The 144,179-nt window shown below is 40.6% G+C and overlaps 1 protein-coding gene across 4 annotated transcripts; it reads left to right on the top strand.

The window, feature by feature from the left end:
- Positions 1-59,716: 59,716 nt before the first annotated feature.
- LOC121293545 (transcriptional-regulating factor 1) lies at positions 59,717-141,743 on the top strand. Of its 4 annotated transcripts, none has more exons than XM_041216580.1 (14): positions 59,717-61,094; positions 74,052-74,098; positions 77,036-77,180; positions 82,314-82,580; positions 88,921-89,284; positions 90,753-90,813; positions 99,568-99,707; positions 102,312-102,415; positions 103,802-103,877; positions 118,419-118,507; positions 125,825-125,938; positions 135,660-135,830; positions 139,995-140,197; positions 140,372-141,743. In XM_041216580.1, exons 1-14 carry the CDS (start codon positions 59,718-59,720, stop codon positions 140,679-140,681), a joined length of 3,468 nt encoding a protein of 1,155 aa, XP_041072514.1. In that variant the 5' UTR covers position 59,717; the 3' UTR covers positions 140,682-141,743. The 4 variants fall into 4 exon arrangements, with proteins under 4 accessions (XP_041072514.1, XP_041072523.1, XP_041072508.1 ...); XM_041216589.1 differs by having other exon boundaries at positions 59,717-61,133; positions 82,359-82,580; XM_041216574.1 differs by having other exon boundaries at positions 59,717-61,133.
- The last annotated feature ends 2,436 nt before the right edge of the window (positions 141,744-144,179 follow it).

The following is a 144,179-nucleotide window of genomic DNA, read 5'->3' as shown; positions in this document are numbered from 1 at the left end:
TGCCCCCTCACCCCCACTAGAGCTATACCTTGAGTGCCCTACCATCCATTCTTAATTAGCACATTCATTTAGATAATATCACCAACTTCAACACCTGTTCTTTTGTTCTTTTGTGTGTGACATCTTTTGATGATCTGCTCCTATCACTGCGTGCTTGTCCCTACAACCATACCACCCCCCTCCACTTCTCTCCCCCACACCCAACCACCCCCCCCCCCCCCCCCCCCCCCCCCAACAACCTTAAACCAGCTTATATTTTACCCCTCTCCTTGGATTCACCCAGTTCTGTTGAAGGGTCATGAGGACTCGAAGCATCAACTCTTTTCTTCTCCGCCAATGCTGCCAGACCTGCTGAGTTTTTCCAGGTAATTCTGTTTTTGTTATACACTTTTCATGTCTGTTCCCTGACAACAACTGTTGGCAAAACCTTTATTCATAAAGTCCCTTGCTGCAGCACCAAATCCTATTTCTGTTTGATGTCCACATTCCCGGCAAGGATATCTGTGATCATAGAGAGTAAGAATAGGAGTTCTAGCTGAGCTAATTTTGGGCTCTTTTTCACCATTGCCCCAAATCAGCTAACTCAGCACCAGAGACAATGCTCTGTTTACGAGCCTCAGTTACTCATTGACTGAACCAGCTGATGGAGGCATTGGCTTTTCATGTACCTTTTTTTTTAAAATAAAAACACAAATGGAGTTAGGTGTTAGTGTTATCATTGGATATTGAGCTGTTCCTACAGAAATCAATCAGAGAAAGTTCCTGTGCCCCAAAGTCTATCCAACAATTTAAAGTTGTTGCCCACAAAGTAGGTTTAATTAGTTTTGTTAAAATGGTTAATTCATGATCTAATTGTCAGACGAACAGTAAATAACATAATCAGATTTACTGGTGTCTCTGGATCACAAATTATCAATTTACTCCAAATAAGTGTTTCTGACTTGTTCCAGTCACTGAATTGTATTACATGGTTTTATTTTTGATACAGTATTATATTCTGAACACCAAATTTCTCCTTTGTACAGGTATTTTGTGTAAAAGTTTGATTTGGTTCTTGATTTTTTTTCTTGATGAATAAATAGCCTTGTGTACGGAACTTCGTTTTAAAATTGGTTAGGTTGGCTAGATTAATGTTGAAAGGAGAACACAAACTATTTGTTCATAAAAGAATGTGTTGATTCTAACGTGTAAAATCACATCTTGCGTTTTACATTTAATTCAAATTTGCACGAAGATGTCAACTCTTTAGCGTTAACAATTGGAGCCAAAGCTGTTGAACAGCACAATCCAGTTATGGTTACATAACAAGTCATGGGTATTCTCATCTTAAGTACTGGTTAGCTAATGTTGTTGATGGAACTGTCACAAGAGCATAGTGCATCAGTATGCTATTTATAAAAATGGTGCCAAGTTCCCTTTTTGTCCCATTTGTGACTAAATTGACTACTGATTTCCCCCGCCCCTGCCAATCACCCAATTGCCCCAGTGAGGTTGCCACTTGAGAAATGGTGACTCTGAACAATTTTCCCAATTACACAGCACATGTTAGGCATTTTGTTTTGATTTGCTAATTGAATCAAGTGCATGGTTGAAGCAAGATCTGGGGCTGTGTAAACGCTTAACAGGTTGAACAGCATATCACAAGATGTTTTGCGATCAGATTTATTGAATGCTGTTAAGGTAATTGAAATTTCTCTGAAATTTAGTTTTGCTAGATTTTTGCTTTCCAATCCAGTTTTTTTCCCCCTAATCCCAAAGGTGCCTGGGGATAGTTTAATCAGGACCAGTCCTTTAAATGGCTATTTTCAACAATGTACCTGCAGAATGATTATTGATATTTGAGGACCTCACAACTGAGATTAACCATGTCCTAACCTGAAGTCTCAAAAATTCTCCCTTTCTGACATACATTCACAATCAAAATGTGTGATGTGTCAAACTATGTGTGGACCCTTGGTACGCAAGCACCAAGTGTCACGACATGCTGAGGTTGTACCTGCCCCTAGTGTTGTGAAAGATGGGACTGACCATGTTGCTGTGGGACGTTCCAAGCAGTTGGATCATGCTGTACCAGTTATGTAGACAAACACCTTTAACCTTAAGTCCATCAGACAATGGTCTGCACATAACATCCTAGAGGCTCTGTGCGAGAACAAGATGGTAAATCATCTCTGATGGTTTCCTGAGCAGACTGTCAGTCATTTGGCAGAATGCCCCATCATCAGAACTTTCAAACAAGCACCCAAACGTAGCTTCGCTGGTCGTGAGAAAGGTCCTCCTTGTTAGATCCTTCCTCAACACCCAGAGTCTTGCCCTTGATGTGGCCATGGTGGGGAAGAGACCGTTGTCCACCTCCTTCTGGAATGTGCCTTTGAAAAGAAGGTCCAGAGAGGGATGCAGTGGTTTTTAATCGAGGTTTACCCCAAGCAGCTCCATGACGGAGGACTGTGCTCCTCGGACTGTTCCCCGAGATAACCATCAACTGTGGCTGGAGGGCCATCAACTCGTTGAAAGGTGCCTTTCAGTCTGCCCAAAATTTATTGGACTTCTAGTGCGAGGAGTTGGCCTCAGTGTTGCAGACTGGCACATTGGCACATTCTGAGACCCAGAACTACGTGCTGAGGGACGTAGATTAAAGTTTGAGGCTGTCATCACAAAGCTGCAACAGGGTAAGATCACTGAGGCTTTTCAACCATAGTACACCAAGGAGCTAGAAGCTGTGGAGAACCCCTTGGGCTGTCTGCTTGACAAGGTATATTCATTGTGAATATCAAGAGTATTGAAATTGTAACAAGTGGCTCAGAATGAAACATGCTGTTTGAGAGGAAAGTTTAATTCTATTACACCTTTTTCTGTAATTTTCAATTTGAAATGTTTGCCCTCCAGCTGTATGCCTGACATGAAATGTATATTGTAAATATCAAAAATATTACAGTTGTATTGAGGCATCTAAGAGTGGAAATGCTGTATGGAGACAAGTCAAATTTTATGACATTTTCTGTAATTTTCAAGTTCATGTGATGTTGTGATGTACTTGTGAATAAAGTATATTTTTGGAAAAAGAAATCAGTACAATACTGAGGCAGATCTGTAGAGTTGGTGCTGTCTTCTGGAGGAAATTTAAACCAAGGCCTTGCCTGCTGTTTAAGGGATGCATGGCATTTTTGAAGGAGAGCACGAAAATATTGTGCCTGGTACTCTGGCCAATATTTATCCTTCAAAGCATTACAAAAGTAGGTCATCTCATTGCGCTCTCATTGTTATTTGTGGACTTTGCTGAAAGAAAATTGGCTGTCCTCCATGACAACCGTGACTGAGCTTCAAAGGTACTTGGTTGTGAAGCACTTTGAGCTATCCTAATGTTGTAAAAGGCACCATTCAAATGCAAAGCCATTAATTTGTGAACGCTGTTGAATATCCAGTATAAGATCCTCAATAATTGCTTGCCCCTTTGAAAATAAAATCAGTCGCTTGACAAAACAAATTGACTTCATTTTTTTTCAATTCTTTGCTTGGATTTATTTTCTTGCAAGTGTAGCACAGAATTCAGACTGCAGTTCAGATCCATGTAGGATAGCAGTTCAATTGATGTATGTCTAAATTTCAGTTCACTTAACTACATTTGACCTCCAATTTTCACAACATGTTTAGGGAAGGGTTGGAAATAGTTTGCTTTTGTAGTAAATATTGGCTGTGTTTTTTTTAATGGATGAGGGCTTCATCTCCAGTTTGGTGATTCAGTGCTTCTTGACAAGTTTTGAGGTGGGTGATGATGTTAAAGCATACAACTCTCCCTCAAGTGTGTTATTCATTACTACTTTCTTTAGAGCAATTATATAGCAATGCTATCTGCTTCACACCAAGCTCCAAGAAGAATTCTGGCCAAGGAGCAAAGATAACAAGAGAACCTAAAGAGAAGGGAAAGTTTTCTTTTAAAACCTTTGTGATTTAAATAATTTGACAATGTCAGCTACTGGATGCCTGCATTAGGATTATGTAAATTAATTGTAGTTGGAATTGGACTACATCAGATTTGAGATCAGCATGGTAATGTGAGCATGAAATTTATTTTCTTCTTTATGCATCATCTGCAGTTTAAAAATCTTTTCATTGTCTCACTCCTTACTGGTGAATTTGTGTCCAAAAATATTTCTAAAGTTTATTTTTCTGACATAACGGCTGATTGTAATTCATTGGTGGCAGTAGTTCTATTTATAGAGAATCAAATTGGTGTACTAATGCTATTTATAGAGAATCAAGTTGGTGTTCTAATGCATTCTGCCTCCAAGAATACAAAATATGCTGCTGCATCTTTCGAGTAACATGCTTAAAAGTGGCTATTTTTCAACATTGATTGGCAAATTCTAAATACTCTTTATGGCCCATCACATGCTTGGCCTTGTAACTTCAATTGGGATTTTTTTTTTTTTGAAAAATATAATTTATTCATAAAAGATCTGAACGAACATCACAAAACATTGCCAAATCGCCTTCACAAAAAGTGCAATCAGATTCAACTTTTACACATGGAACACGAGTTGCTTCAATACAATCAAAGAATATTACAATCATTTCAACATGGTCATTGCAGACAACTCCAATACCATTGCACTATTGACGTACATCATGTTGCACTCTGAGGTACTTCAATACAATTAGTATTCAATGCATACATTTATTGTGAGCTGTACGGCCTGAGGAATCTATACCTTTCCGAGCCCTTTGGTGCACGATGGCAGGAAGGCCTTAGACAGCGACCTTTCCCCTTTGCGGCGGCTGCCCCAAGCTTTAGTGCGCCCCTCAGCACGTAGTCCTGGAGATTGAAACGTGCCAGCCTGCAACACTCGGTCGGGGACAACTCTTTGCACTGGAAGACCAACAGGTTTCGGGAAGACCAAAGAACGTCTTTCACCGAGTTGATGATCCTCCAGCTGCGGTTGATGTTTGTCTCGGTGTGTCCCTCTTGGAACAGCCCGTAGAGCACAGGGTCCTGTGTCAAAGCACTGCTTGGGATGAACCACGACAAAAACCACTGCATCTCTCTCCAGACCTCCTTTGCAAAGGCACATTCCACAAGGAGGGGAACAATGGTCTCGTTCCCCCCACAGCCACCTCAAGGGCAAAATGCAAAGGGGTGAGACTCCTGGCATGTTGGAAGGATCTGACAGGAAGGGCGTTTCTCACCACCAGCCAAGCTACACCTTAGTGCTTGTTGGAAAGTTCTGGCGATGAGGCATTCTGCCAAATGACTTTGACAGTTTGCCTGGGGAACCATCCGACAGGACCCACCATCTCCTTTTCCTACAGGGCCTCGAAGACATTACATGCCGACCACTGCCTGATGGACTTGTGGTCAAAGGTGCTTCCCTGCATAAATTTTTCCATATGGGCCAGGTGGTATGGCATGGTCCAACTACTTGGAGTGTTCCGAGGCAGCGTGGCCAGACTCATCCTTTACAACACAGGGGACAGGAGACAGCATGTCGCAACACTTGGTGTTTTCGTACCTTCAATTGGGATCAGTCAGAAGCAGGGCACTGCAAATTTTTTTCCCCTCTACCTTGGCTTCTCTGGTCCAAGGATGCTGGGGCCAGTTGCAACAGCCTTAATGTTGCTCTAGATAAGATCACAAAAATGATGAGCTGTTTTTGAACTTGGCATTTAACAAGAAACTTACTGTGCCAGAAAGTTTATATAATTTCAAACAGCCAATAAGTGAGTGGGGTTATGATGTAAAAATTGGCTGTTTGCTTGCCTTTTCAAAACTTGTTTAACAGCAGAGCAGAAAGCAAAATGAGCTTATGCCTGAAGTGATTTTACTTAACAGGTACTTAATTGACTGAGAGTAACTTTGGAAAGATTTGAGGGTATGAAAGGTGCTACATTAATGCAAGTTATTTCCTTTCAATACTGTTGCAATGTTATCATTGCATTCTCTTGACTTGACTTTCTCTCCCCTGCATACCTAAACCTGAATAACAGCACCAGCTTGTATTCATATAGCGGCTGTGGAGTCCCAAGACCCTTGGCAGAAGTGTTAACAAAACAAATTTGATACTCAGCCCTGCAAGGTATTATGGAAGATGACTAAAAGCTAGGTCAAAGATCAGTTTTAAGGAGCATTTTTAAGGACGAGAGAGAGGTGGAGAAATTTCAGGACAGAATTCTAGGGCTTAGGACTGAGGCAGCTAACAACATTGCCACCAATGGAAGAGCATTAGGGGTTACACAAGAAGCCAAGTTTTAAATGAAGAGCTTATTGGGTGGCAAGTTGTGATATTTACCCTGTTCTTTTTGTCCCCTATAGTCAAAATCCAGTGCCACCTGCTGTCCAGGCTCATTAACATAGGAATGGCTGCTAATTGAAGGAACTGTAGGATTGTTCATAGCTTGATGGGTTATATTGAGTTATCTTACTAACTTAAGATAAGGGAAGAAAATTGGTGATATGGGGAGAACAATTACAGTGCATCAAGACAGAATGTAATGCACTATTTTTCAAAGCAATGAATGTGATACCTTTATTAGGATATGTAGATTTTAAGTAATACAATGTTATTTCTGTGTCTTTGTGGCCAGACTGGTTATATTATTCTCATTACTGCATTTTGCAACCCTAATTGGAATTGGTAAAGTCAGGAGATACAATTAAACTGAACTGGTAATACGTTTCATTATCAGTACTAGACAATGGTTTTGCACCTTTCACCTTTAGGTCAGTGTTAAGTCTGGCCCAAACTGATGGAATGAAAGTTGTTTATGTTTGTTGCTAATAATGGTGCTTTGTGAATGGAGTCTCAGGAGTCTCAAAATGACTCCCACTTGAGCATAAGGCCACTATGCAACACTGATCCAAATTTTCCACTAAATCGGCAGATGTACTCTCGGGCTGCTTTTCAACCGTTGCCTATGGCAAAACATTCCATGGTCTATCGACTCTGTGCACAGAAATGTCTTCTGACCTTCTCCTTAGTCTCTCTGCAATTATGTTGAGTTAATAACTCAGTTGAATCTAGCCAGGGGGGTTTGTCTTTTGCTGTTGTGTTTATCAAAAGCCTACAAGGCCTTTTTGCTCAAGGTTTAAATCCAGTTACTCACTAATTTTGAGTTGTGCTTTCTGTATCCCTGAGTGAAAATGTTTATGAATTGCCAACTACCTTGATAAAGTATCATTATTTCACTGAAGTGTTTCTTGTAAATAATCAAGATTGCATAATCCACTTGTCAACTAAAATTAGATTTGTTTTGGGTGAACAATTAATTTATTTGCACAAAATTTCAGCTTGCCTTGATTGTTAGCACTTTTGTATCAGACAGAAGACTGCAGGATCAAGCCCCACTCTAGGACTTCGAGATAGAGTTACTTTGCTGCGCTGAGGAAATAATGCATTTTAAAAATATTTGTACAGCCTTTCATACATCTGAACTGTAATACCAGTTTCAGATACTGAGTGCAATTTTAAAATGGCTTGTCGCTGTATCGCCCTTTTATAACCAAACGCTTGCTTAAAAAAATGGAATAGAGGAATATTTTATATATTGATGAGCTTCAGTGGAACAAGTCATTTCTAGTTTTCTCACTTAAAAATCATTAGGTCATTCTATCCACAAAGGTACATTTTGTTTTACTGCATTTCTTTTCCATATAATATAAAGCCTTGTGACTTATTTCTGAGGCTTAATTTTGTTTTACAGATTCTAAAGTTAAATTATGCAAACTTAGTTGCATTGAATTTTTTAATCAGCCAGTGAGTCCCATCTTGTTGGCATATTTCCAGACATCCCAGTAAGCTGCTCATTTGAGACAGCTGCTTACTGAAAAAGGGATGCAAGGTCACAGCAAAGTTTCACACTGACCTCTACATTGAAGTAAGCATATTGTTTTTGAGGCAAAACAATATACTATGGATGCTGGAAATCTGAAATAAAAACAGAAAATGCTGAAAATACTAAGCAAGTACAGCGTTCATGTCAGTATCCAATTATGAAATATTGTGAAGAACACAGGAACTGAGTATTGCCCACAAATATTATCATGATCCACAGAAATAAAAAAAATACGTGGTGGAAATACACAGCAGAGCTGTAAGTGTTTTAAAATGGGTTAAGAGTTCCATTTGTGCACCCTGCTTGCATGGTTCTGTCACCTGGAAAAAAAAAATCAACTTCTGTGTGGATCGTGATGTACTTTTTTGGCTCATAGGATGTGATGTTGCTGGCTAGGCCAGCAATTATTGACCATCCCTAATTGCTCTTTTTCAGGCGGTATTTAAAAGTCAAACACCTGCTGTGTATTTTTAGGATATTCTGTTGTGATTAAGATTTCAAACATTTAAAATGTTGGAATACTGCTGCACAGAAGCAGGCTATTTGGCTCATCTGGTTTGCAGCAGTTATACTTTTCTGTTTGTCTGATCAGGTTAGGCTGACTGTTAGTTTGAAAAACGACAGGGAAGTAAACATTTCATAGTTGATCCTGTGGAACTGAAGATGGGGAAAATGAAAAATGTTTTTTAATAAGTTGCCTATGTGGTATTATTTAAATATTTTGTGTTGGTAATACCATTAATGAGGCGTCTATTTGCAGTCATCGACTTGAATGATCTAATGGAGTGGGATGGTATAGGCCAAGAGGAATTCATTTGTCATGCACCCACTGAAGATTGCTGTGAAAGTGGTTAGATTTGAGATTCATCCTCGCACCAACTTGGCAAATTGATATTTCTGCACTATTAGTGAAATATTTTTTTGTTCTTCAGATTGGTGCGCAGCATTCAGGAGCAAACCTATCAGACTCCTATTGCGTGAGTAGAAAAATTACATCCTTTTACAATATTGATGCGTAAACTGTTAAGTGGTTACTGACTGGTGACAACAACCTGTATTTATGTAACACCTTTAACATGCTAAAATGTCTCAAGGTGCTTCATGGGAGCATTTTAAAACAAAACGATGAAACCAGGTTACATAAGGATAAATTTGGGGAAATGACCACAAGCTTGGCTGAAGAAGCAGGTTTTAAGGAGCAGCTTAAAGGAGGAAAGCAAAGGAGGGAGGTGGAGAGGTGTAGGTATGGAACTCCAGGGCTTGGGCTGAGGCAGCAAACGTGCAGCCACCAATGGTGCAGCAGTTCAAATGGGGGCATGTTCAAGGGTCCAGAGATACATGAGCTCAGATACCTCAGGTTGTGGGGCTGGAGGACATTGCAAGGAGAGGACGGGGTGAAGCTGTAGAGAGATGAAAACGAGATGAGAATTTTAAAATCAAAACCCTGTTTGATTGGGAGCCAGTGGAAGTTAGTGAGCATAGAAATGATATATTAACAGGATTTGGTGCAAGTTAGGATGCAGGCAGAAGGGTTTTGGATGACTTAGCGTTTACGGAGGGCAGAATGTGGGAGACCAGCCAGGACTGCATTGGAATTGACAAGTTTAGAGGTTTAAAAAAGGCATGAATATGGGTTTCAGCCACAGATGAGTTGAGGGAGGGGCTGTTGTTAGAGATGGAATAGGTAGTCCTAGTGATGGCAAAAATATGAGTTTGGTAACTTATGGGGTCATATATGATATCAAGGTTGCAAACACTCTGGTTTCAGTCTCAGACTGTTGCCAGGGATAAACCTGGATTCAGCAGCTAGGGAATAGAGTTTGGAGTAGGTTTGAAGCAGTCCCACCCAGCTGGACAACACTGGAGAGGCATTGGAGGAGGATCATGTGGTCAGCTTGATGTCAAAGGCTGCAGACGAGTCGAGAAGGATGAGGAAGGAAAGTTTACCTTTGCCAATCACATATGATGTCATTTATGACTTGAAGAGCCTTTTTGGTGCTGTGGTAGGGGATCCAAATATAGAGTTCCAGAAAAGACGAAACAGATTTTGTGGGCTACTACGCATTCAAGGCCTGGGGAGAGGAATGAATGGTTGGAGATGTGGTGATGGTTTGCATGGATGGTTTGTTTTTGAGAGGGGTGATGACAGCAGATTGGCAAGGACTTAAGGGAGATTGGAGAGAGCCTGAAGAGTTCAGTGCTAAGGCAGTGGGGATGGTTTAGAGAAATTTTGGCAAGACGGGCTAAGAGAATGGAGGGATGTGAAAAAGCTAACTGATTAAATGGTCTCAATCTTGCTGACAGAAGAAATCCATGAGCTCCTCACACATGTCGGAGGTGAGGATGGAAGAGAGAGAGGTTTAGCACTGTGGTCTGCAGTAGAGAAAAGAAGCTGAGTTATCTTTGCCTTCCAGGATGATCCTAGAATAGTGAGTAGTTGTAACTGACTAGAACAGGACCTGTGAGTATGTTATGTGATCTAGCCAGATCTGGTGATGGATAATGAAACCAGTTGTTTGCTGTGTCCTTTGGATTTAAACAGAGTGGAGATGAGGTTCATTCCAGTGAGTGGCCTGTTTATTGGAGGTTAGTGCATCAAAGGTGGAGGTGAGGGTGGGATTAAGCAAATCATTAGTTCCAGAAATGTTGTATTCAAAGACTAGATTGTTAGGACTTTGTAAGTGCTGTTGTTAGAAAAGCTATCCCGCAATTAACTTACATATTGTTGTTGCACCCCCCCCCCCCCCCACACACACACACACACACACACACACACACACACACACACACACACACACACACACACACACACACACACACACACACACACGTGCACACCAAACCCCCAATGGAGGAGGTAGAGTTGAGGTGTGAAAAGCGCAAGCGAGTGGATTGTGACGCAAAGAAGCAATCAGAGATAGATATGATGAGACGAGCAAGACCCACCTGAGATGGCTAAGTCAACGGGGTGGCCATGAATATAGGTTGAGATGTTTACGTGGAGGGAGATATTTAGGATGGAAAGAGGGCAGTGAGTTCAGGAGAGAGAGCATTGAGTTGAGATGGTGGTTGAAATCAACAAGAATGAGAAATTGTTTGGCTTAGAGACTGAGGGAAGAGAGCAGTGAAGGTATTTCAATGAGAAAATTTTTATCATACTTGGGAGGCTGTTAGAATGAGAATTTTTAACGAGGTGAGAGGGATGGAACAAGGTGAGATGCTCTGAGATGGAGAAAATGCATGACAAGTCGGGCCAAAGAGTGGTCTGGTGATAAGTGCCACAACGATGATCTTGGCAGGGCAAATGATGGAAGGTATAGCCAAGTGGGGAGGCTTCAAGAAGGGGAGAAAGTTGTTGAGTGGAATCTAAGTTTGCTGGTGTGGGCATAATGGTGGCGGGGCCATAAGGGCCTGCTGTGGGATGTCAGTTAATTTCATCAATAAGCCACTAAAAGCCAATTGCTGAAAAGAAAGACATGTTGCCAAAGCTTTTTGTCTTGCACTCACCAGGCCAATTGCAAGAATACCAAATTTCAGGCGATAACAACTATTTATACTACAGGATGAAAAGGCTGCTGATTTGGTTGGCAAGTCAACTAGTTGACTGAGACATAGCCATGGGAAAAGCAACCTGGAACTATAGACTTCCCATGCTTGCAGGTAATTTAAAAAAGGCGGAAGGTTTGAGCATATTCCTTTGGTCTGCAGAGAAGGGTCCCTGCATATGAATGTATGTTGTTTTTAGCAAACATAAATGAGCCATGTTTTGAGCTTGACTGGTTATCTTAAATTGGTTGTTAATGTAGCTATTAGTGTACTCAGGATTATTTAGCAAGTATTGCCCAGTTGAGGAATCACATCTAACGGTAGACATTCTGGGCTTTGCAAGCACAGGCTGGTTTGTGTTTGGTTTGTATACTGCCTATTCACAACATCCATTCATAGATTGTACATCCTGACAATTGGTTGATTGAATCAAGCAAGAAGTTCCTCCGACTATTTGTAATAGGCTTGTTCCTTTCACCATGGCAACACCTCAGCCAATCAGGGTTGACTTTCCAGTTAATCAGCACCCCTTGTACTTCTGTAATATAAATTGTTGTGGTCATTTGAAATTTGGCATTCTTGCATTTGGCCTGAGGAGTGCAAGACAAAAAGCTTTGTCAACATGTGTCGCTTTTGGGAGTATAAAAGCCAATTATCCTTCAGCCCACTGGTTTTAATGGTAGCTCAGGGTTTAACAAGCCTCACGTGACTCCTGAAAATCGCTCAACAAGTTTAGTCAGGTTTTCCAGCAGCATACATTGTAGGTCCCTTGGCAGGCAGTTGGTGCTCGATCAAGGGAAATGGCATTTGGTAGAGGGGGAGGCCCCTTAAGCCTTGCCCTTGCTTCTGACACTCTTTATCTCTCTCTCTCCCCCCCCCCCAACCCCAAATACTCCCTTGCAGCCATTCCCCTCCCTGTGACCCCCATCCTGCCCTACTTCCCGATCTTGAGGGACCCAATGATGGTTGCTGGTGAAGGCCTCGGAGTACTACTGCAGCAGCCACTGCTTGCAGTGGCACTACCAGAAAACCTGCTCTTTAGAGCCGCCAGCCAGAGACTGTAAAGTCTCTGGCTGGCAGCTCTCGAGCAGGTTTTCTGTCTTGGTGGGGCCTTGATCATGTGGGAGGCCTATTGCTGACCAGGTTATGTGCCTGTTTGCACCAAAATTCCATTGGGCTTCCTGGGGAAAAGTGACATGGTGTTCTCACCAGTTCTCTTGGTGTCGGTGTAGCCATCCTCAATAGGTTCATGGATGAATGTTGCACGTTACAAGTTCTGATTTTTTTTTAACAAGTCAGTAGGTTTTATGATTACAGTTTTGGAATAAAAATCTTGGAGCACAGTACTTGAATTGATGAACATAACTCAAGCCCACAGCTTTGATGTTTACTGTTTCATGCCATGAAAATTAAATTTTAAAATTCAAGTCAAAATTCTTAATTTTCCTTTTTAAGGAATCAATTAATGCCTTTCAGGGTTGTCACAATTAACAAGTGGGATGCAGGCTTTTCTGAAGTGTGCTTGTGCACCACTTCGAAATATCCCATCCTGTGAAGGTCTCTGCACATTTGCTTTCAAGAATAGTTTGAACCAGAGAATCCAGGTTCCTTGATCTTGGGTTTAGGCTGATTGTGTGCTGTGTCTCCATTGGATGGAAAGTCAGAGGCAAGTCTGCTTTCATCATCCCAGGAAGTCATAATTTAGTTTTGCATGGCTCAGTAAATTAATTGCCTGAGGTTGTGGCTTCAGGCCTCATGAGGGCGGCTGTCCTGTCTCCGGCTCTCCAGTTCCAGCCGTGCCTGCAGTAGTGGCAGCCACTGTTGGAACTGCAGTCAGTCCCTGAGCAGGAGCGTCGCAGTAGGCTGAAGTCCAGGATAAGTGGGGCAGCCTCAGTGGGGCCAGTACTGAAGGCCCAAGGGTCAGTTGCAGGGTGGTCAAGCGTTCGGGGCCTTCCATGGCTGCAGGGTGTTTGAACTGAAGGGAGCACCTCCCATGTGCCTGCTGCCAGGATATATCTGGTGGCCGAATCATGAGGTGTGGCAGTGAGAGGAGGCCCTTAATTGACCACGTAAGTGCCTCCATTGGCCCAAGAGTGGGTGTGCTTACCCTGCCGCTGGTAAAATGCCAGTGGAGGTGGATTAGCCATGGTCATGGCCTACCAGCCTGCTTCAGGTATGGGAGAAGGAATGAGTAATGGCAGTGCACTTTTTTGGACTCGTCCCTGCAAAAGGTCCAGAATGGCTATAAAGAAAATGCAATGTAAATTTATCAAAGTATTGCCAGGGATAAAGGGTTTGAGTTACCAGAAAAGGCAACGCAACTAGGTCTATGTGAGGGAGTTGGTAGAGATGTTAAAAAGGCACAAGGAATAGACATTGTCAAGATAAATTATTTGCATTGGCAAAAGAGAACAAAAGCTGTTGATTACAAGATAAATAGACAGATCATGAGGGATTACAAGAAAGTTGTCATAGTTATTGATATTTGGAATACTTTGCCATAATTGAGGATTAATATCAAATTGATTACAATAGTCAAAAAGATATAGTATGGTTAATTTAAAAGTACACCATGGTAAGAGTTGGAAGGCAAGTACAGACTGTAACAGTTACATTTGTCCAGTTACATCCATTTATTCATCTATCTGTACATTTGCTGTGTTCATGACCCATCCATCAGGATTATGCCTGTAGTCATAAATTCGTTCAACCCCTCAGCTCATAGGGCAATTTTCTAGTTTTGATGCTTCTTTTTGCTCCTGCTCTTAGCTCAATACGGTTCTAAATGCTTGAAAAATATTTTCTCTTGAGGTCAATTCTGTTAGATTCTGATCCTGAACCCCAGTTCATTTTGGCTTCCCACTGCCTCCCTGATTCTTTTCCCTTCTGACCATCTCCGACACGATTCCTATGTTATATATAGTTTGGTGAATGGATTCCAAGTGATGACAGTTGAGGGGCAGTGTACATTCTGAGACACTGCTGCTGGCCTAAGCATCTCTTTTCTTGCACTTAACTAATAGTTTATCTTGTCCTGCATTTCCTGTCTCTTTCACAGTTCATGAAGCCACTGATCGCCTGTGTTTAGCCTATTTATTTTTCCCCCACGCCTGAATATCAAGTACCAAATGAGCTAGCTTCTGGCTACCAGATTCTGCCTGAATGCCATTTAACTGTGTGATGGAGCTATGCAGAACATTGGACTTCATATCTGAGATTATTATCCCGAACGAGCAATACCTAAATCTCTTATGCCACCAAATCAAGGTTGCTTATTGTCTCTCCCTTCCCATGCTCAAACAAAAGTTGTATTGTTCCATTTATCATCCCCTCCCAATTGAACCAATTTAATTGCCTTGGGCTCTGCGCTATAACTGGCCAATAGTTATTACAAACTAAACTGTATATGGAAATAACCATAAGAGCTCAGAAAGCAAATAATTGCCATAGCCAAGCACATTCAGACAAAACATACAGTCCACAAAAGCGATACAAAAAAGCACCATCTTGAAATAAAACAAGAAACCAGTGAGAGCGAAAATGTTCTTAATACATTATGACAGTGCTCCCTTCTACTCTAACATGGACATACATCGACCTTTAACATGATGATAATGCGTTCTCCATTTACATGATATCCCACACTCTCATCTAATTCACCATGAACTGGGAGGTTCACAAAAATGAATAAATATATAATCTCAACTGCACATCTAATATTAAAACAGAAAATTTGGCAGTAGTCAGCTGGTCAAACAGTATATGTAGGAGAAAAACAAATCAAGTGTCTGATTTGTTACGTGTGTCTCTATAAAATTAGTTTTTGGTGTACATTTTTTGTAACAATATTAAGTCAAGTATGAGAAACAAATAGAACACAACACCTTATTGATACTGCTGTGAGAACTTTGTGACCTTGGCAACCACATCTATTTGAGAAGAAAGACATTTGCTTATTGCTGAATGCTTCTGACCTTCAACCTGAAGTTTGAATGCTTTCTAATCTGTAACATTTCTTGAACAAATAATAAAATTCCAAATTTAAGTGCAGCAATGTTTACTATCAGTTCTTAGCTTTAAAGGGGCACAGCTCCACCTTCAGAAAATAATAAATTGTGCATTACATGGCCTAAAAGTGTAATTCTCAAGCTAGCATATCAACTGATGTACCATGAGCAATACTTTCATAGAATTGTAGAATAATACAGCATAGGCGGAGGTCTTGCAGCCCATCAAATTTTTTGACGAGCAGTTCAGTTATTCCCATTCCCTTTCGCTTTCTCCACATGTTTGCAGTTTTTCTCCTTCAAGTATTTATCCAATCCCCTCTTGAAAACAACTGTTCAGTCTTTATTCACCACCCTATCGGGCAGTGCATTCAAAATCCAAGCTATTTGTTACATAGAAGGCTTTTTCCTCACATTGCCAACAGCTTTTATGAAAGGTACTAAATGTTGATCTTGAGCTTGAAATTTTCAAGTAATTGCAACTGCCTCTGCATGATCTAAATCTTGGTTTTCCATTTTTATGCAGTGGCAAAGAAGGACAAAGGAAAGCCATGTTTTTTAAAAATCGTAGTAAGTTCTTCACAAGGGCAGATGCAAGTACTGCAGAGAAGGAGGCGGCAGTAGTGAAATTGGTAGGGTACAAATACATAAAAGATGTACTTCTTGAGAGAGAAGTCGATTCATGTGGGGTATTGACATGCTGCCTGATTATAATGAGTATTTTCCGCATTTTTTTTATTTCCGGTTTTCAGCATCTGCAGTATTTTGCTTTTTAATGAAATATTATTGCTGGCCCAGTTTGGATTTCAAACACTTGTTTCGAAAACCTCAAGACTGAAGGATCATATATCCTTTTCTTAAAGTTGCTTTGGTCTTCAGTAGTGCAGTTGGCAGCTGGACTATCATTTTGAAGGCTTTAATTAGATCACCCCTCAGACAGCTAAACTAAAGGGATGAGAAACCAAAGTAACAACACTTGACCTGATAAGTTTACTCTTCAAGCTACAGTATCATTGTGGTGAAGTTGTGCTGTCCTCCTTCCGAAGCCAATATCTGTTCAGGTGGAATACCAAAACTGGAATTATTATCCTAATTGGAATATGAACATGGAACTGTAGAAGGATGCATCACTACTCTTTACTGTTCCAGCTCCCTTGCTGTTTGTCTTCTGTTAGTGATTTGAGCACATGGTCGTTTTTTGCTTCCCCACAAATTCTAGTGTCTCACCATTAAAATAAATATTCTGGTGTGTCTGTTTCAGAACCCCTCACATCGCCACATTGAAAGCTATCTGCCATAGTTTTAGTCACCCCCTTAGCCCCTTGATTAATTTCTCCTTCAATTGACACAAATTACTTTCCTACATGTCATCTATAAAATTGAATACATAACACAATTCATTCATCCAAGGCATGTATATCTGTGTATGTGTATTTGTATATGTGGCTGTGTGTGGTGTGTGTGTGTGTTATGGTGAAAAGCAGACGTCCCAGTACAATCTTTGGTGCTATGGCAAGTACTGACCCTTAATCAGAGAATCTCCCCTTTATCTTTACACTCCATCTCTCCAAGCAATTACCAACATAGATTAGTTTTTTAAAATTTGTTCATGGGATGTGGGCGTTGCTTGTTAGGCCAACATTTATTGCCCATCCCTAATTGCTCTTGAGAACTGGGTGGCTTGCTGGGCCATTTCAGAGAGCAGTTAAGATTCAACCACGAAGTGGATGTAGAATCACATGTAGGCCAGACAAGGTTAGGATGGCACATTTCCTTCCCTGAAGGACATTAGTGAACCAGATGGGTTTTTACAACAATCAACACTGATTTCATGGTCATCATTAGACTTTTAATTCCAGATTACCAAGGTTATCTCCAATTCCATCTATTTTAATTTTTGATGTTTTCCTGCATAAACCTTATCAAATACCCTGTCATCCATAGACACTCCCCTATCCTCAATGCCAAAGGTAACTCAACTAGATCAGTCAGACATAAACCTACCTGTCACAAATCTCTGCTGCCTCTCTTCAATCAGCTCGTACTTGTCTAAATGCAGTTGCCCTGTCTCTAATAACTAGATTCCAGTAACATCCCCCAAACTGATAAACGGACATGTTTGGAGTTATCTTATTTTTCTCTACTTCCCTTCGTAAGTAAGGGTCTTGATTTTGCTGTTGACCTCACTAGTGGAGCAGAGAAAATAACTCGCTACATGGGGCAATACAGGTGTCAGATTTTGTCATGAAAGCATTTACAGGGCTATGGGGATAGGGCGAGGGAGTGGAATGAGTTGGACAGCTCTGCCAAGGAGCAGACACAGCCACAATAGATTGAGTAGTTTCCTTCTGTCCTGTATAATTCTATGATTATATATCTCATTGTGCTAATGTAACAGTTCAATGGACCAAAGGCTTCATGCACTTAAATTTTTGGAGTGGACAATTCATTTTAAAAGTTTAAAAATGCTTGTGTTCACCGATTTTCTTCCATTGTAGGAGTTGTAGAACAAATATGCAGCTTGTGTTTCTATGTTTACCCTAATAATGCTCAATCCTTACAATAGCTAAGAGACTTCAACATCCATGTGATGTATAGCCTGGTCACTGAGGAAACTGGCTAGTGCAGTACTATGAGCTTAATTTCCACAAAACATAAGGGATGCTTCAGCATTGTAAGTGAGAGCATAAAACATAAGACATAGGAGCAGAAATTAGGCCATTCGACCCATCAAGTCTGCTCCGCCATTCAATCATGGCTGATAAGTTTCTCAACCCCATTCTCCTGCCTTCTCCCTGTAACCTTTGATCCCCATACCAATCATGAATCAATCTATCTGTCTTAAATACACTCAATGACCTGGCCTCCACAGCCTTCTGTGGCAATGAATTCCATAGATTCACCACTCTCTGGCTAAAGAAGTTTCTCCTCATCTCTGTTCTAAAAGGTCTTCGTTTACTCTGAGTCCTAGTCTCTCCTACTAATGGCAACATCTTCCCCATGTCCACTCTTCCAGGCCTTTCAGTATTCTGTAAGTTTCAATCAGATCCCCCCTCATCCTTCTAAACTCCATCGAGTATAGACCCAGAGTCCTCAAATGTTCCTCCTATGTTAAGCCTTTCATTCCTGGGATCATTCTTGTGAACCTCCTCTGGACCCTCTTCAGGGCCAGCACATCCTTCCTGAGATACGGGGCCCAAAATTGCTCTCAATATTCTAAATGTGTTTTGACCAGAGCTTTATAAAGCCTCAGCAGCACATCCTTGCTTTTATATTCTAATCCTCTCAAAATAAATGCCAACATTGCATTTGCCTTCCTAACTACCGACTCAACCTGCAAGTTAACCTTAAGAGAATCCTGGAGTAGGACTCCCAAGTCCCTTTGCACTCCAGATTTTTGAATTCTCTCCCCATTCAGAAAATAGTCTCTGCCTCTATTCTTCCTACCAAAGTGCATGACCTCACACTTGCTCACATTGTATTCCATCTGCCACTTCTTTGCCCATTCTCCTAACCTGTCTAAATCCCTCTGCAGCCTCCCCGCCTCCTCAATAATACCTGTCCCTCCACCTATCTTTGTAACATCTGCAAACTTAGCCAGGATGCCCTCAGTTCCTTCATCGAGATCATTAATGTATAAAGTGAAAAGTTGTGGTCCCAACATTGATCCTTGCAGAACTCCACTAGTTACCGGCCGCCATCCTGAGAAGGACCCCCTTATCCCCACTCTCTGCCTCCTGCCAGACAGCCAATCTTCTATCCATGATAGTACCTTGCGTCTAACACCATGGGCTCTTATCTTACTGAGCAGCCTCCTGTGCGGCACCTTGTCAAAGGCCTTCTGGAAGTCCAAGTAGATAACATCCAATGGCTCTCCTTTGTCTAACCTGCTTGTTACCTCCTCAAAGAATTCTAACAGGTTTGTCAGGCATGACCTCCCTTTGATGAAACCATGCTGACTTTGCCCTATTTTACCATGCACTTCCAAGTATTCTGAAATCTCATCCTTAATAATGGACTCTAAAATCTTACCAACGACCAAGGTCAAGCTAATCGGCCTGTAATTTCCTGTCTTTTGCCTCACTCCCTTCTTAAACAGGGGGGTTACATTAGTGATTTTCCCGTCCTCTGGGACCCTCCCTGACTCGAGTGATTCCTGAAAGATCACCACTAACGCCTCCACTATCACTTCAGCTATCTCCTTCAGAATTCTGGAGTGTAATCCATCTGGTCCAGGTGATTTATCCACCTTTAGACCTTTCAGTTTTCCTAGCACCTTCTCCTTGGTAATGGCCACCATACTCACCTCTGCCTCCCGACTCTCTTGAATTTTGGGAATGTTACTTGCGTCTTCCTCCGTGAAGACTGACGCAAAGTACGTATTCAATTCCTCCGCCATTTCTTTGTTCCCCACTACTACTACTCTAGTGTCATTTTCCAGCGGCCCAACGTCCACTTTTGCCTCTCTCTTACCCTTTATAAGTCTAAAAAAACTCTTGCAATCTTCTTTTATATTACTGGTTAGTTTATCCTCATATTTAATCTTCTCCCTCCTTATTTCTTTTTTAGTTGTCCTCTGTTGGTCTTTGTTGGCTTCCCAATCCCCTGGCTTCCCAGTGCTCTTCGCCGCATTGTATGCTGTCTCTTTAGCTTTTATGCTGTCCCTGACTTCCCTTGTCAGCCACGATTGCCTTGTCCTCTCTTTAGTATGCTTCTTCTTCCTAGGGATGAATTTTTGCTGTGTCTCCCATATTACTCCCAGAAACTCATGCCATTGCTGTTCCACTGTCTTTCCTGCTAGGCTCATCCCCCAGTCAATTCCGGCCAGCTCCTCCCTCATGCCTCTGTAGTTACCTTTATTCAACTGTAATACCGTTACATCTGATTCCAGCTTTTTCCTCTCAAATTGCAGGATAAATTCTATCATATTATGGTCACTTCCTCCTAAGGGTTCCTTCACCTTAAGCTCCCTTATCAAATCTGCCTCATTACACATCACTAAATCTAGAATTGCCTGTTCCCTAGTGGGCTTTACCACAAACTGCTCCAAAAAGCCATCTCGTAGACATTCCACAAATTCCTTTTCTTGGGATCCACTACCAACCTGATTTTCCCAGTCTACCTGCATATTGAAATCCCCCATGATCACTGTAACCTTGCCTTTCTTACACACTGTTTGTATCTCCTGGTGTGTCGTGTGCCCCACATCCTGACTACTGTTCAGAGGCCTGTACATGACTCCCTTTATGGTTTTTTTTACTTTTCCGGTTCCTCAACTCTACCCACACAGATTCTACATCATCTGACCCTACGCCGTTTCTTGCTATTGATTTAATATAATTTCTTACTAACAAAGCAACCCCGCCCCCTCTGCCAACCTGCCTATCTTTTCTTTAGGATGTATATCCTTGGATATTTAGCTCCCAGTCCTGATCCCCCTGCAGCCATGTCTCCGCAATGCCCACCACATCATACCTGCCAATTTCAATCTGCGCCACAAGCTCATTTACCTTATTTCATATACTGCATGCATTCAGATACAACACCTTCAGTCCCATATTTCCCGTCCCCCTTCTCATTGTCATCATTTTATCTGATGTGCTTGAAGTTAGATTCCTAGCCCTTTCCAAACACTCTGTCCTATTTTGTGTTCTGGAGACTTTAATAGCCTCTCCAGGGCTTTCCTTCCTTTTCAGTTTTTTCATAATTTTCCATGAAGTTGAATCCACCCGCACCCCCCCACATGCTAACCTGCTGCTTTGTTTCCCATTAGTCATTTGTTTCCCATTTTGCCCTTCCCTTCCCCCCTACTTTCTAATTTAAAGTCCTGTTGACCACCCTATTTACCCTTTTCACTAGAACATTGGTCCCAGATCGGTTCAGGTGGAGATCGTCCCAACGGTACAGATCCCTCCTGTTTCAATACTGATGTCAGTGCCCCATGAAATGGAACCCCTCCTTCCCGCACCACTCCTTTAGCCACGTGTTTACTTCCCTTATTCTCGCGTCCCTATGCCAATTTGCATGTGGCGCGGTTAGTAATCCGGAGATTATAACCCTTGAGGACCTGTTCTTTAATTTAGTTCCTAGTTCCTGATAATCCCCAAACAGGTCCTCTTTCCTAGTCTTACCTATGTTATTTGTCCCGTCATGGACCACAAGAACTGGATCCTCCCCCTCCCTCTCCATTGCTTTGTTTGCTGAGATCAGATGAAGTGAAAATTGAAGGTTTAATGGTACATTGAGAAGAATTCCAAGTTCCTAAAATCAGTAAAGGACAGCACTTCCTGAGTTGAACACTGGGCCTCCCTCCACTCCTTTTAAGGAAAGTGGAAAGATAAGCTACTGCTGATCTCTGTCAACACAACAGTGAAGAAACTTGACAGGAACTAGAATAGACTGCTTACAGTTTACCAGCAGTTTGAGTGGAGGTGGTTCGTGTATCTGAAAAACTTGATTTGCGTCAGAAAAATTTGTATGTAGACCTTAAAGAGATTATGGAATGTTAACAGGCACTTAGTAGTTTGAAAAAGTATTCCTTCAGAGCGATAACATGCTGCACTGTTGGTTACATTATATAACAGAGCAAAAAGCTGATGCATATTCCACTTTCATTCCATGTATTAGAAAACACATGGATCTGTTTAAAAAGCTATGACTAATAACGACTAATAAAGTGAAAGGCCAAGTATTTGTCTGGACTTTTGGCTATCCAGTTTGTAGCAACAGAACATGATTGCTCAGTGGCTGTCTAATTGTACAACCAGTATGGGGTGTAACAAATGGTTTGTCTTTTGTGAAAAAGGATTGAAATGTGGCTTTGATGATTATGGTGCATGCTGATGTCAGATGAATGATACTTTTTTGAAATGCTGTGATAACTGAAAGCAAATATATCAAGTTGTATGATCACGTAACAAAAAGGGAAGCATTGCAGTTTAAAATTTGGCAATGGTTTTCTCTATTTAATGGGGTAAAGGTCAAATGGAGAAATTTGCATGAAATGATGGACAGTCACGGAAGGCTTGCCCATTACATCTGCAATCCTCATTATCCTTTCTTTTAATTATAATGGAGTAAATGTAGCCTTAAATTGAAACCTCTTTTGACTTGTGCGTGTTATCCATTACAATAGAACCCTTCAGTGTATTGGAGAAAGTTACTACAAGTTGCATTTAAATAATTATGGAATGTTGAGGCAGTTTTGCCCATGCTACAGGGACATTGCTGAATAAGTTTTAACATGGAATAAGTTTGAGTCGATTTTTTAAAAAAATTAAGGCGTGGATCATGTTGCCAAGGATGCATTTATTGTTATTGCCTTATTACCCTGAGAAGATGGTATTGGGCCTTTCCATGCTTCAATCCTTGCTTCCTCCATTATCCTCCTGAGTTATGTAGCTCTAAGTATTTGAGACAATATCCAAGTTTGGACTGAAACAAGTTTTAAATGTACTAGTGGATATTTCCAAAATCCTTTTCCCACTGATTCATGAGATGTGTTGCCATCGCTGGCAAGGAAATTTTTTGATTTCTACCTGTCTCTGACTGAGGTGATCACATCTTCTGTTTCAGCTATTGTCCTCCCAACTGCAGTTCCCATGTTCATAGCTGCCAGTCATAACAGTCCTGTTCCTGTTGGTGTGCCCTTACTGACAGGTCCTTCTTAACCCGATCTAGCAGCCTCTTCCAATTGCCTTGCCTTTCTCTGGTTGCCAATGCTCATGTCTTTTGGCTCATTGTTGCTTTTGCTAATTCTCCACTAGCCCTAATCTGGGGCATCAGTAATTTGACATTACTTCTACCACTTTATTCTAACTCAGTTGTTTGGCTGTGATCTGCCAGTAACCATTTTCTCTTGCCTTCCTGACAATGGGGAACAGGGAAACCGACACTGAGCTTTTTTTTAAAAAGCATTTAACTCTAACTTTTGGGTTTGTGTGGCTCAACTACTAACCGTTTTAAGCCACGATGGGAAATATGAAGCATTTGCTCAGTTAATCTCAAGTGCCATGGAGTAACTTGAGTGAATGGCATACTCCTCCTGTAGTCTTAAATGATTTTCATTAATTGAGAGTTGATGCTGAATTTTGTTGAGGTCCTTCAACAGCACCTTCCAAACCCATGACCTCTACCACCAAGAAGGACAAGGGGAGCAGATGCATGGGAAAACCATGGCCCTCAAAGTCTCCTCCAAGCCACACATCATCCTGACTTGGAACTGTATCGCCGTTCCTTCACTGTCGCTGGGTAGAAATCCTGCAACTCCCTTCCTAACAGCACTGGGTGTACCTACACCACACGAATTCAAGAAGGCAGCTCACCACCTTCTCAAGAACCAGAAAGGATGGCTAATAAATCCTGGCCTAGCCAGCAATGCCCACGTACCGTGAAAGAGTAAAAGGAAAAGGGCTTGCAGTTGCTCGGTGTCAAACGTATGGCAGACTGAAGATTGAAGAGGCACACAGAAACAGAATTTGACATGGGAATTTAAAAAAAAAAATGAGGCTTGGGGATCTTGAGAGTTCATGGAATCTACAGAGAAGGAGGCCATTCAGCCCACCATACCTATGTCAACTCATTTCAAAAAGACTGTCCAATTAGATCCACATGCTGTTTCCCAACAGCCCTGCAATCTTTCGTTTTCAATTATATATCCAATTATTTGATCTGTTTCCAGCAGTTTATAAGGCAGTGCATTCTAGATCACCATAACTTGCTGTGTACAAAAGAAAATTCTCATCTGTCCTTTTTACATTAAATTAATTTAAATAAATCTAAAAATTTATTGAGGAAAATGAGCAGCAACTATGAGCAAAGTTGATAATTTTGACATTTTGGTATCCCCTCTATAGTTTAAAAGGAGGTCTGCATTAAACCGGAAAAGCTAAATAAGCTGTAATGTGGTAAAATGATTCAGGTAGAGCCAGTTTACCAATACTTTCAAATGCTTACTTTAATCCTGAATTTTTAAGTCCATTTAATGTTTTATAGTAGTTATTAACCCCTTGTGCATTGTCATGGGAACTAGTTGTCACTAAGCAACTATCTTCAGTCAAGAGAGAAGCCATCTCGAATGATCACTGAGAGCAACAATGCTCCATGACCAGCTGATGGCAAGTGTGTAGCAGGGCAAGCTGCATTTGGAGCTTTTTATTTATTTAACCTTCAACCCTGTGGTTAGGAGACTGGCATTCTACTGCTGTGTCTTACAGGCCAGCCTTCTTCATAATGAATTTTTGTTTGCTACTTGAGTTACTCTGCCAGTCACAGGAAATGAATTCCATGAAACAAAATTTCATACATGCACAGATGAAAAAGGTGCACAGAACCAGAGCCTGTGATGATCTCAAAAATCGTAAGACTTTGGGGAAATCTTATGAATTGATAATTTTTGAGCAAAATAAATGAATGTTGAAGCATTATTTTAAAATGTAGCAATTTATTGGACCGTAAGTGGGGTGGGGCAAGGTTATGTCGATAACCTTTTTTTGCTTGCGGAGAAACAGTAGTGGAGTAGTGCACTTGGCGCAATATTATTAGATATTAAACCAGATCTCCGTGATAATTGAATCTTAAGTTTTGTGACGAGAATATATGTACATTTTATACGTTGTATATAATCATATATATTTACTTGAGGATAGAGCACCACAGTAAGGGAACCACAGTAAGATAGGGGATGAAGGCAAATATACCCAAGTGTTTTGGATGTAGACATAGGCTGTCTTACGTAATGGATTATTGTGGGGTTTTATGTTCTGTTCATGAGCAAATATGTAACATTTTCATTATGATCTAATGAGGATGGTCTAGCTGGTATTAATTTGCAGGGGTGGTAGTTGAGGGTTCAAGTTCTGGTTAGCCAGTAACCTGATGTCAGACAGCATAGCAGCAATGATGGAATCTGGAGTGGTGGTGGCTCAGTCATGCTGAGTGTCTTTAACATGGATCTGAAAACTTGAAAGAAAGAAGTAGCATTTTTTTTTCAGCACCTTTCAGACCACAGGGCATCCCAAAGTGCTTAATAGCCAATGAAGTTGTTTTGAAGTTACTGTTGTAATCTAAGAACATTTGACTGCATGCTTACTGATGTAATTTGCATGAGGCAATATGGAAATGGGGAAAAAAGTGGAAATAAATATTAAGGCACAAGTGGTTATGTAGTGATGGGAACATACTGTAAATCCACAGTGCAAGAACAAAATTCATCTTTTAATATCTAGCAAGTAGTTTTGGCAAGAGAAGAAAGTTATTTCTATCTGGAGCCAGTTTTTTTTGTATAAATGATAGGTAATATTACAAATGAGTATTTTGCATTACCTGTAAGGTAGGTTGATTCAAGTAATATATTGCTTCATTAAATTTGTGCTATTAGGATGATAAGCAAAACACTGTCCTTAAGACATGAGAAATTACACAGCATATCCTGGACTACCTGTGAGAAGCACGACACAAAACATACACATTTTCTGTGTGTTCTTGATTTGTCTATACTAGTGATTGTTGAAGTTGAGTCAAATAATGAGAGTGAGGGATGTTGCTGGAGACAGAATTTGGTTCAAAGGTAGGAAATGGTGCATGGCCATAAATGGAAACTTTTCAGACTGGAGAGAGGATGAGTCGTGTATTCCATGAAATCTTGCTATTTATCATGTCTGTGTTCTGTTACAGGAATGGATTCTTTTTGAGGATAGCATTTCTGCATTGAAATCTCCATATATCCCACTGGCATTCATTTTAAAATTATATGAATTAAGAAAAGTTTCATTTTTCTCTGCAATTCTGAGTTGCATTCATTAAAATGTTGACCATGCCATTCTGACGTGCTATGATGAAGGGTCAGTGTACTTCAGCGAATCAGGATAGAATGTGGATTTGAGCTGTTTTTCATGCAGTGAATCTCACACGTAGCCATATCACTAAGTGTATTTGAGATAGAAAACTGATGGGAATGAAGAGAATATTTTATGTCAGGAAAGTAGCCTGCTTCCAGGCTCCTTGCATTGTGCAGTAGTTTGTGCCCAAGAAACCAAAGGAGATGGAAGAGAAATGCTTCCCCCATCCTTCTCAGACCATCAATTATAGAAACTGAAAAATATTGCAAAGTTATATTAAAGAAAAGGTTTATGCAGGGGGGATGGAACCAGGGTGTTGCATTAGGATGAATGAACAAGGTGCACAAAGGATTGCGAGAGACAGGTGGCACTCGGGGAAGAAATCGTAAGGGTGTTAGGTGGGGTCAGACTAAGGCGGAGTGCAATAAAATCTAAATTAGATTTACAGTAAATATATGTAAACAATAGTGCAGTATGTATGCTGGTGAGCTGCAGGTGTATATAACCACATGGAAGCATAACGTTGTGGCAGTAACAGAGACCTGGTTCAAAAAAAAAGGCACAACAAAACATTCCTGAATACAAGGTGTTCAGGAAAGATAGGAGGAGAGCAGTCAGTTTTGATTATGAAGAATTTTAGTGATGCTGAGAATTATGTTATGCAGGAGTCAAGAGTAGAATCTATTTGGTTCGAGTTTTAAAAAAAAACAACAGAAGCACCATACACCATCAGGTGTGTTTTATCGGCCACCAACTAGTAGGAAAGATGTAGGGGAACAGATTTGCAGGCAAATTATAGTGCAAAAACTATAGAGGAGTGATAATGAGGGATTTGAATTGTCTTAATACAGGATGGGGGTAGTGAAAGTATGAAGGGCAAAGAGGGCGCATAGTTTCTGAAGCATGTTCAAGTGAATTTTCTTGATCAGTTTCTGCCCAACAAGGAAGGAGGGATTGCTGGATCTGGTTCTGGTGAATGAGGTTGGTCAAGTGGACCAAATGCCTGTAGGCGAAATATTTGGGAACAGTGATCATGCCTAAGGACAAGGATCAGCTATGGTAAAAAATACTTAATTGGAGGAGGGCCAATTTTGGTGGGGTGAGAATAGATCTGTCCAAGGTACATTGGAATCAGATTGGCAGGCAGAACTGTAATTTAACATGGGCTGTCTTTAATCGAATCGTATTTACAGTCAAGCTATATCCCTACAAGGGGAAAAGGGTGAACAACCAAAGCCAGAGCATTGTGAATGACGCAAGAGATAGTCGGATGAAGCAAAAAAAGAGCGTATCTGACAGATGTCAGGTTGATGATACAAAATGAAAACTAGGCTGAATATAGTAAGTTCAGAGAAGTGAAAGAAGCAGGAGCAGCAAAGTATACAATAAGAAACAGGCAGTCCGTGTAAAGGGGAACCCAAAAGTCCCTTTAGTCCTGCTACTCCTATAAAAAGGCCGTAAGAGGGAGGGCGTGGCCAATTAGGGATCTACACATGAAGGTGCAGGGCATACTGTGGCAATAACTGAGCACTGTGCGTTTATCTTTACCTAGGAAAAAGACGGTGCCAAAGTCATAGTGGAAGAGGAAGTAATTGAGATATTGGCCAGGCTAAGCATTGATAAAAAGGAGATATGGGAAGGCTGGCTGTACTTAAAAATGATAAGCTACCAAGATCAGATGAGATGCATCCAAGGATGCTGAGAGAAGCAAGGGTGGAAATTGCCAGGTCACTGGCCATAATCTTCCATATGAATATGGGAATGGAGCCAGAGGAGTGGATGTGAATGTTTCACCCTTGTTCAAAAATGTGTGTAAGGATAAACTCATCAGCTCAGGTAGATCAGTTTAACCTCGGTGTTGGGAAAGCTTTTATCAACGATAATTCTGGACCAAGTTAGGTCATTTGAACAAATGTGGATTGAATGAGGAAGGCCAATATGGATTATTAAAGGTAAATCATGTTTAACTAACTTGATTGAGATTTTTGCTGAGCTAATAGAGTTGTTGAGGGTAATGCAGTTGGTGGGACATGTGGTCTTTCAAAAGGCACCTTAGAAAATGCCACATAATAAGCTTGCCAGCAAAGTTGAAGCCCATGAAATAAAAGGGACAGAGATAGTTAGGATACCAAGTTGATTGAGTGGCAGGAAAGAGTAATAATCAGTTGTTTGTGGTGTTCTCCATGTTTGTTACAATACCACTGATTTTCTTGATAAATCATTAATGCCGTTGATTTGGATGTCCAGGGCACAATTTCAAAATTTGCAAATAATACAAAACATGCGAAGTGAATTGTGAGGAGGATGGTGTTAAATTTGAAAAGGACATAGACAGGCCGGATGGTGGAGTGGACAGACATGTGGCAAATTAAAATTGATACAGAGAAGTGTGAATTGGGACAGCCCTTTTGGTTTGAAGGATGAGGAGAGGCAATGCAAACTAAGAGCGCAATTCTAAAGATGGTGCAGGAAAGAGACCTGGGGTTATGTGCACACACAATTGTTGAAGGTAACAGGGAAGGTGGAGCAAGTGGTGTATGGGATCTTAGGCTTTATAAATAAAGGCATAGAGTCTAAAAGCAAGCAAGTTATGATGAACCTTTATAAACACTAGTTTGATCTTGATTATGTCCAATCCTGGGCACTGCACTTGAGGAAGGATATGGTGGAGGAAGTAGGTATTCTGTGCTTAGTGGGAAATTGGCTGGAAGCTGAATTTGGTGTCAGATATGATGCTGAGCTTCTGAAGAAACTTTCAGCATGATATAGTGACAGAAGAAGCAGATTTATGTGAATGAAATACTCTAAATCTCAAATTAATGAATCAAGGTAAAGCTGTGGGAACAAAATCTTCACCATTTGTCAACTTCATCTGCAGAAAATGAATTTAAACAGTGGAATAATTTCTTCAGTGTATAAAATAATTTTACTCTTGTACAGCCCTCCCCAAGCTATATCAAACTGAGTAAAAACATTTGCCTCATATATTAAACATCCTTGCCATCACATTCAGCTATTTGAGCCTCACAATAGACCACAGGAAATTAATGACTGGCTTTGTAACCTTGGCTTTCTAACCTTGGCAACTAACGGTGATTGGTTAATTGGATTTCAAGTCATAATAGCTAATTTCTCTTGCCTTGATTATTCTTAGACAAGTTTTGCTGTCAATCAAGATGGGTGGGCTTGTGCTGCACTTGTTAAATCTCATGGGGAAATTGCATAAAGTTTGAATTTGGCAGGACACAGGTTTAGAAATTGAGACATATGCAGTGATACAGTAGCATGTAGCTCCTATCACAAATGATGTCATGTTCAACTAATACTTTAGAAATTTGCTGGTTTTTTTTTATGATGTCCATCGTTTTTGGAGTAAGTTGTTGTTAGCTTTTCAGCAACCAAGCCTGAACCTCTCAACTGCTCATTAATATGATGACCCTTGAAATAAAAGCTATGTCAACACAATAGTGGACAATGTTGCAAATCATGGGCCAGAATTTCTGTGGATGTTAATCTCATGGTGTTTGCTGTTGACTGGGCCTTGCACATTTAGGTTTTAATTTTTGCACGTTGGTGCAAGTGTGAGCTTATAACATCGCAATGAGGGAAATGGGGAATCTGGGACCTAACGGAACAAGACAGGGAACTAACTGTTGGTCTCTCTTAACCAATCAGATTGTGAAAATAACAGTACAAGTACTGAGGGAGATGCATATATTAGTGTTGGTGAATTCAGTGCCAAATCAGATGCAGAAAGAGAAATAGAGTGTGGAAGAAATAGAGAGGGGGAGAAAAACAATTGACAAAGGAAAAGTAAAAGAGAAATTTTAAATTTCCCATTTTTAAAAAACCTCCAATTAAAATCTAAAAGAATGAATGTTCTACACTGTTAATTTTTAGTGCGAAAGAGCTTGTTTTACGTTGATTGATACTTACTATGATATTAAAGGTGAAGTGGACAAGACTTGGCTTCATGTGATGAATTTAGGTTTTGTGGAAAAAAAATACAAACCATCTACTGAAAAGAAATTGAATTTGGTCATCTTCAGCGATCTAGGGAACATGTATCATGGTATTTGAATAATTACATTCATTAATTTTTGGTTATTTTAAGTTGGTAATGGACTTTTTTTTCAACAAGTGGATTTTAACCACAGAGATGACAGTTATGCACCTACATCTATGTATAGTACATAGAGTGGTTAAAGTGAATAACAGTGATGCATTTAAGAGGTAGTAAGATAAGTACATGAGGGGAAATGAATAGAAGGTTATGCTGATGGGGTTAGATGAAGTAGAGTGGGAGAAGGCTCATGTGAAGCATATTCAGCGGCATACCCGAGTTGGGCTAGATAACCTATTTCTGTGCTGTAATCCTTTGCATTCTTATCTATCATGCAAATACAGCAACTTTAGGGTGTTCAATGTATTTGCATGATGAGATAGATGATGAGATGCTGTTTTTGCCAAGCTAATGACAATGACATGTCTCTGCCACAGTAACCATGCATCTGCCATTGTCTGAAGCTGTTGTGGCATTTGCACAAAATAACATGAATGCCATTAGCCTCACCATTACTTTAACAATGTATTATGGCCCCATTTGAAATTTCTGGTTTGATTCTGGACCTGACTAGATATCGCTGACCTGCAATGACAACTCTGTTTCTCTGTCCTCAGATTCTGCCAGACATCCTGAACAATTCCAGCATTTGCTATTTTCATTTCAGATGTGCAGCATCTTCAGCATGTCATTCTGCGCTGAGTTAGCAATCTGAAATTTGACACTTGATGTGCTCCATTTGGTTTTAATGCACTGGGTTAGAGATTCTGAAAGCTAACTGGTGTCTGAGCTTGTGATTGCCATCCAGTAACGTCTGTTAAATTGGGGACATGTTTGGACATTATGGGCACCTTGTCTTGATCACGAATGTTCAAGGAACACTTCAGGAACTTCTCTGGTGTTTGCTGTCTCGTTTTGTTTTTAAACCAGCAAAAAAATAGTGACTTCCTATACAGACCACCAAAAGAGAAGTGGAGTCCATCTGTTGGATAGTTTGATAAAACCTTGTGCTAAATATAAGTTTGTGTTCTGACATACTTCTAGCAGAAATGTCTCCTCCCTTCACTTTGTTTCTGTAGAAACAGCAACAAAGTGAATTTATTCTGTGTTTACATCTTTACTAATGAGTTGCTTACTAACTTTTTTAAAAAAGCTTTAAAAATTAGTTATCTCAATTCCTTAAAGCATGCTTTTCTTTTATTTTCAAACCTGTTTAAACTATTGTACTTCCGACCATTGTATATGTGAAGTCCACTTCCAAATTTGCATATAAACACCTTTGCTGTTCTGGATAAAGAAAGAAAGACTTGCATTTATAATGACCACCCAGCTTCACAAAGTTCTTCACAGCCTGTGAATATGCACTGTTTTGATTTTTATTTTCTAATTAGGTACTTAAAATAATTTCTCCTCTTTTACTGATGATACTGACCTTCAGTTGAGTCCAGTCTCATGGCTGGGGGCACTCCTTAGACATTTCTCTCAAATAGCTGCTCTTAACCTGTGCACCCAGACTAAGGATAATTGTGCCTTCTGCAAATGCCTACCATTGTGGCTCCCAGTGCAGCTTTTGTAATGTTTGCCATTTTCAAACTAAAAACATGATTTGGTGATGTCTGATTAAGTCTGCCCAAAGTGTGTAACCATGTGAATTTGCCACTTTAAAGTTTTAGAATTCTCTGCATTCTTTCCAGATCTTGTCTCTAATGCACTTGTTATAGTTCTTCTGTTCTGTATGACAGTTTTAATCGTAGAAACCAATTCATAGACTTATGGGCTTAATTATCTTTTTTCCAAAAAAAAAAGACCGCTCTGTCTACCTCTTTCTCTTTTCAGTAGCTCTGTTCGCTTCTCCCTTTCATCTGTTTCTCCACTTTCTTTCAGGAGTGAGTGGTAGGACCACGTTCTGGTCGTGACAGGAATTACCAATGGCTGCAGGCTACATTTAGGTGCAGGTTGTAGGGAAAATGTATCCTTCAGTGGCCTTGCTCTTTCCATCCTTTCCTAACCATTCAGACTTGGCCTCACTTGCTCCTCTCCATTTCTTATCCTTTCACCTTCCTGCTAGCCCTTTCCCTTCCTACTTTTTCGATGTTCCATGTAAAATGACCAATTTCATAGGAAAATCCTCACTCCCTTTGAACTGAAATATCACCCTAACTAAACTGAAATAATAGATCGCAGAGTAAATGATGAACTGTTGTACTAATGAGTTATAGCACTGAAAGTGAAAGTAAAATACTGTGGTTGCTGGAAACCTGAAGTAAAAACAAAGTGCTGGGAAAATTGGCAGCATCTATGGAGAGAGAAACAGAGTTAACGTTTCAAGTTCAATATGACTTCTTTGGAACAAGAGAGAGGTAAAACTGTGATGTGTTTTATGCTATTGAAGAAGAAGGGAGGGGCAGGTGGAGCAAAATAGAAGGGCAGGAGAGATGACAAAGATGTCATGGAACCCAAGACAAAGAGAATGGTGATAATGGTATTAAAGACAAAAGTTTTAGTCCAGAATAGGTATTTATAGCAGAAAAAGGGTCAGCGCTGTCTGAAAGCAAAAAAATGAGAAAAAGATACAGACTGGCATTTGGGGAGAGAGGGTGAGGGTAGTGGGGCGAGAGAATTCAAAATGGAGGATAGATTTCATGACTGAAGTTAGTGAACTCTGTGTTCCAGAAGGCTGTAGAGTGCATAATCAGAAGATGAGGTGCAGTTCATCCAGCTTGTGTTGGGCTCCACTGGAACATTGTAGAAGACCGAGGACGGAAATGTGAGCATGAGAGCAAGGTGGTGAATTGAAATGGCAAACAATAGGAAAGTCGGGATTATGCTTGGGGACTGAGCACAGGAGTTCCGCAAAGTGGTCACCCTGTCTGTGTTTAGTCTCCCCAATGTAGAGAAGACCACATTGTGAGCAGCAAATACAGTAGGCTAAATTGATAGAAGTGCATGTAAATCGCTGCTCCACCTGGAAGGAGTATTTGGGACCTTGGACAGTGAAGGGGGAGGAGGTAAAAGGGAAGGTGTGAAATCTCCTGCAATCGTATGGGGAGGTGTTGGGGTGATAGAGAAGTGGACTAGGGTGTCACAGAGGGAACAGTCCCTTTGTAATGCTGACGGGAAGGTGTGTTTGGTAGTGGCATTGTGCTGGAATTAGCGGAAATGGCAGAGGATGATGCTTTGAATATGGAGGCTGGTGGGTTGGAAAATGAGGACGAGGGGAACCCTATCATGGTTCTGGGAGGAAGAGGAAGGGGTGAGGGCAGGGTGCAGGAAATAGGTTGGACACAGTTGAGGGCCCTGTCAACCACAGTGTGGGAGAATCCTCAGCTGAAGTAAAAGGAAGACGTGTTAGAAGTGCCATTGTGGAAAGTAGCAGAACAGATGTGACGGAGACGGAGAAACTGGGAGATTGGAATCAAGTCCTTACAAGAAACAGGGTTGTGAGGAGGTGTAGTCAAGGTTGCTGTGGGAGTCGGAGGGCTTTTAATGAATATTGGTAGTCAGCCCATCACCAGAAATGGTGACAGAAGTTAAGGAAGGCAGGAAGGCAAGTGTCACCTGTGAAAGTGAGAGGTGGAAATTAGAAACAAAATTAATGAATTTTTCCAGGTCTGGACAAGAGCTTGAAGCATGATACAGTCATTCAAGGCAATCAGGCAGATTGCATGGTTTTGCAAAGAGGAAACCATTCTTCTTGGAGTCCTTTGGAGGAGTCACTTGTGCTCTGGATGAAGGGGACCTGGTGGATGTACTGTACTTAGGTTTCCAGAAGACACTTGATAATGGGCCACATCAAAGATTATTGCGGAAAATAAAAGCTGATGATGTAGGGGATAATGCATTGGCATGGATAGAAGTTTGGCTAGCTCACAGGAAACAGAGGGTGGGCATAAATGGTTTTTTTTTTGCTGGTTGGTGGAATGTAACTAGTGGTGTGCCACCAGGATCAGTGATGGGCCCTCAACTTCTTACAATTTACATAAATGACTTGGATGAAGGGATCGAAGGTACGGTTGCTAAGTTTGCTGATGATACAAAGATAGGTAAGAAAGTAAGTTGTAAATAGGACATGAGGCTACAAAGTGACAGGTTAGGTGAGTGGGCAAAGATTTGGTAAATGGAATATAATGTGGGCAAATGCAAAATTGTCCATTTTGGCAGGAAGAATGGAAAAGAAGCTTTTTATTTAAATTGAGAGAAATTGCAGAGCTCTGAGGTTCAGCGGGATTTGGTTGTCTTAATGCATGAAAGGCTAGTACACTGGTATACCAAGTAATCAGGAAAACTAATAGAATATTATCATTTATTGCAAGGGGCATTGAATGCAAAAGTAGGGAGCTTGTTCTTCAGTTGTACAGGATAATGGTGAGACCACATCTGGAATACTCTGTACAGTATTGGTCTCCTTATTTAAGGAAGGATGTAAATGTGTTAGAAGCAGTTCAGAGAAACTAATACCAGGAATGAGTACGTTACCTTATGAGGAAAGATGGACAGGTTAGGCTTATATCCACTGGAGTTCAGAAGAGTAAGAAGCGACTTGATTGAAACATATACGGTCCTGAGGGATCTTGACAGAGCCGAAGTTGGAACGATGTTTCATCTTGTGGGAGAATCAAGAACGAGGGGTTACTGTTTAAAAATAAGGGGTTGCCCATTTAAGACAGATGAGAAGATTTTTTTTTTTCTGAGGGCCGCGAGTCTTTGCAACTCCCTTCCTCAAAAGGCATTGGAAGCAGAGTCTTTCGATGGTTTCAAGGCAGAGGCAGATCCTTGATAAACAAGGGGGTGAAGGGTTACTGGAGTAGGCAGGAGGTTACAGTCAGATCAGCCATAATCTTACTGAATGGTGGAGCAGGCTTGGAGGGCCAAGTGACCTTAGCGCGCGCGCGCACACACACACACACACACACACACACACACACACCCCCCCCCCCCCCGTTCGTATGCATCAACGTATCAGTAAAAGCGATTTTGGAGGGGACCTGAATAGGACTAGAACAAGGAATGTTGCACCTACCCCACAAAAAGACAGGCAGAACTGGGGCCCATGCAGGTACCCATAGCCACTCCTTTTATTTGGAGGAAGTGAGACAAGTTAAAGGAGTAATTGTTTAATGAGAGAACAAGTTCAGCGAGGTGAAGGAGGGTGGTGTCGGATGGGGATTGTTCAGAACTTCGATCAAGGAAGAAGCTGAGACCCCACAAAGTCCTTGTGGGGGATGGACGTGAAGCGGGATTGCATGTCCATAGTTAGGAGAAGGCTGTTGGGGCCAGGAAACTGGAAATTGCTGAAATAACGTACGGAGTCCTAAGAAGTGCAAATGTACATGGGAAGTGACTTTACAGTGGGAGAGAAAGTCGAGTCAAGAAGGGACGAAATAGTTCAGTGGGACAGGAACAGGCTGAGATGATGGGTTTACCGGAGCAGTCCTGTTTGTGGATTTTGGGAACAATGTAGCAATGGGCCGTGTGGGTGGGGCATTGAGGTTGGAGGCTGTGGAGGGAAGATCTCCAGAGGAGATGAGGCCAGCATCAGTCCTGGAAACAGTGTCTTGATGTTCGGTGATGGGGTCATGGTCCAGGGGAAAGTAGGAAGCAGTGTCTGAGAGTTGGCACTCAGCCTCTGCAAGACAGAGGTCAGTATGTCAAGCAGAAACAGCACTACCTTTGTCAGCAGGTTTGAAAACAAATTCAGGGAGAACAGAGTGCACTAAGTTCAGGGGGAGACCAGGTAGAGTGGCTGAGAGGACCAGAAAAATTAAGATGACTGATGTCACACCGACAGTTCTCAATGAAAAGATCAAGACGGGTAAGAGGCCAGAGGGAAGAATCCAGGTAGAGGGAGAATACTGAAAGCAGGTGAAAGTCTGTTGAGCAGGGTTTGGTGGAGGAGAGTGTCTCCTGTCCAAAGAAGTGATCACGGAGACGAAGACAATGGAAGATGATTTCAGCATTGTGCTAAGCCTGAAATTCATTGAGGTGAGTGAGAGCATAAGGGGATGAAACTGAGTCCTTTGCTGAGCACAGCATTCAGCATCAGAGAAGGGAAGATCAGAGGTTATAGTGAATTCACAGCAAGAGCTGGGAGTAGAAGAAGGGTCAGGGGAAGGATTCGGAGGGGTGTCAGTACCATTAAGTTGTTGGAGCTTAGGTTCCTTAATACCTGAAATGAAGAGAGAAAATTTCTTGCTGAGGCATCAGATGAGATGAAGAATGAAATGGAACTGGGAACAGGGACAGCTTTGAGATGAGGATGGGTCATTGTGGCTCGAGAGAGAAGTCGAGTGTATACAAATGGTGGTGCATGGCCCTGAGCATGGATCTCGGGCTGTGGCAAAAATAGCAGTCCGCGGAACATTGTGTCTTGGACATGCCTGTAATCCCTGGACTCAAAATAATGGCTTTGTTCTCTTCACCTGACAAAAAATGCCACATTGTTCAGACGTGGGCTGGAAACTACAACAGAAGTTCATTTAAAGTATAGGAATCAGAGAATTTTCCTTTTTAAAAAGCTGGACTTGGATGGATTGCAATCTTTCACTTCATTTTTCCTTCCAAAATAGTAAGTCCATAAATCTTTCACAGTTTTTTTTTGCAGTACCTTAGAATTTAGATCACATGTCCTTAATAAATTTTTATTTAAAAAATGAGCCTTTTGGAGCTCTTAGCCTGTGTCTGGTACACAGAAGCAAACAGAATGGGGAACCTGAAATTCATTCAATCCTAGAAGACTCCATGTGTTATCATGTTGATACAAAAGGAAGATAATGGTATTATTCCAATTGATCAAAACGATAGTTCAAATCTATAGAAAAAAAATTTGTATTTTAAAGCACTTTTCACAACCACTAGACTTGTCAAAGTTGTTTACAGCCATTGATTTTATTTAGTGTTTTGATTTTATTTAATAATTAGGTATTTAAAATAAATTCTTTTGCCAGCTTTCTGCCATTTTCCTTATGATAATGGCTCTTTTTAATTATCCTGATCAGTGCAGCAAGTGAGGGTACTTCAGTTACAGTTCCCCACCTGTCGCTGCAAATTATGCAGCCCATAGACCTGCTGGAGTTGTGATGCCATCTTTGTTTAAACAACTGTAAACTAATCCCACTGACCTGATCACTACCTGGAGTTCTTCCTCTTCCTTGCCTCAAATAATCTTGACTCTTCCCCAAAAGATGCAGTTCCCTTCTCCTCAATCATGCTCAGTGGCAAAAGTGCTCCATATCCAGCAATTCTGCACACAAATACTAACTTCGCTACTTAGTATAGATATACCCACAATGAACTCCAGACCATGTTCCTTATCAAAAAATGAGCAATCCAGCTGGATCACCTGGTAGGAGGATTCAAGCCAATGCACTGAACGCTGTACAGAAGGAATCAATGGTTTTACATAGAACTCCATACAGCAAAACAAGATTACATCCTGATTGAGCAACTCGTTTTTGTCAAAAAGAGAGCAAACTTAGTAATTACCGTAGCAGCCTGTCTTGGAATGGTATAGACACGGGATCCAGGAGGCATCAAGACTTTTACTGTGGGTACATGTTGAGCAGTGTTGGGAACCTGAAACAGCAGCTGACTCAATTGTCAATAGACAGTTATAACTCGAGCAGGTCCATGGATTCCTCCATGTGCACCAACAGATGAGGAATTATAATTGAAGCATGCTCACTGATTGCAATGATCAGAGCTACAGCATACCATTTACTAAATAATAGACCAAATAGTGAGTGCCGTATGGCTACAGTCATTACATTGGCACATACATTACACTCCGATATGGAAGTGCAGGCCAAACTAAATTATTCTAGTGTACAGTAGTTTAACTGGCTCCTTGCTCTGGGATAGTAGTAATTTGAGAGGTCGATTAGGGATTGAGGTATTTTTGATATAAGTATATCCCATTCTGTGAATTATGATTTAAGGTGCGAGTCATGGAGCTGTTTGCTTGACATTTCCAGGAATGACCATAATGCATTTGTTTGGCCCACTGACAGACTTAAAATTTTGAATTGATTGGTTTGCTGGTCTGTGTCTCCAGCTTTCTGAAGGATTCCGAGGAAGTCTTTTTGAAATTATAATTCTGTTCCCTAACACCTTCCAACCAAAATAAATTTATGGAAAAAATTTGAAGGTCTTTCGTCTTCTGAAGCTGGAGACTCTGGCTGGGATTTGATTTCAGCATTGCATAGGAGGCCATTCAGCCCATTGTGTCTGTGTCAGCTCTCTGAAAGAGCTATCCAATTTGCTCTTCTCACCTGTTTTTTTCCCTATAAGCCCTGGAAGATTTTCTTTTCAAGTATATATTTACATTTGAAAATTACAATTGAATCTACTTCATCACCTTTTTGTGTAGTCCGTCCCCAGTCGTCATAATCACTGAAAAAAATTCTTCCATGTCAGTCGCGGAAGGGGCGGGGTCGGAAAATGCGGCAAACCATTCAAAAGCCCATTGACTGTGGTGGGACCGGAAAATCTTGCTGGTGGGAGGGGCCATAAAATTCTGCCCCATATGTCCTGTCGGCCTTGGGCGACTCATTTGAGTGGCCATTCTTCATGCATCAGAGTACATGATGAACATTGGAAGTCTGTTCAATTGCTAGAGCTATCAAGGCAAACTTGGTCCTGTTTTCTTCTGGCAAACACATATGTCCACTTTCCAGCAATGGCCATTGGATAGTAACCAGGAACTGAACTGTTAATGATTCTGCATCTTCTATGCCTCTCAGCAATTTACATTGCCCAGGGCTGATGAGGCCTGTTGTAGCACCCTGTACTGCCCTGGGTGAGATCAATTTGCTGATCGTACTGTGACCCTTCCCAATTTCCACATCTTAGTAACACGCATGACATTGCATTTACCCACCAAGCTGTCAAATACTCCTCCTTCAATGTAAAATCAACACATGAATTTAATATAGTAATTACTCCATTCTCCTGTAGTTATAGATGTTGCAAATGTGATGCTTATTGCTGACTTTTGTTCAAAGGATCCAAATTAATTTATTGGTCATTTTACTTGCATATCTGTTTATTCAATGTTGGGACAACTATTTTACAGGATAGTAATGCAATTGTAATATAGTTTGGAGAAAAAATTCTAATCTTATGCATTTCTGTTCATGATAAAGTTAATTACCAGATTATTTTTATTCCAAAAAAAACCTCAGAAATAGGGACTCTCCTGGGTTTATGTATTAAGAACAAAACTGACTTTACTAAGGTAATAGTTGAGATTTGACAGTTCACTTTATGTAGTGCTTCTACTGTAGGTCATAGTGTGAATCATTTCTACTCACAAAAGGTAACAGATACTTCTGAATGAAAGCTGTGATCTGATGGTCAAACCACGTACTGTGTGTAGGCAAACCGCATATTGGGATACAGCAGGATGTAGATAACCTTTTGAGTTGATAAATGAGGTTAAAAAAGGCAAACAACTGGGTGGTGATGGTTTGCCATTATAGGTTGTAAGTCAAAATTAGTTGTGATTTATTAATATATCCCATAGTCTGTAAGCCACATGTGAGAGTTGTCGGATGAATGTTTCTGTTCACACTGTAGGATGCTATTTTTTCACCTTCAGTTGTTTGAGTCTCTGAGGTGCTCTCTTTGGTGTATTTGTTTTATTATAGAAAATTCAGTTTCATTCTATTACAGCAGAAGTGCTATGAATGAGTACTTAATCAGAGGGGCCACAAAGGAAAACTGTGCAATACCCACCTTACTGCATGAACAAGGAACACTAAACTTGATTATCAAAGCAAGTGAATCCAGCTCCATTCATACTGTCACACAGAATAAGCGTAGCACAGGAGGCCATTCAGCTCATTGTGTCTGTGTCAGCTCTGTGAAAGATCCATCCAATTTGTTCCACTCACCCATTCTTTCCCTGTAAGCCCTGGACGATTTTCTTTTCCAGCATGTATTTACATTTGAAAATTACAATTGAATCTACTTCGATCACCTTTTTCTGTAGTCCCTTCCCAATCATCATAACTCTGTGTGAAAAAAATTCTTATCACCCTCTCTAATACTTCTGCCAATTATCTGAAATCTGTGTCCTCTGTCTTCCCTGGTTGGAGGGTCAGTAACCAATGTCTCCTATTTACTCTATCAAAACCCCCCATAATATTGAAAACTACATCGTTCTCTCCTTAGCCTCTCTGCTCCAAGGAGAATAATCTCAATTTTTCTTGTCTTCCCCAATATCTGAAGTCTCTTAACCTTTGGAAATTTTACTCTTCATCCTTTTATCATTGTTCCTAAAGTGTGATGCCCAGAATTAGGCACAAATTCTAGCTGAGACTTAATGAGTAATTTATAAGGGTTTAGCATAACTTTTTTTTTGCTTTTCTTCTTTATGCCTCTGTTTATAAAGCCAAGAATCTAATATTGTTTCACAGCTGTGTCAACTTGCCTGTCAGCTTCAAAGATTGTATGTGCGAACCTACCCTAGACCTCTGTTCCTGCATCATTTAAAACATAATACCATTTAATTTATATTGACTTTCCTCATTCTTGCACCCAAAATGCATCATTGATTACATTTAGGCATTCTATTTCCAATTGGTCATCCAGGTAATTGGGAGCATTTCTCTGTTCTGGGAAAAGAGGCAGAAACTTGGATGGAAATAGATGTTAGAACTTTTTTTGTATACCTTGAAGGTAGAACCACCGACACAATCCTGTGGAAAGTGCCAATACCCTAAAATGTTCAGTATCCTAGGATAGTTTCAAAATACTACTGAATAAAATCTGGCGCTCCCTCCATTCTCACTCTTGTAATTGCTCTCATGCATTTTACAGCTCTCATTCATCACTCTCCCTTACTTTCCTGTTCATTTAAATTTCATCGTTACTATTCATTACAATTTTTCTTTTTTCTAATGGTGCACCTCAGGTCAGTGTTTCTTTGAACTCTCCTTTCTCAATTCTTCCCAGTGTGTTGTACAGGATACTACATGCTCCCATGTACCTTCCTAACTTACAATCTTGTAACATTAGTTCATTCTTTCCTAAGAGCTTTAAACCTCAAAACTCCTATCATCTTCCAAGTTTCAAAACGCAAGCTTCACATCACTGAATCATGCCCCAGACTTCCCTAGGATTTCTTTCAGACTTGGTGGTGATTGCACAATGGACTTAAATTGTTTCAGTGAAATAAAGTGACAATGCCTGCATTTTACGGCAAATTGATTTCTCAGTTTTAACTGTTTAAAGAAGTCCTTGGTAGCTCAACATATTTTATTCTTTTACGGGACATGGGCGATGCTGGCTAGGCTAACTTTTTTTTATTGCCCATCCCTAATTGCCCTTAAGAAAATAGCAGTGAGCTGCTGCAGTCCATGTGGTGTAGGTAGACCCATAATGCTGTTAGGGAGGGAGTTCAAGGATTTGGAGCCAGTGACAGTGAAGGAATGGCAATATATTTCCAAGTCAGGATGACGGGTGGCTTGGAGGGGAACTTCCAGGTGGTGGTGATTCCATGTGCCTGCTGTCCTAGGTGGTAGAGGTCAGGGGTTTGGAAGCTGCTACAGAAGGAACCTTGGTGAGTTGCTGCAGTGCATCCTATAGATGGCACACATTGCTGTCACTGTGCAACTATGGTGGAGGAGAATGACTGTTGAAGGGCACATCAGTGAGTGTGATTCCTGAATTACTGTGCTGTCAAAAGTTGAGACAGCTTCAGCTGGAGAAATCACAATTATTAAGTTATGGAGGAGAGAAAATCCCCAAAATGGAAAATGTGCCTGCTCCTTGTATGTGACTGGACCTATATGCAAGATTGCCCATCATTGTAGTGAAGGGTGAAAAACCAGCCTTGTTAGGAAGAAACTGGTCATTAGCACTGAATGAGCTTTTTCCCGTAGAAGTGAAATTCACAATGCCAGGTGATGTGACCTGGGTGTTTAGGGAAACCAGCAAACTGATTCAAGGATATAAGACTAATGTACAGGTTCAGAGGATCGCAAGACCGGTTTATTGCGGGCCCTTCCAGTGCCCTAAGCTTTAAGGGTGAAAATAGAGCAAGAACTGAAAAGACTTGAGACTAAATATATTATTCTAAGAACAAATTGGGCTGCTTCCATAGTGGTATCAAAGTCAGGTGACAGTGTAAGAATTTGTGATTGAGGGAACAGTAAATTGGGTACTAGCATGTAATCCACCTGATACTTGGCCAAACATGGAGGATCTGTTCAGTGTTTGGAGGCCAGATTTTTTGTTAGATTGACAAATGCCTATCTGCAACTTGAGTTAGGCGATGAGTCTGTCATTTTTGGCTATTAGTACACACATGGGTCTATTTTACTTTGATAGGCTGCCATTTGGTGCTTCTTCTGCTCCTGGAATTTTCCAAGGGGTGATGAAACATGTTTTGCAAGGAACTCAACGAATAATGTGCTATTTGAATGATATATTCAGCTCCAAACAGGCAGACCCATGATGAAAGGTTGAATAGGGTACTCCAATGTTTGGAAAGGTATGGAGTTTGGGCGAAGACGCACAAATGTTAAATGCTTCAAACCTCTGGAGAATTTGGCTTAGAGGGTAGACGAAGATGTATGACATCCTACCAAAAGTAAAGTTCAAGCAATAGTCCAAAAAAGATTTGAGCTCATACCAAATTTGGCAACATTATTGCATCCATTGAATTAACTCTTGAGGAAGGGCAATCGGTGGAATTGGACAAGGGAGTATGACGAGGCATGCCAGTTGTGTACAAGTCAATTAGTAGATAGTACAATGGTTGTACACTGTGATGTGTCCAAAAAGGTTAAGCTGGTATGTGATGCCTCTCCGTTTGCCTCTCAAAGCTGTGATCTCTCTTGCACATTGCTGAAAAGAGACATTTTTGCCAAAGCTTTTCACCTTGCATTCATCAGGACAATTTGCAAGAAAATACCAATGTACTCAGGGGAAACAACAGATGTATGAGAAGAGAGTGCGGATTGATTGGCAAGTGGATTCTGGTAGAGGTGTTGCCATGGAGAATGCACTAGTTGGTCTCGCTTATATCGGATAATTGTGAGGAGAGACCTGATTACGTTTGCTTCACACACACGGTACCAGTGAGGGAAATTATGCTCTGAGAATATGAAGCATTAGCTTTGATTTTTGGAGTATGAAGATTTCATAAATATTTGTATGGTTATAGTTTCACAATCAAAACTGATCATAAGCCACTGATGGCTATTTTGAATCCAAGTCTCCAGTACCCACTTTAGCTGTAGCCGAATGCAGAGATGGGCTTTGATTTTGTCTGTTTATCAGTATGAAATTAAGCACACGTGATGAGAAGATCATGGAAACGCCAATGCAATGTCTAGATTATCATTCCCATCAGGGGTGGAGCCAAACAGGGGTGATGTATTTTTCTTTTCGCATGTAGAAGCGTTGCCAGTCACAGCAGGATGACTTTGGTAGGAAAACTTTTAGGGACCCTGTGTTGACAAGGGTATGTGACTATATCACATATGGATGGCCAACACAGAGACTGGATTTAGAAATCAGGCCATTTTTTATGCATAAGAATCAGATGAATAAAGGTTATTTGGGGTGCCAGAGCTGTAATTCCTGAAAAGTACAGATCGCAGTTACTGTTGGATTTACAGGATCAACATTTGGGGATGAGCTTGACAAAGAGTTTAGTTTAGTAAGAACCCTGTTTGCCAGGGTTAGATGAGGATAGAAGACAATGAAACAATGTAGAGTATGTCAAGCAGTAGAAAAGCCGCCATCAGTACCTTTGCAACCATAGAAATGGCCAGTGTGGCAGAGGCTGCACATAGGTTTTGCAGAACTTCAAGGACACCAACTATTCATTGGGATATATAGCCATTCAATGTAGGTTGAGGGCTTTACAACGAATCAAAAAACAAGTATCAAAACTATTGTTTGCATATGAGTTCTCAGACGAAATTATCCATAAACGAACTTCAGTTTTGTTCAGAAAAATTTGTATAATTCCTAGGTAAATGGGATAAAACTATTATCACCCTGCTTCAAATGGAGCAGCAGAGCGCACGTACAAATTGCTAAGAGCGCTCTTGTTCAGAAAATGCTAGATAAAAAATGGAATAAATGTCAGCTGTCACTGAATCACAAACTGAAGAATTTTTGTTGATTTATCATAACACAACCTCGCATTACCTTCAGCAGAATGCCAGCTGAATTGTTTCTTAACCCATCGAGATTTTCATTGCTGAAACCACCTTCCAAACCCACAACCACTACCACCTAGAAGGACAAGGACAACAGATAGATGGGAACACCACCACCTCGAAGTTCCCTTCCAAGGAACTCACCATCTTGACTTGGAAATATATCGCCGTTCCTTCACTGTTGCTGGGTCAAAATCCTGGAACTATCTTCCTAACAGCACTGTGGGTGTACCTATGCCACATGGACTGCAGCGGTTCAAGAAGGCAGCTCACCACCACCATCTTCTGAAGGGCAAGTAGAGATGGACAATAAATGCTGGCCCAGCCAGCAAAGCCCACATCCCATGAATGAATTTTAAAAAATTTAGTGCAGTCGGTAGAAGAGAAACAATCAAGACAGAATGAGAGTTACGATTGGGATACAGTGAGAGAAAGAAATCTGAAGTTGAACCAGAAGGTTAGGTGAAGGATCGTCATCATAAGTAGTTGCAGTGGCTACCAGGCAGAGTCGTGGAAATATGTGGTCCTCCCACATATTTGCTCAAGATGTTTTAATAGTGGCGAGGTTAGGTTTGTGCACATAGATCATGTTTTCACATTTCCTTCACAGGCTCATGAAGAAGGAGCAAGCTGAGAAGAATCAAACGAGTCTGGATAGTTGTGATGCTAGTAGAGTACCAATAGTTACTCCAGTACAAGTTGTTCCTGGTCAGAGTCAGACAGACATGTCTGATGAAGTGGAAATTTCTATTTGTGGTACAGGTCAAAATCCGTCTTTGTTGGAGAAACCTTCTACTCTGACTTGGGTTCAGACCCAAGTTTTGAAAGTATGGGTCAAGGAAGGAGGTATCTTCTTAGTAATAGGAAACTAATGGTTAGGTATGATTTGTAAATAAATGAAAAGCAAATTTTTGTAAGCTGTATGGATTTTGAACATTACGTAACTTTTTCATTTAGGAGGGAGGAGCATAATATTGCCTGCTTATGGCTATTTGTGTATCAGGAAACAAGTTTAGCTGGGTATTAGAGCTACATGTGTATGCTCCAGTATTTCTACACTGCATAGCTAATAATGGATCCATACCCAGGACATAAATGTGTCTGTTCTCTGTACAGATGCTAACTGACTGGTGTGTTTCATGCATTTTCAATATTAGCACCCTCCTGGCTGGTGTTACTCCAAGAGAATGTTGTCAGGATAATTGAGAAGGGAAATAAATTAGGAATGAACCCATTGAACAGTATTATTGTCTTGATAAATTGCTAAGGTAAAGGCCTGGATTTCATGACAAAGCGATGGTGCTCATCACCAACCTTAAAGAAAGTTGTCAACAAAGTTCTAGCGGTCTCTGTGGCTTGGGTTTCTCCTTCCCCAGTGTCGGTTGGAATCTGAATCTGGCACCAAAGTTCAGAAGTTCTTGAGATATTCGACAATCAAGCAATGACATTGGTTTGTTCTCTCAGATAGCAAACCAGAAAGTAAAATGCTTTAAAATTTACACTTCGACATGGTTCTACAGAGAAAAATAAATGACTGGTATGTACAGGATTAAGGTAGAAGCTGAAGTGTACAAACTTTATATAAAAATACATTGAAAGTGTATTTTATCATAAATGAGAGCATTGACATATAAACAAAATTAGTTTTTCAGGGGCGGAGAAACTTGGCAGTAATTATTAATTTAGTACACAGTTTAAAAACTCATTTACACATCATTGAGCAAGTGTTGTTTTTTCAAGGAGTTTTTGTATTGATACTAATAGCAGGTTTCGTTTGTTCAGTGATTGCTAATTGATTGCAGTCATGGGGCAACTTCAACATTGCACCCTGTGGGGGAGCATAGAAACACTGGCTGCATATGCAGACTCCCAAAGTTGCTGAGTTTCAATGGAATTCTGACAATGAATGCCGATAGCTTCACCACTATTTCGACCACAAATCTAGGCCCAAGTATTTTATTTAAACTGCCAATTACCTGACTAATAAAGTAACAATTCCATTTTCTTTGTATGAGATCTGATTTTGTAGGCCACATCAAATGTGTTTCTCTAGTATTATAACATGCCAGGTTGTTGCAGCTTGTTTTTAATACAAAGCTATGCACGTGAGGATTTTATTTCGGACAAGTGAGGGACTTCTGTGACAGGATTATTACCTCTGAGCCGTTACCAGGCACACACTCTGCTTTTGAATGCAGCTAAGACTCATTGGTGTCACAGTGTCCTCGGTTCTCACTTATGCCTCCAAGGAGTTGGTAATGCACACCAGTGAGCATACAAGAATTCAAGAAATGGGAGCAGGAATAGACCATCTGGCCCATCGAGCCTGCTCCAGCAATCAGTACGATCATGGCTAACCTTGGGTTTCAATTCTGTTTTCCCTGCACACTCCCCATATCCTTTAATCCCCTGAAAGACCAAAGATCTGTCTATCCCAGCCTTAAATGTATTAAACGATGCAGCATCCACAACCCTCAGGTATATAATTCTAAAGATTCACAACCCTTTGAGCAAAGTAATTTCTCCTCATTTGAGTCCTAAAGGATTGGCCCCTTATCCTGAGACACTGCCCCTGTGTTTTAGACTTGCTGACCAGCATAAAAAATCTGTGTCAAGCCCCTTCAGAATTTTGTAGGTTTCCATGAGATCGCCTCTCATTCTTCTAAACCCCAGAGAATATAAATCTAATTTACTCAGCATGTCATCGTAGGACAACTTCCTCATCCCAGGGACTAATTTAGTGAACCTTCACTGTACTACCTCCAATGCAAGTATATCCTTTCTTAAATGTAGAGACCAAAACTGCACACAGTATTCCAGATGTTGCATCGCCAAAACCCTGTACAGTTGTCGCAAAACTACTTTTATTTTTGTACTCCAATCCCCTTGCAATAAAGGCCAACACGCCATTTGTCTGCCTAACTCCATGCTAACTTTCTGCATTCCTTGTATGAGCACAGCCAAGTCTCTTTGAACATCAAACATCATACCCTGACACCTTGCCTCAGCTGCCAAGCCAAGGTTATTATCTAAGTGAGGATATTAATCAGTTTTGCCTGGTGTGGATAGGGAATGTCACCCTCAAGTGATGGAGCCTGCAATGATGGAACAGGTAGATGATCCAAGCGAGAGGACAATGGCTTTGAAGGCAGACACCAGCAAGGTGCATGGCATATCCAGGGCACTCTGCTGATGAACTTAACTTGTAACCAGTCACCTTTTGAAAAGATTAGCACCTTATCGAGTATCATCTCATAGTTAGCAATGAAACTTGGTCTGAAAAATGCTGTTGCTTAGAATGGAAGCAACTGGCACAACATTGCATTCAACTCTTGACAAGAGGAAGGAACCTGAAGAAGTTAATATCTTGGGTATTTTGGACCTAGTACAGTTCCCATATAAGTAAGGTTAGAGGGTGTGGGCTAACTGGATCTGGAAGAGTTGGAGACAGATAAGATGTCGGGAAAGTGGAAGGAAGAGGAAAGGGAAATAAGAGAAATGGAGAAGACTGGTTAGTGGGAACTGATAAAGGAGTGGTAATAGCATTAAATCATTGAAGTGAGGTTCTGAAATCTTGAACGTGTTTAAACAGAACCTTTTCGTGACACCAAATGCTGTTACTATTTGATGAAGACGAAGGGTATAAATTAGTTTGAATTTTAACCTTCACTGTTGTTTTATCAGGCTACAGGCTTTTAATAGTGGAGACAAAAAAAAGCTGACAGACATAAAGATCAAAAGGACAAATGAGGTTTATTTTCTTCCTCCAATGGATATGAAAGATCCCATGGCATTATCTACATAGGAACATTGGACTTGGCAGGAATATGCCATTCAGCCCTTCAAGACTGCTTTACCATTCAATAAGCTCATGGCACTATTTGAAAAAGAGCAGAGGAATTCTCCCAGTGCCCTGACCAATATTTATCCCTCGATCAGCATCTTCAAAGAAGATTATTTGCCCTTTGATCTCATTGCTGTTTGGGGGCACTTCCTCTGCACGAATTGGCTGCCATGTTTCTAAGTAGTAGCAGTGCCTCGGCTTCAAAAAATGCTTAATTGCTTATGAAGCACTTTGGGGCGGCAAGGTCATGAGTGTCACTGTGTAAATGGAAGCTGCTTATTTATTTCCCTTTCCTCCTTTTTTGCATTTTTTGTCTCATTGTGTTTTTGGCTGGATATGTTGTGCTTTTTTTTTGTTGCTGGTCATTATTAACTCGAGTAAATCTGCTCTGATCTTTATTTCTGCCTCCAGCGCACTCTCTTTGTATATTGTTGCATGATGTTTGAGGTCCTGCAATCGAAGTATTTGTCCTGCTGGGTTGGGGAGTGCAGAAAGGAAAAAATTCAAAAGGCAAGGTGAACCTCCCTTGGGTCTGGCTGCAGCCATCTGTTTTTTATGAAATATCTTTTGCTGTCTGCTTCGGTCATATTTTCAAGCCATCTGTCTTTATTGCCACGTCTTTGGATCTTTATGGTCTGTTTATATTCTGACCGATCCCTCTGTGCCCCATTTCTCGATGCTTATTTCCGGTCTGGTGCCCAACATGACTGTTGCCACTGGAAGGGAAAATTTGGCTGGCAGCTATGGTTGAGGATGTGGGTGCCAGAACAAAGCCAGGAGTGGCAGGAAAGACTTCGGAGAGCAGTAGGACACTAAGAAAAAGATGGCTGGAGGAATTGCAGTGAGCGTAGAGGAGCTAGATGAGCAGAGGGGGACGGTCGGGAGCTATGAAGAACAGGGAGGAGCAACAGCCAAGAAATATTAAAATAGAAAGTAATCTGCAAGAAAACTTGGCTGAAATTAATCAAAAAAAATAAGATGACGGGAAGACCTGGGTGACTCATGCCACAGATTCATCTTGTGGCAGGCAGCTGCTTATATATGGATTCCCATTGTTAATGCTGACATAGCATTTCACATTGTAATTGTTGATATAAAAATATTTGAGAAATCCTAACAGGAAAATTTGTAGACATGATGGTATGCCATATGCAATACTTCTACTCAAGTATGTTTACATATGTACACATGTTTATATATCCTCTGGCATTGTCCATTGTAAGTAAGAGGAAATGTTTTTATAGGAGAAAGTTTGTGGGAATGGATTGCTTGGTTAAAACTTTGACTTTGGGGAATGAAATGGGATTTGTAAGTATTAATAAGGAAGTGTGGTAGGGAACAGGACATAAACATGGTGGAAAATAAGTGTTTGACCCAAGTATAGAGGGGAATAAAAATAGTAGGCTTTCTTAAAAAAAAAAAGCAAGAGACTTAATAGTAGTTGGGAACCAATTCAAGGGGAAGAGGCACAAAGGAGAAGGGAAATAGGAAACAAAATTAAAAATTGCTGGAAAAACTCAGCAGATCTGACAGCATCCGTGGAGAGAGAGAGACATGAGTCCGTCCTTTGAGTCCAGATGACCTTTCTTCTGAAGAAGAATCATCTGGACTCGAAGCGTGGACTCTGTCTTTCTCTCCATGAATGCTGTCAGACCTGAGTTTTTACAGCAATTTTTGTTTCTGTTTTGGATTTCCAGTATCCGCAGTATTTTGCTTTTATCTTAGTGGGGAAATAGGGTTGGAAATTCTCAGAAAGGAAGTGAGCATTGAAAACAGGGCTGAGAATCAAAACAACAATGGTGTCACAGTGGAGGAATTTTTGAAAAGTAGGATTGTGAAATTAAAAAAGCAAATTGGCACAACAGAATACATTGAGAACTGGGTGTTCAATCAGAACCATAACACGGGGTATTTAGAGCAGGGACAGGAATTCTGAAAACTAAAAACACAATGAGGCACAGGAGTGTAGGCACTTTGGACCTATTCTGGTTTGACCTGATCAGGCTTCTTCAATTTTTGGCCTAACAGAACCAAAATGTATTTATATTATGCCTTTGACAGAATAACAAGGTGGTTGTAGGAGCGTTATGATGCAAACTTTGACACCAAGGTTTATAAGGCGATATTAGAGCAAGTGGCCAAAAGTTTGAATGAGGTAGACTTTAATTTTTTTTTTTACAGAAGGGGAGAAAGATGGCCAGATTTAGGGAACAATTCCAGAGCTTGGGCCTAGGCAATTGAAGGCGTTATCAGGCCGCAAAAGGCCAGAATTAGAGAAGCACCAATATCTTGGAGGTTTGTGAGCTGGAGGAGATTTCAGAGACAGGGACACCATGAAAGGATTTGCAAACAAGATGGAGAACTTTAAAATTAAGGTGTTGCTTAACCAGGAAACAATGAATGTCACCGAGCACAGGGATTATAGGTGAACAGGACTTGGTGCAATTTAAGACACACGCAGCAGAGTTTTAGATGACCTCAAGTTTATGGAGGATATAATGTGGGAGGTTATCCAGGGGTGCGTTGGAATAGCCAAATCTAGTGTTAACAAAGGCAGCTGTGCACTGTAATTAGAACCATGGCCTGCTAAAGTCTCTGGCTGAATAGATCAGGTGTGACTTCCTGAGAGAGAGTATCGTGAGGTATCATACCTCATCTGATCATTTCCCTCCTGGTGTTTGACAAAGTGTTTACTAAAACCCGCTTTCACAGCCATATCTCCTTTCTCAGTGACTGTCTCCGTCTCTGACTTACCCCACGTGGATTTCAACTGAAATTCCACCCCTCATGTTTCGAACCCATCCAGGATTACAGGTATCTCCGGGACATAAAACGTTTCCCGTCACATTCTGAAATCCACACTCAGTGCCATGCGCCGCCATATGAACACACTCGACCTCTCCCTCCAGCAGCACCGCCGTACCCTTTTTCAAAGCTGCGCGTGCCCCCAGTTTCATTTTATTCTTCGGCTCATCCGACGCCTCAACAAGAAACTTTTTCTCTTTCTCTCAAGTGCTAAGGAACGCAAGCTCCAACAACTCATCGACACCAACACCCATCTAGGACCCTCCACCCCTGCCTGTCCCTCCGTCCCCACCCCATCTTCCAATCCCAACCCCAGCTGTGTATTCACTGTACCCCCTGACCTTCCCCTCTCCGATGCTGAACGTTCAGTGCTCAGCAAAGGACTTAGTTTCATTCCCTTACGCCCTCACCTCAATGAATTTCGGACTCGGCATGATGCTGAACTCTTCTTCCGCTGTCTTCGTCTCTGGGCTCACTTCTTTGGGCAGGAGTCCTCTCCCAGTTCAACGGATCCTTTTACCCATCTCCAATATTCTCCCTCCACCTGGATCCCTCCCTCTGGATTCTTAGCTTCTCTTGATCTTTTCATTGAGAACTGTCGGCGCGACATTAGTCGTCTCAATTTCTCTGCTCCTCTCACCCATTCTAACCTGTCTCTCTCTGAACTTACTGCACTCCATTCTCTCAAGTCCAACCCTGACATTTTCATCAAACCCGCTGACAAGGGTGGTGCTGTTGTTGTCTGGCGCACTGACCTCTACCTCGCGGAGGCTGAGCATCAATTCGCAGACACTTCCTCCTACCTCTCCCTGGACCATGACCCCACCACTGAACATCAAGCCATTGTTTCCAGGACTGTCACTGACCTCATCTCCTCTGGGGATCTCCCTCCCACAGCTTCCAACCTGATAGTCGCCCAATCTCGGACGGCCCGCTTCTATCTCCTACCCAAAATCCACAAACAGAACTGCCCCAGTAGACCGATCGTCTCAGCTTGCTCCTGCCCCACAGAACTCATTTCTTGTTATCTTGACTCCCTTCTCTCTCCCCTTGTCCAGTCCCTTCCCACCTACATCCGTGATTCCTCTGACACTTTACGTCACATCAACAGTTTCCAGTTCCCTGGCCCCAACCGCTTCCTCTTCACCATGGACGTCCAATCCCTCTACACCTCCATCCCCCACCAGGATGGTCTGAGGGCCCTTAGCTTCTTCCTCGAACAGAGGCCCGAACAATCCCCATCCACCACTACTCTCTTCCGTCTGGCTGAACTTGTTCTCATGCTGAACAATTTCTCCTTCAACTCCTCTCACTTCCTCCAAATAAAAGGTGTGGCTATGGGTACCCGCATGGGCCCCAGCTATGCCTGTCTCTTATGGGGTATGTGGAACATTCCTTGTTCCAGTCCTACTCCGGCCCCCTTCCACAACTCTTTCTCCGGTACATCAATGATTACTTCGGTGCCGCTTCATGCTCTCGTCGGGACTTTGAAAAATTTATTAATTTTGCTTCCAATCTCCACCCCTCCATCATTTTCACATGGTCCATCTCTGACACTTCCCTTCCCTTCCTTGACCTCTCTGTCTCAATCTCTGGTGATAGACTATCCACCAATATCCATTACAAACTCCCACAGCTACCTCGACTACAGCTCCTCACACCCCGCTTCCTGTAAGGACGCCATCCCATTCTCTCAGTTCCTTTGCCTCCGTCGCATCTGTTCCGATGATGCTACCTTCAAAAACAGTTCCTCTGACATGTCCTCCTTCTTCCTTAACCGAGGTTTACCACCCACAGTCGTTGACAGGGCCCTCTCAACCGTGTCCGGCCCATCTCCCGCGCATCCGCCCTCACGCCTTCTCCTCCCTCCCAGAAACATGATAGGGTCCCCCTTGTTCTCACTTATTACCCCACCAGCCTCCGCATTCAAAGGGTCATCCTCCGCCATTTCCGCCAACTCCAGCATGATGCCACCACCAAACACATCTTCCCTTCACCCCCCCTATCGGCATTCCGTAGGGATCGCTCCCTCCGGGACACCCTGGTCCACTCCTCCATCACCCCCTACTCCTCAACCCCCTCCTATGGCACCACCCCATGCCCACGCAAAAGATGCAACACCTGCCCCTTCACTTCCTCTCTCCTCACCGTCCAAGGGCCCAAACACTCCTTTCAAGTGAAGCAGCATTTCACTTGCATTTCCCCCAACTTAGTCTACTGCATTCGTTGCTCCCAATGTGGTCTCCTCTACATTGGAGAGACCAAACGTAAACTGGGCGACCGCTTTGCAGAACACCTGCGGTCTGTCCGCAAGAATGACCCAAACCTCCCTGTCGCTTGCCATTTTAACACTCCACCCTGCTCTCTTGCCCACATGTCTGTCCTTGGCTTGCTGCATTGTTCCAGTAAAGCCCAACGCAAACTGGAGGAACAACACCTCATCTTCCGACTAGGCACTTTACAACCTTCCGGACTGAATATTGAATTCAGCAACTTTAGGTCGTAAGCTCCCTCCCCCATCCCCACCCCCTTTCTGTTTCCCCCTTCCTTTTATTCCAATAAATTATATAGATTTTTCTTTTCCCACCTATTTCCATTATTTTTAAATATTTTAAAATCTTTTATGCTCTCCCCACCCCCACTAGAGCTATACCTTGAGTGCCCTACCATCCATTCTTAATTAGCACATTTGTTTAGATAATATCACCAACACCTATGTGTTTTGTTCTATTGTTGTTGACATCTTTTGATGATCTGCTTCGATCACTGCTTGTTTGTCCCTACAACCACACCCCCCCCACCTCTCTCTCTCTCTCTCTCTCTCTCTCTCCGCTCCCCACACACACACCTTAAACCTGCTTATATTTCAACTCTTTCTTGGACTCGAACTCAAGTTCTGTCGAAGGGTCATGAGGACTCGAAACGTCGACTATTTTCTTCTCCGCCGCTGCTGCCAGACCTGCTGAGTTTTTCCAGGTAATTCTGTTTTTGTTCGTGATACTTAATTGCCAGCTAAGGGAGCTGACATTTGGTAGCAAAGTGCAGCACTGCCATCTATTGAATGGAGGCCATATAAAGTGTGACGAGCAAATGTGTGTATGGTCTTTAATAAGTATTTTACCTAGGATTTTAACATGTTAATATAAAATAATTACTCAAACAATTTGCCACAAAGTAAAGGTAATGTATACATGACCTTTGTCCATATGTAGACCATAAGCAAAAATAAAGTTGGTATGGATTTTGTAAATTCTGTGCAGAACCATATATTCAGTGTGCATTCAGTCTAATTGTGTGAAGTATTTTTTATGTGGACAGATAAATGTTGTCTCTGTGTCGCTTTCTGCTAGCTGGAATGCAAGTGTGACGTTCAATACATGAGAGTTGGGCAGGAGAACACTGAGGAATTTGGGTTCAGTGGTTTTGAGATATGAAATGGGGAGGAAGGAGCAAATAACTGGAGTTATGGGGTGGTTGGTGGATGTCTAGAAAAAGTCGTATGGCAGGGAGTGGTGGTGAATAGCTTAGAAAAAGCAGGAGCTTAGTAGAATGATCTCGTGGGAAGAAGGAAAGTGTTTATAGCAGTTAGTGTGGTAGTAATGATGAGAAAAGTATGGAATAAAGTTTGGAATATAGTGTTACGCATTAGGATATGAAGGTTTTAGATTGCGTGGACTCAGCAACACCAGTAGTGGGACTACAAAGGGCAAATTTAGGAAGCAGAACTTCTTAAAAAGAAAAATTACAAATTTAAAGAATGGAAAATCAGAAACACAGCATGGGAATAATGAAAATAATATAAACGGAGATGAGAGTTCACAAAGTCAGCCGTTAGAACCTAGGTGGGACTTGAGAAAACATAATAGAAATAACAATTCAAATAGAATAATGTGAATAGGAAATTTTACTTTTTTTCCAAAAGTATACTTTATTCGCAAATCTTGTATGGGTGCATCACTTAGTTCCTATTGGACACTGTATTAAATGCAATAGAGTTCAATTTTTTTCAGTCAAGTAGGCGACACTCTGAGGTGCTTCATTACATCTACAATTATAGATTGTATTTACATATTTACATTTCATGTCAAACATTCTCCAGTGCATAGAAAGGGTTCCAACAGCTCAGTGTACAACGGATGGAGGGCAGTAGACAGTGGCTTTTCCCCATTGAGCCTTTGCAGCTCCTGTCCCAAGCTACAGTGTGTCCCTCAGAACTTCGTCCTGGACCTTGGAGTATGCCAGTCCGCAACAGTTGGTCATGGACGTTGGAAGACCAACAAGTTTTGGGCTGACCATGGATGTCTTTCATCAACTCGGTGATCCTCCAAGAATTTCAATGGGGTCTTGTGGGAGCAACTGGCTAATAGCTCAAGAATATTTTACCTAATCCTTTCCTTCCCCCTACATCCCCTTCAGATCACTTGACAATCACTCTGCCTTCCCTTCTTCTCCCAATCCTCTGACTCAGAGTCTGCTGACCCCTAGTCTCCCACCTCCTCATTCTTCTTGAACTTAGACTGTATTTGTAATGTTGGAGTGGGGGACAGCATAAGGGCTGAACTGTCAACCAGGATGGGGGCAGGAAGAGGGCAGGGAAACAGAAAGCTTATTGGAGGGGCAAACCAGGTCAGCCTCTGAAAGCTCGTGACTGCAAACAGAGTAAGCAGATGATCGAGAGCCAGTATCCCGGAAAAGTTAACCAAGGGTATTTGTAATTACTTGCAACTTTGAGGTTCCAGATCAGTGATTGAGTGATTGAATGTCTTCCCCTCTCGCAATTATTTTGGATATGTAATAAAATATAATGTCTGGGGCTTGCCCAGTAGTTCAGCTTCTGTTGAAAGCCAAAGTTTGAAGATGAGTCTTCTGTTTTGGAGACCCAGACACTGGCTGCTATTAAGATTCAGGATTTATGGGGGTGCACTGTATTCAAATCAAAGAACTGATGGTGTGTAATTAATAATGCCATCTCTCAACATTAGGAGCATTTGTAATTTAGGCAAGTACAGTATTTTTGTATCAATGGATGATCATTAAAAACATCAACACAACATCATATAACAGCAAACAATCAGTAATTTTTAAATTGGGTAACAGTGACTTAAATGTAACACAACTTAAAGGATTTGAGTACTTAGGCTTTTAATTAGGAATGCAGTGAATGAAAGATAATTATGGTGTATAGTTTATGTAGGCAGTGCAAAAATATTCTTTGAGGAACTACCATGCTAATGAGTAACTTTGCCTCGTCACATTCTGATAAACCTATAAGATGAAGAAACATTTCTGTGTTGACTTAAATTTTCTTAAAATAGTTTGCAGAGATTTAGCTGTTAGTGTGAAACTGCTGCCAAGCCATTTATGGAAGAATGTTTAGTGAATGTGGGAATAAAGCTGAAGACAGATAAGGAAACTTCCAACCAGTGACGGGATCCAGGTGCGGGACCAGTGCTTGTGCAAATCAGTTTGTTTCTCTGGCAGCTTGTTGAGGGAACTGTCTGCACACTCTATGTATATATGAACATGCAGAATCATTTGACCGATTGCATGGATTTATTTCTGTTTTTGTTTTCATTAACCTAAAGAGTTCACACTTGGTAAAATTGACAAACCCTATCTTATATTTATGTTCAAGTTCTCTTTTTAAGTTCACCAGCCTATTAACAATCTTCCTATGATTGAATAAGTTCTGTGATTACTGTAATATCGTGTGTAATGTGAAACAAGACTTATTTTGCACACGCTTCTTTCAAGACAAAACTATACTGGTAATTTAAATGATTGCTGGAAAGGAGTTCTCCCCTTAGTTTGTATATATTATATATGATATATAGGTATGCTTATATGTGTGCACACACTAAATGTGAGTTCATACAGTCACACCAACTATTCGTCATAAGCTGAAGCTTTATCACAGTGACTGTAATTTTGATAAACTGAACAATTAAACAAGCCCAAACCTAACATCTTTAGATAAAATGCCATTGCAGATCTTGGTTATTACAAACGGAATCTATGTTGAAGGAGATAGGAAAGTTGTACTGTAATGCTCTGAAATTCTATAGCTGATAATTTAAATGATTTACATATTATTTATTGTCTGTGCACCTTCAGTGCCAACTGAGGTGGCATTTTTTTGTTTTGTGAACCTGGAACTCAAACATGTGACTTAATGGCAGATGAGGAAAATAAACACTCTCTTTGAATTTGTTGCAGGCAATGATAGCTCTTAAATGTGAGCTAAATGCCAAGGAGTGTCCTCACAGTGCTAAAGGACACCCATCTGATATTCTTCATCTTTGCCAGCAGAGCGGGGCATGCAGGGCACTCCAGTTAGTAAGTAATTTGCATGGTAACATTAATGCATTTTACAAGATTTCTTTGTACTTGTGAGAATCATGCACTGTCTAACGCTCTGTGGAAAAAACATTTTGAATAGCTTACCTGGATAGGAAGGAAAGAGTTCTATATGATGCATTTTTTTCTTTCCTTCTAACTGCACTGTTTTCATTTGAACAAATGTAATGTCCATTAGTTTTATACAAATATATTTTTTGAATCTTTAAATATGTTGAAGTTAAAATGTAACCATGTAATTGACTATTCAAATTTCATAAAACAAGGAGACGAGCAAGTTGATTAATATATTTTAATGTGGAATGCTGCACAATAATCATTAATCTTTTCAGAGAAGTATGGAATAATGAAACTCTCCTTTTGCAGGAGATACCAGCAAACACTGAGAAAAGGGATGTTTAAACTACGCTAGCACAATGGATTGCAGAGATCTTTTGATGTGTTAATTGGCTGTTTCCTCATTGTTAGATTTTTAGCTTATGCAAACCTGCCTGCTTAAAATAAATATTGTTTGCCTCGGAAAAGAAGTAACTGAATGGCCCAAAGCCTTACCCTGTATTTAGGTGATGTCACAAAACCCTGCTTCTTGACCCCTCTTCGCAGTTACAATATTGTAGTTCGGCAATCGGGAACCAATAACCTGGATTTTGTGATCAATGGCAAATGAATGGTGCTCGTCATTTGTACATTTGGTCACAAACTTTCTAAAGGGCTTTCACACTGGGTTGCAGTTTTTCAGAATTAAAAAGAGTGTTGTGCCCTCCATAGAGGTCCTGGGACCTGTGCGAACAGGTACCTCCTTAACCAATCAGATTGCAGAATTCTTAGTGATACACTGCCTGAACCAAGAGCTATAAATTAGAACAGGTGATTCAATGCCAAATTACACACAGCAAGTAAAATGAAGAGAAGGAAAGAAAGATGGGATTAAGAGAAGGAAAAAGCTATATACTCTTTTTTAAAATCTCCAACAATAATTTAACATTTGAAGGAAAGATTCCACACTGGTAAAAGTTAAAATTAGTTAAGGGAGGTTTTTCAGCAATTGAATGGACAAACTTTGATTTTTTTCTGGCTCATTTAGTGGGTATCTTATGTTTGCACTCCAAGTATGCATTTATTTGAATATCTAGTTTCTTGGTAAGGGATAAGTGTCGTGAAGTTTTTTGGGAGCAAGGACACTCAGAAAGCAACTTCCTGATATCAGAGTTGAACTGCATGTATGTAGGAAGAAGTAGTTGATGCCCAATTTATGCCACAACAACTGTTGATAACCTGATCATTACTTCTAACACAAACCCGGGCCATTGTTTCTCCCGGCAACAGTGAAAATGATTTCAATTGTGTGATTAAGAAAAAAATATTTGTAAGGGATGTACCCTAGGAATCTTTGAAGGTCTCAAAAACACTCCATTCTCAAAGGTTTGTCTGGCTTAGGCTGCAATAACACCATCAGTTTGTACATGAGGATTTTTTTAAGCAGACAACCGTTGCAAATGAACTATGAACTACCTCATTAGCTAGACACTAGATTTTTACCTCTCAGACTTGGGTTCAAAATTTTCAGAGTAATGAAATGTAAGTGCCCATCTATGATGTTTGTAAGAGCCTATATGAAGTGATGTAGCAAATCACACTCTGGTTGATATGGGCATCCACTGACAGCACAAAACTGACATGAATTAGCAATGTCCCTCACAGTCACCATAGAATGGCTGGTATTGATGTAGTGAACATGTCTTAGTGCTGTACAGATGCTGCCAGAAGGCTAGGGCTGAGGTGCATTACTGGAGCAGAGTAGAAGGAAGCTTTACTCTGCATTTAGCTGTACTATACTGTGCCTGGTCTGGGTACCTAAAAAATGTCAAGTTCCACTCCCCAGCACTAACAGTCCTTGTCTTAATGAATAGAAAAATGTTATAAACTAAGTTCCAGATCACTTACTGACCTGTGTCTCATTTTCATCACAGGTATATTGATGTTTTACTCTCCATGGACTGCTTCAAGATGTACTGTAAACATTTTCATCAAGATGTGATGCAGCAATCTAGATTCAACTTGACTTGAGGATAAGATCCAGCATTGCCAACTTGAAATAAAAGGAAAATTGTATTTCAATTTCGAAATCCACTGTGGCTTAAAGAAAAATTTTCTCAGGGAACTTGAGGATTCCAAACTTATTTTTGTTATTTTTATGCCTTGTTTAGGGGCCTGGCAATCATTTGTGGTTTAAACATTGAATTGCCTTAAGAACAAATGATGGGAGACCAACCCCTGTACAAGTCAAATCATGCTGTGAACAACACAGAAAACCTGTACTATCCACAACAGCCACAATCCAGCACTCTGACCAACATGAGTGGAAATCTGAATCATAGTTATGGATCGACAGGCATGGACACATCTCAGACTTCTCCGCCTTCCCCTCATTTTCCTCCACATTCAAGGGAAGCTGCAGTAGCAGGAACTATGCCGGTTGTTACCAAAAGCCTTATGATAGAGCCATCTAGGCCAAACAATTGGCCTCATTCCAATGCTGGCAATCATGTTCAAATGCAGAATGATCTTAACAATCCCTCTATGATGTGGACCTCCACTGCTCAGACTGATGCTCCAGATGGATATTCTTATGTATATTCTTCAGCAAATGACAATTCCTCACAGAAATTGACTAGTGATGTCTTGCACAAGTTGGACTCCTTCACACAGGTTTTTACAAATCAGAACCTCCGATTGCAACAGGCAAATAATGTAGCATCAAGCCAGCCAAGCCAGACTGCCATGGTTGAGAATGTACGTGACAGCACACTTCGGCAACTGCTGTCCCAGAAACCTCCAGCTGAACAACAAGCTACTGTACTTCCAATGCAGAGATTCCAACATTCCTTAACACAACAAATGCATTGTGCGTTTCCAGTTACGCAATCGAAGCAACAGTTGCAAGCCATCCAGCAGCAGCAGCAACAACAACAACAGATGTATTTTGAGTACCAACAATTGGCTCAGCTGCCACAACAGCAGTCGGTGTTGCAGCACTCGCAGTCGCACGTTCAGCAGCTGCAGGCTCAACAGGTGTTGTCTCAGCACATTCAGCAACTACCGCAGCAACAATATTTTGTACGTCAACAGCAGTCGCAGCAACACACTTCAGCACAGCAGCAGCAGCAGCAATGCCACATGCATTCAGTTCAGTTCTATCAGTCGCAGCCGATTTTGTGTCAGTTGCAGCAACCGATGCAGCAGCAAATGCAGCCGCCACCACCTTACCACCGAGACCAAAACCACAAGGCCATGCAGCAGCCACATCAGTACTCCCAAGAACAATCCCACCCTTCTCAGCACATTCAGATGGCTGCACCCTCTCAGTATTTCTACCAAGAACCGCCACACTATAGGCATTTGTACCAGCAAAGTCAATTGCATCAGCAACAAGAAGAAGCTATGCAACAGAAACAATTTAATGCAGAAAGTCGGATTCAGGCTTCTCTTGCCCACCATAAAAGCACTCCTGCTTCAGAGATTGCAGAAGAAGTGTCAAGGAAGGAACTAAGTAATATGAGTCATCCTGGGGGACTTATGGTTCCCCAAAGACATCTTATAACACCATCTAATATCCCTCATGCACCTGTCAAGGTATCTCAACAACAATCTCATAATTATACTTGGTCTCAGGTAAAAATTCCCAGATGGGTTTGAATTAAAATTTTGTACAAATTTATTTTTGTTATTCTTCAGTTGCTCATTTATTCTGCAGATGTGTTTGTGAATTGTGTTTTAGCAGTATGAAACAATCTGCCTGTTAAAAGGACAATCAGAGTAATTATTTATATTTCATTGCATTTAGTCAAAAATCCATGTGATTGTGTTCAGAAACTTGGACCTTTAAGTCAACATTATAAACTATGTATGTATAACTGGAATAAGAAATTTCCACCATTTGGTGGAATTTTGACTTTTGGATCATGGAAACACGCCCTTTAAATATTTTTCTGACCTCTGTATGGCCTGGGGGGTGTGGGGGATGTGTCACTCACCCCCTTCTAATCTGCTGCCAGTTCTGACCTGGCTTTGACTTGCTTTCTGTGATTGGGAGATGCCCAGGCCCTGCCCCCAGTGGCTGCTGCTTCCATGTGCAACCTGCAGATGGCCTTGCCCAATTTGAGGGCCTGTTACTGATGGGGCACCTTGGCCCCAGCCCAACTGCAGCCTGCCACTCATCTTCAGGCTCTGGCTTCGGGAGGGAAGAAGGGAGCCTCCAGCTGGCCTGGGCTCACTTGCAACCTGCCCTCGACAGCAGTGGTCACTTTGTGGCACCCCTGGCCCAGCCTACTCTGGACCCTGATACTACCCAAGCACCCAGTGATGGAAGGGGCAGCACGTCCTGCCCCTTCGGGGCCTGCTCCCCCAGAGCCTGAGCTCCTGTTCCCCAAGAGGACAGCTTGCTCTTCCCCAACAGTGCGGATCCAAACGGCACTGACCAAGGAGGAGCCGCAGACACCTACTGGTAGGGGCAGCAGCAGTGTCCAGGAGCTGAACCTGAACAAGGTGGAGAAATCCTATGTGGTGGAGGGTGAATAAGATGGAGTGGATGAGAGAGTTTGGAGGGGGGAGGGAAGGCATGAATGGGGAGGCTGTGCAGGGAGGAAGGGCATGAGTTGGGGGGCTGTGTGGAGAGGGAGGGCATGAGTAGGAAGAAAGGGTGTGAGGGAAAAGGGAGGGCATGCATAGTGGCATGAGTGGGAAAGGAGGGCATGTGATTATGTGGTTGAATGCAGGAGAAGACACAAGTGAGGGACTGAGTGTTTGGCTGAATGGGGAGGGAGGGTATGAATGAGTGAAGGGAGGGGTTTGGGAAACGGGCTGCTGAGTGAGAGGTGGAGAATTGATTACAATTTGTGGGGAGGGGGATAAGGGCTTTAGAGCCTTTTGTCACCATGGCATATGGAGATCTTGGCTGAAATCTGCGTGGGTACATCAAATTTTTACAAAGTACCGTTGAAAACACATTTTCATATTTGTATGATTTATTATATGTTGATCTATAATATACAACCTTCAATGATTATTTACTGAATATTACAATGCTGTTTTATTGCTGTTTTGAGTTTTTGCGAGCCTCTGGGGTCACATTAATTTTGGAATTTTTTTGAGTTTTTATATATTTGTTTATGGGACGTAGACATCACTGGCAAGGCCAGTCCTTGTTGCCCATCTTTAATTGTGCTTGAGAAGGTGGTGGTGAGTTAAAGTGGGGTCAGTTTGGAAAATTGTTTGCAAAGCACTGTCTTATTCCTTTGCTTTGCTTCACATGTGTGTAATCCAGCAAGGTCCAATTCTGTTGCTAGTATAGACTTCATCCTGCATTGAATGCTGAAATGCTGAGGTAAGTGATGATTTGATACAAATGCATTAGTCCACAGTGTTGATGGTAATTGAAGCTAACTAAAGACATAGCTAATGTTTCTACCCACTTGAAGTGACTGAGAAGCATTTGCATCTCACAGATCATAGTCAGTGCTTTAATTACTTGATTCCTTGTCACAAAAGATTTTCAGACCTTTTTGACTTCAGCCACTCTAGCCCCTGGTCAAAGATGATTTTGTATTTGCTCATGTATCCCCATAAATAATGAATTAACATGGTGCTGAATTTTGAAAGGTTCTCTCAAGCATTTGGTAAAGGTGTTATTAAGAATTTAAGAATGCATGCAGTCAGAAAATGTAATTCCTCAAATTGAACCCATTCCTTTCACAAACCATGTGCAACTTCACCAATCTCAGACTCTGTAATTCATTTAATCTCTTGAAAAAGGATTTTACAATGATTTTCTCTTTCTCCTTTAATTCCTAAAAAGGGTAGTGAATTGACTTGTATTCACAGTATTTCTCTGATCCATATCCTCATGATTCACCATTCACTGATTTTACTTTGTGTGTTAGATCGATGGACCCCTATAATTGCAGGACAATTATTTTGCATATAATTTGACCATCTCTATCTGTATTTATTTTTTAAATTTTCAATTCCATTCCTAACTGCATCTCTTCTTTTAAAGGTGCATGTTCACACAGCATGATTAACTGCTTTTATAGGATGTCTATTGGGATGGGGGTTGTGGGTGCGGCGGTGAAGCAGAATGGAGGGAAAATGAAACAAATTCTTTATCTTAATTCTTATGTTTGTTAATCATGTCCTCTTGCATTGATAGCCAAAGTTAACCTGCTTGAATCTGCAATATCAATTACTCCCTTGGGTTTTGAATATTTGTATCATGTTCCAGTCTTTTTCCTTATGGAAATTGATTCACTTCTGAGCCATGTCCCTGAATTGCCTGAGTTGCTCTGCTCTGAACACTGACACATCAATGTTCTTTTGAATTGTTGAATTCAAATTGCACTGCGCTTCCAATTCTGGAAGTACAATTAAGCACACAAAATCTATCTGCATTTTTTGACCCATGCACTTAGTCTGTCCAATGCCTTGGAATAGAATCAGCCTTCTTGCTACATTGTCCGATTTAATGAACTTGGCATCTTGTCCGGTTGTGTATTGATTTTCTCATATTGATTTTTCTGCCTCATCAAGGTTTCCCATATTCTGCAAAGTTGATCCTCTCATATGTGCACACTTGACTAATTATTCAAGGAGGTCTGACCTCTTATGTATTCTTTCCATGACCCAATACGAATGTGCAAGTAGCTGAACATGATACCAAGGAAGTATTCAACAGTGTATGGGACAAAGGACACAATACTGTAACTGAGACCTAATCAGTGATTTATTAAGGTTTTGAGTATCTTGCTTGTTTTTGTGCTCCATGCCTTTAATTATAAAGCCATGGATTTCAGATGCTTTTTTAAAATAGCTTAATGTGCCACTTTTAAAATTTGTACCATATAATTTATATTGCCTCACCTTATTCTTCTCCCTAAAATGCATCACACCACTTTTCTCTGCATTATATTTTAGCCAACTAAGATCTGTTGCTAATGTCATGAAACTTAGAAATGGAGCAAAAATATCATCTGCAAACCGAAATTGTAACTTCTACACCATAGTTCATGTCAATATACATCAAAAAAAGCAGTGGTCCTAATACCAACTCCTGGGGAACACCACTGTAAGCTTGCCTCCAGTCTGGAGAAACCACCGCCCACCTCTGCTATCTGCTTTCTGTCTCTTTTCCAATTTTGTATCCATGCTGCCACTGCCCCTGTTGTCTGATGGGCTTCAGTGTTGCTAACAAGTCTATTATGTGGCACTTTATCAAATGCCTTTTCAAAGTCCATATACAACAGAACATGAACTACCTTCATCAACATTCTGTTATTTCATTGTATAACACAATCAAGTTTATCTGACATAACTTCACTTTAACATTCATGTTGGCTGTAATTATTGAGCACATGTTCTTCCAAGTGACAATTTGTCCTGGATGATGAGCTCTAGAAGTTCCCTCAGCTGACTGCTCTGTAGCTACCACATTTATTATTTATTATGCACTTTAATGGCCTTGGAATGGTGGCGATAAGCATTCTATGATATTGTATTCAAGGAGGATTGAAGGACTGTGGTCAAAGCTACCACTTTTTCCACCTTTACTACATTCAGCAACCTAAGATGAATCCCAGGATAACTTGGACTGAATAACTTTTATTTTGAGCACTGCCAGCCTTCTAAGCACCTCCTTTTTAAAAATCTAATCATCCAATTTTATCCGATCTACAAACCATATTATTCGAGTCAGGAATGTGCGTGAATATTCACCACTGGCTTGGGTGGGTGTAGCAGTGTTCAAGATGTTCAACACAGTCTTGCCACTGGGTTCCATATCTACTTGTCCATTACATATGTTCTGAGACTGTAGTGTGTACTATCTACAGGGTGCACTGTAACAACTTGGCTTGGTTGCTTTGTCAGCTCCTCTGTCCACCTTGACCCCTATCACCCAGAGCAGCAAGAACGGCTTTGTCTTGGAAACAACAACAACTCCAAGTTCCTCTCTGAATTACACATCATCTTTACGTGGAGCTACAGCACTGTTCCTTCACTGTGATCAGGGAAATTTCTTACAATCTTCATGGGAGCACCTTCTTAAGGATTGAAACTGTTCAAGGAATTTTGAGGGCAAGTAACACTGGGCAGCATACGTGCCCTTGTTATTGATGGCCACATCCTATTCCCCAATTCCTTTTTTTTGCATATTCAGCTTGACTTTTTTTGTATTGTACTGCCTTAGCACCCTTTGAATTCATGACTTATGAACTCTTCATGTTCACAAGTGTCCTTTCTTGTACCTGAGTACCTCAAGCAATGCAACAAATTCATTTCTAGATAATATCCCATTGAGATATTTTGTTTTGGAGGCCCCCCCCCCCATAAGGGGTTGTACAGCAGCATGCTTAAGGTCTGAGTAGTTTCTGGTTCCATTTCAGATTTTTCAGCTCTCTCACTTGAGTTTGTTGTTCAACCATCATTGGTGTAATCTCGTCCAGTGGTGCATTTGCAAACCAACAAACTGGATCTCTTCTCCTTTTGTGCAAGTTTAATACTCAGTTTAACTCTTCACTCCTTGCCATACATAACAATACGTTGATGTGCATTATGTTTTAAAGCTTTAGCTAATTCCATGGTGTTTGTGTCTCCTCTACACAGTTACTACTTTTACTGAATTCCTTAGGTTGCGAGCTATTGTCTTTTAGTTGCCCTGTTTATCACTCAACATTTTGACCTTGCCTCAGTCAGAATTGGTTTTAAAGAGGCTGCTGAGGCATCTTGTAATACTTTTCAGATCTTTACCTGATCATAATTCAATGCTTTTTGCATATAAGCTCTATCTATAATGTGTATTGTTAACCAATTTATCCACGCTTCTTTGTCCCACTGACCATACATCTCCCTTGCCATTTGCTTGGAGTCATGCAGTATGGTGCAGGAGATTGCATTGAAATAGTGTTGTATGACAGCTCTTGGTAAGGCCTATAAGTGGCAAAATTGCATAACTTTCTCTTTCATTTTACTTTTTCACAAACAAGGTAGCCATTTTGTATATGAAGATGAAAACAAAATGGCTGATTTTTCTATGCACAAGCCATTTCTTTGGAAGAGGTAAAACACTGGTGCAAAATCATAGTTTATGCTGTGATTGCAGAGTTTAGCTCTACAACAAGTTGGCTTTCAGTTTCCTGAGATTTCACTGTGACAAACTGCAGTTTAATTTTCAGTACCCTAATGGGATTGGTGCTGATAAATTTGAAGCCTTTAGTTTGGAGTTGAGATCATTTTGATGCGAGTGGTAGCATCATTTAGTGTTTATTTTCCAAGTTGGATTGTGTATCGAGTAACTTCTTGTTCTTTTCACACTAAATCAGTTTTCTTTCTAGCTTTTTTCCTTTTCTCTTTCTGTTCATTGTGCCCTGACCATTCGTGCACTCCCTTCCCTTTCTTGCACCATTGCAGCTTTTAGTTAACTTAACTCACTTTCTGGAACCCTCTTTTAAAAACTAATTTGCTTTTCTTCTCTGTAGTTATTTAAAACTTTAAAACCCTTTTTTAACTGACTTTAGAGATATCTCTCCTATCTTGGTGCACTTCCTTTTAAGACACCTTCGGATATTTTTCCAATTTTAACTGTGCTGTATAAATGCAGGGTGGTTGCTTTCATCATCCTCCTTTTTTGTCTTTGTCGCCCAAGATACCAGTTGACCATTTGGAAAACTCTGCAGGAAGAAATCCCTTCTCAGTGTATCACCACTAGGATGTATGTCACCCTTCAAATGCAACAATGTGGAATCTTTGCTGTAATTTTGCTCTATAATGTGCTTCAGAGGGAAAATATTGGGTGGACACAACTTCTATCACCACCTTGCTCTTTGTTGCATTTGGGCTTAAAAGAGAATAGGTAGACACTGCCTCTTAACCCTGTTGATCAAGGAATAGTGCATGGCAGGGAGAGATCCTGATTAAGGAGAAAGTAATTAACAAAACTAGGGTGAAAATAAAGTCAAATATTCCATATGATTTTAAATTTTTCAAAAATAAACTTCCAATTGAAAAAAAAATTGTTTCAGCTACCAATAAATTCAGTGAAGTTTGGGCCAGACTTGTGTTGCACCAGTTTCTATCATAACATGCTTCATTATATGCAGCAATGTGTTTTTATCATAGTTTTAATGCTTGAAGTAATAAGAAAGCTTTAGGAGAAATGAGACCTCTGGCCTTGTAGTACCTTTTCTATCATTCTTGTGTCCTGCCTCTCCCTTTACTATTCTCTGTTATCATACTGCTCTTGGCTTTATCTTGTGTGGATCCAAGTACCTCGTACTATTTCCTAACATATTCTTGAGAGAACTTCATGGCTCCTCCTATAGCTTATCTTCAGATTGCATGTTTCCACTGTTAGTTTCATTCATATCTTGGCTTCTTACTGTTTATTGTCTTCGTTACTTTTTTCTCCCCTCCCACTCCCCTCCTTTTACTTTTTCATGTTTATTTGTACTATGTGTTAAGGATGAGTGCAGTTCTGATATTGGGGTTTCAATTTATACCACCAAATTCTTAATATTCCTGAAGTTGTAGCAGTAAATGTATCTTTTATGTTATTAATAGTAGCAAATATCTATGCAGCATTTATGATCTTTGTTAGATTATGTATGGAAATGTGTTTTCTGCACAAGCTTTCTACCTTGAAGCTAATGTTTGGACCCACTAAGCAGATCATGAGAGTCGGAATGTTTCGACTATCCAAGTCTTCTACTGGGCATTGTCTTCAGTAATCCAGTTGAGAACGTGCTTTAAACCTGTCCCTACCATTCCTCCAAATGCAAGTCTAACCCCCACCACCACATATCAAGAAAAAAAATGGTTGTAGGAGGAGAAAATCTGGTGCAAGTGAACTCCACTCTCTCTCACATGGCAGAACTTGGTTGTGTAAGGATTTGCAGTAGTTGAGAGTGCTGCACAAAGGGGATCCTATCAAATAGTTGAAACTTGGATAGCGTTTGAACAATGACGCCTTTAACATAATAAAACATTCCAAGGAACTTCCCAGAATTATGATGCTGAGCCTCATAAGGAGATGTGAGGTCAGATGATCAAAAGCTTGATCAAAGAGGTAGGCTTTTGAGGAGTATATTAAAAAGGAGGAAAGTGAGGTAGAGGCAGTGAGTTTTATGAAATGAGTTCCAGAGCTTAGGGCTTAGGCAACTGAAGGCGCAACCAGTGGTGGAACGATTAAAGTCGGGGATATTCAATAGCTCAGAATTATTTGAGTGCCAGTAGCTCAGTGGGTTTGGAGGAGATTACGGAGCGGGGGAAGTGAGGCCATGGAGGAATGTTGCTACACGAGGAGCCAGTTTAGTCCTGTGAGCACAGCAATGATAGGTGAATACCGTACTTGGTTCAAGTTGAAACATGAAGAGCAAAGTTTTAGGTGACCTCAAGTTTATTGAGGGAGATCAGCCAGGAGCTCATCAAAGTAATCAAATCTAGAAGTAACAAAGGCATGAATGAGGGTTTCAGCAGCAGATGAGCTGAGATGGGGTGAAGTTGGGTGGTGATAAAGCTAGAAATATATAGTCTTTTAGTGATGCTGCAAATATGAGGTTGGAAGCTCATCCCTACTCAAATATGACACCATGGTTGTGAACAGACTGTTTTTAATCTCACTGTTGCAAGGGAGATGTGTGGAGTCCAGAGCTAGGGAATGGTGTTTGGAGATGGATCGAAAACAATGGTTTCAGTCTTCCCAATTTTTAATTGGAGGAAATTTCTGCTCATCAAGTACTGGATATTGAATAAACAGTCCAATAATTTAGCAATAGTGGAGGCTTTGATAATGGTGAGGTAGAGCTGTGTGTCGGCAGCATGCATGCGCTTTCAGATTAAGTCAATAAGCAGTGGCATGTAGATTAAAATAAAAATGCAAGGGGTCCAAGGAGAGATCCTTGGGGAACACCAGAGGTAACAGTATGGGAGCAGGTGTGGAAGGCATTGCAAGTGATACTCTGGCTCCAATTAGAAAACTAAGAATGGAACTGGATGAGTCCCACCAAACTAGAAGACAGAGGGGCGTTGGAGGAGGATGGTTTGGTCAACCGTGTCAAAAGCTGCAGACAGGTTGAGAAGGACAAGGAGGGAGAGTTATCTTTGTCACAGTCACGTTGGATGTCACTTGTAATTTTGAGTTGTTTCGGTGCTATGGTAGGGGCAGAAATCTGATTAGAGGGATTCAAACGTGTAGTTCTGGGAAAGATGGACACAGATTTGGGAGGTTACCATACCTTTTGAGGACTTGGGAGAGGAAAGGGAGGTTTGAGATGGGGTGGTAGTTTGTGAGAACGATGAGGTCAGTTTTTTGAGTGGTGATGACGGCAATTTAAAGGAGAAGGCAACACTTGAATAAAGAGAACCGTTAACAATATTGGTCAATGTGGATACCAGAAAGGAAAGTTGGGTGATCAGTTTAATGGAAATAGGGTCAAGGAAGCAGGAACATGGTCAAGGTGAGCTTGGGAGAGGGCATGAGGGGAAATGGGAGAGAAAGTCAAGAAAGATTCAAGTTCAGGGTTAGGTCAGGGTGTAGCTTTAGAGGACTTTTGGCCCACTGACTAATGTAAAAGAGAGACATGGAAGCGGCAGATGATTGATTGCTCTCAATTTTGGCGCCAAGCCCATGAGCCTCTTTGCACTTCAGTTATTTCACAATATGTCAATTAGCTGATTGTTGCTGAAATCTTTAAAGCACAATGGAGGCAAGTGTTTTTCTGTACTATGTTTCTATTCAAATTGGTCAGGCAATTTGATAATATAGGACTTGTCACTGGGCTTGCGAGCTTCAAGGCAGCAATAGGCTGCTGTGACACTTTATCAGACTGGATGTTTGCAGCTGTGAGACCCCTTTTAATCCTTGCATTTTTTCAATTGGTGGGCACAGACTGCTATTTCAGGGCTGATTGCTGATGCTAAAAAAGCCCTTGTAAGATAGGTGTTTTGTTTTTCTTTTGTAGAAACCATGCCTTTTCATCAACCCTCCCTCCCTGACTGACTCATCAGTAGCTAACCAACACTAACCCATATCTCGGGTATTAAGACATATGCAACAAGCTTGCAACCTCTTCTGTCATTGCAACAGCCAAAGCTTGTGCAAATCAGTCTAAATATGATATATACTTTTTAAACCCATGTAAGTATATCTATCCAGGCTTCTGAAAAGTTCTGTAAACTATAATATTTTTGCAGGGGAAAGAAGAGTGTTATGACTGTGTATTGCACTGATATTTTCTGTGTTTAACTAAAACCCTATAGTGGTGACTGTTACAAAATCTGGTTCTGTGTGTAATTTGTTATGTGTATCAAGTGTCCTGTGCACACAGAAATGGAACTTCCAAGATTTTATATAGCTATTGAGAGTGATGAAGAGTTAATTATGCATGAGTCCAATTTACAATGTAGGTTTTACAATACATCAAATTTTAGTTCTGGCCTTTGGAAGCATTCAGCTGCTGCTTACGTTTCAGACTAATGATTGTACAAGCTGCCTGAAGTTCCACACACACACACCACACCCACACACACCCACACACACCCACACACACCCACACACACACACACACAAACACACACACACACACACACACACACACACACACACACACACACACACCCCCCCCCCCCCCCCCCCCCCCAAACCGTCTTACTATCCACTTTACAACCCACTTAACAGCTTTCATACACCCCTCCCCAAATTTTCACTGCGGAGTTGCACACAGTCTGACATTAAACTGAGTCACTGCATTGTTTCCAGATCAGCAGCTTCAATTTGGTATTGAAATAAATATTATAAAATTCAGCTCTTTGTAAAAGCTCTATACCTAGGTTCTTAAACATTGTATTACTGCAGTTTATCCCAAACTTTTTCCTGGTGTGTGACTCCGTTTTAATGCCTCAGACTTTGTCACTTTGCCCCAGAGTGACAATTTGGTGGGGGTGGGGTGGTTGCTATACGAGAGCTTTTGAACAATTGTGAGGGACAGCGGGAGGATGGGTGGGGAGGCAGTGGGCAGGGAGGCTTCTGACTGACAGATTGTGCAATCCTTATTGTACAGAACACTTAAAGTAACTAAATACTTGAAATAACCTCAACTAAAATTCGATATACCCTATGGGTATAGACCGCTTTAGGGTATGTTTTATCTGAAGCAGCTGTAATTAGGAAACAGGTGACACAAGCAGGACTAGCCAGAGGAAGAGGCTGAATGGATCTTCAAATTCTCTTTTTAATATTAAATACAAAGATACAAGTTGAAATTTAGAACTTGGCATTCACTTGGTGCATACTAACCAAATAGAGGAAGAGGGGCTTTGCAACTCGTGCACCAACTCATATCACCTTAACGTGAGGTTGGATTGTGGTTTAACAGTTGTACAGTCATTTGTTCTGGGTAAATCTATCCAGTAGCTAAAATGACATTTTTGGCTTTGTTATTCATGCTGGCTGTGAAAAGCAGTTCGCACCAGCATTTTTGGCCAGCTGCATTTACTGGCAATTAATTCCTGAATTTCAAGTTCCTGGAGAAAGAACATTCAGAGCCAAACTCTCAAATTGAGGGGTTAAGCATTTTTAATACTCTTTGACAGTTGAATCTCTGTTAAAGTATCTGGCTTCCAATTATTTTCCATCTAAAATTATATTGCCTGGCACCAATAATTCAACAACTGGAACATAACATTTCACCAAAAAGATTAATTTCATTTTTCTTAAATACCATTCTCTGAAATGGTTGTAACTATTCATAGTTGCTATTTAAATGCTTTATTGTGACTTTGAATTGGCAGGCATGCACTTACTTTTCCTCCATTTTCCCCTTTATTAAACAAAAGCCCATGTGATGTATGATATATGCTGCGTTTTGACATTTATCGTGTTTGTAATAATTTAACACACTGACCAGCAGTTATCTAGAGAATTTGCTTGTTCTGTGGAACACTCACCCCAGAACTGAAGCCTACGTTGTCTCTATTACTAAATAATAGATTTATTTTTCTTTACAAGTCCTTGCTCATGTTCTGGACTTGTATCAACTAAAGTATAGGCTGAAGTAACAGTGATTTATCAAAAAAAAAAATTTAAATTTAAAATTAGCTTTTTTCAAAGCACTGAGAAATGAACAAATTGCTTGAGTTGGCCATCTCGAGTCCGGCCCACCTCCCTCATTCCACTTTCATCTCCTCTATGTTTTTCTAAACTACTTTATTATTTTTTCTTTGCCCATCCAGCACCCAGGACAAAGGAATGATCTTATTCATTTTTTATTGTTCTTAATATATTTCACAGCTAGTACTCATCCAGGGTATTCTGGTTATTTGTATTCTCATCCCTGAAACGGCATATCTTTTTAATCTCGAGTATTCAAATCTAGCTTCATGTCTGAAAAAAACATGACCTGTATTAAAACCCTTTTCTGTTTTCCTCCTGCATTCCACCATTCACTTGGAGATCAGAACAATATCCAATGTTTTTGACTGAAAGGGATGTTATATGAAGCCATTCCATCCTGCCAATCTTGGATAAAATGCACAGACACATGTTTTCTGATAGGACCACTGGATCAAAATTGGGAGTGAAAATCCTTGCTGATTGCTTTTTTTCCACTGTTTGAGGAGTTCTGAAACTATTTGTCATATCCCACCTGCCACCCCAAGTTGAGATAAACTAGCCCTGAGGATTGAACCTTGCATCTCCCTCACCTGTATGTCATTTTTATACCAAGCAATGGCCTATTAAATTGTTGAGATTTTTATTTTGAAACAACAGGATTGTAATAACATCCAAGAGAGCAGAGTTAGACTGGAAATGGGCACTCCTCAACTACATCCTTTTTGTTCTTTCTAAAGCTGGGAAGGTACCCAGACAGAACATGAGCAAATTATGAAATGAAGAAGATCTACCACCTACAGAAAATTGCTTATGGGATCGTCGGGAGCTACATTTGTTCCCTTTTTCGTAATATAATGGCCCAGATCTTCTGGTCTCCAGATAGTTGGAGACCAAGCATACCCCCTAAATGCACTTCAGGAAATCCCAACACGCTGATTCCATGGTGTTGTTAGAACCCGAGATGTTAGAATTTTCAATGGGCAGTTCTGCTGCTCCCTAGGACCCTCCGACCAAGTCTCCGAACCAGAGACTTGAAACAGTTCTGACAGACCTGGATAGTTACCCAAGAAATCTCAGACAGAAAAGTCATAAGTCTAAATCCTGGGTAATGGTTTAACTGATGCCACAGAATCTCTTTCTTCCTCCCAACTTGACATCCCTCCCCACCCACTTGCCCCTAATAATCCACCACTGTGAGGAAGCCACTTGTTGGAAGACTGCTTTGCATTTTTGAGGAATCTGGAATCAGAAGACCCAGCCAGAAATGCAGAGCAGAGCCGCAATCTGACAGTGATTGCTGTCCTCGGAACATTCGGGCCTGCATATTTCGCATAGTGCTCAATTACTTGTCCAAAGCTGAGGATGTTAGATAGTTTGGAATTAATATACTGAAGCAGAGTATTGGAAAGATATGTTGTCTATTTCTCTTCCAGATTTCTCTGACTGACATCAAACCAGGGGAACCAACAGTTGAACTCAGGTACTGATCTATTTTATCCCAGTATGTAGATATTTAACGAGTCATATTGTTAAAGCAACAGGAGAACTTCCTAATTTTTGAAATGCGTTGGAATTCTGGAACTTGGTCATATTTGACGTTCCACCAGTCATTCAAACTTAGCAAGTTAAGTGGTGTCAGACAAATATGCCAAATTAGAAACAAAATCGAAAACCTCTTTGCGTATAAGGAAGCGAAAAAAGGGGAAAGCCTCTGTATCTTAAAAACTGAGGCATTCTTGCTCATTTCTATGGTTTGTTTTTTCACTTCTTTAGTTTCATTAAATTTTGATTTGTGAAATCTATTCTTGTACAGAAAATGAAGAATCTTTGTCCCTCAAAAACCAGAACATTTCTCAACACTGCCTTGTTCCAGATTTAGTTGTATTCTTCTGTGGCCTCTTACTACATTGGTGGCTTTGGTTTTAATTTCTGAACTCATCATGCTGTGATTTTTATAGGTGCAATAGATCTGTAGTTAATTATTATAGGATTAGGAAATTGGTTCACTGTAAAAGGATTTTGCAGGTCCTGCAGTTACGTTAGATAAACTTGCCTGTTGTACCCTTGAGCTCTGGTTTGCTATTTGTGCCTTATATGCTACCTGATTCAATTTTAATATATTTAATTAGATAATCAAACACTTGTCAATTTAGTATGCTAATTTGGTGCGTAATAAAATAGCACTTGAGCTCGTTGTAATTTGGGATGCAAGTTTTTTTTTAACTCCATTCTCTGTCCATTTTCATATTCCCAAAGGCCGTCATCTTCACAACAGGAAAATGTGTTGCGTTTTTTACCATGGCTTCTGATACTTCATTGTCTAGCATTAGATGAGCTTTCAAAGGATTGAAATATAAGTTTTGTTTTTAAGTCTAGCTGGTTTGTAGTCTCTCATTCATCAGAAGGGGCAGAAGTATTAGGTTACCAATTATGTTCAGGTGTCTATCTCAACTTAAGATTAAGCTGTCGATGACTGCAGGTGAAGCAAACAAGTGCAGTAAGTGACCAGAATTTTGGAGATGTGTAAGGCACTACACCAGTAATGGCTCATTGTAGACATTTGAAAGGCAATTTCAGTTCAAAAATTACAGGCTCAAGCAGCATCTCATCTGCTGCACTGCTCAAGCATCCTTTGAGGGCTATAGTTCATATAACACTGTGATGATTATTGCTGAAGAAAGGGACATGTTGTCGAAGCTTTTTGTCTTGTACCCATCAGTACAGGTTCGCAAGATACCAAATCTAATGGGAACAACAATTTATGGTGAATGAGAAGCACTAATTAGCATCCCCTTCTCATTCAGTATAAATTGTTGTTCCCATCAGGTTTGGTATCTTGCGAATCTTCCCTGATGAGTGCGCAATGAAAAGCTTCGACAGCATGCCCCCTTATTTAGCAATACTTGAGTTCTGTACTACTAAGTGACTAATGCAATAATGGATACAGCCTACGAAAATCCATTAATTGTTATAATGAAGTGAGTTCAAATCATGCCATACGATGTGATTCTGTTCAAGTCAAATGATTTGATGGAGAAGATTCTCCATGACTGACTTAAGAATCTGATATTTCTCTGACTTGACTTACAATCATTGGAAAACCTTTTCAGTGATGAGCGATCCTCTTCAGACTGCCAGTTAGTATTTGGCTTCCTTCTATCTTGGTAAGCAGAGCTCTCAGGTTTATCCTTATCTTGCTGCTGAGAATGCAGTGATAATATCAGCTGATAGTCTGTCCAAAATAAAATGAGCTCTGTAACAGAGCTTTTGGTTTATCATTAACTTTTCTGCATATGATTGAACTCTGAGCCAGGGTTCAGTCTTTCCTCGAAGTGGTTCAGAGAGAGGAACTGAGAAAATTATTTCTCTCTCCCCCCCACCGTCGCTCCACCCACAAGGATACAATGGCATTTTCACTACCACGCTGTCGTTATGTTCTTTTATTTGCCAAGATGATTGTTATATGAGCTTTAAATTGTCAAGATGATTGTTATGAGTTTTAAATTGTCACAAGCTTCATGTTTGCTGTATTTGTCGACGGGTACTACAATGGTACTGCTACAGATATGCATTCCACAAAAAATTACAGTGAATCTTATGAAATTAAAATGCTGGACCAAACTAGCCTGGTACTCTCCATTCTCACAATTTCCTGTAGTGAGACATCACTGTGTAAGAACCTCTCACAGAATGTTAGGTTTGCCATCTTGAGCAATATGATTTGATTGACTTTGGAAATCTTAAATATAAAGAGGAAATGCACGCCTCTAAATACTTCCCTCCCAGAACTTCTCTCTCAAAATTTGATGTTCATAGCACTCTCCCACTAAGATTTTCTACCCTTCATCACAATCGCCCACCTCCACAAGCACCCCCCCCCCATCCCCATTCTACAGATTTGGTTTGTTGACTTCATATGATTGGTAGGTTTTCCAGCTTCATTCCTATCTAAGGGATGTTTTACAAATGTGAAATTTGAGTCATTCTATTACAATAAATTTGCCTGTAAGGTGTGACACCAATAGTTTGATGGAAAGTTTTCTGGGCTTACATACACCTTGCAATTATTTTCTTTTACACAGCCTTTCATTAGCTACGCAGGCATAAATAAAACCCAGAGTGTTGTGTACTGCCTTTGCAGAGAAGAGTTACTGATGCGAGTAACTAATCACGAATCAGCAAGGGCCATAAAATTGAACTGTTCAAATGTATACTGTTTGAATATGTAACAAATTATCGTCTTTGGTCATGAAATTAACCAGCACCAAAATGGCAAACCATATCTTGTTCCAAATTAGAATTAAATTTTAATAAACACAAGAAATCAGACATGCCCGGCACTTAGTACCGGTATTTCTTTATCTGGCCATAAGTTGCTAAATAAAAAGTTGTTAATGGATGATGTGTCTCCAAACAGTGGCCAAAGTAGGCTTCCATTCCAGGAAAGGGCAGATATCAAGAACAGGCTGACGTGTACAATGTGCCACAAAGAATTCAAGAGCCTACCTGCCCTTAATGGCCACATGAGGTCTCACGGTGGTCAAAGGACATCTCCCAAACAGGTCAGTAAGCGCGTGTATTAACATTTCTATGTATATTGGAAATATATCCAGATACTTCTGGTGCTTACATGTGCAAGTTTGCTGCTTGCTCTGCTGTATTTTCGATACAATTTCATGAATTTAAACAAATTATTCGGAATATAGGACCAGCAAAAGTGGAATGGAAGTTTTTTTCTCATAACTTATTTAGATTTGCCTTCAGTTATTCTAATTAATCTGCAGTGGGGATTATCATGGCTGAACCAGATCCTCGCTTCGCTAGAAATCCACATAACTAAATGGTCTGCAGAGGTCACTAGATCGTAACCAGGACAAGGAAACGTGGTTATTTAAATAATTAAGTTATGTAGCCCAAAAATGCAAGTCAGTTGTTGTGCCAGTCAGAGTTTGGCCAAAACTTGCTAACTCGCACTGGAACAAAGACTGAACCTATGATCTTCTCACCTATGTTATTTTTAAGCAAAAGCTGACAAATTTTGGGTGACTAGTTGCCAGAGACAGAGGCATGGCCACAAGCCCCCACACCAGAAACAGAGAAATTCTGCCCTTATGGAACTGCCTGGTGGTACAATAAACTTGGAACACAGCTGTTAACTTCCTCTGAATGTGAGGGTTTTCAATAAAGTGATTGAAATAGGAGAAAGAGAATAGTGTGAGAGAGAGGAAAAAATTCCCTAAATGACCCAATTGAAAATTCAACTGACTGGAGGTGAAAACTACTTCCTGCATGATTAAAGTCAGTTTTCAGCACACAAAATTAACGATATAGACTGAGCACATTATCACTTAATTTGCAGTATTCAGCAAAAGAGCTTCAAGATTAAAGTAGGGAATATTATCAGCAACATCTAGGAGTTATCACTGACTAGAAACTGAACTGGGCCATATAAATATTGTGGCTAAAAGAGTAAGACAGAGGCAGGGAATTCTATGGAGAGTAACTTTGCTCTGACTCCCAAAGCCTGTCCATCGTCCACAAGGCACAAGTCAGGAGTGTGATGGAATAGTCTCCACTTGCCTGGATGAGTGAGGCTCCAACAACACTCAAGAAGCTTGGCACCATCTAGGACAAAGCAGCCTGCTTGATTCGCACCCCATTCACAAACATTCACTCCCTCCACTATTGATGCAAAGTGGCAGCAGAGTGTATGATCTACAAGATGCACTGCAGCAACTCAACAAGGCTGCTTAGACAGCACCTTCCAAACCCACAACCTCTACCACCTAGAAGGGCAGCAGATCCATGGGAACACAACTACCTGCAAGTTTCCCATCAAACCACATACCATCCTGACTTGGAACTGTATTGCCTTTCTTTCACTGTTGCTAGGTCAAAATACTGGAACTTCCTTCCTTAGTAGCACTATGGGTGTACCTACACCACACATATTGCAGTTTTTCAAGAAGGTGGCTCACCACCACGTTCTTAAGGGCAGTTAGGGATAGGCAATAAATGCTGGCCCAGCCAGCGAAGCCCACATCCTGTGAACGAATAAAAGAAAATGTTATTGTTATTATTTACTGAGAATTATAAGTAGTTATCAAGGTAAGTTTTTTTTTAAATTAAACAATTTTCCTTTAATTCAGTAAATTGTCTACCATATCACCAATCTTCAACTGGAGATTTAGTTAAAATCGGTAGGTCTGAGCACTATCAATTTTGTAACTGACCACAGACCACCTCTGTCTAATGTTATTTGGTTGAAAGTACAGTAATATTTGGATGCATTGTAAAGCCTTGAAACCATGCAACCTCTTAAGTTCTGAGTGGATCGGATGAAAGACACTTATGCAATGATCATTTTGTCACATTTTTATATTACTTGGTGCAATCATGCCTTTTGACGATTGCATATGCATGGATTTGGCACAAGATTAAGTAGGCAGTATCTAGTATTATTCTCTAGTAAAATGTTTGGGGAGTCCAAACCAGACCTTTGCACTGGATCCCCATTAAGCAAATGCTGCACTTCAGCATAACATTGTATTAAAATGCAGAGTGAATTTTGACTCATGTCTGGGCCAGTGAAGATGCAGAACTTGCTGCAGGACCTAGAACAGTTAGTAGTTACAATTTATACAGTCAATAAGCTTCATGAAATGCAACAAATGCAACTTGTGACCAAAGCTATAGCCAAGTCTCCTAATGAAAGCAGAATTATTTCGCCAACAAAATGCAGTACATGGACAAGAGTTTTATAACATCAGTTATGTGCATAAGATCCATCCTGGTCTCTTTCAGTAGTGAGGTCTGAGGTGTAGTTGGTGGGGTAATTCCCACATCAATCATCTCCATTCTAGTCACCATTTGCAGCTATTTCAATGTTGGCCAGCTGATAACCCCAGTGATAAAAACAAAAAACTGCGGATGCTGGAAATCCAAAACAAAAACAGAAACACCTGGAAAAACTCAGCAGGTCTGGCAGCATCGGCGGAGTTTTTCCAGGTATTTCTGTTTTTGTTTTGGATAACCCCAGTGATTTTGATCTCCTGCATTTAGGATAGCACATGCTTGCTTGCAAATTTGACAATCCAAATATAGGCTAGTTAAACAGTTATTTTGAGAAATTACAAGTTGGTATTGTAAGACCTATTTTAAATCCCTACATTTTGTGCAGGTTTTTTTTGCATTCTCAGGAGTATGAGAGGACCTTTCTGTTTTTAGGACTGAGCAAAAAGCAGAAGCTAGTTTCACCACCACCGATCCCACTTGGGGAAACTACAGATCAGCAAGTTGATTTTTTTTATATAATAGGGAGGGATGATGTGGTGTATATGGATCTCTCAAAGATGTTTGACACATTGCCACATAATAGGCTTGCCAGCAGAGTTGAAATCCAAGGAATAAAAGGTACAGTGGTGGCATGGATACAAAACTGGCTGAGTGATAGAAAACAGTAGTAGTAAACCTTTGTTTTCCAGATTGGGGATGATATACCCAGTGGTCAGTACTAGGACCACTGCTTTTCTTAATATACATGAATGATTTTGACTTGACTGTACTGGCATAATTTAAAAACTTACAGATAACAAAAAGCTTGGAAGTAAGTGAAATGGGAAGAAGAATTCAAGAAGACATAAACAGGCTGGTGGAATGGGCGAACAGGTCACATGTGAAATTTAATGGAGAGAACTGTGAAATTATACTTTTTGGTAGGAAAAATGAGAGGCAATATAAAAGGATACAATTCTAGTGCTGAGCAAAAACAGGGCAACCTGGAGTTATATGTGCATAAATCATGGAAAGTAGCAGGGCAGGTTGAGAAAGTGGTTAAGATCCAGACCTTTATATATAAGAGGTATAAAGTCCAAAAGCAAGGAAGTTATCATAAACCTTGATAACGCTGGTTCGGCCTCAACTGGCATATTGTCTAAATCTGGGCACCACACTTCAGGCACGATGTGAGGGCTTTATAGAGAGGGTGCACAAAATATTTCACAATGGTTACAGCAATGGAGGACTTCAGTCATGTGGATGGAGAAGGTGTAGAGATTTGGTAGAAGTGTTCAAAATCATGAGGGATCTCTCAGTGCAGATAGACACAAACACTTCCCATTGGCAGAAGGGTTGACAGCCAGAGGACACAAATTTAAAGTGATTGGCAAAAGCAACATGAAAACTTTTTTATGCAGCAAGCAGTAATAAGGCAATACCTGAGGGTGGCGGTGGCATTACCCAATTGTGGCTTTCAAAAGGTAATTGGTTAAGCACCTTAAGGGAAAAAAAGTTGCGAGGTCAACAGAAAACGGCAGGTAGTGGGACCAACTAAATTGCCCTTGCAGGAAGCTGCCGTGGATACGATGAGCCAAATGGCTTCTGACTTACACATTCCTTGTTCCCATGGCAAAAATACGACCTTGGTAGTATAACCTATGTCCTGAGAACTTGTGTCTTCTGTGACCCCTCTGAGAGATTGCGAAGTAATTCTGATATTTAACAGTTTCATGTGTTGGCCCACTTCTACAGTAAATGGAATCGGGACTGCTCAACTGGAGTGGAATCCTGGACTTTATTATTTTATTATTAGCTGTATTCATTATTTGTGAGTACCTCATTAATTTCCATTAACCCAATTGAATTGTTTTCATTAAATATTCTCTGCCGTATGTTTACAGAATACAGAAGTAATGCCTTTCTGGCAATTTGAAGCACAATGCAGTCCTTACAGTTCAGTTTGCACATTGTTTCAGTGTGCTGTAAGCCTCAATTTTTTAGGCAGTTGTGGCAGTGATATAATTATCTCATGCATGCCAATTATCAGCACTCCATGATGATTATGTTTTGGGAACTTAGTTAGCATGTTTACATTTGCTCATTAAAACCCAGCGGAATTAAACTTCCCTGTCCTTGGTGCCTTGCCACTCCTCCAATGGCCCTCATGTAAAAAGAAGTAATTCTGGCTGCTGCGTGCTGTAGATGGGAATTCGCAAGGAATTCCCATCTGTGATAAGTAGTGGGCAAGGTCCCTTCCATTAGCAACAGGTCATGGGTAGGAGTCATGTTGAGGATAGTCCAGTGGGATGGGAAAGGCAGTGAACTGGAGATTGAAACAAAATAAATGGTGAGGAGGACCGGCCAGAATCTTTCCGGTTAAGATTGTTAAGAGTGACAACGTTACCTGGGGCAGGAGGGGAGGGACTCCCCCAAAGAGTGCCACGATGAACTGGAATGGAAGCTGAAAAGCCAGTATAAGTGGGGAGGAAGTTTCAATACATCAGATTTTCAGAATTCCCTGTAGCACAGTAATGTGGTGCAGTGTTATTGGAGCAACCATCTTGTGTTTGGTTGACATATTTAGATAATTTCATTGTGCTATCCTGTGTTTTGGGAGTACAATTTATTTAATTTCTTGCATGTTTTTAATTAAAGCATGGACTTGCCCAAAAGTTAATGTTACTCATCAGTGCACATTGGACTCCAGTAAAAGAAAAATCCACATTGAAAATAGAAATCAAGTGACCACTGCAGAAGCTAAGCCAATCATGCAAAGACTTTGATGTACATTTGTATGGCAGCATCTTGCAATTTATTTTTAATTCACAATGTACAACTGCATTTAGAAACTGAGGGTATATTACTTTATTAATCTGTTAGATCCTATCTGATCTATCTCAGGTGTGTTGCTTTGCTAGGACCCCTCTGTAACTGAGGCTGAAAGCCTTTGGTTGTCTGTACAGGATGAAGGAGAGAAGCAGCCTAAAGAGGTGGATCACCTCATGCCCATCATCATGCCTGTCTCTGTGCCTGTAAAGCTTCAGCCTGCTGAGCCCAGCAAGCAGGCCACCACTGCCAAGGACAAGCCTGCCAACTCTGTGTCAGATGACGAAATGCCAGTCCTCACGAAGATGACTGATTCTCCACCACACGCTCCCAAAGTGGCCCAACCCTGCTCGTCCTCTGTGAGTGCTGCCATTCTTGCAACTAACCCTGCCAATGGTGTTTTGTTTGAAACCCTTTGCTTGCTGGTGGGAAACTTACCATGGCTTATGCTGCATGGTTTCAGAAAGGACCAGATTGTTGGTAAAATACTTACTGAAATTATCTGTTGAGTTTGGTTACCAGCCCAAGTTACATTGGCAATTCCACAATTTATCATTCATAGATAATGCATCTTTCTAATAAAAGTGCAATGGTTTTCACTTTTAAATTAGTTTAAGCTTTATATAATGATACAAGTCCTGCATGCAAACATGGTCTGGATTGTTAATTATTTTGTGGTTCTAAATCAGATTCCCCTGGGATGCAAAGGGATTTGTGTGTAAATCAAGTTTTGTTGTGTTTGCTTTTATCTGCAAGCTATTGCCTTTGTGACCTTGTGACTTTGATAAGTGAAGCTCTTGTACTTCTGTATTTCAGTTCAATTGCAACTCACTTTGTTGGCAGCAATCTCTTAAGTCCAATTCTTTTTCAGATGTGTAATGGTCAGCAGGGAGAATGCTAAATTGCCTTTCACATCAATGACAACAGTGACAGCAAAATATTAATTGTAATCTCAGCCAATATCAATGCTAGGCATTCTCCAACAGTGCCTCAGCAGCATATGCATAAAATATATTAGTTGTAGCACACACATCAAGAAATGCTTGAATCTGTCCTTATAGGAAACCCTTTTGAGGACATTTTCCAAAAAGTTGCTGTATTGTACTTTGTTTCGTTGTTTTTGTTCATAAAGTTGTCGGTTGTCAGAACCTTTATTTGTATTTTTGATTGAAACGGAATATAATTTTGTTTATTTACCATTTGAAGGTGTAAAAACAGCCCCTTTTAATGGAGAATTCAAACACATCTCAAAAACTAACAGATTTCAGTGGTGCAGAATCCAGTATAATCTATGTTTTAAATCACATGCTTGCTTTGATCTTGAGAAATGAAGTTTGCAACAATGCAAACTCTGACAGCACTGACACTTATTCATTCCATTCCTGTGTCTAATAACTCCATGAAATGATTTCATAGTAGTTATTCCCAAATGTAGAGTTCTTATACTAAGATTACAGGCAGGTCTCATGATTGTTATTGGTAACTATTTGCTCTGGATAAATTGTCTATTATGTGATCTGTTTGACTGGGTATGTGGGTATGTTTCCAACAGATGGATGGCTTGTCCTGTATAGGATATAGTATAGTAGAAGTGGAGATGGGCATTTTCCAGAGGAGAAAAAAAGGTTGTTTTGGTAATAGAAGTGCCATGCTTAGAAGTGCTCTCGTTCAGTCTTGGTGTGACCTCACAGAGAATGAGATGATCAGTGGCAAGGGAGTAGTTTGTTGCAGGGGTTGTAGACTATGTCTTGCCGGCGTTGAGTGCAGAAATACAAGAGCGTTACTTGAAGAACCTTCCCAGATAATGGGAGCAGTTTTAACATCTTCAACAAATTCGGCTTCATGAAGAATTAAGATGTTGACCGGGAAGGAAACAGTTTAGGCATAATGAGGGAATCAAGGAATGTGCGAGTTCTAGATGTGGTCAACGAATAACGAGACTATGAATATCAATACATGAATAAGACTAATCATAAATGATGGACTAATGAAGGTAAAAGTTGTGACTGTTGAATAGATGTGCAAGGGAAATGAAAAATGTTTCAAGTAAAAGACTATTTGCATTGCCTCGTGGAGGGATTCATGGTACATGGGACTGGTGATTGTAAGCACGTAGGCATTACAATCTCAAGAATGTTTTGGCTGGAACCATCAGCAAATAAGTCAATTGGCTTGAATGATTACTGGTGAAAATCAAATGCTAAAATGAATAGGAGGTCTTGAGAAAATTTGTTTATAAATGTACAGTACCAGACCCCGTAAACGGTTGTGAAAATGTCAAAAACAATTGCTAATAGCTTTATAAAATGCTCATGAAGAGATTTTCAAAGGTGGATAGTACAGACTAGAAGATTGCTAGGAAGCAGGCATGCTGAAAGCCACAATGACCATCGATTCACCCCACTGTAAGGAAATGGACCTCTTTCTTGGGTGTTCCTGGTTTAATGGCTCGCAACCATTCCACCTGCTGTTTTCAATTATTTTAAGCTTAAAATGGTCACAATGTTTTCTTTTTGTGATGAAACAATAGTATTTTAGAATAAATTGTTTTTTTGAGAGAGGTGATCTTAAATTTTCAATAAAAGTTAATTACTAGAGCAGATGCATGTGTTTAACATGCCCAAAAGAATATGCTAGTGTTCCTAACACAAAGTGAGGACCCCAGCAGATGTAGAACTGTAATTTACAGCACAGAAGGAAGTCACTTGAGCCATCAGGCCTGTGCCAACTTTTTGCTAAATTAACTCAAAACTTAATTCACTATCTTCTTTTCCTTTAGCTTTATTTCAAATATTTACCTACCTGCACCATTGGAAAATGTAGTGGTCTCTAGAATTCCTTTCTCCAACATTCTCCTAGTTTTCTTGGTGATAATTTTAAACTGATGACCCCCAGCCCATGTTCCTGATTTCCCCAGTCATAGGAAATAATCTTTTTTTATTCAGCCCATAAACCTTTTACTAAGCTTTCTTTGAGTCTTCTCTGCATCAGTAATTGTCATCTCTCCTCATAACTCAAAACATAGGGCAGAATTTAATGTAGGTGACAGATGCTTTGCTTGCCAGCTGGAGAGCCAGCATGAGCCCTACATTACCTCTTTATGGGATGACCCACTGCTTTGGGTGGCAGCAGCAAACCTTCCCTGGGATCAAGGACCCCTGGAGCAGAGGTCCTGCCCACTGAGAGCTGCTAGCCAATCGGAGGCCAGCATCTCTTTGCTCCGTAGTGCCACCAGCAAGATGGTAGCTGCTCTCAATAATACACCCACCTGAGGTCCAGGAATGTTAAGGGACCCAGACCACAGGTGAACGATAGCAGGGGGTGGGGTGGGGAGATGGGGTCAGCAAAAAACACAGCGGGCAGCTCTCTGTGCCCCTCCTCTCTGATCAAGATTCCTGGTCCCTTGATCAGACAGAGTGCCTTTGAACGAGGGACCCCCTGCCCCCCACCCCTTCCCTGGAAGCTTGCAACAACCCCAACATGGCTTGCTTTCTGGGCTTCCTTACTGTAGTTGCTCAATGCATGAGTCATTCAGTTGTTTCTTTGGTTTCCGTATTCTCTTAAAATGTGGCACCAAAGTTGCACACAGCATTTGAATTATGATTTAGCCATTTCCTTTTACAAATTCATGATTATTTCTTTGCTTTTGTGTCCTATATCCCTTCGTAAAATCAAATGTTATTGGCTCCTTTTGTGGCTTTATCTGCATTTCTATTTTCAAAGAATTGTGTTTGATCCCCTTCTTGTCTCTGTTAGCATCCACACCCTTCAGTGTTTCTCTGTTGTACTCCCACTTCTTGTTTTAATTCTGTTTGCATCATCTCACAAACACACTTCCCCACATTAAACCGTAAGACACAACAATGTGTCTGCTCATCTCATTAACCTATTGGAGAGACGATGACATAGCTGAAATGCCACTGAACTAGTAATCCAGAGGCCCAAGCTCATGCTCTGGAGGCATGGGTTCAAAAACCACAATGGCAGCTGGTGGAATTTGAATTTGAATTGGAATTGGAATTGGAATGTCGTGCTAGTCTCAGTAATTGTGACCAGGAAACTGTCAGTGATTGTTGTAAAAGCCCATCTAATTCACTAATATCCTTTAGGGATGGAAATCTGACATCCTTACCTGGTCTGAGCTAAGTGTGACATCAGAGCCACAGCAATGTGGTTGACTCTTAACTGCCCTCTGAAATAGCTGAGCAAGCCACGTGGTTCAAGGGTAATTAGGGATGGGCAGAATGTTGGCCTTGGCAGCAATGCCCACATCCCATGAAAGATTAAATAAAAAGAATAAATAAATCTGGCTCCCACACCTATATATTTGCCTGTGGTTTTGTACTTTCTATTCCCTCTATATGGTGAGAACAGAGGTTGGCTTAGCACTGACCAACAGCTCCAACCCTTTCCCATTTAAGCAAACCCCACTAACCCTAACTTTTTGTTTGTTCTGCCAGGCAACATGCTGCTATGTTTCCTCATATACTATATGAATTTTTGTAACAAGTCTGTTATGATAAAAATTATCCAAATCCTTCTGAGAATGCATATGCTGAGCGCCTATTGTATTGCCATTACTTATCCACTTCTTCAAAAAGAACTCTTGGATTTGTCAATCACAACTTACCTTCAAATCTATACTGCATTTCCTTGAATATCCCTTGTACTTCCAAGTAATAATTTGATTGTGAGGTGTGTATTCTAACAATTTGTCCACAGGTGACATGAAGTTAATTGGTCTATAGTTAGCTAAGTTATTCTCATCTACCATTTTGATAACAGGTGCAGTGTTAGCTGCCTCTTCCAGTAATTCTGGCAAAATTTGCATATCAAAGGAGAATTGAAAACTTACCATCAGGGCCATTTCAATTCCTCAATCTCAATTCACAATTGTTACAGCACAGAAGGAGGCCATTCGGCTTGTCATGTCTGCACCGGCTGTCCAACTGAGCAGTGTACCATTCCCCAGCCTTCTCTCCATAACCTTGTATATTCTTACTTTAAAGGAAATAATCCAGTTCCCTCTTGAGTGCCTTGATTGAACCTGTCACCATCAGATTCTCAGGCAGTGCATTCTAAATCTTAACCACTAACTGTGTGAAAAAGTTTTCTCCTCATGTCTCCATTGCTGCTCTTGCCAGTTATCTTAAATCTGTGCCTTCTTGCTCCAGACACCTCATGATCTTGAATACCTCTATCAAATCTCCTCTCCACCTTCCCTCTAACTTATTCAGTCTGAGTCGAGGGGCTGATGACTTTTCTACCTTGAGTCATACATTATTTGTGAGGATCAATTCTTTTTCTTTGATGTATGGTTGTTCCACATCCTCCTGTAGTACATTTACATTGTTCCTATCAAACATTTTTTTATTTTAAAAAAATGACAAATATTTTTCATATCTCTGCCATACCTTCAACCTCCATAACAAGATTCCTCCTTCACCCTGACATTTGTTGAACTGTTCCTGTACCTTTAAATGCCATTAAAATTCATTATTATTACCACCTTATATGCCTCTTGAATCAGTTCAGGAATTAATTGTTGGAACTTCACTGAGCTGGGAAAAGATAAGAGCACCTAATTTCCTTCACCACATGTTCAGAGTGACTTCTATTCAGCTGAGGTTTTGAGTATTGCAGAGAAATACCATCATCTTAACACCTGTCCAATCTCAAAATAATGAGATATATTGCGCAATATTAAAGAAACTGGTTAAAATTAAAGACATTTCTTCTTTACTTCCATCTGCCATAGAAATTTCAGCCGCATAACACAGTTGTCTTCAGCTGGCCAGGTATGCTTCTGTGTACCATAGCAACTATCATGGTTGTTTTATGCTCATCTAGTGGCAGGTATACTTTGGCGAAGTAAGTTGACTCTTTTTTTGCCCTCCAACTGAAAATTCAATTCTAGAAGAGAAAGCTAAAGTCATTTGCATGTCACACTACATATCAACAAATGCTATCAACCAGCAATGATCCAAAACAACAGTTGGGTCTTGAAGTTCACATTCCAGCTATTCCTGAGTTGATGGCTTTACTGAGGCAGAGGGTAAATATGAAAGAAAATGAAGTGTAATAAATGTGCACAACAATCCTTGAGCTGATAATTCTGTCATGCCCCCAGTCCTTTGAAATCAGTGGATTGTGATATAATGCTAATGCCAGCTGTTCTACTTGTTTTAGAAGGAGTACTGTAACATTGCCTATTATACATAATAATCACAACTTAAGGATGCACTGTTTGCTGCTGCTCATGAGTCCTTCAGAAAGCGCGTGTGCATGTGGGTTTGTTTCAATTTCAATCTTTGTTTCATCGACTGATGCATGAAAGGAGTACAGAATAAGATGCAGTGTCCTGATTTTAACAAGCTTGTTTTTTGATTTGTGATTACTCTTATTACAGCTATAGATGATTGGTGCTGCTTGTTTACATCTTTTTCTTTGACAGTTTTTTCTGTTGTATTTAACCTCATTAACTGATCTGAAACCCATCTTTAATATTGGGGTTGAAGAGGAAATAATTGGTTGGAAAGAAAGGGCACTGCCTTCATTTAAAAGGGATTCAAAGCATCATTTTCTGATTTGCTCTGGTTATGGAATTAATATATACTTATTAACACTTTACGTTAGGTATTTCTTTCATTCAAAGTTTTCCATAAAAAATCAATAAAATTCAAACTATGCATTTCTTAGGAAACCGTCCGAAAGTGTCAACCCAGCGGTTCACAGACAGAAGATAGCTACAGATCTCAGCAGGACAAAAAGAAGTATCGACATAGGCCAGAACCTCTCTACATCCCTCCACCTTCTGTCAACCTCTCTGCTTCATATCCAGGTGCTACCCTGTACCAAAGTCAGCTCCGCTCACCTCGAATCATGGGAGATCACCTGCTGGACAGGACACATGAGCTCCCACCCTACACACCACCCCCGATGTTAAGTCCAGTGAGACAGGGCTCAGGCCTTTTCAGCAATGTCATTTCATCTTCATATGGTGGCACTTATCCTGCACTGCCGATTACCCCTTTAACGCCACGCGTCCTGCTTGGCCGAGCTAGTGAGTATTTCATATTTAACTTTGCTGAGCAGTTACGAGTTTTTTATTGAGAAGCTCAGATTTTTAATTAGGCTTGATTCTAATTTTAGTGAGTTGTTTCAGAATGCTTATATTTGTCAAATGGCAGCATTCTCCAAGTCAAGCAGGTTAACTAATTCTGCTAAGTTGCAGTTTGGGAAAGGTCTAAACAACTTTTACTGACTTGTCATCAGACTTATTTTACATTGCCATAATCAAAAAAAATTTAAAGTACCTGAGCTTCAATTAATACTTTGGCATGACTGAATTCACTGCAGTGCAACTTGAATGGGTAAAGACTTCCAGTTTAATGAAAGCATATCATTGCACTATGTTCTGTCTTGGTTGTCAAAGGATGCATTTTGGGGTCCTGTGCCTGCAGCAGGATAAATCCTACATACTTTTCAATGTTCAATACCTACCAAAATTTCCTGGATAAAAATGTGACTGCATTAAATATTCTAATTTTAGATCAAACAGTACACCTAAGTGAAGAAGTGATTTTTATTTTGATGGTATTGCTCTAACCTTAAGAATTGACATTCTTAGTTTTGAAGAATGAAGTGTTTTAAGTAATGATGTATATATCATAAGCTAGTGCACAGGTACAAGAATTAAACAAAAAAGTTAATGAAACTTTAGATGTGTCTCAAAAGAGCTACAATTGGAAAGTTAGGAATTATGCTTCTCTTTTACAGAGCCTTGGTCAGACACCATCAGGAGCATTGTGTTCTGTTTGGCATCACCACGCAGGGAGGATAGATTGGCCTCGGTGCATGATTGACTCGCCAGAATAATGCTATGGATTAAAGTGTTAATTATGAGGGCTATTTGCCTAAACTTGATATATATTCCTTTCATTTGAGAAATTTTGAAGGGTTATCTAATGAAGATATTTAAAACAATAACACAAGACATATGATAAGGTAGTTGCAGATGAACTGTTCCTTCTGCCGGGGGATCAAAGTGAAGAGGCAAAATTTTAAAATTAAAGCTAGGTAATTTCATAAAATCAGGAAGCATTATTTCACAAGAGGAGAATTCTGGAGCCCTATCTCCCAAAGTGTGGTGAATGCTGGGTCAGTTGAACCTTTTTAAGGACTGACTTAATAAGTATTTTGTTAGTAAAGTGCTATTGAGGGGAATGGAGTAAAGACGGGTAAATGCAATTGAGAATGTATCAGCCCTAATCTCATTGAATGGTGGAATCAGCTCTGGATTGAATGGCCTACTCTGATTCGTATGTTGGCAAATATCTTCAAATAAAATGCAATTATTCCCAGGGTTGATTAGATTGAAGTCAGATTAAAAATTAGAAGCAGCCATTTACTCTAGGTATTTAAGAAAAGACCAACTAATGACTCTTTAGTTAATTTTAATAAAGGCTGAGGTTTTTAATTGAACGATGACTGAAGAATATCCTCTCATTACCGCTTTGCCCTGGTTTCAGATAGTATTGATGCAATGACAATAACTCCTGGACCTGGGGAACAGACTGTTGACATTGAACCGTAAGTGACTACCTTTAACTATCACTTAACAAAATTTATTAAAACTGTTTGTGCACTTCTCCACCAACACCCAAGGAAGCTGCAAATCCTATTAAAGTGCTGCACTAACAATTCATATAGATGTTCATACTTTGACTATAATACTATGAATTTCTTCAGCGGCTATCAAAAAGTATTTTAAAACACACTTGTATCCAATATTCGTTTTATCTTTCACTTTTTTACAAATTGGTTACATTTTGGGGGAAAATATATTATGATGCTTTTCAGACTGGAGGGAAATATTCAATTGTGTTTTCCCAGAGGCAGGTATCATCCTGATGATATGTAGAAACGACCTGACTTTGGTAAGCAGGGCATAAGTTCAAAGTGTTCAGTTCAGAAAGATGGTAAACAGTAAGGAAGATAGTAATAAACTTGAGCAGACTGGTAAATTGGGCAGAACATGGCAGATTAATGCAAAGAAATGTGAAGTTATGCATTTTGGTCAGAAGAATGGGGCAAGGCAATATAAACTGATACAATTTTAAAGGCAGTTCAGGAACAGAGAATTCAGGGGATATATGTAGATATATCTTTGAAAGTGGGGGATAAATGAAGAAGACTGACTTTAAAGGCATATTTCTGGCCACCCCGTTGACTTTGCTATATCCACATGGCGTTGCTACTCCCGTAATATCAAAGATAAGGCCATCTCTGATCGCTTTGTATCATTCTTCATCCACATACCGCATCCCAATTCCACACCCTTCCGTTTTTGCTTCTTGAAAAAGCTACCCACAATCCACTTACAATCCACTAACAGCACTTTGAAAATTCCAACTGCCTAATCTTTGGTGCCCTGTTCATTTTGACATTTTCTGCAGCTACTGATGTACTTGACTGCAGCCTTGCTTCTACCACTTGAACCATTCATCTCGCTTACCTTGGCTATTCCCTCAGTACTTGTTGATCATTCTTGGGGGAAGGCAGTGGTGTAGTGATCAGGCCATTGAACTAGTAATCCAGAGGCCTAGGCTAATGTTGTGAGGACAAGGGTTCAAATCCCACTACATCAGCCGGTGGAATTAAAACTGAATGAATAAATCTACAATCAAAAGCTGGCCTCAATAACGGTGACCATGAAACCACTGTCGATTGTTGTGAAAACCCATCTGACTGCTTTAGGGAAGGAAACCTGCCATCCTTACATCGTCTGGCCTACATATGACTCCAACAATGTGATTGACTCTTAAATGCTGCCAGGAACAGCCTAGCAAGCCGTTTAGTTGTATCAAACTGCTGCCGAGTCTTAAAAAAAGCAATGAACTGGACGGACCACCCAGCATCAACTTCAGCACCAGAAACAATAACGGTGCACACAGCCTGTAGATCCTGCAAAGTCCCCCTTACTAACATCTGGGGACTTGTTCTACAGACTAGTCAGGCAACAGTCTGACATTGCGAATCAGTCCCAGACAACGCCATCGCCATTCCTGGGTATGTCCTGTCCCACCAGCAGGACAGGCCCACCAGAGGTGATGCACAGTAATGTACAGTCAAGAGTTGCACTGGGAGACCTCAACATGGAAGTCTCATGGCATCGTCAAACATGCTGCAACCACCACCACCGCCCAACCCCCACACTCAGCTGATAAATCAGTACTCTTACATGTTGAACAGCAATTGGAAGAAGCAAGAACATAAAATGTACTCTGGGTACTCCATTCCTAGTCCATCACCAAGAGTGGCTTGGTTGATACCACTACTGACTGAGCTGGCAGAGTCCTAAAGGACGTAGCTGCCAGACCGGGTCTGCGGTTGGTGGTGAAGGAACCAACAAGAGGGGAAATCTTTCTTGACCTCATCCTCACCAATCTACCTGTCGTAGCTGCATTTGTCCATGACAGTGTTGGTAGGAGTGACCAGCACACAATCCTTGTGGAGACAAAGTCCCATCTTCACATTGAAGATTGGCACTCTGACCATGCTAAATGGAATAGATTTCAAACAAAGCTGACAACTCAAAACAGAATTCTATTCAACTACCTCATGGTCCGGCATATCCCTCACCCTACCAATATCATCAAGCTGGAGGATCAATCCTGGTTTAATGAAGAGTGCAGGAGGGCATGCGAGAAGCAGCACCAGGCATATCTAAAAATGAGTGATCAGCCAAGTGAAGTTACAACATCGGACTACTTGCATACAATAGACAGGACTAAGCGACCCCACAACAAACGGATCAGCTCAAGGCTCTGCAGTCCTGCCACATCCATTTGTGAATGGTGGTGAACAATTAAAAAAAACAACTGGAGGATGAGGCTCCACAAACACTCCCATCCACAATGATGGAGAGCCCAGCATATCAGTGCTAAAGATGAGGTTGAAGCATTTGTAACCATCTTCAGCCGTGAGTTCCAAGTGGGTGATCGATTTAGGCCTCCGCTTCCTCATCTTCAACCAATTAAATTCACTTCATGTGACATCAAGAAATGGCTGAAGGCACTGGATATTGTGAAGGCCCTGACAACATTCCCGCAATAGTACTGAAGACTTGTGCTCCAGAACTAGCTGCATCCCCAGCCAAAATGTTCCAGTACAGCTACAACACTGGCATCCACCCAACAATGTGGAAAATTGCCCAGGTATGTCCTAGCAACAAAAAGCAAGACAAATCCAACCCGGACAATTACTGCCTCATCAACCTACTCTCGATCAGTGATAGAAGGTGTCATCGACAGTGCGATCAAGTGGCACTTAGTCAGCAATATCCTGCTCATTAGTGCTCAGTTTGGGTTCAACCAGAGCCACTCAACTCCTGACCTCATTACAGCCTTGGTTCAAACATGGACAAAAGAACTGAACTCCTGAGGTGAGGTGAGAGTGACTGCCTTTGATATCGAGGCAGCATTTGACAGAGTGTGGCACCAAGAAGCCCCAGCAAAACTGGAAATCACATGGAAAACTCTCCACTGGTTGGATTCATACTGAGCGCAAAGGAAGATGGTTGTGATTTTTGGAGGTTAATCATCTTAGTTGCAGGACATTTGCTGCGAGAGTTCCTCAGGGAGTGTCCTCAGCCCAATCATCTTCAGCTGCTTCATCAATGACCGACCTTCCAGCATAAGATCAGAAGTGGGGATGTTTGCTGCACAATGTTCACCATTTGTGACTTCACAGATACTGAAGCAGTCTGTGTCTATGTGCACCTGATAAGTGGCAAGTAACATTCACGACACACAAGTGCCAGGTATTGTCCATCTCCAACAAGAGAGAATCCAACCATGGTCCCCTTGACAATCAGTGGCATAACCTTCATTGGAAACCACTCCCCACCCATCAACATCCTGGGGATTACCATTAACGAGAAACTGAACTGGAGCAGCCATATAAATATTTGGATACAAGAGCAGGTCAGAGGCATGGAATTCTGCAGTGAGTAACTTCCCCTGCCTCCCCAAAGCCTTGCCATCATCTACAAGGCACAGTCAGGTGATGGAACAGTCTCCACTTGGTGGGATGAATGCAGCTCCAACAACACTTGAGAAGCTGGACACCATCGAGGACAAAGCAACCCACTAATTGGCACAACATCCACAAACATTCGCTCCCTCCGATACCAACGCACCATGGCAGCAGTCTGTATCACCTACAAGATGCACTGCAGCATCTCACCAAGGCTCCTTCGGCTGCACCTTCCAAACTCTTGATCTCTGCCACCTAGAAGGACCAGGGCAGCAGATGCACAGGAGCACTACCTGTTATCCTCCATGCCACCCACCATCCTGGCTTGGAAGTAGATCGCTGGCCCTTCACTGTTACTAGGTCAAAATCCTGGAACTCTGTTCCTGGCAGCACTGTGGGTGTACCTACACCACATGGACTGTAGCAATTCAAAAAGGCAGCTCACCACCACCACCTTCTCAAGGGCAATTAGCGATAGGCAATAAATGCTGACGTAGCCAGCGAAATCCACATTCCGTGAACGAACATTTAAAAAATATATTGGCTTTTTAAACCAGTATAGTGTACAAAAGCTCGGAAGTTATGCTAGTTACTGGTTAAGTCCCAGCTCAAGTAATAACTTTAGAAAGAGAATTGGACACATACTTGAAAGGCAGACATTTGCAAGCCAGTGGGAAAGGGGCAGAGCTGAGGACCAATTAGATAGTTTCAGTGTTGTTTCATGCTGCGATTCCATTAAACTGATTTGATAGAAAAATTATCTCAACCAAAAAATGATGTAGCATCAGTCTTGACAAACAATTGCCTTCTTGCTTTGTATCGTTCAAGTTGGAGTCATGTAGGTTAGCTTGGAAATGTGAAGTGTTTAGTAAATTTAAACAAAATCTAGCAGACATCGGTGTTGTCCATGATAGGTATAAGGCATTTATGTTTGAATTCAATCTGAAAAATAAAAAGTTCAGCAGTAGCATTAAATTGAATGTGCCTCCATATTTTCTGTCGAGAGCATTTAGAACTGTGCGACATTAGATTGAAATATTGCTAGCAACAGGGGCTTGTTGCTGGTGGTGATAGAGGTTGGAAGAATTTACAGAAATGAGCAACAGATAAGAACATGAAAGCTGACAAGCTTGTGTAATTTTTCTCTTTGTGTATTGTATTGTATTTATTTGGTAAGTAAGCCTAGTGTCAACATTGAGGCATTCACTGGTATTTCCAAAATCTCAATCTGGTTATAATTATGTCTGTGCCATGAAACAGCTGATCCCTCCTGGTATGTATATGCAAACTTCAGTTGTTATTGGGATTCTTGTAACTCTGGTATTGTAGCCATGTAACACACCATAAAGTAGCTAACTATAATCTGATCCTAGAGCTGAGTTTGTTTTGAAAATCTAAATGTTTGCCTTCATAAAGTTTTGAACATCTTTGTTCCCATGAAACAATTCTTCAAAATTTGTTAGTTGATCACTGTCGGAATTTAACTTTGAATATAGGAAGAATATATTTCTGTCAAACTATGCTCTATTTTAATTAAAGTATTGCTTTTACTCAATAACAACTCTTAATGGAATGCCCCAAGGCACTTCAGCAGCATTAGAAAGCAAAATGTGCCACTGACTCTCAAAAGATGATATTGATGCAGGTGGCTAAAAGCTTAGTCAAGGAGTTAGGTTTGAAGGAGCATCTTGAAGGAGGAAGTAAAGGTGGAGAAGTTTAAAGAAATAATTCTGGAGCTTGGAGCCTAGGCATCTGAAGCATGACCATCAATGGCATATACTTAAAATATGGGATGCTCGAGTCCAGATGGAGGGGAGTGCAGATATCTCGAGGACGAGGTGACTGAGATCGGGAGTGGTGAGACCATGGAGGTATTTTAAATCAAGGACGAAAATTTTAAAATCAAGGCATTGCCTAGCCAGGAACTAATATAAGTCAGCAAGCTCAAGAGTGATGGGTGAACAGGTCTTGGGTTAGGACATGCGCAACGATGTTTTGGGTGACCAGGTTTTCATGAGAGGCTGGCCAGAGGTGCATTGGGATAGTTCAGACAGAAAAATTAAACGAGAAATGATACTAGGGAGTAGGTTATTCTGGATTTGGTTTTGTGTAATGAGATGGGATTAATTAATGATCTCATAGTAAAGGAGGATCCTCTAGGGAAGAGTGATCATAGTTGCTAGAATTTCAAAGTCCAGTTTGAGAGTGAGAAACTTGAGTCCCACACTAGTGTTCTGGAGTTAAACAAAGATAACTACATAGGCAGGAGGGCAGATTTGGCTCTCATGGACTGGGCAGGAAGACTACAAGATAGGATAGTTGATGGACAGTGGCAGATATTTAAGGAGATATTCAGTTCCTCCCAAGTAAAATATATTCCAAAGGGGGGGAAAGCATCTGTGACTAAGCAAGGAAGTTAAAGATAACATAATGGCAAAAACTAAGGCATACCAAATTGCAAAGGTCAGTGGCAGGCTGGAAGATTGGTAAAGTTTTAAAGATCAACAAAGAGTTAATAAAAAAAAATAAGAGCAAAGGTAAATTATGAAAGAAAACTAGCACAAAATGTAAAAACTGATAGCAAAAGCTTCTACAAGTATATAAAAGGAAAGAGAGTAGCTAAAGTGAATGTTGGTCCCTTGGAGGATGAGACTGGGGAGTTAATATTGGGGAACACAGAAATGGCAGAGACACTTAATCAGTATTTTGCCTCAGTTTTCAAGGTGGAGGACACTGGTACCATCCCTATACTAACAGGTAGTGCAGAGGGTAGAGAAGGAGGAACTTAGAAGAATCACCATCACTAGAGAAAAAGTACTGAGCAAACTATTGGGATTAAAGGGTGACAAGTCCCCAGGACCTGATGGCCTACATCCCAGGGTCTTAAAGGAAGTGGCAGCGGAGATAGTAGATGCATTGGCTATAATATTCCAAAATTCACTGGATTTTGGAAACGTTCCAGTGGATTGGAAAAATGCTAATATAACATGCCCTTATTCAAAAAGCGGGGGAGGCAGAAAGTAGGAAACTATAGATCAGTTAGTTTAATGTCTGTCATCGGGAAGTTGTTGGAATCCATCATAAAGGAAGTAGTAATGGGGCATTTGGAAAGTCAAAATGCAATCCATCGGAGTCAGTATGATTTTATGACGAGTAAATCGTGTTTGACTAATTTGCTAGAGTTCTTTTGAGGATGTGATAAGCAAAGTGGATAATGGGGATCCTGTAGATGTAGTACATCTGGACTTCCAGAAGGCCTTTGATAAGGTGCCGCACAAAAGATTAATATACAAGATAAGGTCACACGGAGTTAGGGGTAATATATTAGCTTGGATAGAGGATTGGCTAACCAACAGAAAGCAGAGGGATAAATGGTCTTTTTCTGGATGGCAAGCTGTAACTTGTGAGTTGCCACAGGATTCGACCCTTGGGCCCCAACTATTTACAATCTATATTAATGATTCGGTAGGGGGGCGGGGGGGGCGGGGAATAGAAGGTACCATAGCTAAATTTGCAGATGAAACCAAAATAGGTGAGAAAGTAAGTTGCAAGAAAGAAATAAGAAATTTACAAATGGATATGGACAGGTTAGGTGAATGGGCTAAAATTTGGCATATGGAGTTAAACATGGATAAGTGTGAGGTTATCCATTTTGGTCGGAAGAATAAAAAGGCGACTTATAATTTAAATGGAGAGAAACTTCAGAATGCTTCAGTGCAGAGGGATCTGGGTGTCCTTGTGCATGAATCGCTGAAAGCTAGTATACTGGTACAGCAGGTAATAAGGAAGGCAAATGGAATTTTGGCATTTATTGCAAAAGGAATAGAGTATAAAAATAGGGAAGTGTTGTTGCAACTGTACAAGGCATTGGTGAGACCGGGCCTGGAGTACTGTGCACAGTTTTGGTCCCCTTACTTGAGGAAGGATGTAGTTGCATTGGAGGCGGTTCAGAGGAGATTCATGAGATTGATTCCAGATATGCTGGGCTTGTCTTATGATGAAAGATTGAGCAGTTTAGGCCTATACTCAGTAGAGTTTAGAAGGATGGGAGGAGATCTAATTGAAGTATACAAGATTCTAAAGGGGATAGACAAAGTAGACATGGAGCGGATGTTTCCCCTTGTGGGGCATTCTAGAATGAGAGGCTGTAGTTTTAGGCTAATGGGTGGTAGATTTAAATCAGAGATGAAGAGGAATTACTTTTCCCAAAGGGTCGTGAATCTGTGGAATTCACGACCTCAGAGTGCAGTGGATGCTGGGACGCTGAATAAATTTGAGGAAAAGATAGACAGATTTTTAATTAGTAATGGGTTAAAAGGTTATGGGGAGAGGGCAGGAAATTGGATTTGAGGCCGAAATGAGATCAGCCATGATCGTATTGAATGGCAGGGCAGGCTGAAGGGGCTGAATTGCCTACTCCTCCTAGTTCTTATGTTGCATCTGAATCTTGATTAAAACATTGCCTTGTCACTCTGTATCGTTGAAGTTGTGCAAATTTACTTGGTAATGTGAATTGTTTAGTAAAATTAAACAAAAAAAAAATGAGGGGAACAAAGCTGTGGGTGGGGGTTTTAAAAGCAGATGATCTGAGGCAGGGGTGGAGTCAGGTGATATGGAGGTGGAAATAGGTGGTCTTTGTGATGGCATGAGTATGTGGTCAAAAGCATATCTTGGGGTTAAACGCAACACCAAGTTTGCCTGTTGCCAGGTAGAAGGATGGAGGCTGTTCCCATGTTTAGCTGGAGGAAATTTCTGCTCGCCCAGGACGACGCCGAATATGCTGAATTTGGAAGAGTTAAGAGATTTGGAGTGATGTGGAGCTGGGTGCATCCACTGCACATGTAGAAACTGACATTTAGTCAGACGATAATACGAAGGGGCATTATATAGATTAAAAATAGGAGAGGACCCAGGATAGATCTTTGGGGATACCAGAAGTAATGGTGCAGGTGCAAGAAGAACAAGCATTGCTGGTGATATTCTGGCTTTGATTAGATCAAATAATTTAACTTGTGTTTGTTTATGTACCCAATTGAGAAGTGTCGAGGTTTTCAAACTGATTATCGAGATACTGTACTTATTGAGAAAATTCATTTAATGTTGATTGCTACTTATGTAAAAGATAAATTCTGTAAGAATTGAAATTGTTTTTATTTAAATTAAATTTAAACATTGTTTATTTAACCCTTACATCATTCCACAGAGAGTTTGTGTAATGTGGGTCTTGCCAATGCAGTTTGAATCTACTTATTTTGCAACTATTTAAACTGTGCTCACAAAGACTGAAATATTTATTCATTTTGCTAGGCGAATCAATATGGGATTGCGGTTTCAAGCGGCGATCCCAGCATTGCAAGATAGGTCGTTGGTTGAAAAGGATGTCTCCAAAGCTGACTTGGTGTGGAAGCCTTGGTGTGAAATGGATGACCCAGAAGTACAACAAAAAGGTCGAGTGCTTCTTCAGTAAATACAGCTTTGCATCTTAGCATGTTACAAAGAATGGTTTTGCTGGGGAATACTTCGGTCAAGTGAAGTAATTCTTCATGTAACCTACAGTTCTATGTTTAACACTTCAATTTGTTTAAATCTCCTACCTTGTACAAGTTTTTGTTTTAATAATCTTTCCACAGTCTTACAGACACCCAAGAGCAACTTATTTAGCAAGTTAGCAGTGATTGGTTGCTCTTGTGGTTCAGGATGCCATTTGGGACGGCATCAATGATGTTTTTTTAAATTCAGTTACAGCTGGGTACTGGACTATATTCAGCCAGTGACACTCTTGGTCAGCATCCAGGACCCAAAAGGCACCAACTCTTTGGAGCCACTAGCTGACATATCAGGTACTGACATCATCTGACTCTTTACCAATTTCCAAATTCACAATGTCAAAATTGTAGAGTTGTGGTGAGATTAAAAAATACTTAATTTCTGATCACATAGACATATTTTTGAAATGTTTATTCTCATTCTCCCACCCAGTTTTTAAAAATCTCTTTATTAAAGAAATACTGAAATAGATCCAAATATTTCAATTAGTACATGCATTGTGTGATGTGCCACTGAGCTGAACAGAACAAGGAGGTCCCTGGTCCCCACTGAGTTGGGTGATCTCAGTGGGCATAACAGTACATTGACATCTGTAGTTTGGGAAGGAGAAAAATATAATTGCATTCCTGCTCCTCTACTCTTAAGTGTATGTGTGAATATCAGATGGGAAGGCATTGCCCAAACACTTGATGTCCAGGTTCAAATATAAATAATAGCCACTTTAATAATGTGCTGCCGGGCCACTTGTGTTTAGACAGCCATACTTCAACATGAGTTGCTGCCTCCAGGAACTGAGAATTCAGGGGTGGGTTGCCTGGAGGAGAGGAGCAAAACTTGACTTTCTTTCTCCTTTTATTTGTTACCCTGTATCTTGGCATTTTCTGTTTTGAAAGGAGTTGGTAATTACCTTTTGTTCAAGTACCATGCTTGAGGCTATCACTGGGGCAGAGTGAGGTTTTTTTCTACCCTTACCCCTGTTCCTCCCTGTCAAATACTGCCTATCCTCTGATAAAAACAAAAAGCTGCGGATGCTGGAAATCCAAAACAAAAACAGAATTACCTGGAAAAACTCAGCAGGTCTGGCAGCGTCGGCGGAGAAGAATAAAGTTGATGTTTCGCGTTCTCATGACCCTTCAACAAAACTGAGTAAAATTAGGAGAGGTGGAGTCCACCCTGCTCTCTTGCCCACATGTCTGTCCTTGGCTTGCTGCATTGTTCCAGTGAAGCTCAACGCAAACTGGAGGAACAGCACCTCGTCTTCCAACTAGGCACTTTATAGTCTTCCGGACTGAGTATTGAATTCAACAACTTTAGATCTTGAACTCCCTCCTCCATCCCTACCCCCTTTCTGTTTCTTCCCCCTCCCTTTTGTCTTTTCCAATAATTTATATAGATTTTTCTTTTCCCACCTATTTCCATTATTTTTAAATCTATACCTTTTATGCCCTGTTGGTCTTATTTCACCCCACTCCCACTAGAGCTATACCTTGTCTGTCCTGCCATCCATTCTTAATTAGCATTCTCTTAGATAATATCACCACCTTCAACACCTCTTTGTTCTTTTGTCTGTGACATCTTTTCATCTTTTGATTATCTGCTCCTATCACTGCTTGCTTGTCCCTACAACCACCGCCCCCCCCCCCCCACCACCCCCCGGCCAAACCTTAAACCAGCTTATAGCTTATATTTCACCCCTCTCCTAATTTTATTCAGTTCTGCTGAAGGGTCATGAGGACTCGAAACATCAACTTTATTCTTCTCCGCTGATGCTGCCAGACCTGCTGAGTTTTTCCAGGTAATTCTGTTTTTGTACTGTCTATCCTCTGCTTGCTTTCTGCCTCTGACAGTGGCTGGGATCAGAATGTGCCCTTCAATCCTTCCAAGAGCTGCAGACTGAAGTTGCATGTTTCCATTAAGTACAGTGCACAACACTGGTATATTATCCAAGTTTTTTTTAACTTAAGATTGAATAAGACATTATCCAATAAAATTAAATCATTTACTAGAAATTCAACAATTGTGGAAACTCATGAAAATTTTGAAAATTCATTTTTGGCTGCAAGATATCTGAATTCTTATTAGCTGGATCATCAACCACTGGTATTTTTTTAATGCAGCCTAGTTTTAAGAATTTGGGCACAATTGCATTTTTTTCTTCAATGAAAGCACCAAAATTATATTTTCATGTACTTGCAGAAAAAGAAAACGTGCCTTTGCATATTGCCTTTTGCATCCTCAGAATATCCCAAAGTGTCTCAAGGCTATTGGGGTACTTTTGTAGCTGTTATGCAGACAAAAACAACAGTTTATGCACAGCAAATCCAACAACACCAATTTGATAAATGATCAGATACCTGCTCTGCTATTGTTGGTCAAGGAATAACTGGACTAGGAAAATTCCCCTGTGCTTTTAATCATAGCATGGAATCTTATTTTAAAATAAAGTTGACAGTATCATTGAGAGGTTTTAAAGTTGTATTAACTTGATTTTGTATCTTTTATAGTGGAGGATCTGCTGAACATGGCTTGCTCTAGTGTCCTACCAGGTGGTGGGACAAATCGAGAACTTGCCCTACATTGTCTTTTTGAGGCAGATGGTAACATTTTGGTAAGTACGATATTAAAACATGGTCTGATTGCTGGTTTCTAACTGGGATGACATAATGCTTGTGTGACATATATTTGACATTTTATAAAGTGCAGCGCTAGCAGATGTTACTGTGGAAAACAAGGATTGTCAAGAATCTAGATTTTAATACATTTTACAGCTGCTTGCACTTAAAATCAGATGCTTCCATTTCAATTTCTAGTAGCAAAATCTTTTTATTTAACTTCAGGTCTGTGCATATCTGTTCTGTTAATAAAAATGCAACTGTGCAAAGTCTGCTGATAAACCACTTGGCCACAATGTTTTTGTATATTTTATAAAATAAAGAATATTTATATTTTAATAACCATAGAGGTAATTCATTGTCCTGAGCAACAACCCTCCAGAAAAGCATGTTGATTCACCCTTTGCATGTGTGCACTGCAAAGATAAATAAGAAAATATGTGGAAATGTGAAGTAAAAATTCAAACCGCTGAAAATCCACAAGTTGATTAGCATTTGAAAAACAAAAGGTTAATGTTTTGTTGTGTGATCATTTGTTTTATCTGTATGGCCTACAATATAGAGTTTACAGAACATTGTATGGATTGCAGCAATCATCAATCAAATCTCTATCATTGGGTATTGATAACAAATAAAGGTCAGAATTAGGAAATTGAAAAGAGAAGGAAAAAGCAATTATACCAAATAAATCAATCGGACTTCTGTTGCTTTCCACAGCAAAATGTATATTGTTGTTCAGCGTTTTTGTTTGGCACCTGTTTGTTTTATTTAGTCATCATTGCCAGCTTAGCTGCTGAATTTAAAGTAGTCTTGTGCTATAAGTTCTATGTTGGATAGCAAAGAGTTGGCACTAGGTCTTTAAACTTGTGTTTGTATAGTGTTTCTAATGACATCCAAAGGGAAAAGATTTATGACCAATAACAGAATCTCCAGGATTGGATAATTGGTTTAACTTCTTCACTTGTGTGATAGCCAATTGATTTGTTTCAGATATTTGGTTTAAAGTTTTATGTCCGTTTATGTGGTATATTGTCTGCAAAAGAGGCACTGTGTGGTTTGTGAAAGTGATGATGATAATGTGCCATCTTAAGATACATCAGATGACTGAAACTAATCCACCCAAGTTTCTTTGGCAGGGATTTGAATATTTCATAATTCATTACTGGGAAATAAACTCCTCACAATGTTGCATTTGAGTTTAGCGCAAGATTTAAATATGTTTTATCGTGTGAAATGTACAACCAGGAATAACGTAATAGAGTGGTCTCTCTAATAGAATGAATATAAAACATATTGCACTTCCCTGTTCTGTTTCACTAGATAATTATGTCCCTTAAGGATGCTACCAAAACATTGAATAAATATGTTTCCTTTTATGCTAGGTGGCTGTGGAGATTTTACTGATGAGGATGCCTATTAAAGCCAAATCGCATCCGCTGGCAGATTATCACTATGCTGGTATGTAGCTTTCTTCCCAGCTTCTATGGCTTTCTGTATGGAACATAGGATTTACTTATAAAAATAATTGTCGCTCATTTTGGCAATGAGAACATTGAAAGTAATGAGTATTTATGTTGATTATGCTGATGGTGGAATCAACACCCAAGTGATAGACAAAAAAAAGTTGCATTTATATAGTGCCTTTCACAACCTCAATGTTCTTTAGAGCTTTACAGCCTTTTGTTATTTTGTCACTGTTGTGATCTAGGAAATGTGGCAACCAATTTATGCATAGCAAGCTCCCGCAAGTGGCTATGTAATAATGACCAGATAATCTGATTGTCATGTTGATTTGGGGATAAATATTGGCTGGGATACCGGGGATATTAAAATAAAAGCAGAATACTGTGGATTCTGGAAATCTCTAAAAACAATGTGCTGAAAATACTCAGCAAGTCTGGCAGCATCTGTGAAGGGAGAAATTGTTAACACTTTGAATCAAATATGACTCTTCTTCAGAACCTGGAGTACTGCAGAAGGGTCATATTCGGACTCAAGGTTAACTGTTTCAATCTCCAAAGATGTTTCCAAATCTGCTGGGTATTTCCAGCACTTTGTTTTTATTACACCATGGATATGTTCCCTGCTTTTCTTCAAAATAGTGCCATGAGATTTTTTGCATCCACCTGAGAGGCCTCAGTCCAATGTCTCATCGAAAGACTGCACCTGACAGTGCAGCACTCGCTCAGTACTACACTGTAGTGTTGCCCTAGATTTTTGCACTCAAGTCTCTGGAGTGGAACTTGAACCTACAACCTTCTCAATCAAGAGGTGAGAGTAATGCCAACTGAGCTGTGGCTGACATTAATACTCTTCCCAACATGCACAAGTATTGCATTCATCTAAGCACATTAAACAAATGCAGAAGTCACAAAGTATCGTGCTTGGTCAACAAACTCGATAGAAATAACTATTTATTTGCAATTTAAAATAGAAGCTTATTTTTATCAGAAGGAAGTTGTCAAGCAGAGTCTCTTTTCACAGAATTTGCCCTGTTCATGATTATTCATCCAAATGCTGTCACTCAGCCACATCAACTGAAAACACCATGTTGGATTTTATACACGTTGACCACACCTTTTGTCACCACCTTTCTCAACCACTCCACTGTCTCCGATTTGTCAAATTGCTGTCCGCATCAAGTATTGGCTGAGCAGATATTTGCTCCAGCTAAATGTTGAGAAAATTGAAGCTGTTGTCTTTGGTCTCTGCCGTTGACTCCATCCCCCTCACTGGCAATTGTCTGAGGCGAACTGAACTGTTCACAGCTTTGGTGTTGTATTTGACTCTGAGATGATCTATCCCAAAGCTGCTCCATCACCAAGACTGTCTACTTCCATCATAATAGGGCCTAACTCCGTCCCTGCCTCAGCCCCTTATCTCTGTAACTTCCTCCATTGCTACAAATCTCCAAAATTTCTAAGCTACTGTTGTTCTGGCCTCTTGCATGTCTTGAATTTTAATATCTTCACTATTGGCAGCTATGCCTCTAGTTGTCTGGGCCCTTAGCTCTGGAATTCCTGTCCTAAACCCTTATGCCTCCTTCCCTCTTCACTTTTAAGACACTGCCTAAAACCTATCTCTTTGTCCTAACACCTTAAGTAGCTTGGTGTCCAATTTCACTTAGTAATGTTCCTGCAAATTACATTGGATCATTTTGCAACATTGAATGTGCTAGATAATTGCAAGTTGTTGTCGCGTTCATTCGTCAGTATTATTAAGTACATGTACTTTTTCCTGGATGTATTGATTCTCACTTTCCCATCTTCTTCAGTTGGCTTAGTTGCTAGTTTGTATTCACCATTGAAGCTGAAATGTTGGTTGGATATTACAGCATTATCCGCCAAATGTGTGGAATACAAAATGGCCATAATGGTGACAATACATCACTCTGGCAACTTGGAAATTTCCTAACCTCCAACAGTCAGTCCAGTGCAGTATTTCTGTGGGCCAAATCTGACAAATCTGTTAGAATTCTTTGAGGAGGTAAAAGTCAGTTAGACAAAGGAGAGCCAATGGCTGTTATCTACTTGGACTTCCAGAAGGCCTTTGACAAGGTGCCGCACAGGAGGCTGCTCAGTAAGATAAGAGCCCATGGTGTTAGAGGCAAGATACTAGCATGGATAGAAGATTGGCTGTCTGGCAGGAGGCAGAGAGTGGGGATAAGGGGGTCCTTTTCAGGATGGCGGCCGATGACTAGTGGAGTTCCGCAGGGGTCAGTGTTGGGACCACAACTTTTCACTTTATACATTAATGATCTAGATGAAGGAACTGAGGGCATCCTGGCTAAGTTTGCAGATGATACAAAGATAGGTGGAGGGACAGGTAGTATTGAGGAGACAGGGAGGCTGCAGAGGAATTTGGACAAGTTAGAAGAATGGGCAAAGAAGTGACAGATGGAATACAACGTGGGCAAGTGTGAGGTCATGCACTTTGGTAGGAAGAATAGAGGCATCGACTATTTTCTAAATGAGGAGAGAATTCAGAAATCTGGAGTGCAAAGGGACTTGGGAGTCCTACTCCAGGATTCTCTTAAGATTAACTTGCAGGTTGACGTGGTAGTTAGGAAGGCAAATGCAATGTTGGCATTTATTTTGAGAGGACTAGAATATAAAAGCAGGGGTGTGTTGCTGAGGCTTTATAAGGCTCTGATCAGACCACATTTAGAATATTGTGAGCAATTTTGGGCCCCATATCTCAAGAAGGATGTGCTGGCCCTGGAGAGGGTCCAGAGGAGGTTCACGAGAAGGATCCCTGAAATGAAAGGCTTAACGTATGAGGAACGTTTGAGGACTCTGGGTCTATACTCGATGGAGTTTAGAAGGATGAGGGGGGGGGGATCTGATTGAAACTTACAGAATACTGAAAGGCCTGGAAGAGTGGACGTGGGGAAGATGTTTCCATTAGTAGGAGAGACTAGGACCCAAGGGCACAGCTTCAGAGTAAAGGGAAGACCTTTTAGAACAGAGATAAGTAGAAACTTCTTTAGCCAGAGAGTGGTGAATCTATGGAATTCATTGCCACAGAAGGCTGTGGAGGCCAGGTCATTGAGTGTATTTAAGACCGAGATAGATAGGTTCTTGATTGGTAAGGGGATCAAAGGTTACGGGGAGAAGGCAGGAGAATGGGGTTGAGAAACGTTTCAGCCATGATTGAATGGCGGAGCAGACTCGATGGGCCGAATGGCCTAATTTCTGCTCCTATGTCTTATGGGCCAATAGCATGTACTTAATTTTGTGTTGGTGGCTGATGTGCTGGTTTGCTAGCACCATCATCCCCCCCCACCCCACCCCTCCAAGCCACTTTGGGGCAGGCCAGATTGGGGACAAAACAGCGACCCCGTATGCAAGCAGGAGGTTGCGAGTTGAAGTAATCAACAAGCCAATTAAGGCCACTGATCAGAGGTGGACTTGAATTTTCCAATTGGCCTAAGGACCCCCCACAGCAACAGAAACATGTCAGCTGCCTGGGGGCTAGCATCCCAGCAGCAGACGAGGGTGCCAGCACTTCAGGAAGGCTTTGAGCCCACCCCACCCTTCTCTGCCTATCTAGCTGCAGTTGTGGCCACAGGCTGTTTTTCCCCGTTTTGCAATATGGCAGGTGGCATTTGCCAGGCTGACCAAATCCACAAGGGAAACTTGACCAAGCCATCACAACAGTTAGGCGATTTGTATTTATCACAAAAACGTTTGTGCACACAAGTCAGCAGTATGAGTCTACTTCCACCTTCAGAGATTTCAAAGATTAAATAAAACATTTAACTACAAAAGAACAACAAATTTATAAACACAAGATTACAACTGCACAGTTATAACAATTCCCAAAATTTCCACTTAACCAGATTTCCAACTACACACCCCCTTTAAGACAACAAGTGGATTCCAAATTTATAAAATCATCCAGCGATGTTAACACAAGCACTCACTGGACAATGGACTTCCAAGGGCTTTTAACACAACCTTGGTTACCAGAGTTCTGCAGGGTGGCTAGAGGCTTTTTCTCCAAGTCTCTTTCACATAATCACCTTTCCAGATCTCCCCTGGCCACATTTTTCACAGCCTTCATCCTCCTTTAAATATATTTTGCCCCTTTTGATTTGTAAATTTCATTGCTTCCATTTGTCTTTAGAAGTTACTTTTCCCAGAATATAAAAATCTTTCAAATTCACATTATGGTCAGCACTTTTGGGAAAAATCAACATAATCATCTTGCCTTGTTTATCTTGCCAGTTGTGAACATTTCCCATGTCCCTTCAAAAATCAAACACTTGTCCATTTATCTAAAAATGCAAATTTCATTTGCACCATTTCTGCTGAGGCTTCTCCCTAGCTATACTCATCTCTACTTCAAATGCCTGTTTTACACCTCACTTCTTTGATAATTTAAACCTTGCAGTATAAAATCATCTCTAGTTGAATTAAATTAGCCCCACAAATAAGCCTGCTTAAAATATCCTACAATAATATTAGGAAAAATGATAGTTTCCTGACACCCTGCACAATGGTGGCCCAGCAGCTATGACCATTATTTAAATTTAAAAATTTTAACTGTGCTGAGGGCTGTCACAAGACAAACGCCATCTCTCCTGTTAGCCCTCCTGCTTCAAGAGCCCTCTCTGTCCTTAATTGCACCCTCTGGCCACTAATTGGCCAATTCAGGCCAAATGGATGTCAGCTCACTGCTTCCGATATGGTGTGGGTCAAGACCTGCATTCAACCCCAACATTGGGGGCCTGGCCCAAAATTACTGGCTTTGCTTTCTTCCCCCCCACCCCCCCCCCCGCCCAACCTCCCCATCTCCAATCAAACACTTTTAATTATTCTTATTTTAAATGAACTTTTTCTCTGGTCACGATAAAATCAACTGGGGGGAAAATAGGAAAAAAGAAGCATTTTTTAATTTTGCATTGACGCTTACAAACTTTTCCAGCAAGGAGATTTAATAATTTCATATGGATATCTGTTCTCGCATATTCAAAGTATCAGTAAAGTATTAGATATTTCCCAATAAGAGTTAATTTCCTGCGTCTTTGCAAGTTTTATGTCTCTTGATTGGTCAATGGCGGATCAACTTTTCAGTTGTTCAGTTCTGACTATTTGTGGACTTGTTAATGCTGCAAAATCCTTGTGTACTTTTGTTCTTTCATTTTGAGGTACTCCAATCTGCATTTTCCCATGTACTTTTTTTATTGGTTAATACTGTTTTTGTAGCCTCTGATTTTTGTTTGCCCTTTGGTCGCCTTGGTTTCCAGTAAAGTTGCATTGTTCGTCTCAGTTCATGGAGGTTCAGTAGAAAAATAGCAAAGCTACAACCACAGCTGAACTTTGACACCCTTAAGCCAAATTATACAAATCAACATTCAGAGCATTGTTGGTCTGATCCACCCCATCGCTTACATGGTGGAAATGAAAGGATTTTTCATAAGCCACCACTTGAATAATGCTCTTAAGGCCTGTACCATTGTTACGTTCAGGCCTCAATGCAGTAATATAAGCAAGCAGGTAGCTCACCCATCTGGGGTGGGGCCTGGGGAGGGGGAAACCCGGCAACTCTTCTATGGAGCTGTGTAAGCAGTGAAACATTTGGGGGTGTCAAAGAGAAACTGACAGTGGGTGGAAAGATTTTTTTGTGGGATCAGGAGCATCTTTTTTTTTTTGCAAAGCTTTATTTGTAATTTTCCTAATTGGCCAAATCGGCAGTCACTTTTAATCCCCAGTTCCACTGATGTGCTTCACCAATGGAAGACCAAAATTACATCAGCATTCTAAGCAAGCTGAAGGATCCTGATGTATTGTAACTAAGCTACTGATGTGAACATTAAGATTTTTTTGAAATATAAAAGTTAATTTACCTCCCTTTTGATGGGCTTGAACTTCACCTACCTGTCCCCTTACTATATATTCAGATCCCTTCGCTCTTCAAAAATTGATTTACTTGCTTCTGTACCACATACTTGAGGTTGACTTTGCTTTCTAATTCCTAACTTCCTAATATTAATTATGTTACTTGATCGACGAGTAACCAATTTTCCCAAATTAACATTTTATCTATTTTCACACACGCTCTTGTTTGACTTTTATGTTAAGCAATCTGATAGCTCTACTCGTTGGAAAGCAGACATTCCCTAAACAGTGGTGTATGATCCGTCACTTTATACATCTTCTTACCCATTGGAATTATTGCTGTCTGGAATGGCCTTCTAAATGCAAATATTTAGAAACAGTTCCTTTTTTCAACTATGGATGACTGTTAGGAATGATTGTTATACTTTTTTATTCTCATTTGCTTTCTTTCATGGGATGTGAGTGTCACTGGCAAGGCCAGCATTGGTTGCTCATCCCTGAACCATATTGCTGAGTTAATTTAATGATTTTTCTCTCTTTCCTTCCTCCTCCTCAATTGACTCAATGGGCCTGATTTTAAACCATTCAAAACCACCTACTTGCCCAAGTTAAAATTGAGCTCAACACCATCTCTGCAGTTGTTTTCAAATGCTCTGTCATTGTAGAGTTCCATGAGCCAGAAAATTACCAATGAATCACTTGCAATAAGCTGCATATGGTGTTAACCACAGTCTTGTGCTCTGCTGTTTGCACTCTGAAGAAACCCAACAAATTTATTTTTCTCCACTTAAGTCATTTTTAAAATTAGGTGACCAACCATGCTTGATACATAATATGTGATAATGCAACAACAGTACATATGCATAGTTTTCACAATTGAATTCATTCTTTATGCAAATAAATGTTCCACTGTATCCACCTCCCACAGTTGTTACAAGTTTCCAGGTAAATTAGTTTTTAATCCGCTAAATAAAATAAGACACTTGACACCAAACTACAAAATTATAAAATTTAGCTATAATTTTAATTGGGAATAAATGATTGTGAAAATTGCAGAATGTTGCTGGTTATGTTATTGTCCAGGTTTCATTTTTTCCCTTACTTTATCATCAAGACAAAATCATTAAGAAAAGTAATTCTGGCTTTCACAGCCTGGTTTTGTCCTGAATGGGTGGATGGCTGAAAACAGGTTCCTGGGAAACCAGCCTGATACCGTTGAACCCTACTGTGAGTAACAGTAGTATTTAATTCTGAAAAGCACTTTTTTGCGACTCCACTGTCTGAGTTCAGCTTTTAGCACAGGAAGTTGATGTTTAGAATCCTTAGTAGATTTCTGTCACACCAGACCACTTAGAAGCTGAGGCTAGCAGCAGAACTCAAGAACATGCAATTCCAAGTATAAGCTTTTCTGGTTCAGGAAAACACCTTCATGGAGAATCTCATGAAAATTTTGTAAAAGAGTGATATTTGCCTAGTTTGCAGATTATTTTGCTACACTGAATAAAACTGCTTCAAAATGGCAGGAAGGACCTTGCAATATATTCAATTATCTCAGTAACATCACTTTACCCTGTGAATGCTAACTGTGGGTTACTACTTTGATAAGGTTAGCATTTGATTCATAAGTGTGCACTTGCCTATGAAAGTGATGATTTGTGCTGAATGTAAGACAAAGTATCTAGTGTCCAAATCAAGCTGAGAACATCCTCAGTTACAACATGTGAATATATTGTATTTCTCCACTGAATAAAATAGTGACATTAGACAAATATGTGCATGGTATTTTGGGTGAATATCATAGCAAATTGACAGGAAGATTTTCTGTTTTAAGTGCAAATATTGGAAGTTAGTTTAGAAATCAAAAAGGATAGGCTAACCATAAATGAAAAACGTACAGTATGCAGTTATGCCAGAAAATGTTACAGTATCTCAAATCAGGGAGAAAAATCACCATATTGGGCATATTTTCTTCTTTTTATCTCTGGGTATAGAGGAAATGCAAGGACTCTGAGGGACCAAGTAAAAACATCTAAGGAAATTAAAGAAGATAGTATCAATAAATTACACATTGCCTCTGCATTAATTTTACAAATACTTTACAAGATCCTAAAAAGCCAGTGGGGGAAAGTGATTGTGAAACATTATGTAGTTGAGTCTTGATCCCACCTACAGTATGCTCACTGCATTGATTTATTTCTTAGACTAATATTCTAAGACAATAGAAATAAATGAAAGGAAACTGGGTTGATTGAAGGACCTTTTCTAGAGAAACCAACCTCCTTTCATATTTGAAAGGAGTCTGAGAAGTAGAAAGTCGGTATTTAAATTGGACTTATTTGTGGTATGGTATAGTTTATAAAGCTGAGGAAAAAGTGCAAGCTAAATGTAACTGAGTGATAGTATCATATTTTACACTAACAAAACTAAGAAGTAAATGATCACAGTGCTGTTAATGCTGGACAAGTCAGATCCCAGAATGAAACCTGGCTTGATAGATTTAACTTTTTTTTTCCAAAATTTATAGGAGTCTGCTGATGACCTTTAATACAAAGAATAAAATATTTATTTAAACAAGGAAAGTGAACTATATTACACCAGACAGAAAGGTTAGAAAGTTTTCAATACAAACACAAGAAGACAATTCAAATTCCTACTTTTACTTTACTTCGGTGATGTCTTTAGAGACACATATAAACCAGTGAAGAGTTACCACCAGCTTGACACAAAGGTTTCTCACTTGGGACTGGCACAGTTGCAAACTGTTTTCTTCTGGTGATTTCCTGAGCATTCACTTCGTGCTTCTCACCCAATTCGTATCTCTCCCCGAGACGCCCAAAAACTGCACTCTAAACTCACTGTTTCTTTAACTGCAGAGCAAACAAATTAGTCCCCTAAACTCAATCTTCCAGCAGCACCTCTGCTAAACTCATCACTTCACTGAGTCTTATAACTGATTATTCAGTTAACTACTGTCCCAATAGCCCTGTAGTTTTTGTCATCTGAGAGAACTTAAAACCCCTGTCTTCTCTCCCTGACGCACACTGGCCACGCCCCAATAAATGACAGGTACAACCAAAGCAGATTCCATGCATTTCTTAACAAGCCATCCAGACTTTTGTGACACAACCAACCAACCTCACTTACACTCTGCTTTTCTCAAGAGGGTTTCCAATCACCATATTTGAAGACCTCACCTTGGAATTCTTTCAAAAATTGCTCCCACTCAGGCGGTTTCAACAATGACGCATTTCGCAGGGTTTTAATCTCGCCTTCCGAGATTCTGTTTCCCTGGGTTTCCAATTGCACTCAAGTGTCACCTTCCAAGGACAATTTCAGATCTTCGGCCATTCCAAGCAGAACACCATTACTTCAAAGGGACACCTCCTTCCCAACGGTCCGCAGCACAGAATCACCAACCTTCGGCTCCCTTCTTGGATTTTCAGGGCTTCTCTCAAGCCCACTTCACTCCGTCTGCTCACTGCAACTCTTTCTTTAAATGTGAGCCTATTTCTCTGCTCCTTTCTTTTAGCTTAACTTAATGGGACCTAGTCCTGATCCCTGTCTTTGTCCCTTACCTGGAGCTTAGTTCTGGGACCTCTCCCTGTTCTGCTCCCTGGTTCGGGACCTTCTCCCTATCCTCCTCCCGTGTCCTACACACTGGAGCACCTACTTGGTAATGGCGCTCCGGTTCAGGACGTCTGACCTGCTTTTCATGCCTTTTGCCCTCCCTTGCTTCTGCACAGGTGCGCAGGACCAGTTCCCAGCCTAAATAAAGTGAAATAAATGAACCGCACGTGTGTGGCCATTCCCCAGTTGGCCCGTGCACAAAAGTCCAGAGGCTTTCTGACCTCAGACTTCAGATTAACGCTAATTATTTGAGTTTCATCACAAGTGAATGTTAATAGTGTTGATACAGGCAGAAAAGAAACAGGTTGATGATTGCAGCAGGAAGAAGGTACAGGGCTGGCCCATTATGCAAACGGGGTGGAAATTGATATATTCTTGTAATGGGGACAAACTAGAGCTCTGATGAAAGGTCCTTGACCTGAGATGTTAGCTCTGCTTTTCTCTCTCCAGTGATGCCGCCCGACCCTGAGTATTTTCAGTATTTTCTGTTTTTATGTTGCGAGTTGATAGGCTTTGTCTCACTTTCAGTTCCGGGGGTCCATGTAATTCAACTTAAAGGGAACCAATTTACCAAAATCCAGTCAAGGTTCATCTGCTGTGAATTAAACAAGAATGTAATTTGTATCAAAATAAAGTGTAAGTTACTTGATTTGGTTCTGAAAATAATACAGTTACAGACAATAACAGATTATTCTACTTAAATGGTACCAGTAATTTGTTTGTCTAGTAATTAAAGTTAATAGTGGTATATGTCAGAAGTGTCTAATAACCTCACTTAGATGCAGTAAAATAAGTATCACTCTACAGCAAAAATGCATGGTATGCATAATAACTGCTGCATTAAGGCTATGTGTAATTTCTCAAGTTTTATTTATGCAAACCTGACTTTTTTAAATAAGTGACTTCAGTTTTCATTTTCCAAATATTTTTCATATAGAGAATAGAAGAATTTTGACTAATTTTGTTCATTATCATCAAGTCATTGCATCGTGGATTAAAGTGGGATAAATTTACTTGGTATCGTACACTATTGTGGTCAGATTTGGAATCATACCTAGCACAAAAGAAACTGGTTGTGGTTGTTGGAGATCAATTGTCTCAGTCCCACATCATTACTGCAGGAGTTCCTCAGGGCATCACCCCATGGCTAATCATCATGATCTTCTCTCCATCATAAGGTTAGAAGTGGGGATGTTCGTTGACGACTGCACGATGCTCACCATTTGTGACTCCTCAGATACTGAAGCAGTCCCTGTCAATGTGCATCAAGACCTGGACAACATTCAGGCTTGGGCTGATAAGTGGCAAGTAAAATTCACACCACACAAGTGTCAGCCAATGACTGTCTACAACAAGAGAAAATCCAACCATCTCCCTTGACATTCAATGGCATTGCCATCACTGAATATCCCCCACTATCAACACCCTGGGAGGTTACCATTGACTAGATACTGAACTGGACTAGCCATATTAATACTGTGGCTACAATACCAGGTCAGAGGCTAGGAAATCTGCAATGAATAACTCATCCCCTGACTCCCTAAGGCCTGTCCACTATTTACAAGGCACAAGTTAGGAGTGTAATGGAATACTGTCCACACTCAAGAAGCTCGACAATATCCATGACAAAGCAGCCTACTTGATTGGCACCCCGTCCACCACCTTAAACATTCACTCCCTCCACCATCTACAAGATGCACTGCAGCAACTTCTAATACCTAGAAAGACAAGAGTGACAGACAAGTATGGGAACACCACCATCTGCAAGTTTCTCTCCAAGTCGCATACCATCCTGACTTGTAAACATATCACTATTCCTTCACTGTCTTTGGGTCAAAATCCTGGAACTTACTTCCTAACAGCACTGAGTGTGGCCCTACACCACGTGGACTTCAGTGGTTCAAGTAGGAGGCCCACCATTACCATCACAAGGGCAGTTGGGGATTGGTAACAAATGTCGGAGTAGCCAGTGATGCCCACATCCAAAAAAAAAATTAAAGGGCTTATATCACCTTGTTTATTATTGGCACTAAAATAAAAGGATAAGTTTCTTTGCAATGAGACGTGTGATGTTTATCTCCTAGTTCTTATCCTGTCAGTATTGAGGAAACTGCAATTGGCCGCAACAGCTTTAGGTTAAGACTTCCTTCTGATGTGTCTAGTGAACTCTGCTGGAAGTGCAGGTGGCATCATCAAATAAGGACAGGATTTGGCACTATGATTTTCCGTAGTCAAATCGTCTACCAACACAATCAACTGTGAGAGAGAATAATGGGCAGTTGGACCCAGCTGGTACCCAGTGACATATCTTCATCGATGGGCCAAGACTTTTGGAAGAGCAGGAAGCAGAAAGTTGATAAGAAGAGGGAAAATAGTATTTGTATGTGAAAGATTACTCTGGTTTGGTACATGTTTGAAACCAAATTGACTTGGCTGTGGTCTTATTGATTGTTTCTTAACTAAATCTGGCTCTGTTTCATCATGTTAAGGTACCATAGGAATTTATAGTGTGATGTTAATAGGTTTATATTTGATTCTCTGCACCAGGTTAGCTCGCTTTCTGAGGCCTCTGTTGGTAAATAATAATGCACTTATTCTTGAATATATTATGTAATATTATAGGAGATGAAAGAAACTCAGTCATTCAGTGACCGTCCTGAATTTGGTGCAACCCCCACACTATTTGGGTCATACTTCTTTTGATCCAAGATATTGCTGAGATAGTGACCCAAATATGATTATTCTGTACTTTCCCATCTCTGTCAGTTATAAGGATGAAACTTCTCTTCATCATGTTCTTCGTTTTAATTCCTTTACTCTTTCCTAAAATTTATTAGAGTAGAAAACCCCACATGCTCATTCTTTCTTTTGCTATTTCTGATAGTGATACCATTTTCCCTGTCTCAGGTGTTTGGGAATGACATATTTACCTTTAACAGCACATATGAGTAGTTAATTAGCATCAAAATCTAACTGTTACTTCAAAAATTAATTAATGTCAGCAATCTATCTGTGTCTCAATTTTTCTATGGTGTGTAAATTTGATTTGGATGGAGCACAGAATGGCCGGTATCACGTTGGTCACCTGTTGCATGCATCATCCTAGTTCCATCCAACTGCAGTGCTGTGCTGCCTCCTTGCATTCACTCTTTCACTTCTCTCTCCCCTACCCTCTGGCCCTCAAGGAGATTTAATTTACTGTTGTATTTTATTTTCTATTGGTCTGCCAGAATATGGAATTGAATGGTCATTAGTACTTAATGTTATCCGCAATGTTGTCATTGATAATATTTCCTGTACTTGGAGATATAACTATATTCTGACTGTAGTGAACCAGCAGGCAGGACCTCATTGAATAATCTGACTGTAGTGAACCAGCAGGCAGGATCTCATTGTATAAATAGTTCCAAACAACAGCCACACAGATTGTAAAGCTGGATATTAATTTGACAGTTGAAGCATTGGCTGTTTCTGGTGTTATGGAAACTTAAATCATATCAAGAGAAATTTAAGCAACCTTGTTGTGAACAGATCACTATATAATGTTACCAGTAATGTAACTGTTGTGCAATAGAAAGTATTAATAGGTCAAAATTCTAAGTTTATGCTTAATTAATGTAATAGTATAATCGCAATAGGTAGAAAGAGAACTTGCTACGCTGAATCTTTACCTTTTTAGATCTTGTTCCATATCATTGTACATACCTCTCTCCACAAATTCTACATGCTGGAATCCTTCCAAATGTTAAGTTTCATTTATTGAAATAAGTTACATAAACCTTTTATGCAAAAGAGGGATGGTGTTAAAAAGTGGGTTGATTAAGACTAATTTTTGTAATCAATGTAAGAATATTATTTAAATGTACAAAAGCAAATTTAAGTCAATATGCCTGGAATTTCATCTGGGCTCAAAGTAAAAAAAAAAACACCCAGTCCAGGTGGGTTACTTGGGAAAATAAGAGTGGCGATTGTGAAGTTCTGGCCACAATCTTCCAATCTCCCTTAAAAATTGAAGTGGTGACAGGGAAATTGCAAACGTTATGCACCTGTTGCAAAAAAGCGGAGTAGACTAAACCCAGCAACAACAGGCCAGTCAGCCTGCCAGCTATGATGGGGAAAATTCACAACATTGTCACTTGAAGAATAAGGATCAATAAATGACGGCATAGTTTTGTTAAAGGCAAATGTGTTCAACTAACTTCAGTTCTTTGAATTAATCCATTTTTCTTAATATGACTTAAGTTCCCATAACACCAGAAACAGCCAATGCTTCACTTGTCAAATTAATATCTGGCAAACTGACACCAGCTTTACAATCTGTGTGGCTGTTGTTTGGAACTACTTATACAATGAGGATTGATGAATGTTGTGCAGTTGACATTGTGTATAATCACTTTTAAAAGGTGTTTGATAAAGTACCACATAATAGACTTGTTAGTAAAATTGAAGCCCATGGAATTAAAGTGACAGTAGTAGTGTGGCCACAAAATTGACTAAGGGACGGACAGCAAAGATTAGTGATGAATGGCTGTTTTGCAGACAGAGAGAAGTATACTCTAGATTCCCCCAGTGGTCAGAATTAGGACTAGATTGCCAGTGGATAGTTTATGATGGATGGAATCACTGCTTTTGATCAAGGCTACTGGATGTAAACAGCCAAACAATTAGACTTGTGTGATGAACAGAGGAGCACATTGGAACAAAGATGTGCAAATTCTAGGTTTTATTCCATTCACATCTCTGTCATGATAAAGTGGAGAAACACTTGGACAATTGAAGCTGCTAGAATAGAGGAAAATCAAAGAGAAGGTAGTTGTTGGCCTCAGTCACGTACTCCCAAGCAGCTGAATGAAGAGCAGCTGAGGCAGTGGTCAGGGTCCCTGCCTTTTTGGCAGTCTGTCTCCAGTCATGATTGTCAAAGCTATATGCCATTAAAGAGAACAAAAATTACGGGTAGAAATACTAAAGGGTAATAAATCTCAGCAAAGTGGTCTTTGATTTTTTTTTTTAAATTCTATCCTTTTCTTAGGCTCTGACAAGTGGACAACGACAGAGAGGAAACTATTCAACAAAGCTCTGAGTGTACATAATAAGGACTTCTTCCTGGTTCAGAAAATGGTAAGAGAATTGCTTTAGGGACTGTCCCATGCTATATTAAAGAATGACAAGGATATATTGAAGTCTTATTCTTAAATTTCAATTGCAAACATACAGTATAGCCCAGATCTTACTGCAGTGGGACATGTGATGCATGTCATTAGTTAAACTTTCTCTTGCACTCTTCAGCTCGTTTATTTTCCGTAGGTGGCCTGTAATGTGAGCTGATGATGGTACGGCAGGAGCAGTGGGGCATCTGGTGGTTTGATGAACAGTAGGGCCAACGGTGCATCACCTGAACTAGTAAAATTTAAGAATTGAGAAAGAAACAGGAATGGCTAAGAAGGAGGATGAATTTGAGTAAAATCAAGTATGGAAAGAAAGATTTGATTAAGTGAGAGAAAAGTAAGAAAAAGAATGACATTTTTAAAACCTACAATAGCAACTGACTGTATACAGTTTAAGAAAGATATATTGGCCTTGGAGAGTGTGTAGTATAGATTTACCAGATACCTGAACTCCTAAGGTTACATTATGAAGAGAAATTACGCAAACTCTGGTTGTATTGCCTGGAATTTAGAAGGTTAAGGAGAAATGAATAGATGGATAAATAGAGAGAAACTATTTCCCCTGGTTAGGGAACGTAGCCTAGCCTTTCAGGATTGAAGTTGGGAAACACTTCTACACACGAAGGTTGCTGTGTAGAAGTTTGAAACACACTTCCACAAATGACAGTTGATGGTAGGTCAGTTGTTAATTTAAATCTTGAGATTGTTTTGAAATTTTCTATGATTAAGAAATATCACCTTGTGGAAAAAGGTCTTGTGCTGTTAGGTTTCAGCCCTAACATCCTGCAGCAAATTTAATGGGAAATTAATGTGCAAATCCAATGGATTCTTAAAAATTATGCTGTTTTTGTAAAGCAAATGGCAGAATGGTGTAAATCTAGCAAGCTTTGGAGACCTGGACCTTTTAACCCCTTAAACTTGCTAGCTGATTGGTGAATTGATAACAGCATGTGTTAACATGCCGTTATTTTTCCAGCAGTATTCGGTCTCTTGTCTTCCACGTGTTTATAAATTGGACTTGCTGCCAACCATCATGAGAGTTAATTAATACTTTTACAGCACAGGAACAGAAATAAGAATTCACTTTACTGTGCAACATTTTAGTTTAGCTTATTTTGAAAATCTATCATGTGCAGTTCTTAGTTCTTCACATAATGTAAATTCTCAGTGCACTGTATCCACGACACAAGTTTGTCAACCTGTGTGCAGGGATGTGTGGCTTGTGGTCGATCGTGGTATTATGTTTGGCACTGCTCATTGTTTTGTTTTCTGTAGTGGATAGGTCGGAACTTGGGTATTGAGAGTTAGCCCTTTTTAAAATCAATTTCTTGATAACTTTCCTCAATTTTGTTAGTAGCTCAGCATGTTCTGGCTAAATACATAGAATTACGTGGGCCATGTGAATGTTACGTTCTCCTGTTCTTTGCAATAGTATTAGAAATGGAGACTGCATCTTGAGGAAATTCCTGACTGGTTGTCTTTGATCATGTGTTTTTTTTTCAAATTGAGCTATCTTCTGGAATGCACATTGGAGATTCCACACCGATGGTGGGCGGGGGAGGAGTTTTATCTGACTCGATTTCAAGGAAGGTTCAATCAGTAGCCAACAACTGTGAACTGATTTAACTTCTACAATGAACAAATTTAGAACATTGAAATGCTCTATTGTTTGATAGTGTTTTAGTTACCCTACATCTTATGTCAATGGGTTATACCAAGTGCACAGTGCTTCCATTTTGTTGTATAATTGCACTATTTTTATATGTTCTATATTGGTGACCATTAGCACCACATGGTGTTGCCGCATCCTCATAGTTCTACTTAAATGACAACCAAATGGGAACTATGTTCCCAACAGCCACCAGCTTGAGGCAAAAATTTAAACGTGTGCTCACTCTCAGCAGATTTAAGTCCCAGAATTGTGTACATATGTGATCTGGAACAGGGCCCTTGGTTGATTTTTTTCCCCTTCGCTTTACTTGTGGTGCTCTTATTTCAGCCTCATGTCAGATCTCTTTCTCTCTCTTTCTCTTTCTCTCTCCTGCCTGTCTGTCTGTTTCTTTCCCCCTTATGCTCTCCTGGTGATTCAACAACGGAAGGATCTGGCCAATTTTCAGTCTGAGGCTGGACCTCTTCCTCAGTCTGCAGGGGCTGAGCCCCAGTCCTGGGCTGGGAGTGGGAGGGGTGTGAGCTGCCATGGAACAGGGTGTCCTGCTCCCTTTCTTCCCTGCCCCAGGTTACTCATTGTCAAGTTTAAAGTGTGGAACTTCTAATTTCTGCACTGCCCAACAAGTTCCTCTATCCTGGAAAGGATTGTATCTCTGTTGTCAGATCCATCTGGGAAATGAAGTTCTGAGTTGAGAGCTGAGCATTTAGTACACTGACTCTCCTATTGAAAAGTGAATAACATAATGGGGAGTAATTTTTCCTGTCGTCCTCTATTCTCCATTTCCCCTACAGCACACATCATTCTGGTCAGCCTAATCATGGTTGATTTTTTCCTATTTAAGGCCCTAGAGTAGGCCACCCACTGTGGCTGTCCGGGTTACTCTCACTTCACCAACCAATTGACAGCTGACAGCTCCCATCCTTGCCTTGCGCTTCTGCTCCTAGGTCTGGGGCCTCGCTCTTTCCCCACAGCCTGGGCCTCAGGTGACCGTGGTTGAGGCTCAGGCATTAGAACATGGTGGTGTCTGGCCAAGTGCAGCAATCAATGTGATTGTTTGGTGGTGGTGGTGGCGGTGGTGGTGACGACGCCGGATGAAAAAGTACAACTGGCTGATCTGGCCCCCTGGCCAGGGATCCCCCTATCCCTCACTGAGTGACTGCAAGCATCTTCCAGTAGTCTGCTGTCTGCTCGCTGACTGCTTTTTGTTCATCCCCCCCACTCCCTTCTCTCCTGAAATCTATGCTGAGTATAGTTGCACTGGAGTTGACCTCGCCTGTGTGACATTCTTCAGATGTTAACTGGATAATGGATTGTGGCCAACGTATTTTTGTCCCCACCAATATCCCTTATAGCAGTATTGACTTGGTAATCATCAAGAGCAGTCAAATCTGGCTGATTTTTTTTTCTCTTTCCTCAACAGCTGTAGTGCTTCTACGAATGCCCTGACTGAGATCAGTAATTCAAGGTTTTGAACCTGTAAACTAGAGTTCTGTATTGAATATCACATTTAACAAATGAGCTGCCAGAAGAGCTGATGGATTTATTGGCTGTGTTTCATTTTCATATTATCATCACTATAACATATTGTAGCTTTCTGACTGCTTTATAAAAGGAGAGCTTCTCTAAGGGATGGTGATGTTAAACTTGAACTTTGAGCACAGAACTAGGTAACGCAGCTACAAAGTTAATAAGCCTCAGATGAAATTTCAGTTGCAAAATTCCAGATGGTTATGTGCCTGGGCATGCACAGATGGATGCACCTGATTATGTGGATCAGACCCCTAGTAAAAGTAGTTGACGCTGTCAGCTGACTGCTTGAAAAGGAGCCCGATAAACATCTAGTTAGAAATGGGAGAGAGTTGTTGGAATATGAGCAGACAAAGATGGTCGATAGTTTCTTTGCTGGGATCTCAAATGTTAGCTGTGAAAAACATCTGTCCATTTTGAATAACAAAGGTGTAAGTATAGGTAGATAATGAGAAATTTATCAGCTATCCTTTGGGATGTTTAAGAATTTTCCTTAAGGTGTTGAAGTAAGTGGGGCAGAGCCAATAAAATAATCGTTACAACACAGGAGACCATTTGGCCTGTTGTATCTCTGCCAGGTCTCTGCAAGTCCAACACAGGCAGCTCCATTCCCTGCCCTTTTCCTGTAGCTCTGCAATTTTGTTTTCTTTTCAGGTGCTTACCAAGTTCCCTTTTTGAAAGCCATGATTGAATCTGCCTCTACCACACCCTCAGGATGTGGCTTCCAGATGCCAAACACTCTGATTAATTAAATTGTATATGATCAATGAAGATATGTGCTGTAAAGTATTTAGTTATGAACTTTAATATGGTTTAATTTGACATCATTCTAATGTAATTATGCACCAGCCTGCACTTCATTAGTTAAGTCTGATAATTAAAGTTTTGTATATCCAGCACTTTCAAACATTAGTGTTTCCACATGCTATCTGTAGCTTGCACTCATCTTTCTTTACTGATTTCAACGAAAGTTTTATGCCTGCTGTTTAAATTATTTACATTGTCTCTGATGCTCTGGGTATAAGTATTATTTTAATTTTTAGTTTTTTGGTGGGGGTACATTTTGTTGTCCCAAAAATATAGTTTTCACTTCACTGCAAAATGAGATAATTGCTGCAGCTTGCAATGCAATTTCTTGTTACAGATATTTTAAGATGAAATGCACAAAAGTAAAATTGGACCCATGGAAGCTTCAGATTTTGTTTGAAATTAATGTAAAGAGTGTGATCTTAATCCTTGTTAGATTTTCGAGCAGAAGTAATAGGCAATTTTGTGTCAAAATGTATCTCTAGTAGAATGGAATTTGTTAATATTTAATACAAATAAAATAATCAAACTTATAAGTCGTAGCATACTTACACTCTCACTCTTTTTCATCCCTATTTGTGAGTTGGATTCAGATCAAGTAACCTCAGACTTACTCTTCCCATATGATTTTACAGCCATTTCTTATAATATTCGGGCAATCCATTTAGTTTTTTTAAACATAAAACAAATAATTTCAACCTGAAAAATACAAATTATACCACAAACATTAGTCTGTTGTTGCAGCTTATGTCAGTACAGTTTTTTTCCCACCCCTTTATGTTACAATTGCCTAGCAAGGACTCGCAAGCAACCTACTGTCAAGGTACTGCTTAAGCCACTGTAGCTGGTTAATAGGAGGTATGAAATCATCTCCAGGTAACATGGCTGCTAGCCTTCTTTATAAGAAAGCACTATTCTACCTAGCTGACAGCCAAGAAGAAAACTTCCAATATGGGAATAAACGTGCATTCGCATGCTACCTGGCACAGCACATTGGTGTAACAGAGATCAGTGCTGAGCTCTCCTAAAGTCTCAGCTGATAAAGACAGAAAGTCTCCACATCACACAAACCAGGAGGTTCCAAGTTTGATCCCTTGTCAGTAGTGAGTTAACTGACTTGGATAGTATCAGGTTCCTAGATTGTCCTTGGCTGAAGAGATTGATTTTGATCATATTTTCTACAACTTTAGTGATCAAGATTCCATCCTGTTCTGGAGCAAACTTAAATCTGACGTAAATAAAACTGAATCAGCACACAGATTGAACCATCATTGTTTGTGCTTATTTGTTATGTAATGGTGTGCAGACAATCTTGCATCAACCTTGTTAGAATACCAATACCCTGGCTCACTTTAGACACTTGCAACATAGCAAACACTTTCAGCAACATCAGTACATTGAGATGTGTGCAATAAATGGGCCTGTTGAGATGTTGAAAAACTGAATTCAATTTAAAAATAAACTCTGAACAATTTGGATCCGACTAAACTTCCTGCTAAGTACAGAATTGAAGCAAAAGGGGCCGTGTTTGCCACAAATCGAATAGGCGATGTAAGATGAATCCTTTAACTTAAAGACTGGCAACTAAGTGGAACAGATTACTTGCATGGGTGGTGAAACAAGAAAGCTTGATAAATTTCAAGCAGGAAATAGACAAGGTTCTTGTCAACAAATGGGACTCTCAACTATTATAAAAGCACCAAGGAAAATGCAGTGAATGGGGGGGTGGCGGAAGAGGTGTGGGCAGGTCAGATAGTCATAGGTCTTCTGCTTGAAACTGTTAGCACATTTATAGTTTACTAAATGTGGAATTTCAACATGTCTTTCAGCAAAGGTGTCAACTGCGCCAAGCATTTTACTGTATTTGAAATAAATATCAGCACCTTTCCTGGGTGCCCATAAAATCAATGAGATTTGCTCTGTGCCACATTTAAGGGAGCTCCATCCCTCTTGCCTCTAGTTGCCTTCTTAGATTATCATGGGTCTCATTCTAGGAGGTGCAAATGTGAAAATGAATATTTCCTTACGGTTACATTCTACCACATAGGTTTGTAAAAGATACATATTAGCTTGCTCCAAAGGCACTTATAGTATAGAATTAGTCACTGTCTAGATTTCTTTGTGTTTTCTCCTGCTTGGAGCACAAGGTTTGGTTTCCATCCCTAAAGGTGCACATATTCTCAAGATTTGCTTTTCTCAAAATAATAGTTCCTCCATGATAAAATGAAACAGTAAGAAGAAATTGTTTCAATTACAATTGGATATGAAAAGTATTTATTGCATTCAAATCCAATTGCACTCTGCATACTAAAAAATATCAGTGCAAATTTGTTTTCTTTTCCTCCAATGCTTATTTTCTCCCAACTTAAAGCTGTTTGGACTTCAACTTTCTACCTTCGTTCTTTTGTTGTATAAAAATGTAATTTACCTTTATTTAACACTGCTATTTTCAGAAATCAAATTTGCACAATTGAATATTTTACAGACTTGTTTACCTTCTTGGCGCAGCTGTTCATTATTCTGCCATTCATACCTCCTCAAGACGCACATTTTATGTCTTGTCCCATTACCAGTCCCTTTGGTTTTGTACCATGAAACATTTTGCCAGTTAATCTCCTGCCCTCCACCTTATCACAGAGACTTGACTTTTGCTGTTCTTCCCACCCTTCCCCCACTCCTTTCACTTGCTCAAACATATATTTTTGTTTCCCCAGTTTTGATAAAAGGCCATTGACCTGAAATGTTAACTCTGTTTCCCTCTCATAGATATCGCCAGATCTACTGAGTAGTCCCAGAATTTTCTTTTTTTATTTCAGTTTTCCAGCATCCGCAGTATTTTCCTGTTGAACTACTACTCCCACTTCCTTTTATATAGTGCTTTTAAACATTTTTGTAAAATGCAAGGCACTTCAGAGAGGTGCAAGGAAAGAATGTAAATTCTAGTGCTGGAGAAATGCTGTAGCATATCATAGATATAGGATTGCACTGCTGTAATATTGTGAGTCCATTTTCTTCAGCAATAATGTATTGCTGGAAGGAAAACCAGATAAGAGAATACAACATGCATATTAGTAAACCACCCCCACTATCTCAAACACAGAGGTAAATTTCTATTTGTTTATAGGAGGATATGTAACTTCCACCTGCAATCATTCCTACAATGGTAAATAAGCTCTGTTTAATGTAAAACTTCTGTTATTAAACAAATGTGTGAATATGAAATTCTGATTGTAATGCAACACTATTAACTTGATTACCTTAATACAGGTAAAGTCCAAGACAGTGGCTCAATGTGTTGAATATTACTACACTTGGAAAAAGGTCTTGCGATTAGGTCGAAAGCACAGGACCCGCCTTGCAGAAATGGAGGCAGAGAAAATGGTAAGAAGTAACCTGAATATGAAGGAGCAAGTGATGATCACATCTTATTAGGTTTTAAGACACATTGCCAACTGCTTATTTTCAAACTGAACTTTTCTTAGATTTCTTGATTGATATATGATAGCTAATAGGAAAAATATATATTAATTTTAAAAAGGCAGGACACAAAGTGTACAAAAGGAAAAATACTGTGATACTTGAAATCAGAAATCTAAACAGAAAATGCTAAAAATGCTCACCAGGCCAGTCAATATTTGACTGTGGAGTATTTTCAGCATTTGCTGTTTAAAATATAGTTTAGTCTTTAATAATGGGGGAGACAGTGGTAATGTCACTGGACCAGTAATCCAGAGCCCCAGGCTAAAGCTCTGGGAACACGTTTTCAAATCCCACCACAGCAGATGGAATTAAAAGCTGTTCTAATAGTGACCATGAAGCCATTGTTGTTTGTCCCTAATGTCCTCTAGGGAAGGAAATCTGCAGATTTTATCAGGTCAGGCATACATGAGACTCTAGATCTACAGCAATGTGATTGACCCTTAAATACCCTTTGAATTAACCTAGCAAGTCACTCAGTTGTATCAAACTGCTACAGAAAAGTCAAGAAGGAATGAAACCTAAGGGACCACCTGGCTTTGACCTGGGCATCAGAAATTACAACAAACCCAGCTCTGTCGACCCTGCAAAGTCCTCCTTACTAACGTCTGGGGGCTTGTGCCAAAATTGGTAGAGCTGTCAAACGTAATTCAAGCATACTCCTGAATCATACCCTGTAGACGTTGCCCAGACACCATCATCACTATTCCTGGATATGTTCTTCCCACCAGCAGGACAGATCCACTAGGGGCGTTGGTACAGTGGGACTCTTCAACATTGACTCTGGACCCCAGGTAATCTCATGGCATCAGGTCAAACATGGGCAAGGAAACCTCCTACTGATTACCATTTAGACCTGGACAATATTCAGACTTGGGCTGAAAAGTGGCAATGAACATTCTAGCCACACAAGTGCCAGGCAATGACCATCTCCAACAAGAGAAAAGCTTACCATCTCCCTTGACATTCAATGACATTGTTATCACTAAATCCCCCACTGTCAACATCCAGGGGGTTACTGTTGACTAGAAACTGAACTGGATTAGCCATATAAATACTGTGGCCACATGAGTAGGTTGAGGCTGGGAATTCTGTAGAGAGTAACTCTTGACTCCCCAAAGCCTGTCATGCATCTACTAGGCACAAGTCAGGAGTGTGATGGAATGCTCTCCACTTGCCTGAATGAGTACAGCTCAAACAACATTCAGAAGCTTGACACCATCCAGGATAAAGCAGCTCATTTGATTTGACACCCCATCCACCACCTTAAACATTCACTGCCTCCACCACTGATGCAGAAGTGTGTACCATCTACAAGATGCACTTCAGCAACTCACCAAGGCTCCTTCAATAGCACCTCCCAAACCCGCAACCTCCACCACTTGCAAGGTTCACTCCAAACCACACACTATCCTGATTTGGAACTTTATCGCTGTTCCTTCATTGTCACTGGGTCGAAATCCTGGAACTCCCTCCCTGACCGCACTGTGGGTGTACCCACATCACATGGACTGCAGCGGTTCAAGAAAGCAGCTCACCACCATCATTAGCAAGGGATTTAGGAATGGGCAATAAATGTTGGCATAGACTGAGACGCTCACACCCTGTGAATGGGGGCGGGGGGAAAATACTGCTAAGAAAAGTTTTTATTTTATTATTTCTTCAATTTTTCCTGCTGCTTCATGGGCTGCATTCTGCACTCCCCCACTGGCAGATTTGAAGGTGTGGGGGCACATAAAATCCAATGGACAGCCTTCCTGTTGCCTATCCACCTGTCTGGAGTTTTACAGGAGGTGCTTCATCCTCCTAAAAGGTCATCCACCTTTACCCCTACCTTCAGCCTCTTGAACCCAGTCACCATTCCCCTTGTCAGGATCCCCAAACCTGAATTTACCTGGGCTCCTTGGCATGGTGGAACTACTTGTAGACCCAGCAGGGGCCACTGCTCCTGGCTGGCACTGCTGGGACTACAGAGCTGCTGGCCATTCGATTGGCCAGCAGCTCTCCAAAGCAGGACTTCCTCCCATGAAAGTGTCAGAAGTGTCACCTTAAATCAATTAGCGTTAATGTTAAATTGCTTCTGGATAGCCATCAGCATCATGGATGGGCTCCTCTCTCTCTCTCTCACTCCCCCCCCCCCCCCAAAAAAAAACCTTTAGCCAGTGGGGAGCGGTTTGCAGGGGCAGCGAGGCAGGGAACATGGCTTCCTCTAACATCCAGCCCCATGTCTCAGTTGATAAAAGATATCCTCTTAAACGCCTTAACTACCTGCCCTGCTACCTTCAGGGATCTGTGGACTCCACAAGTCCTTCTGTTCCTCTGCAATCCTTGGGCATTAGATTTTTTACATGTGCAATGCAGCAGCCTGAAACTAAACACCCTGTGCTGCTGACAAGTGCTTGCAAACTCCGCAGCTGCTCACAGGTTTCCAGTCAATTTTAAATAAGGCTCAAGGCTCAATATCACTTGTGCCTTGGACCTACCTGTAGCGGCACAGGGATCATGATTTGCATCCTGTTCATGTCAACAAGTTGATGCTGTCCAATTTTACCTCCCCTAGCCTTTACAATTATTTTTTCTGGAAATGTCTATTTTTGGAAAACATACATTTACAGCTTTCAATAACTTGTTTCTGATATTAAAGGGTGCCACAACTTCTGTGTACCATTAGCTTTTTAAAATGTGATCGGTTGAAAATTGTTCTTTGTTTTCTTATTTATAAAACAGTATTGGGCAAAGTGGAAGATCAGAATACTAGATGAAAATGTATATTACTTTGCCTGATAAATCTATACCAAGTTTTCATCTGATTGCATCAGTATATATGTAGTTTCGCTCAATGGTGTACATTTGTTTTATTGTAACACTTCCACAAAATTACTTGATTTTTTTTCCTTTAATAGCTGGATTTATTCTTTCTGCCCCCTTCCAAGTTATTTAAGTGTTTGCACTACAGTATTATCAATGAGCAGTAATCATGTCATGTATAACAATGTAACTGCATTTTAATTTGCTCAAATTCCCAGGTCCTTTGTTCCTCTAATTGTTAGTGAGAGTCACTGATGAGATCTGAGAGAAGTTAATAAATCAAGGTGTACTATTCACATTTTAAATGCTGGATTCTTTGAGTTGATTATGTGCCAATTGTGCCCTTTTACCTTTGCAGTTAGCTCAATATTTGTAATTGGCTGCATTGTATGTTTGAGACAGAGGAAATTGATATCTCTTAGAATTATTCAGCTTTTGAGTTGACACATGGTTATTAAATGTATGTAAGACCAGAATTTGCTAGAGGCTTATCTACGGCACACGCTGTTACAGTTCTTAGGAGGGAGTGATTCGGGTCATTACTTTAAGCCATGGTAAAAGTTGCTGGGACCCTCTCTGCCATTTTGCCATGAGACTCTGCTTAACAGTGAGAATTTCAATTTACTATCTCTGCCTTCTCACCCACCCACACCCCCCCCAATCATAAATTCATTATCCAATTTTCTGGATTAAGGTTACTTTGATGGACACTGTCACAGCCTGAACTAGAATGGCACTGGTGACCTAGCAGTGAAGTACTTTTTTAGGTCCACGATTGATTTCTTTGAACAATGATATCTTTTTATTGTGCTATGCCAATTTATTTAGTTAATACAAAGATAATTATGTCTTGAACCTACTAGCTGGCCAAAAGGTTTCCTGTTAAATGGAATTGAATTTTTAAAAGCCATTTAATACTTGTATTAGTTCACTGATCTCTGGTCCCTTAACAATCTCAGTCTTTAAATTTATCATGGCGTATCGATCCAAATACATGTTTCTTTTCAAAATGTTAATTATATACTTTATCCCATTGATATGGAATCAAATCAGTCAATATTGTTAAGGGAATATATTGTCCTGTTTAGAGTAAGATGGCTATCAGAGACCATGTAGCTTCGATGAATCTAATGGCATAGATATCTGAAAAATAATTAATTACCTCCTACCAGTCCTGCGTTGAATTTTTAATATATTTCCCTGCCAAGCGCAAGACATATGCATTAAAGTGAATTTACCCACCACCATCTGAAAACTATTAAAATTTATATGTCTTATATTAGCTGCAGCCAAATTCCCAGGAACCAATCTAGTGAACCTTCGTTGGACTGCCTTCAATGTTAGTATTTCCTTCCTTAAATATGGAGACCAAAACTACACATTGTACTGCATGTGTGGTCTCACCAAAGCTTTATCCAACTGTAGCAAGACTTCTTTGTTCTTGTATCCCAGTCCCGCTGCAAAAGAGCCTTCATGCCATTTGCCTTCCTAAATTTCTCCCACTACTGATGAACTGGAGGCCAGTCAATTTGTCAAAAAAAGATGAATTAGAATTGCATTTTTGTGCTACGTGGAAAAGCAATGATCTGTTTCTGAATGCTAGTGATTTGATCATGTTAGACATCGCACCAGAGCAAAGTCCTGTGCTAAGCTGATATTTCCAGGAGCAGTTGTTGGATAGTGATCGAATAAAAGTTTTGTCTGATGTGTTTTGTTTTTCTTCCCCCTTTCTACCTCAATTACACTAAATCAAAGTGTAGTACATGACCTAGGTTGAAAAGAGTACGAGAAAAGATGAAGTAAATTAAGAAGTAATAGGCAATCCCAAGCCATTATCAACTAATTTGGCACGTGCCAGGGAAAAACAACCTTTTTTTATTCATTCATGGGACGTGCGTGTCACTGGCTTTATTGCCCATTCTTAATTGCGCTTGAGAAGGTGGTGATGAACTGCCACCTTGAACCGCTGCAGTCCCTGTGGTGTAGGTAAACTCACAGTGTTGTTCGGGAGGGAGTTCCAAGATTTTGACCCAGTGACAGTGAAGGGACGGCGATATATTTCCAAGTTGGCTTTGTGAGTGATTTGGAGGGAAACTTCCAGGTGATGGTGTTCCCATGAGTTTGCTACTCTTGTCCTTCTAGATCATAGCAGTCATGGGTTTGGAAGGTGCTGTCTAAGCAACTATGGTGAGTTCCTGCAGTGCATCTTGTAGATGGTACATACTGCTGCCACTGTGTGTCAGTGGTTTAGGGAGTGAATGTTTGTGGATGGGGTGCCAATCAAGCAGGCTAGTTTGTCCTGGATGGCATGCAGCTTCTTGAGTGTTGTTGGAGCGGCACTCATCCAGGCAAGTGGAGAGTATTCCATCACACTTGTGCCTTGTAGATGGTGGACAGGCTTTGGAATAAGGAGGTGAGTTACTTGCCGCAGGATTCCTAACCTCTGACCTGCTCTTGTCACGACAGTATTTATATGGCTAGTCCAGTTCAGTTTCTGGTCAATGGTTAAACCCCCCCTGCCAGGATGTTGATAGTGAGGGACTCAATGATTGGAGTGTCACTGAATGTCAAGGGGAGATGGTTAGTTTTACTCTTGTTGGAGATGTTCATTGCCTGGCACTTGTATGGCATGAATGTTATTTACCACTTGTCAGCCCAAGCCTGGATATTGTCCAGGTCTTGCTGCATTTGGACATGGATTGCTTCAGTATCTGAGGAGTCATGAATGGTGCTGAACATTGTGCAATCATCAGTGAATATCCCCATTTCTGACCTTATGTTGAAAGGAAGGTCATTGATGAAGCAGCTGAAGATGGCCTAGGGCACTACCTTGAGGAACTCCTGAAGCGATGTCCTGGAACTGAGATGATTAACCTCCAGCAACCACAACCATTTTCCTTTGTGCTAGATATGACTCCAAGCAATGGAGAGTTTTCCCCCTGATTCCCGTTGACTCTGGTTTTGCAAGGGCTCCTTGATGCTGCATTCAGTCAAATGCTGCCTTGAAGTCAAGGGCAGTCACTCTCACCTCACCTTGGAATTCAGCTCTTTTGTCCAATCTTGAACCAAGGCTGCCATGAGGTCAGGAGCTGAGTGGCCCTGCTGGGACCCGAACTGAGCATCAGTGAACAGATCATTTGCTAAGCAAGAGCCACTTGATAGCACTGTTGATGACTCTTTCCATCACTTTATTGATGATCGGGAATGGACTGGTGGGGTGATAATTGGCCAGGTTGGATTTGTCCTGCATTTTGTGCACAGGACATACATGGGCAGTTTTCCACATTGCCTGGTAGATGCTAGTGTTATAGTTGTACTGGAACAGCTTGGCTTGGGGCACTGCAAGTCCTGGAGCACAAGTCTTCAGTACTATTGCCGGAATGTTGTCGAGGCCCAAAGCCTTATCAGTATCCAGTGCCGTCAGTCATTTCTTGATATCCCGTGGAGTGAATCAAATTGGCTGAAGACTGACATCTGTGTTACTCGGGACCTCCAGAGGAGGCAGAGCTGAATCATCCACTTGGTACTTCTGGCAGCTCTGTAGCAGAGCATGTTGTAAATCAATGGATCTAAACAGCCATTATAAAGATAAAAAACAAAAACAGAATTACCTGGAAAAACTCAGCAGGTCTGGCAGCATCAGCGGAGAAGAAAAGAGTTGACCTTTCGAGTCCTCATGACCCTTCGACAGAACTTGAGTGAGTCCAGATAAAGATGTTTTTTTAAGAAAAAGCTTAACTATATACTTGTCAATTTGCTTTCTTTCCCTTTAGAAAGGCACCTTATTTGGAATCTCACTGTAGGATTTTACTGGCAATTATAAATCGTTTTGTACTCTCAACTTGTCATCTGAAATTGGCAGACTGGTACCAGATTTATAAATTACATTTGTATCACAATGAGGTAGAGCTTTGAAATTATTCTAGGAAATCTATTCTGTAGCCACAGAACAGGTTGCTTAGCAGCCTGTCTGCCCATTTGATGACTGACGGTTCCTGCCAGTTTAGATTCTTAGTGGCGCTATGGCATTTGTAACAATTCAGCAGTATCATGTTCCACCTGAAAAGACTGTTTTAATCAATGGTTTCAAGTATTATGCACTTTGATAATTCCCAGGAGCTGAACTTTCTAGCCTTCATCCTATGCTGAGCTACTCTGATAATTGACAAAAGAAGCAGAAAGGAGACCAGATTTTTTTTTAGTGCTGTTATGATCCATAATGCACTCTCTGAAAAGGTTGTGGAAGTTGACATGACTTTCAAAAGGGAATTGGATATAAATTTGAAAAGGCGAAAAAAATGCAAGAGGAAGAATGAGGAGTGGACTAATAAGGCCTCATGATACAGGGGGTAGAGGATTGTTTAGCTAACAGTAAGCAGAAAGTAGGAATAAATGGTTTATTTTCGGGTTGCAAGCTATGTTCCCCGTGGAATGCCACGGGGATCAATGCTGGGGCCTCAACTAGACTCTTTAAATGAGTGGGGAAAACTTTTGCAGATAGAGTATAATGTGGGAAAATGTGAAGTTGTCCACTTCGACAGAAAGAATAGAAAAGCAGTATACTGTTTGAATGGAGACACACTGTACAGTACAGAGGGACCTGGGTGTCCTGGTACATGAATCTCAAAATGTTAGTATGCAGGTACAGCAAGTGACTAGGGAGGCAAATGGAATGTTGATGTTTATTGCAAGGGTTAATAGAGTATAAAAGTAGGGAAGTGTTGCTACTGTTGCACATGGCCTTAGACTGCCTCTGGATCACTGTGTACAGTTTTGGTCTCTTTAATTAGGATATAATTGTATTAGACGCAGTTCAGAGAAGGTTCACATGACTGATTCTTGGGGTGAAAAGGGGCTATCTTATGAGGAAAGGCTGAGTAGGTTGGGTCTATACGCATTGAAGTTTAGAAGAATGAGAGGTGCTTTTATTGAAGCATACAAGATCATCAGGGGACTTGACAGGGTGGATGCTGCGACTATGTTCCGGTCTTGAGGGAGTCTAGAACTAGGGGACACAGCTTAAAAATTAGGGGGTCTCCCATTTAAAACTGGGATGAGAATTGTTTTCTCTTGAGGCTTGTTAGTCCATGGAATTCTCTTCCATGGAGGACAGTAGAGGCTGGGTCATTGAATATATTCAAGACTGAGTTAAATTTTTGTTCAGCAAGGAAGTCTAGGGTTATGGGAAGCACACTGTAAAATGGAATTAAGGCCACAATCAGATCAGCCATGATCTTATCAAATTTCAGAGTAGGCTTGTGGGGCCGAAAGGTCGTCGTCTCCTAATTCTTGTGTTGTTTTGTGTAATTAGATATCTCTTTGAAAGAGCCAGCCTTGGTATGGCATGAATGGCCTCTTTTTGTGCTGTGCTTTCTATGAACCTGTGTATGCATAGGCTAAACATTACATTTAACTGAGAATCAGTAGCTAGGCATGACAACCTGACCTATAGGTTTACAGCAACATAAACAACGATAGTTACATCAACTTTAAAAATAAATGGAAGAGAACCTACCAACCAGTTGTGCTGAAATAAATGGCTAGATTATGTACTTAAAATGCATGTATGTAAACTACAATTACCAACAGATTAATCAAGTGATCAATGATCTACAGCAGTCTGTAGGGTAGTGCTTTCTTTCATCTGTTTTAAAAGTGATGCAATCATTCTTATGTTTACGTATACATAATTAAGTTGATAAAGGCTGAAAGCTGAAGTTTGATACTAATTGAGAGAACTTTGTGATCTCAAGTTATAGTTTACTGTTCCTGGTTTCTTCTCTGCTTTCTTGAAAATACTCTCAGCTACTGAGATATTGGCCCAGGTCTTCTGAGCAGTGGCATTGATAGTCTGGCTGCTGCTACTTTCAAATTCTCCCAACTTGATGCTGCGCATTTTTTCCAGAGTCTTCTGAGCCCAGCTCATGCAGAAATGCACAACACACTGTCCCTTTGGAAGCTGCATCTGAGCAGTGTTGGGGGAAGACAGGGCACCCCTTTTTTGGCGCTAATTGCTGTATGGGAAGTTTAAAGATTCAGTCTTCATGTTAGTGAGTGAGTGAGTGGCTAGGTGGGTGAGGTGGTAGGTGGTTGGTAGGATCAGTGAGGTGGTCAGGTTGGTTGAGGGGGGGGGAGTTGGTGGTGTTGGTGCAGTTGAGTCAGGTCGGTAGGGTGTTTGGGAGGTCAGTTGTGTAGATACCCAGTTGTTAGATGAGGTTTCAATCTGTGTAACATTTCCTGAGTAACTATCCAAATAAGTACCATGGATCTGTCTCTGACATTAGATCAGAGTCGGAGACATTTGTGGAGGATCCTAGGGAACAGGGGAATTGCTCATTGGAAGTTGAAACTTCTTGGACCATTCCCACACAGGTCTGCAAGTCAGGACTTCCATAGGATCCCAATGCATGCCTTCAGTCGTATGTCCGGTCCCTGACGATCCAGAGAACAGAAGATTTGGCCCATAGTTCTATAGGTACTGACAGCCTTCAGGTACTTCACACAAGTGGCTGTTAATCATGCGTGAGATTAGCTTCTTTGAGGGTAACTTGAAGTGAAAGTGGATTAAAGACATCCTCAGTAGCTGAATAAGGGAAATACTAGAAATTCTGCTTAAGTGAATTACTTAAGGGTCAATCCTCCTTTATAATGCTTGTCAAAGGGATATGTGCTGCCATGCCAACATTACTGGGCTACAAATTGATTTTATGCAATCCGGTCTCAAACCTTGATTTCGACTATGGGACTGTATATAACAAAACTCACTGTTCATTCTATGATTACACTAAATTTCCTTATTTCTGCTTCCTTTCTGTAGTTTAGTGATGAAGATGAAGATTTGGAGGATGAGGAGGAAGAAGACAGAAAATCAGATCAAGATGATAATACGGAAATACAGAAGTCCCCCTTGCCACTACAAATGATTACTGTGGAGCAACCAGTTGTTCAGGGACCTACATTCATGTGTGAAATGCCTAATTGTGGTGCAGTAAGTATCAGTTGTTGTCTTCAAGATTTGATCAACAGGATACAGCCCATCTAAATTATACCTTTAGAATAATCATTTGGTAGTACAGAACTTGGCTACTGTTGAAGAAGGACACGTTGTCAAAGCTTTTCATCTTGCACCCGTCAGGACAATTCACAAGAATACCAAATGTAAAGGTAACAACAATTTATACTTCATGAGAAGAGAGTGCTGATTGGTTGACAAGTGGACTCTGATAGAGGCGCAATGTATGTACATATACACACACTATGCCTATTTCAACTAAACAAAATAAGCAACAGCCATTCTCTGGTTCATTCCCCAGGAGAATACCTTAACCAATCGGAGTCAAGCTGCCTGTTTTGAATTTAAACAAACCTTGGCAGTTAACTGCCAGTCATCAGTTAAATGGTGCATTCTCCATGGCAAAACCTCTACCAATCAGAGTCCACTTGCCAACCAGTCAGTACTCTTGAGGTGCAAGTTGTTCTTCCCTTTACATTTGGTATTCTTGAATCTTGACCTGATGAGTGCAAGACGAAAAGCTTTGACATCATCTTTTCCCACCTTTTAGAATGGTTTATATCATAGATTCCCAAACATTTGTGCTAACCCCCTTATGGGAAATTCAGGTGCCATTCACATTTCCTGCCTCCCCCACCTACTTTCTAAGAAATAGTATTTTACAGTCCCCCCCCCCCCCAAAAAGATGGCTGAGTTCAATCCTATTTGTTTCTAAAGCTGGAAGGAAAAACAAGTTCAAAAAGCTCACCCTGCCTTCAGTCATGTAGGAATTGTGTGGTTATAATGGCCAATTACTTGTACAAGGATGGACTAAATAATGAAGAGCCAGCAAGGATTTGCTGAGGGGAAAATCATGTTTGACAAACTTGATGGAATTTTTTGATAAGCTATCAAGGAGGGTGAATGAAGGCAGTGCAGTTGATGTTGTGCAAATGGACTTTCAAAAAGGATTTAATAAATTACCACATATTAGGCTTGTTAGTATAATTGAAGCCCAGGAGATGCTAGGGGCAGTAATAGTATGGATACAAAAGTGGCTAAGGGACTGAGAACAGTTATGACGAATACTTGTTTTTCGGACTGGAGTGAAGTGGCGTTCCCCAAGGTTCAGTACTACGATCGTTGCTGGTTTTGAAATTCATTAATGACTTGGAAGTATAGTAAACACTGAGGAAGCCAATAGACCTCAAGAAAACAGACAGGTTGGTGAAATGGATGGACACATGCCAGATGGATTCCAATGCAAAAAAGTGTGAGGTGATGCATTTTGGTAGAAGAATGAGGAGAGAAAATACATGCTAAATTTTAGAGGGTGCAAGAACAAAGCCACCTGGAGGTTTTTGTGCACAAATTTTTGAAGTTGGCAGGACAGGTTAACAAAGCAACTAATAAAGCATATGAGATTCTAGACTTTATGTATAAAGGCATAGAGTACAAAACCAGAAAGTTATACTTAACCGATATAAAACACTAGCTCAGCCCCAACTAGAGTTTTGTCTATTTCTGGGCAACACGCTTTCTTAAGGACATGAAAGCTTTGAAGAAGGTGCAGAAGACATTCACTAGAATGGTTCCACAGGTGAGGGCTTACAGTTGCATGGATAGACCGGGCAAGCTGTTGTTGTTCTCCTTAGAGCAGAGAAGAGGATACTTGATAGAGGTGTTTAAAAGCATGAAAGGTTTAGAATAGGGTAAATAGAAGTAGTTTCCAGTGGTTGAAGAGTTGATAAACAAATGGCACAGACTTGAGATGATTGGAAAAAGAACCAAAAGCATCATGAGGAAAAACTTATTTTATTCAGGGAGCAGTTAAGATTTGGAATTTACTGCCTGATAGGGTGGTGGATACAGATTTCATACTCGCCATCAAAAGGGAATTAGATAAATACTTGAAAGAGATGATGTTTCCGGGATATGGGGAAAGAACGAGCACGTGAAATATCTGGATTGCTCTTCAGAAGAATCGATGTAAACTTGATGGGTCAAATGGCCTCCTTCTGTACTTTACTATTCTGATTCTATGGCTCAAGAATCTCTACTTTCCAGCAGTATGTCAAGAAATGCCACAGAAATGTCTTTCACTTTAAATAATGCATAGCCAGAGGTACATTATGGGGCAATTTCACTAAGGCATGGGAAGTTTGGATCACCACTTATTACTAGAAGCAGATACAGCAATTCCTCGCTTAATGTTGTAGTTGCATACCTGGAAAGTGCAACTTGAAACAAGGTTAAGTGAATCAGATTTTCCCATTACAACCAATGTAAAAGCTTTAGTTAGGCTCCGTAGGACCTCTGTCATCAGAAAAAAAACATTGAAACATTCAACGCTTAAGTTTAAATCCCGTACATTGCTAAATTAACTTTTAAAATAAATATCAGAATATTAAAAAATTTTTAACTCATTTTACTTACCACTCATACCTCCTGCTCACTATCTCTTCCGCTCCCCGACCCTTCAGTTTGCTGCTGATCGTGCTCCCCCACCCTCTGGCTTGTTGCACATTGTGCTCCTTGACCCTCCTGGTTGCCGTTGACCCTGCAGCTGCCTAACCCTCACTCTGGCCACCTCCTTCTCCCAAACCCTCTGTGAGCGAGGGCTCGAGAGATGAGCAACAGAGGCAGGAAACAACCTCTGGGGTGAGAACAACTTCAATTTGCAGGGTTGCAGAGGTAAGCCATAAGATGGAGAGCCGACAACTGGGAGTCTGAGTGGAAGAGGCCACTCCAAAATGGTGTCGAATCGGGTCATGCAACCCTACATCATACCTGGTGTGAAATGATGTTAAAATGAAACTCCCAACTATAAATATGAATACCCACCCCTTTAACTGAGTGATGTTAAATTGAAATGACTTCAAACAGGCTGACTTAAAGCAAGGACTTACTGTATTGCACCTATCAGAGCTACTTCTATTGGAACAGTAAGCAGTTCAAGGGAAAAAAAGGGACCCAAGAATATTTTTATGTAAGCTTTCCTTAGGCTTAGAAAGCTTAAAATATTTATTGTTGAAATTACTGAAAGTTTGGTTTTACACCTCTGGATAATTTAATACCTCAGTTATATTCCTTTGCACAAAGAAAATGTTCAATTTTTTAAAATCACTATTTGCAACTCTCATACAGAATTTTGGGGGAATGGAACAATGGTATCACCTGCTGGTCAGATCATTATAAAGATCAGTACTTGCAAAGAAAGCTATTAGGAAGAATGTGGTATAATTGTTTCATTACTGCAACACTCTTAATCTCTTACAACAAACAGCATAATACAATGCTCTGTGTTCAAATCTTGCCTGACTATCAGACTGCCAAGCTTCAATAGGGAATGTTATGTTCTGCAATGCTTTGAAAGGAAAAGCAGGTTTTGTTAAGTTGCACTATGCACTACAGGGCCAATAATGTACCTCCTATGCAGCAGCACTGCCACAATGTGGGCGCTTTGTGTGCTGCACACAAATTAATTGACCTCAGCAGATAATTTATGGTCACTGCGTTTGTATAATTTTCTGGTGCTTTGCATTTGTTGCTCATGACATGCTGACTGCCAGGGTCAACACAGGAGCCAACTTTGCAGTTTTTCAGCATGGGTTGGAGTGGACAACCACCATCATAATCGCTGCAAGCTTAAAGAATTTACTCTGTTAAGCATTTGAAGACATTTCAACAGTACTATTTTTGTTCTATAATTTTACTCTACAGGAGTGCTGTTTTTGGGGAAAAATTGGGACATGCTGTGAGCATAACACCAAATAAAGTCTGCTAGTTTTATCTTTGAAAAACATCACACTATTGCTAAAATCTAAAAGACTGTTTTGCCTCCTGGAATATCATGATAACATTTTAATAGTGAATTTTAGACAAAGCATGTTAACATTTAAAATTGTACATATGATGCATGGTAGCATGGAAATTTTCTGCAAGATTTTAAATGGTTACTCCTTAACTTATTAAACCATTTTTCTCTTTTTACTCCAAGTAGTTTATCACAGTGCTCCTCTAAATGAAAGTTTAATGTAATGCATTTAAGACTAAGGCCACAAAATATTAAAGATCTCTTGTTTTGTTGAATTGACTTAAGAGTTCCAGCATAGGATGAGTAAAATGAATTTCTTCTCTTCATCTTCCCCTTTCTTTAAGATATTCAGCTCCAGACAGGCTTTAAACGGCCATGCACGTATTCATGGTGGTTCAAACCAGATCCCAAAGCTGACTTCTGCGGCTAAACTTAAAGTGGGAGGAATTCAGCCTGGTTACACCTCTCTGAAGAACTCTCCTGCACACAGTACAACCAGTGGTGAAACAGATGCTGCTACAATTTTCCCTTGCAAGGAATGTGGAAAGTAAGTTAGACGGCACTTTTTTCCCCCTAAGCCCCCAGAATTTTTTAATCAGCTGTCCATTTGCATAGCTTTGTATTATTTTCTCTTGGTTTCATTCAGATATGGAAAAATAACCATTTCTTTCTTGCATTTTACTGAGTGTACATAGTTCTAAGTGTCAGTTCAATGTTTCAGGATGTTCTACAAGATTAAAAGTAGAAATGCTCACATGAAAACACACAGACAGCAGGAGGAACAGCAGAGACTGAAGGCACAGAAAGCTCTTGAAGTTGGTGAAATAGCGACAATAGCCAGGCCTGCTACTCCAGTAACACATGTGTTACTTCATCCAGATCACATGAGTATGGTAAAGCGACAAATCGAAGTGGAGGATAATGACCTCATTCAGGGTTTAGAAGATGTGATGGAGGAATCAGATGTCATGGATACAGACCTACTTTTAGATGAGGAAGATGGAGAATTTCTCCAGGGTGACGATTTGTAAATCTGTTTATATATTTTATTTTATATAAAGAGTAACCCAATTACAATTAATTAAACAAACTTGCTACTTTTTCTAAGTCATCAGGAAGTCCTAAAACTAGTTCAAATGCAGTGTGCATAAAACATCCCAGGCGAGTTGCACATAGAGAAAACTGCTCTTGACCTGCCTTTTTGTCATTTATACCGTTACACAGGCCACAAAGACCTATGGACTTTTATTTTTCCCTCTCAGCTGCTTGTTAAAAGTTATTTCAAAGCATCGAAACCAAACGGATTTTTTGCTAAAGTGAAAAGATTTGTGTCTTGAGTAAAAGTTTCGGAAATTAAATTGTCTACTTTCCTATAAAATGAAACAAAGCTGTAAATAAGGTTCAAAATTATATATATTTTAAAGGAAATTGTCAAATCTGATTTGTTTACGGATTTATTTAACTGCTGTTCCTTGGTGTTATCTAGCAGGTAGGGTGTAAATACTTTATATCCCAAAACTCTATTATGAAAGCAAAATATTTTTGGAAGTACAAGTGTCAAAATGCCTCAGAAAGAAGATCTTTCACTGGGACTCTCTCCTGTTATTACAATGTTGTACAGATTTATTAAAGCTTTATTTTATTAATTTTGGGGTACCGATAGTGGCCAGATTGCATGCCTTTTACTCCATAATGTAATTTATTTTTTTTAATTGCACTGTTAAGTGTTTTTTTCTAAGGAGTGTATGGAGCCCTTTCCATACATTATCATCTTTCTGCTATAACTGAATGCAGTGTCTTTGTCACGTTATAAATGAAGCACTATGTATAGACCAGTGAATGACTTCACTTTGTGAAATGCTTTTGTTGTATATGCAAAAAAAAACTTCAGGAAGATTTCTGTGCCATCTTCTTGGGAAGACCATGTAATTTTAAAAAAAAAAGGCATCTTTAAAATAAGCAGTATTTTCCTGGGAATTTAATATTCGCGCTCTCAACACAAGTTGTGCTTGAATATGTACCTATGTTTTTTTAAGAAAATGTGATGGGATTGACTGATTTTTTTTGTTCCCTATTAAACTAATCTAAAAAAGTGACTTTTTTTTTATTTTTCTGCCCTCCAGAGTTTCTTAAATAAAAGTTATTTTGAAAGAGTTCCATTATGCAAGAATCTGCTTGCAACCTATTGACTGAAGTTCCTCAAAACTTGAGTATAAAATGACATGCTAGCAGGGTTCCCAGGGTCTTACTCACCCTAAAAGAGGCAATTATCAGACTGATAATGCCAAGATGACAGCTCCTGATACCAGACTTTATAAATATTTCTTCCTTGACTTTGCTAAGTTAACTGTTTCCTTCTTGTGTAAATGCATTGTCTATTTGAGAAATTTCCACCCAGTTCCTTGATCTGGACTGAGTTGATATGGGCTGAAGCAACAATCAAACTAGGTGTCCTTGGCTTGGGGAAGTAAAACATCAGTTGAAATTTCCATTTCCGTTTAATGTCTCCTGCTGGAACATCCGTAAGTGTACATGCATAATTAATTCAGGGTTGGGCCCTTTAATGTTTTCTACTCTTAGATAATTTGCTGACACATGGGTCAAGATATTGCTCATGGGCTTTGGGATCCCAACGTCAGGACCAAAAAGGGGCCCCAAACCCACACTTGCCAGCAGCAAAATTCCCTGAGGTGGCCTCTAAATTGGCTGACTGCGCTTGTTCAATTAAGAAAAGCAGGTGGACCCCAGCCCAATCAGCGGTCCAACAGCTCTGAAGCCACAGCAACCTCACCAGGAGAGATGAGTGTGGCTGAGGCGGACAGGAGATAAAGGGTCAGATTCCCCAAGTACAATTTCCAAGGAGTCAAGTCGACAGGCACCTTGGATCAGAAGCAAAATCCCTTTGTGTTGTTTGTTGAGGCCACAGTGCAGCCTTTTCTGCTGGCGTTCCAGTTCCAAAGGACTGCCACAGGTAGGCTGCCTCTATTGAGCTGGCGGCTGCACATGATGGAGAGCTGTGAGTGCTCTAAATGGTCCCTAATCAGGGCCTTAAATATACAGATTGACTGCCTGCCTCTGTTGAGTGGGCCTACTCCTGCGAAACATCCCAAACAATGCATTGGGGACCTGTCCCATTGGAGCCAAGAAAATTTAATCCTTGCTACCTGGACTAGTATGTAAAAATGGTTGCAATGAGTGAGGTACTGCAGACTGTAGCATTAGATCCTAAGAGTGGTCAGCACATTCAGCAAAGGAAGAGAAAATTGAAGATAGTGATATCTGAAAAACAGATTCATTAGCTGCTTTGTGTTTGATGTATGAGTAATATTACAGAATTCTAGAATGTTTCTTCAAGCAAATTTACATTTACGGGAACATTTCTTCACATACAAACTGAGAAGCATCAGTATACAAAAGAATTAGGTAACAGAAGATATACTTCCTAGAATCCTTTCAGTTGCTGCATCTCCTGATTTAGATGCCAATCAAGGGAGGGTAAAATGCACCAAATCCCTTTGAATGGTCACTTGTTTACACACAATTTTGGTGCAAGTAACTTACTACAGTTGAAAAGTAGCTCATACAATGCTTGTACGTTAAAAGCTTATACATTAAAAATAATGCTATCTACATGAGACAAAAGTTATTTAAGAATGACAGGGAAGGGTTGTATTCTCATCTCCAATTCCTGCAGCATCCAGAGCAAAAGCGAGGGCTGAGATTTTCTCCCAGGCTTCCACCAAAGCTCTTGTAGTGATTGTAAGTAAGACCTTTCATACTATTTTGGGATCATTACAGACAAATCAGCCCTCAGTGCAGGTAATCTTAAGAGGTGGAGCTAATAGTGGTCCTGGTTCAACTCGGTTGTAACAAACTGCTACAAAGTCACAAACAAGGAATGAAACAGGATGGACTACCTGGCATCGACCTAGGCACCAGAAATGACAACGCTAATCACAACCCTGTTGATCCTGCAAAATCCTCCTTACTAACATCTGGGGACTAGTGCCAAAATTGGGAGAGCCGTTTCAGACTAATCAAGCAACAGCCTGACATAGTCATCCTCATGGAATCATACCTTATAGATGGGACAGACCCAGCAGAGGTGGCGGCACAGTGGTATACAGTTGGGAGGAAGTTTCCCTGGGAGTCCTCAACATCATGGCATCAGGTCAAACACGGGCAAGGAAACCACCTGCTGATTACCCTCCCTCAGCTGATGAATCAGGGTGGCAAATGTGCAGAACGTACTCTGGGTGGGGGACTTCAATAGAGTGGCTCAGTAGTACCACTACTGCCCAAGCTAGCCAAGTCCTAAATGACATAGCTGCTAGACTGCGTCTGTGGCAGGTGGTGAGGGAACCAACAAGAGGGAAAAACATACTTGACCTCATCCTCACCAACTTTCCTTTCATCATAAGGTCAGAAGTGAGGATGCTAACTGATTGCACGATGTTCAGCACCATTCGCGAGTCCTCAGATACTGAAGCAGTCCATGTCCAGGCTTGGGGTGACAAGTGGCAAGTAAC

Source organism: Carcharodon carcharias, chromosome 2 (genome assembly GCF_017639515.1).
Source record: "Carcharodon carcharias isolate sCarCar2 chromosome 2, sCarCar2.pri, whole genome shotgun sequence".
Classification (NCBI taxonomy): domain Eukaryota; kingdom Metazoa; phylum Chordata; class Chondrichthyes; order Lamniformes; family Lamnidae; genus Carcharodon; species Carcharodon carcharias.
Note: the sequence above shows the minus strand (reverse complement) of the source record. Positions and strands in the feature narration are given on the sequence as shown.

What these genes read in the sequence shown, in the direction of transcription:
- LOC121293545 (XM_041216574.1), top strand. Translation starts at nt 59,718, where the DNA reads ATGATGGGAGACCAACCCCTGTACAAGTCAAATCATGCTGTGAACAAC. An exon ending in ATAATTATACTTGGTCTCAG is followed by an intron (nt 61,134 to 74,051) that starts GTAAAAATTCCC and finishes TTTCTCTTCCAG; the next exon opens with ATTTCTCTGACTGACATCAA. An exon ending in CAGACTGTTGACATTGAACC is followed by an intron (nt 90,814 to 99,567) that starts GTAAGTGACTAC and finishes TCATTTTGCTAG; the next exon opens with GCGAATCAATATGGGATTGC.